General features: G+C 36.4%; 1 protein-coding gene across 5 annotated transcripts; it reads right to left on the bottom strand.

Moving 5' to 3' along the window:
- Nucleotides 1–28,424: 28,424 nt before the first annotated feature.
- LNPK (lunapark, ER junction formation factor) lies at nucleotides 28,425–99,702 on the bottom strand. 5 transcript variants are annotated; one of them, XM_006083092.3, is made up of 14 exons: nucleotides 99,568–99,702; nucleotides 94,065–94,153; nucleotides 92,262–92,303; nucleotides 91,320–91,507; nucleotides 83,888–83,946; nucleotides 75,043–75,083; nucleotides 65,302–65,385; nucleotides 65,168–65,219; nucleotides 52,434–52,646; nucleotides 41,483–41,588; nucleotides 40,206–40,276; nucleotides 39,225–39,395; nucleotides 37,611–37,693; nucleotides 30,547–30,689 (listed from the first exon to the last, which is right to left on the bottom strand). In XM_006083092.3, the coding sequence occupies exons 2-14, from the start codon at nucleotides 94,089–94,091 to the stop codon at nucleotides 30,681–30,683; spliced, it is 1,146 nt and encodes a 381-aa protein (XP_006083154.1). In that variant the 5' UTR covers nucleotides 94,092–94,153; nucleotides 99,568–99,702; the 3' UTR covers nucleotides 30,547–30,680. The 5 variants fall into 5 exon arrangements, with proteins under 5 accessions (XP_006083153.1, XP_023600427.1, XP_023600432.1 ...); XM_006083091.3 differs by lacking the exon at nucleotides 37,611–37,693 and having other exon boundaries at nucleotides 28,425–30,689; XM_023744659.1 differs by lacking the exons at nucleotides 37,611–37,693; nucleotides 94,065–94,153 and having other exon boundaries at nucleotides 28,425–30,689; nucleotides 99,568–99,688.
- Nucleotides 99,703–105,000: the final 5,298 nt, after the last annotated feature.

Below are 105,000 nucleotides of genomic sequence, written 5' to 3'. Positions count from 1 at the left end.
TGGTTCTATCCTAGGCTTAGGGGAAGGGAAAACTAGAGAAAGTTTCACAGAGAAGATGAAATTTGAACTTGACCTTAAAAATAAGGAGTCCTCAAGCATCAACCCAGAGAGGAGAAGATCATGGAGGGGGATCAGCTAGAGCAGAGGACCAGAGGCATGCAAGACATAGCAAGTTCAAGGACAGTCTGGCATGTGACGGGACTGGAGCCTAGGTAGGGATAAGGAAGCAACGTACATGCCTGCACCATGTTTAGGGGTTTGGCATTTATCCTACACATGGTGAAGAGCTGGAAATTTAAGCAGGGAAGTAACATAGTTAGAATCATATGTTTTTTAAGATCACTGATAGAGATACAGGAAATGGACAGCTGGAAGAACAAAGTTACAGGACTAGATGTCATTTATGACCATCTCAGATCTAGAAATACCAAATTTGTAGTTATCAGCATGTGAACACACTCTCTAGCTAAAACCATGGGAATGAGGGAGTTCACTAATAATTAAAAAGAAGTATAGAGAGGACCCCAAAGCAATGTCAACCACTAAAGGAGCTGTGCGTGGAGGAAGGAGAGCCACTGGAAAAAGGCTGAGAAAGGAGGCCAGAACTAGCCATGTCCTGGAACAAGGAGAGTGAAAGTTGCAGATGGACAAGATGGAAAGGAGTCGCCAACAGTGCCTAGTGGAGGGGGCAGTAGAAAAAGGCCACTGAGCTAGACATTAGCTGGACATTGGTGACTTGTGTGCGAGTCGTTGCAGTAAACACTGGAGGCAGAAGCCAGAATCTGGAGTTAAAGTGGAGGGAGCAGAATAGGCTTCTTCTTCATATAACTTGCCTGGGAAACAAGTAAGTGTAAGAGAGGCAGGATGCAGAAAATATTCTTTGAGGTTGTCAAAAACTTGAGTCTCTGGGCTGATAGAAAAGTACTAGTCTAAAAAAAAAAAAGAAAAAAAAGTACTAGTGAAGAGGAGATGTTGGAGGAAGGGGAAGAGGAAGTGGGAAGAAAGCTTAGAGGAGAAAAACAGATGATACAGGGTCTTGAGACGGAAGCTGGGAGATGTGATCAGAGGAAAGGATCAGATCTGGAAATCCATCAAGTCGCTGGGGGAAAAAAAGCAGTCTAGCAAGTTATTTGACACAGCATGCCTGCATTTTTTAAATGTTTCAGCCTGTTCTGTCAAACTTTTGAAGACAGATCCATGGTGACCTATTTAGAAGCCAGCCAATAGAAAGAGTTGTTTAAAATATTTTGGTTTTTTTAAGTAAATCAGCCTGGAAATTTTCAGCTGTGCTTAGAAAAAATACACACACACACACACACACACACACACACACACACCTTTTTAAAAATTTAACAGTTTTAATGTAACCATTGAAGGATTAAAAGCACATTGCTTTTTTTAATACTAATGACTATTTAGATAAAATATCACATGAATGATTACTTACTACTTGTGGAATGGGAAAATAAAGGCGTGCCAACAGTGAAACAGAAAGGACATTGTGGCTCACACGCTCCCAGATCTCCTGCCTTCAGATCCTTATCAACATAGGTATTATGTCGTCTGACTTTATAGGCAGGGGCTTGAGCTGGGACTAGAACCAATTCCAAGCTGTTCTCATCTCTATCTAATATGGTGCCTCCTGTTGGAAAAAAGAAAATGACTTGAGACTAAGAATATTGTCCATAATTCTTCACAATTAAGGGCCCCTAGGACATTGGCTACCCTCAATCATACTGTAATTCCCATTCCCAAAATTGGCAACTGGGCTTTGTCCATAGACCGCACACTGCTTTTTAATCTGATCCCTAATACCTACTAGGAAATAACATAAATCGCACTTATTTCTTCTTTCTTTTTGCAAATTTTCTTTTGGCTTATGGTTATTTAGCTTCTCTATGCTTATTTGAAATACATTAAAATCTAATAGAGCCAGGAATCAGAATTCCCAAATTATTCTATAATAAAATGAATCCTTTAATAGGTTCTATCTTTTACCAAGAATATGATTACAAGTTTTAAAATTAAGTATATGAATTCAGGAAATAAAAGGGCCCTTTGCTGGCCATAAGATACATAACTATGTTTAAAAATACATTAGACTGATATTTTTAAAGCCAGGGTTAGTTATATATACTCTACCCATACTCAAAGAGCTATATTTATTTGACTACTACATAGTTCCTTTACGCAACTGCAAGAACAAAACCTTTATGTCCCCTTTGTTCTTAGGTAAGGCAATATATACAATACATGACAGTACCACGTGACTGGAGAGGAAAGTGTGCTAAGAGATTACGGAGAGCTGGCTGATCAGGGAATGCCTAACCAAAAATACAACACTTGAACTGGGCTTTGAAGGGATGGTAAGCCTTCAATAAGACAAGGACAGAAGAAAAAAATCCAGGTAGAATGGCAAAGGCAAAACCAATAAGAGAAAATTAAAATGTGCATGTTTTTGCCCTAACCGGTTTGGCTCAGTGGATAGAGCGTCGGCCTGCAGACTGAAGGGTCCCAGGTTCGGTTCCGGTCAAGGGCATGTACCTGGGTTGCGGGCATATCCCCTGTAGGGGGTGTTCAGGAGGCAGCTGATCGATGTTTCTCTCTCATCAATGTTTCTAACTCTCTATCCCTCTCTCTTCCTCTCTGTAAAAAACCAATAAAATATATTTTTAAAAAAATAAAATGTGCATGTTTTCGGTCATCCCACCCAAAATGGATCTCCTCTCCTCTGCTAAACTCTAAGAACGTGGAAACAAACCAGATGCAGTCCATACTCTCAAGGCTCTCACAGGACCTGGGGGAGCAGCAGCGCAGCCCCGCAACAGCGTGTCTGCCTGAGGGTGCTCTGAGCAGCCAGGGGAGCGGAGCCAGACCTAGGTCACAGTTGGAGCGGTGCATGTTAGGAGAGCAGGGAAAGGGCCATCGCAGCAGAAGGAGCAGCATATGCAGACATATAGACATTTCCCTGCAGCTTCTTCGGCTAACACGTACCAAGCTCTTAACTATTTGCCAGGTACAGGTATTGAAATCTCACTGAATTCTCAAATATCCCTCTGAAGTAGGTACTATCTCCACTTAACAGAAGAGGAAATTGAGACAGAGGGGTTAAGTAACTTGCCCCAGGTCACATAGCTAGAAGGCTAGATTTCAACTCAGGAAGCCCACTTCCTTAACCGCAGTTTCATCACAGATAACCTATGTGGTGAGGGCAAGGAAATGTGGGAGATCTGCTCTTACCGATTCCACAGTTTGGAGAACAGTTATATTTTTCAAGTTCTAAAAGTTATCTGGAAGGCAGTCAGCCTCAAACATTAAGCATTCAGAACATTCTATGTGAGACACTACCACCTCTATCCTTGGGTCACTGGTATTTCTGGTTGGAAATTGTGGCGGACTACTAGCATGTCTTCTGCCCTGAACCTCTTGAGAACTTCTCTCCCCAACCCCTTCCTCTTCAACCATGGGATCACAGTGAGGACTGCCATGTTCTTGTATGACCTCCTTGGCCACAATTGATGGAGCCACAATTGATGGTTACAATTGATGGATCTAGAGCAGTGGTTCTCAACCTTCCTAATGCCGCGACCTTTTAATACAGTTCCTCATGTTGTGGTGACCCCCAATTTCATTGTTACAAATTGAACATAATTAAAGCATAGTGATTAATCACAAAAACAATATGTAATTATATATGTGTTTTTCCGATGGTCTTAGGTGACCCCTGTGAAAGGGTCGTTCGACCCCCAAAGGGGTTGCGACCCACAGGTTGAGAACCGCTGATCTAGAGGCATGCTTGTCCAGGCTTGATTGAACTAGAACTTGGAAATGACAATTGGTGAATCTAGTGAAAGGAGCTGTGAGATGCAAGACGTGGCATCATTGGCCATGTGTCCTCCGCCATATACAGGACGTTGCTGCAGTGGTTGAGGGTGAAGCCAACAGGCAGAGAGAAACACCACTGAGAGTCGGAGAGAGCAGGAGTTCTGAGGAAATTTGAAAGTCTAGATCCTGTTGTCCCTAAGGTCTAGCCACAGGACTCCCCTGACTGAATTTAGATCACATGAGATAAACCTGTAGCCTTCCAAAGCTAGTTGGAGTCCTGCCACTTGCAGTCAAAAAGGTCCTGAGTAACACACACACCAAGAAGTAACTCATATAAAAATATTTGTATAAAACAAGCTGCAAGCGCCCTGGCCAGCTTGGCTCAATGGATAGAGCGTCAGCCTGCGGACTGAAGGGTCCCAGGTTTGATTCTGGCCAAGGGCAATGCCTGGGTTGCGGGCTCGATCCCCAGTAGGGGGCGTGCAGGAGGCAGCCGATCAATGATTCTCTCTCATCATTGATGTTTCTATCTCTCTCCTTCTCCCTTCCTCTCTGAAATCAATAAAGAAGTATATTTAATTTTTTTTAAAAGCTGCAAGCAAGAACTACTCTATCACAATTTAAAATGGCACATAAATATACATAAGGTTGAGTCTGATCAGGGAACCCTTTCCTAAAGGTAGTGATCAGCAACCAACAACTCCGTTAATGTTGCCAAGTGGTTCAATTTCACCCACCGTTCTTGAGACCTTCCCTCTTCTTTGAGCACATAGGACCACCTCGTTTCTAAGTCAAAGTGGTACACAAGATATGACTCCATGGTAAAGCAAATAATTTTTAAATAAATATGCCAGAATCTAAAGCCAAAATGTGTGTTTTTTCCTTCAAAGCCATCAGCCTAGGACTGTGCACTTGATCTGTGAGGCTGCCCTTTCTCAAACAGCACCAGAACTCCATTTTGGGGGCGACCTTCACAGCTTACCACCTGTGCCTCTGAATACTCTTAAAGGAACCAACCTTTGTCATTAGAGACCAGAGTAGGCTTTTAGAATGAGCCAAAATATTAGAGCCAAGGTTGTTGATTAAAGCGAGTAATCAAGCTTAGAAAACCACTTGGTATCAGAAATAACATTTGAATATAAATATGGAGATGGATTTTTCTTTCATTATTTACAAACTGTCTCTGACAGGTGATTTTGCTCATTTATGTACCGTTATAATTTTTTTAATATAGTTTACCTGCAAAGTAAAATTTTTAAATCTGATTTCTACTACTTATCTAAGCAGATCCATAAGTGAGGAGAAGGAAAACCTCTTCCCCCTAAGCCCAAGATCTTAGAATAAGAGCAAGAGGTGTGCCACCGAAACTATTTGGATGTATTATGTCCACTTGTTAAAAAAAATTAATTTGGATTTTACAGAATCTTCCATTCCAACTTCAACAATACTGAATTACCTGGACTATCATCTCAGCCCAAGGGGGCATTCATTACATTGAGAGATGAAAAGTGACAATATCCTGAAATTTTTTACTCTAAATATAATCGTTTTCTCATACCATAGCAGTTAAAATATAATCAATGTTTTTCACTTTTTGCCTTTTAGAAAGTTTTGTATTCCTCTATAAGGTATTCTTATGAGGCCAGTAAGCCTACTGGGGACTCTCTAAGGGCCCAGGGGACAAGAATGGAAGATTCTCTTAACTTTTTCAGAAATGTTACCACTATGGAACACTTCCAAAATCTTTTTTACATATTTTCTGTCAAGTTACAGAACACAAGGGTTGCAAAGCAATCTCCCACATTTCCCAGAAAATAAACACATCTGATTTGGAAACTTACATCAGCGAGATTGTGCAAATATTATTTGTAGCAGTTATTTCTTAAGTAAATAAATACAATCCCAGAAAATCTTTTTAAAACATCATTTCAAACGATACAAATAGAAATGTGACATGCATGGCATGGCTGTCTCTTTTACTTGTCCTGCTTTACTGTTTCATATTCTGAGCAAACAGAGAGGCTATTTTCCCCCAAGGGTTCAGGAGGGCATACAATTTCATTTCTTCAGAAAATTGTTTCTCAAGATTTCAATCTTCTTAGCTGAAGATGACAAAACATAATATCAGAAACACTTATGCTTTTTATCTACTATATTTTCAAAGCATAAATAAAAGCTCAGTATGCATTTAAGACAGGTAGATGCAAACTTAAGATTAAATCACATACATATTGCAAAATTGTTTTATAATGTAAGAACATCTTAATTTTAAAACGCTTACGAGAAGATCAATAAAAAAACTAAGCCCTTTAAAATCATTTTGCATTGTCATTCTTATTTTACTCAGGTAGCATTCAATTTTCTAGATCTTGGGGTTAATGAAACAAGTAATAAAAAATTAAATTGGATTTTTAGGGAAAGGGATTCAAATGGACAGCATTCGGCTAAAGCTTCTTTTTCTATTTCTCTGCACTGTGCTGAGCACTACTTTGGATTTCAACCTCATTACACATCTATTCATAAAGCATGGTATAAAAACTTTAAACCTCAAATGTTTTAAGAATAAAACAAATCATGCATCTATGAAAAGATGAGCATAATGGCTTTTCTGTAGCGTGCCTAGTGCACTTCTCGACTGGTCTTGCAGAGCATTAGCTGAGCAATTCCCATTAGCATTAATATGCTCTTAAGTTTCTACTGTCCTATCATTTAAGCAATAATTTGAGGATCAATTCAATTTCATGGGAATTTCACTATTCCAGGCCGGCTTTGTGACATACAGAAATTTAGTTGTCGAGACACTTAAAGTTTCATCGTCTTTTGTGAAGTAATTGGACACATACATACATGTAAGTATATACCCACGATACACGTGTCATTAAATTAATATCATGAATGAAACCAGATACAAAATAAGGTAGCTTCTGAGGTATGGATACCTATCAGCCTCTCACCTTCCTTCTCTCAGCTCCCCGCTTGTTTGCAGACACCATAGTAAATAGGTCATCCAGCAAAATATCAGGGTTGGCCCCTTAAGAGATTTAAGAGACACTTAAAGAATACTTGAGTCTCTATTCCATTCTGGTTGCTATCTTGGGATAAGGAATTGCCTCTAGAAGGTCTCTAGTAAGATGCCAATTTCTGATCTGAGAGAGTTATCAGGAACTCATTAGCAGAGTTTCCTACATGTAGTAGGTGTTCAATATGTGCTTACTGAATTGAAACAGCACCCACGAGATCACCCATGTGATTTGCCCAGTTAGTAATGAGCAAAAGCATCAGAGGACAGAACAAGAGTCCTGAGTGCTGGGGTTTGGTGGGGAGATGGGGGAGAGGAAGGGAGAGAGCAGAACATTTACATCCCACCTGAAAATTCATAATTCTTATGTTAACTAAAAAAGGTTTAGAAAGAGGCTTCGTTGTGTGCTGAGCAAACTATATTCTTAACACTAAAAGGTATCTCTAGTGGTTGCAAGAAGGTTCAGAGAAGTCACTATTACAAGCTTAGGCCGCATTTTATATATTCTCCTTCACTGGAACTAGAAGAGGCCTGAGGCATCAGAACATTACACTAAGACTGATAGGTTGTGAGACTTCTGAACTTTGATACTAATAAACCTACAAAATTTTCAGCAAGTCTCCTGGCTTATCTTGGAATCTCTTAGTGTTTTTCTCTTTATAGATAATCCTGCTCCGATCTTAGTTTAGCTTCCCAGGACAAGCCCTGAAGATGATCAGTTATAACAACCACATAACATGCATTAAGAAAATGAAACAAACCTATTCTACTATAAGCAATATATGTGTTTCAAAAAATATTTGCATTCTGCAAAATCACAGGACCTATGGGAAAAATAAAGTTAGCAGCTGACCACTCAAAATTTGAGCAATTTTGTAACAAAAACACCAACAAAAAGAATAAACCTAACAAAAATATTTTCACAGTTCAAAAAAAAGTCTAGTTAATGTCCTGATTTAAAAAAGACTACTGTAAACAGAGGAATTTTTACGTTGGAAAAAAAAGGTATATATTTTGCCACAATAAAAAAAAAAGCAGAGAGAGAGAGAGAGAATGGCTTGATGAAAGACATAAAAAGAAGGATTGAGGCTGCTGGTTTTTGGAGACAAGAGCAAAATACCCAAAGATCAGAGAGAATCACACAATAAGACAAAGCACATGGTCAAACTGTTCACAGGACAGTCTATTCCTTAACTTAGTTTGCATGTTTGTTCTATATTCTATGTTCTTCCACAGCTTGCTGCATTCAGCTGTTGTTTGGTGATGCTGGCCTCATTCTCTTATTGACCAGTTGTATGAGAGCTAACTAATGCTACAGAAACATACTACAGACTCTACTGGAAAAGCTATTGAACACATGTTGACGTGGTATTTTGTGAGAAAACATAAGACATCTAAGTGTCCTGTATGCATTACTCCTTTAACAATCTGGAAGGAAAAACCTAACCTACGTAACCTCCAAGACCTATCTAGCTCTTCCATTTTAGAAATATTCAATTCGGGAGGCTCCACAGCAATTTAATTTCTTAATGATAGGTAAATGATAATACCTGTAGACAATACAGATATAGTTGACAATAAATGTAGGTACTGACCATTGCCCAGAAACTCAAGTACAAGAGGAAGTTTTCATAAAGATGGAATGATTTTGAAATTCCTACAAACAAGAGAGTTCAGTCAAACAAGAGGACAGCTAATCAAGTCATCCATAAGGGGATATCTATGCCTTTGGGAAACAGGTGGCCAAGGTATATCATGGTTTTTAGATCCAGGAAAAATCTCTTCATTTACCGCCCTTTAAAGACACATTCACGGTAGTCAACACTTTCTACCCTTTGGAATTGTTTAATCAATAAATGTCCAACAGACTGTATTGTACTCTATTGCATTTCACCGAAAGAATTTACCCAGGCCTCTTTCTTTTAAGCCCTTCTCCATGCTAACCAGCTCATCCTTTTAATCTGCTTTATTCAGCACAAAATATGAAACAAAATAAAGTCAGTGGCTGACTTCCATAACTGCCTTTTGTTTTACCTTGTTGGCCCCCTCCTGCCCTATTTGAATAGTACTATATCCCCTTCACATTCCATTCTTAATAAGGTTATTTACCTTGCATACCCAATGAGATTCTACTATATATAATAAATTCTCTTCTCTGAGATATGTCTGAGAGGGCAGCTTATTCAACTAGTAAAAGGATTAACCTTTTAACTGAGAGTGTTCTTAAGGCTGGACACAATTTTCATGCTGGCTTTCAATTACTTAAGAGATGTCACAATAGCACACAGAGGTGTTTACATTTACATACACTAGTACATCAACCTTAAAAATAGCCCCTCATCAACTTTTCAAAATGGCTAGTAAAGAAATCACATTTGTTTCTACATGTGTATTACTCTTGCGTATGCGTGAAATACAGGTGTACTAATAATGCAAACTGGGAAGTAAAAAATATGTTAATGCATTAGTATTACTATTAATTATGCGTGCTAATAAAATACATGGAGGTACAATCCATATAGACCCTTCAAGTTTCCTTTTAGCCAATAATTGTTCTTTTCTCCTCACAAAACTTTTTAACATAAGTGATAACACTAACTACCTTCATTGCATCTTTTTATACTCTCATCCCAGGTGGGAAAGAGTAACAAACAGAGAAATGGCCAAAAGTCTAGAAATAGAAAATGGATGAGGAAAAAGCAAATGGCTTGGATATTCCACCATTTGGACAATATATTTGGCTTTACCTCATCAATAAGGCTGTGGTAGAGGTGAGGAGGGAGGTGGTTGGTGGTTGGGCAAAAAAATTCAGTTACTTATTTAGGCTATATAGGTCAAATGCTTATACTGCATCCAAAGTAATATGAAAAAGAATTTTCATAAATCTTTTTTCCTCTAAAATCGTTTGCATTATGGCACATCTCACTCTCAGATTCTCATGCACATCACTACCTAGTCTGCTTGATTAAATGTTTTACTGACCTAAAAAGGATTTGTTTATAGTGGTACCCAAGGCACTGGAGAGCAGATCTCTTAAGTCAAAACAATTTGGACTTGAGTCTCTGGAAAGGAGAAACTGAAAGGAGAATCTCCTCTTGGACATAAACCATCTTGTCCATGTCTCTTGCAAAAGTCCCAGGAAAATTTAGTCTATTTACTAATGTTCTGAAGCTTATGGGTTATTCTAGAGAATTCAAATATTTACTGATACCCTACCAACTGCTAGGTAATGGGAATAGAGCAAAAAGCAAAACATTCAGAAATTCCTGGCAACATGGATTGCTTTCTACTGGGGGAAGGGGGTACAATAAACAAAGATGTTAGATGGTAATAGCATTGCTATCGAATGTTAGTGATAATAGAGAAATTATAGACAATTTTAATGGAGGAGAAAAGCAGGAAAGGAATATTTTAAGGAGGGTGTTGTTAGGCCAGGGAAAGCAGGTTGATATTTGAGTAAAGAACTGTTGAAGTGACTGGAAGGAATAGGCTAGCCCACTTCCTCTTCACTCTCCTGGGAGGGCCTGATCGCACAGCCCCAAACAACTTCCTTACCTGCCTTACCAAACATCTGGCAATAATGTTTGACAGCAAAATGTGTTGGTAGAAGTTTATATAGAAAGCATACTCTTTGTGAAAAGCACCATCACAACACATGAATTACATATAATAAACAGGAGTCGTGAAAACTACCCGGAAAAGCCATAAGAACTAAGGGAGTAGTTGGTACCCACCCCAGTTTCAATAGGAAGATGTGCCAACTACTGGTATGCAAGTGCTGAGTGCACACAGGATGATCACAAAGGAAGGAAGGAGAGAAGGGCCAGACAAGGCGCTGACTAATATGGGAACCTTTGTGGTGCCAGGGCCTCTCACCAAAGGTAAAGTGGAGAAAGGCAGCTGCTCTTCAGTGCCTGAATGTCTAGGTAAAAACCAACAAGATGGGAATGGCCATCCCCTTCCCTTCCTGGCTTCAACAGAAGACCTAGAAACACAAAGAAAACCGAAATGGAGGTTTCTTCATTCCATTCCAGAATCCCAAATCTCGGAGAAGATAAGCATCAATATCAAGGGCACAGTGTCCTGCTAAGAAACAATTCAATTCAACAAACGTGCACTGAAATCGTACTGTTTGCCTAGCACTGTTTTGAGTGGAGAGCAGACAACACCTAATTCACAATTAGTCCCTCAGTGAATGTACAGTCCAGAAAGAAGTCTACATCCTTTGCATAAACCACACCAACATTTAACATGTGCTCAGAAAAACATTTTGATAGACAAGAAATATTAGTTATTTTTCAGTGCTTTCACTGAAAATCTCATTGGAAAGACTAGTATGTATGTATATGTGTATATATATATTTTACTAATTTCAGAGAGGAAGAGAAAGGAAGAGAGATAGTAACATCAATGATGAGAGAGAATCATTGATTGGCTGCTTCTTTCATGCCTCCCACTGGGGATCGAGCCCACAAACCTGGAATGTGCCCTCACCAGGAATCAAACCATGACCTCCTGATTCATAGGTCAATGCTCAACCACTGAGCTATACCAGCCAGGCTGGAAAGACTAATTTTTTTAAATGGCACAAAATCAAAGAATTTAGATGCTGAGTTTATTAATTTACTTAGTATCAAGAACAGAAGTATAATTTATATACAGAACAACTTATAATCATCTTTTCTGCTATTGTCACAAATCAACTCAACTCTGCATGGTACCCCAAAAGACACAGCCAACAGTGAAAGTGGAATGAATGCAAACTGCACCTTACCAAGTGGAGGAGAAGCCAGCAAGCATTACAGTATTCTTTTTTCAGCTTCTAAAATTACTAGAGGCCCAGTGCACAAAAATTCATGCGCTGGGCGGGGTGCCTCAACCTGAGGAGCAGGCCTAAGCTGTTAGTCAGACATCCCTAGCACTGCCGCAGAGGCGGGAGAGGCTCCTGCCACCACCACTGCGCTGGCCAGCCACGAGCCTGCTTCTGGCTGAGCTGCGCTCCCCCTGTGGAAGCTAATGACCACCAAGGGGCAGCTCCTGCATTGAGCGTCTGCCCCCTGGTGGTCAGTGTGCGTCATAGCGACCGGTTGTTCCACTGTTAGGGTCAATTTGCATATTACCCTTTTATTATATAGGATAGTTGACATCTCTAATAGTGTTTCACAAAATTAGTGCAACCTAAAGAGTGGTCATCTTACCAAGGGGTTCTTCAAGATAGTCTTCAGAATATTTAAACAAAAATGTTACTATGGAACATTTTTACAGGATATTTTAATCATTTAAAGTATACAAGGTAAAGACAGTGTTGCTAACAAAGACCCAACTTTAATAAATGAGGTGGTGGGATACAGTGAAACATTTATGGATCAACCTAGGTTCAAATCCTCCCTTTGCCACTTCCTAGCTGTGTGACTTTAGATGAGTTAATGAATTTGTATGAACTTCAGATTCCTTACCTACAAGATGGAGATGAAAATTGCCCATTTCAAAGAATTCTTCTAAGGATTGAATGACATTGTGTATATGAGATGCCTTATGGCAGGTTGAGTATTTATTCTGTCAATTATTGAGACAGGAAAGTAAGCCAGGACAAGTGAAACAGGGAAACTGAGACAGATAGCTGAACTGGCAGAGCAATTTGCAGAGATACAGAAGGTCACCTACCTAGATAACATCCAGGCCTCAGTTATATTTCAGCTCCAGATCCAGAAAAGCAGCAAAACCAGGTGGGCAACACCAGGACCAGCTGCAAGGACTGACAACCCCCTGCCCTGATACTCACCAATCAGTGAGGATCATGGCCCTGAAGAAGCACACCTAGAGGGCTAATTAATATTCTGCTGACACCCTCCCTGAGACCTCCTCTAAGATTCTGGCCTCCGCCAGAACCGGTTTGGCTCAGTGGATAGAGCGTCGGCCTGCGGACTGAGAGGTCCCAGGTTCGATTCCGGTCAAGGGCATGTACCGTGGTTGCGGGCACGTCTGTGCAGGAGGCAGCTGATTGGTGTTTCTCTCTCATCGATGTTTCTGACTCTCTATCTCTCTCCCTTCCTCTCTGTAAAAAATCAATAAAATATATTTAAAAAAAAAAAAAAAGATTCTGGCCTCCTACCTTCGAGAAAGACTTTGATAAAGAGACAAAGGACCTAGCCCATGCTCTCCCTCTGGGGAGCAACCCCCACCATTCCCTTTGCCCTCTGATTCCTCCACTTCTTCCCCCACAGGCATACATCTCCCCTAAAGGACCCCATGAGACTTGTGACCTGAGGAGCAATGGGCAGCAGCAGCGTGCAGGCTAGGCCCCTGAACCTGGTCCCAAGGCCCCCTTTTCTCTGACTTCCCAGAGAGCTAGGGCGCCCAGCCTAGGCTCTCCTGTTGCTTCGTCTATGCTAAGCCCTTTCTTGTTTTACTGTCCCCAGCTTTAATAAATATTCCCGCACAGTCACCTGGACTCATGTTGAGAAATTTTTCCTGCACAAAGTCAAGAACCCACACACTACTGGCTGGTCCTAGGCAGACCCACCAAGGGCCAGGTCCCCTTTCTGATTACATTATGATTGCCCCAGTAGGAGACCAGTAAGCAATACAGTATTCTTTTTTCAGTATATCAGAGTAGCCCCAGATACTGGTATACATAAATTGGTCACAAGACAATGGTGGACCAAACTGCACTAAAATGCATTACTGCAGACTGTCAAACCTCAGAGGGAAGGTAGGGGAGGGTGGAGGTAAGGGGGAGAGATCAACCAAAGGATTTGTATGCATGCATATAAGCCTAACCAATGGACACAGATGCCAGGGGGGTGAGGGCATGAGTGGGAGGGGGGGGTGGTAATGGGGGAATAAGGACACATATGTAATACCTTAATCAATAAAGAAATTTTTTTAAAGTACAGACAACTTGCAAATGCCCTATAAAAAAATTTTTAAATGCATTACTGCATACTGCACTGTGATGATTTCTAAATGTTTATCAGGATCCAGATTTAGGGAATTACTGGAACATCCATAAGAAGTAGTCTCAGTATGGAATTAGTTGTAAGATTTCCAAAGAAATATATTAAGGGAAGATCAAAGATTATGGTGATATATTGTGTATAACAAAGCAACTACTTATTATAAGACAAAACATTTGATTCATTCTTTTTGATTAAAGAAGTTAATGGGCTGTATATATATATATATATATATATATATATATATATATATGCTTATAAAAGGAGATGGAGAAAATATGAAAATGTAGGGGTCTTTCATACCATTCTATAAGCTGTGAGCACTTTGAACTGCAATAAATAAGTAAATTTAAGCTTCTCAGATTTCTTCCTAACTTTTAAGTTCATATCATTCATAAGCCATTCATCTTTCTTCTTTATTCCAAGGTAAGAAAGGTCTCTATATTTTTACTGCTCAGATACTCACTTTTTTTTCTCTTCATTTTAAATTTGAACTTAAGTCAACTTTTTCCCAAGACTCATATAAGAATGTTCTGAATTTGGGAATATCTGAACTATTAACTGAACTTTGAACACAGTGATGTTTTGTAAGTCATTCTAGATTTTTAATTTTTTTCCTTTAAAAATTAGCTTTGCTAAAAGTAATATAAATTCTTGATATTCAATTTGTAAAATTAGGGGAAAAGATAAAGATAAAAGTAACTCATATTCTACAATCCAAATAAATTAGTTAAATTTTGTTGTATTTCTTTAAAAAAAAACAACTCATTGGCTTTATTAAACAATTCATGAGGGCAGCATCCCATCTAGCAACTAAAAGGGCCTCTGAGGAATTATACAAAATGGAAGGTTTTTATAGGAAGAAGGGTGGGGCAAGGGGGCTATTACATACAAAAGAAAAGATTACTTTTAGGCCAGGACATCTCCTTTGGAGGGGAAGGGAATGACAAGAAATGTTATCATGCAGATTGGGGGCAGGGGTGAGTGTGCAGAGGGTCCACACGACAGATTATTGGTGCTGGACCAGAAAATTCCAGACTGGTTCACTAAGATTACATTTCTGGGAAAGGTTGAAACAACAATTAGGTCAGGTTATTAAATCTAGGTTTGGATCATGGCCTTTAGCACTAGTGATACCATTGTGGGCCTATGGTTTCTTTCCTCTTTAACGCTGACACTCCTTGTCTGTATTGCCCACAGGCCTTTTTTCAGTTGTGAAAATCCCCAGTGGCCACAGGCCCTATGCACAGTCAGTCCCCTCTATTTGGAACATCTACTCCCTCCCCCTTTGCTTATTTGGCTCATTCATTCGTTCATGATTTAATCATTCAACAAATACTTATAGAGCACCTACTATGTGGCAGATACTATTTAAGTGCTAGGGGCAGCACTGAATAAAGTTAAAGTCCTGTTTTCATGGGGAAAACAGAAAAAAATAATTGAACAAGTAAATAACTGAAAATAATAATGTCAGGAGTTGAATTTCTATGAAAATAAATAAAGCAGGGTAAAGGACTCATGAGAGAAGAAGACACTATTGCAAGAGTGCCCAAAGAAGCTCGCTCCGGAGACGTGACACCTGGGCAGGGCACTGAAGTGAGTGAATGAGCCTCACAGGTAAGCAGAGAACACAGCAAGTGCAAGCATGTTGAGGAGGGAATGTTCAAGGATTGTGACCCCACCAGGAAGCCAATGTGACTGGAGTGGGGTGGGCAAAGGAAGGAGTGACAGAAAGTCAGAGCAGTGGGATAGCCAGGGGCAGATCACATACAGCCTTGCAGACAATGATCTGGATTTAATTTACACGTGATGGGGAAGCCTGAGAGGGTTTTGAGCAATGGAGTGAAATGATCCATTGTGAAAGAATCCCTTCTGCTATTGGAGAAGAGTGTAGGAGCGAGAATGAAATGGGAGGTCAGTCAGGAGGCTGCTGTGGTGGCCTGGTCTACAGCAGCAGTAGTGGAGGTAAAGGGATTTAGGACATGTGGTTAGAAGGTGTAGTGGGCAGGATTTTCTGATAGATTGAATGTGTGAGAGTAGGATGACAGAGAGGTTTTGCCCTGATTGACCTGAGTTCTCAGCTCTAAGATTCTTCCCTAGGGAAGACCTCTGGCATCCAGAGTAGGTGAGGTCTCCTGTAGAGCGGGGGTGCGTTACCCATCCTACATGTTCAAAATATAAAACTGTAACCTGCACATTCCTGTCTTTGTTAGCACGGTATTTTTGTGACCCACGCAAGTATTGACTTGGGTATGCTAATACAATCTGCCAGCATCCAGAGCCTCTAGTCTGCTCTGGTCTATTTTTTTTCCACATAAAGGAATGCTCACACCCCAAATTCACACCAATAAGGTACTATTATTAACTCCATTTGACTCTTGAGGAAACTGAGGCTGAAAAAGTTTAAGTAACCTGTCCAAGCTCACAGAGCTAGAAGTGAAGGGGCTGGGAGTCAAACCCTGGTCCTGCTTCAGCTAAAAGACAGCACTCAGTTAAAAAATAAGCAGGAAGAAAAGATAGGACAAGTTTCTGAGTACACTATTCAGCCAAAAATTTAGGCATAAATTTATAATTTTTTGTGGTTGGTTTACAAAGGAGAACTTCCCTTAAGCCGCAGGTGAATTAAGAAGGCACAAATCAGTTTATTTTGAAACCAAAATAGGCAAAGCAATCCTGAGAAACCATTTTTTTTAGCTAATATAGTAGTAAAATAAAAAAACAATAGCCCTAACTGGTTTGGCTCAGTCAGCCTGCGGACTCAAGAGTCCCAGGTTCGATTCCGGTCAAGGGCATGTACCTTGGTTGTGGGCACATCCCCAGTAGGGAGTGTGCAGGAGGCAGCTGATCGATGTTTCTCTCTCATCGATGTTTCTAACTCTCTATCCCTCTCCCTTCCTCTCTGTAAAAAAAATCAATAAAATATATTTTTTTAAAAAAACAATACCCCAAAACCACCACCAGTGCTGCTGAAATTGTTGGAAAACTAGTTTCTGCCACTTAGTGAGCAGCTGTATTTTTAATTCACACTATTTGTCAGTTTGTAATGATACACTTGTGTGGTGATCTGAAAAAGCCACATGGAGGCAGGGTCTGTATCTATTTTGCTCTTCTCATGCCCGTGGAGCCAAGCTCAGTGCCCTACACCAGCAGAAACTCAACTTGTAATTGTTGCATAAAGGGATGTTGTCATGATTAACTTTTTGGAAAGCAATGGGGCAATATATGTATAATAAGACGTATAAGATGTAATATTATTTGACTATTACTCTCCTGTGGGAAAATATTCAACAAAAGAAAAAAGGAAGGTATGAAGATACTCATTTCTGCATTATCTGTGAAGGTAAACAAGCAACTAATCACAGATTCTATGTATGTGGATGGTAGTATTCAGAGTAAAACAAAAGAGCGTGTTCTCAAATGCAGTCATGCAAGTGTGCAGAAAGCAAACTGACATTTTTGTTGGTGGGACGAAACCCTAGAACTGGTACTGGTTAGCAGGTTCTGGACCTGGGCCCTCCTTTCACTACATGGGAAGTTGGAGCCTGTTTTAGACTTCTGGCCCACAGCATCTTGTCTGTGGTCAGCCCAGGAAACACCCATGGAACAGGATGTCACTATTTATGTTCTTCCAACCTTCAGTGATTGGTCTTCCCACCTTCATCTACCACCCAATCAGTTAGGGAGTCCTATCAATGGCAAAACGATTCATCCGTCCAACAAACATTTGTTCAGTGCCTACTGTGTGCCCGGTACTCTTTCAAGTGTTGGGCACTAAACAGACATAGTCCTTCGCTCATGGGAGTTACATCTTAGCAGAAGAGACAAGACTGTTAATGGCTAAACAAATGCATGATGTCAGGCTCCTCCCTCCATTCTGTCAACACCCGGCAACAGCCTTCAGATGTTTTTCCTCCTCCAATCCTGGTGGCTGACAGTTGTATTTTAAATGGCAAATCAGAGCTCATATGTCCTGATTAAATACCACCTCGGCTATTCAGGACATTGTTTAAATGTCTTACTATGCACAGGAAGGCCTTGGGGATCCCCCTGCTTACCTCTCCAGCTGCATCTCCAGGCACCCACACGACCTGCACACCCAGACCTTTCCATGGCTGCCACCTTTCTTCCACTCGAGTGCCCTCCATCCCCCAAACACCTGAAGAAAAAGGGGAAGGGATTTGGAAGTTATAAAACAGCCACAGGGATGTAAAGTACAGCTTAGGGAATGTAGTCGATAATACTGTAATAATTACGTGTGATGTCAGGGGTGTCCCTCAGGAAGGGACATGTAACCTCTATGCTGAGCACCTGAAACTAATCTAATATTTAATATTAACGGGGGGGGATAATAAAACAGAAAAAAATAAATAAAGATCAGAGAACAACAACAAACAAACAAGAACACTTGAGTGCCTACTGCCGGGCTCGGGGCCTTTACCTTCCAGAGTTTCCTTCTATGAGCCCGTTACGTGGGCAAGGGCTGCGCCTCGTTCATCTCTCCGCCAAAGGCCGGGCGCCCAAGAATCATTCGTGGGGTGAATGTGAGCCCTCGCAGGTGTCTGCACTTCCGTGGGCACCTGGGCGGGCCCCTGAGGAAGGGAGAAGCGCCGCTCTAGGAGCCACTCTCGGTAGCCGGGAGGACTGGGGGGATGGGGAGGGATGAAGGGCTAATTTGTTGTATTTCTTCCCAGACTCTTTATATAGAGACACACACATATACACACATGTGTAAACTTGAGACCAGACTTACATATACTGTGTAACCATATACAACTGTATCCACGTTTCTCTTAATATTAAATCACGAGCACTTTCTCACATTATTAAAAATATTTAAATGCATTATTTAAACATTCTCCCATTCCTGAACATTTGGGTCATCTTTTTTTTTTTTACTATCATAAATAATCATGTGATGAAACTCATTTTACAATGCAACTGGTTTAGACCTAAAAAGCAAGTTATACAAACTCAAACTCGAGGTATATTCTGAAGGAGAAATGGAAGAGGAGATACTTGGGGAAGGAGCGAGACCAGGTATCCAAGCCCCCAGCGTCCGTTTGCCTGAGTAGGAGGGGGGAAAGCTCATCACCCCGTGACAGCTGCTCCGTGGTCTGTAAACAGTTACAGGTTCAAACCTCTTCCAGTGCCCACGGCTTCAGGTGTTGCAGAGTGGATAGTAATGGACTCAGAAGTCTGATCACAGTTCAGGTGAGAGAAACTACAAGAGGCAAGTAGGATCCCACACAGAGTACCTCCTTCAGTTGCGGTTTGGTTTAAGGATACAGCTGTGTACATATCAATTTATAATGTATATGAGCTAAAAGGAATAAAGACTAGAAGAAAACCTTAGAGAAAACAGTTAATGCATTACAGTGACAGAATACAGTGAAATCGCTTTTCAAATTTTTCTCTTAAAGTTGTGCTTTAGAATTCTTAAATTAAAAACCAAATGAGAAAAATAGCCATGTGTTGGCAAAACAAACTAATATAATGACATTATTGCATTAGGTTAATTGGGGGTAGGGAGGTGGCAGGGACAATTAAAGAACAAGCTGGGGGTGATGAAGGAACAATATTTATAATACCAAAATTCAGTAACAGATTTGTGATTCCTTACAATACCACCCTTTTACTTTTAAAATTCAACTTCACTAAAACTTGACAAGTTTTAAGCAATTCTCATGTCTAAAGTGATCATTGCTAAAGCTATCAGTTGTCTAAAAACGTGCAAGACTTGCCCTGGCCAGTGTTGCTCAATGGGTTGGAGCACCATCCTGTGCACTTCAGAGTTGTGGGTTCAAGTCCAGGTCAGGGCACATACTCAGGTTGCAGGGACCTGGTTGGGGCACATGTGGGAGGCAACTAATCATGCTTCTCCCTCACGTGTGGGATCGATGTTTCTCTCTCCAATGTTTCCTGCGTGCTCTCTCTCCCTCTCCCTTCCTCACTCTCTTAAAATCAATTTAAAAAAACAACAACATATCCTCAGGGGAGGATTAATAAAATTAGTATATTTAAACACACACACACACACACACACACACACACACACACACCACCAAGACCCACATACTAAACTGTAGTTTCATTTTTATACTAATTTTACCACTAGCAGACATTGCTGCTTTGTATCTAGAATATAGCTCCTGGCCATGGGGATAATTTGAAAGATTCTTTAAGCCCAAAGAGAAGGTACATACGATTCAATTGTGGGGTTTCTTTTACATCATTAATCCAAATATTACAGTAATGCTACACAGTCTTTGATAGCCATTATCCTAGAAGAGAGCTACAGCATTCCTACTCTACTGACTCATGGTCCCCCTTGAAAAGTAGATGAGAGTAAGTATTCTCTTTCTGGAAAAATGTGCAGGCACACACAAATTCTGCAGAAAATTTCCAAAGGCGCTTGGACTCCCTGACTCCATTAGTAAACGTCTATACCAGAGAAATAGTAAACTAACTGAGAGGTGTAGATGGAGATAAAGGAAGGATGAAAAATATAAAAAGGAAGTTTTCCTTTCTGGACTTGGCCTAAACTTTTCCTATTATTTACTTTTCACAGCAGCTCTGTGTACTACAGATTTTTTTTTTTAATATCCAGGAAATTAAGGTTCAGAAAGGTTGTGTGACTTTCCTACAAGATCAGACTACTGGAAAGTGGCAGAATCAAATGCAAATCGAACCTTCTGACTTCTTAAGTCCAATGCACATTTCACTTTGCACTTCCTATGTCAACTGACTGCTTTTTCATCTTGGGACTTCTCAAGGTAGAATTGAACTGTGAGGCTAAATGTACCTGGTAGATAGTGCGCTCCCTGAGAGTAGTGCCCATGTCTCAGTTATTTTATATCTCCAGGGCCTGATACATAGAAGGTACTCATTAAAGGAGAAATGAATGGATAAATTAAAACACTGGTGCAGCAATCCCATGGCAGAAGTTATATGTTGCTGTGTGTTACCACAACACAAAAGTCCTCCTTGTCATCACCAAATATTCCTTTACATGACCACTAGACACAGATTTCAACATTTTATTTTTTAAATTGACTTCAGAGAGAAAGGAAGAGGGAGAGATAGAAACATTAATGATGAGAATCATCTATTGGCTGCCTCATGCACTGCCACCCTACTGGGGATCAAGCCAGAAACCCCAGCATGTACCGTGACCAGGATCGAACTGTGACCTCCTGGTTCATAGGTCGCGCTCAATCACTGAGCCACACAGGCCAGGCGATTTCAATATATTTTAAAACACACATGGTAAGACCAATGTTGAAAATAAGTGCATAAATTAGGACTATTTATAAAGATACTTAATTTTTAAAATTTCATAGTAAGAACTTAAATGCATTTTTGTTTTTGCAATAATTGCTCTGAAGATGAAAACTAAGGCACCATTTCACTGTAGTAAAGGTAATTGCTGCATTTACTGCTCATGTCATGTTGATGTATCACTATGTATCAAAGGTCATCCTTCTGTACTCATACATTATCAAATTTGAAAGCACAATATTTGATTCTGACCAACCTTTAAACTGCCCACAATGTTTGTGAGAAATAGATGGAGTTCTACCTTGGGTTTTTAAAACAATGAACCTATGTTTCGGAAGCAGAAGGGTCAGGAAGCCAGTGGCAAGGTTAGATGTCAGTGCTATGAATCTCATACTGTCGTAGCTTATCAATGAGGTCTAGCACAATGATCACAAGCTAACATTGCTGTATTAATGAAGACGAAGGTCTAAAAAATTAGATAGCAGCGGCCCGCTGACAGAGGGCAGTGCCTTGTGGACAATAATGCAGAAATAAGGACATAAATCACTCTTTAGAGACAATAAAACCTATAAATGCACAAATTGAATTGTTTACATGTGCATTGGAGGCACTGCTAAAAACAGAAGTGTCAGCCATGGCCATGCCTCTTGTTAGTCACCTGGAAAACGGCAGCCTCAAATTCAGCCACTTCATTAGAAAGCAAGTCATCTGCTTCCCACCTCTGCTCTTCCAACTCCAAGAACACAGCACTGCTGTCCTGACACCCAATTTAGTAGTCTGGTGCCATCCTGACCTAAAAGGAGTGCTGGACAGTCAGGCTTGTTGCAAAGTATTGCTTACAATTGTTTGCTGGGTGGATAAATTGGTCTTATCAGAATCTACTAAAACCTGAGCAGCTGCTGCATGTGAGGGTGGGAGGTGGCAGTGGGGGGGCGGGGGGGGGGGCGGGGGCGGGGCGGTATGGACAGCAGGAAAGAGAAAATCCCCTCTTCAGCAATGGTGGTGGTTGTACTTAAATAAAGTACAATTAATTTCATTAAGCCCAGCTACAGGAGATTGTCTTATTGGAAAGAAGAAACATCATAGAAACATGCAAGAAGAATCCAGGGCTTCAAAGCTAAAAGAAAAAAAAATGTGCTGAAAACAATCCACAATGTCCATTCAAAACATGTTTCAAGCATATCAATTTTATTTCAGACTGTACTTAGTTTAGATTATTTTATAAAATTCACAGTATCCTATTCCGAAAATTCATGTATCCTTTGGCTGTGTGAACACTCATAATTGAGAATATGTTTTCCAAAATGTGATTCCTTTTTATTCCTAGAAAAAAAATACTTTTTAAAAAGCAAAGCACTGTAACCTTCATAAAATGTGTCAACTCTTGGCAGGTAGAAGCCTTTAGAATCCTTGCTATAGACAGTAAGGCACAAGTTGCTTGTTTCATTTTTATTTTATTTAATATATATATATATATATATATATATATATATTTTATCAATTTGAGCGAGACGGAGAAACGTCAATGATGATAGAGAACCATTGATTGGCTGCCTCTTGCATGCCCTCTACCTGGGATCAAGCCCGCAACCCAGGCATATGCCCTGACTGGGAATCAAATCGTGACCTCCTGGTTCAAAGGTCTATGCTCAACCATTGAGCCACACCAGCTGGGCACTTGTTTCATTTTTAGATAAAAATAATGATTAACCTAGGTGATTATAAGTCATAAAATGTACCTCACTAATGCAAGTTTTAATTATACATGCCATGTACAGTATATATTGCCTTTTAATGTATTTTTTTTACAGCAAGTACTCAACTTTAAGGTCTGAATTCTTATGGCCTATATACTGAAAGTGAAAATATTCTTGTGTGTGTGTGTGTGTGTGTGTGTGTGTGTGTGTATCCAGACTCCACCAGGTAGTGTCAAGAAAGCAGCAACTTTATCCAGAAAATTCCTAACTTAATGCCAGCTGTAACAGTAATGGATCAGATATGAGCTAATAAATAAAAAGAAAAAAAGATTTTTAAATACCTCATTCCATAGGTAAGTAAAATGTAGGCTCAGGGGATGGGGAATGTAGGAATCTTCAAGAACAGGAGTTTGGCCCTGACCAGTGTGTACAGTGGTTAGAGCACCGACCTGTGCACCAAAGGGTCATGGTTTTGATTCCTGGTCAAGGGCACTCACCTGGGTAGCAGTTCCATCCCCAGTCCCAGTTGGGGAGACTGCAAGAGGCAACCAATTGATGTGCCTCTCACATCGATATTTCCCTCTCTCTCTCCCTCCTTCCCCATCTTCCTTCCTCTCTCTAAAAATCAATGGAAAAAAAATCCTTAGGTGACAAAACAAACAAAAATAAGGGAGTTTGTTAAAAAAAAAAAAACTCAATTTATTTTATATGCGATTCAGAAACCTTACCCAAATGATGAATTCATGTGAATTAGGAAAGAGTTCCTACACTGTAATCTCACCCTAGCATATGGCTCTTAGATCATCTCCCGTTCAATTTATTCAGTTATTGAACATTTATGTCAGGCACTAAGAATACAAAAACAAATGATTCCTCCCTACCCTCAATGTGCTAACAGTTTCCATATTCTCATATCTTGAGCTAGTCCTCACTTTCCAGACTCAACTACTTTATGTGTAGGAGTTTCAGATAGAAAAGTAGCACACCAACCACTAGTTAGTGCTGACCAAGTCAGTTCTACCACATATTTACACAAATCCACTCTCTACACATGCATGTAGCAGACACCATGCCAGGCTAAAGTTTTGTGTTGTTTTGTTTGAGGAGAGCACAAGAAAATAAAAATTGAGAAACATAGCCCATCTTCAGTGTTTACAGTCAAATAAGGGGGGCTGACAATAACAAGAGGTCAGGACACTACAAGTTACATATAGTATATCAAGTGCAAGGGGAACAAAAAGCAAGTAACTGCTTAGGAAAGCTGAGAAAGATATCACTCAGAAGATTACAGATAAAGCTAGGTCTTACTGAAAGGAGAGTTTAACAAGGATAGCATCATATGAGATCAGAGTTGAGCATCTCTCAGAAGTATGGAATACTCATCTGCGATCAGAGCATAAGGGAGAGTAGTGGGAGAGAAGTCTGGAAAAGTAATTCACATTCTGAAGGGCATCCTTACAAACCACCTAAGGAGTCTACCATCCTCAAATGAGCTTTAGAATTTTTAATTTATGTTTTAGAAAGCTCCAACAATGCAGGTGATGGATCAATAAAAAAAAAAAAAAAAAGAGTCCATTGGAATTTGCCTAAATTACGAGTTAAAAGTTATCTGGCCCTTTCCCTACTGAATAATTCAACTAATAGGATATTTGCAAAATTCCCCAAACTCTAAAATCTTTACTAAATGACAGCAGTATTTCCCATTCTGTGTGTGCACGTGCATGCATACTATCTACTCAACAGATAATTTATTGTGTCTTCTAGATGCCAGACACTAGGAATGTAATGAAGAACAAAAACAGATATGGCTCTGCCTTCATATTATGAAAGAATTTCAAGGGGAGGGTTATGAGTGGAGAGTCTGACAAGTGTTAGGTTAAGAGAAGACGGCTGGTGAAGTAACACTTGAGTTATCACAAAAATACGAGAACCTAAAAGAGCATTAGTCTATTTCTTTCAGCTACCAAAGGAGAGAACTCATAGGTAGTGAAAAAGACAAGGACTTGACGATCCTAGGTTCCAATTTCATTTACAACATCCATAAATTAAGAGGTCCTGGGAAATTAATGTAATCCCTGCTTGAATAGAATTCCATCTCCTCACATAGTGGCTGTGAGAACTGTAAGAGAATGTACTTGTAAAAGTACCCAGAGCACAGTGCCTGACCAAGAGTAGGTATCCAAAAAATGTTCATTTAATTCCACACTTTCTTCACCCTTCAAAATCAGACTATGATAGAAATATTTATTTTCACAAAAGTAAATTATTTTTCCCAGTTTTCCTAAATCAAGTGCCAGGGATCTGGTAAAAGTCTTTGGCAGCTGAAAATTTGGCTTATTCTCATATAATCCTGGAATAAGAACATAAAAAAAAAACTAATTTATGAGGGAGATTTTTGAGAACACTTTTTAATCTTCTCAAAGTGCTTCCAACTTCTACCAAGTTTATTGCCAAAGAAAAAAGAAAGGTATAAATATTTTTTTAAATCTAGGGAAAAATACAAAAAGCAGAAAATCTAAGTTTTAAAGAACATCGAATAAGATAGAACTATGTATGTAAATAGTGTTTCCTCCTCCTAAAGCCCATGGCTAGCATAAATTAAAACACATACAACAGGACCTCTGGAGGAGAAAGAATGAAAAATGGCATCTAAGTTTCACACAAAGACAAACTGATAAAAGGCAATTGGGGGCCACCTACTATCAGTAAATGCAACAATTTCTAAAAAGGCATTTGGAAAGAAATTCAGCTGAGACAATAGTTAATAGACTGATACAATTTAATGTTTTAATTCAGTACTTGTTTAATTTTTATTGTTTAATTTTTATTCTTAAGTTTATATTCTAATAAAGTACTTTTCTGTATTTATATATTTATCTACCTAAATTCAAAGCCTGAATATATTAACTTACTAACCAGGTAGAGTTTATACATTCAGATGAAATAATTTTTGAAACAAGTCAAATTATAAACTGTAAGATTTAGCAGACCATCGATTCACAACCATCTCTGTTTTGCTTCATCTTTACATATTATTTTTAATAGCTCTTTGGTAGCTCATAAACTAAATCACATATAATTTTTACAATGAATTAAAGTTATCCTAGATAAAAACACTGCATTTTCTTCCAATTTTCTAAAGCAGCTCTGTTCTCCATAATTGTTTCACAATCTATCCATAATCCCATAAGTTATCGCCATTCTTTGACCCTTTGTCTAGCGGATTTGCACACAATTCAACAGATAATATTGGAGAGTAATATTGTAAAATAATTTACAGGAAATTTTTTTTTTTTAGTTTTATGAGTTAAGTAGCCATCAGCTGGAAAGAGAAGTAAACATGTTACATTTTTTATCTTAAACACTAACACCAATATTGATTGACTGTAAAATTGGTGTTTCAATATAAAACATCTTGCACTAAGAGTTGAGATCTGAGTTTTGGCTTAGTTGACATGCTATTTATTGCTATGAACTTTTGTAAGTCATTTAGCTTTTCTAACACTTAGCATACATATTTAATGAATTATTAATTAAACCTCTCACCACACACACACACACACACACAGCTATAGCTCTGATTCAGTTATATTCTCCATAACAATATTGTGTCCAATGTATAAAATGAGAAAGATCCATTTCAAAAATAAAAGGCGTAACTTAACAGCTAGCAAAATTTCTAAACATGAGTTTTAACTGCAACTTTTTCAAGTCAACAACTATTTATTGAGTGTACCTGGTCCCTGTGAGTGGAAAAATATTGCAGGTAGAGGAAGAACACAAGGAGGTTGGGGGATTAGAAACACTTTGCATATGCCCACCACAGAAAATATTAATGTAGCTACATTAAAAATGTATATGTGGGGAGGGGAGAGGGGGGACAGTGGCAGTAATTGTGGTAAGAAATGACAGAGGTAATTAGCAGCAAAATTACACAGGCTCTGTAGGCCCTATCAATAAATTCAGACCTCTTCCCAAGACCAGAGAGGAATCATTAAAGGGTTTAAGCAATGGTGTGGTGGTATGATTCAATTTCTAATTTTGAAAACTCCAGTGCACAGGATAGCAAGGCAAGACTGGAGACAAGAAAACCAGTTAAGAGACAGTCTTGAGATGATGAATTAGAAGGCAGTACAACAGTAATTAATAGGAAAACTTCTGCAGTCAGTTGCCTGCATTCGAATCCCAGATTTTCCACTTACCAACTTGCTGTTTCTACCTGTTTTCTCTTCTATAATCCAAAGATAAAAAAATCTTCACAGGGTTATTGCCAAAGAATAAAATAATACTCATAAACAGCATGATGCCAGGCAGAGTAAGAATGCTAATGTTCATCATTAATGTATTGTTAGTGGGCAGAGAAATGAGAATAGTAACTGGAAGATGTTTAGGAGACAGAAATTGACAGTGAAGATATAGGACAAAAGGGAAAAAAATTAGACTCTAGTTCCTGGCTTGAATAATGGCTCTATTTGATGAGATGAGAAACACAGGTGGTTTGAAAGTTCTGAAGGTTTGAAAGAGAAAATAGTGTTCATTTTTTGGTATGTTGATAGTGAGAGACATTCCAGCAAGCAGGTGAATGTAGTACTCTGAAGTGAAGAAACACATCAAGGTTGGAGGTCTGAGAATCTGAGCAACAGATGGTAATCTAATCCATGGAGGTTGGTGAGAGTCCCTGGAGAAAGGACACGTGGGATGAAGAAACGCTGGCACTAGGGAGAAGCTATGGAACAGCAACATTAAAGGAAGCCTGCAAAGGACACGGAGAGAAGGCGGGCCGAGAAATAAGAGAACAACAGTGAGAGAACGCAAAACCAAAAGAAAAAAAAAAGTGTTTCAAACAGAGGGAAGTGCTCAGCAATGTCAATACTGTGAAGCAGCAAAATAAGGAGTTTTCACTGCATCTAGCAACAAATTCTTCATGCACATAATAATGTCATGCACCAGGCCTGGAGATGCAGTAGTAAATAAGTCAACAAGAGCCTTGCACACACAGACTCTATGTTGTGAAGATAGAGAGTAAACTAGTAAACAAAATACTTATTTTATTTGAAATAGTAAAGTGACATATATACGAGAGAGTAAAAAGCAGACCACTTTAGTGAGTTTGGGAGGGCATCTCTCTAAGGAGGGAATATCTAAACTGAGACCTAAAGCAGGAAAGGGCTCAGCATGGTCAGAGAATTGAAAGAAGCCATTAAGGCCACAGCATAACAGTGGTGGAGGGATGGAGAGACAGAAGCCAGACATGTTTGTAGATTATGCTGAGGGCATAGTGAGAAAAGTTTAGATGATGACTGTTAGCATGTAAATAGGGAAGTTAAGGTCACTGTAGCTAATAGCACTTAGTTGTTTGCTTTTTCTCATTTATACTAGCCTTAACACTTGGGTTGCGGGTGAATTTCCCTTTCAACCATTAACTGTTTATTACAACAATATCAGAATAAACTTTTCTATTTTAAAAAACATTATGATTATAGCATGCAGTTACAATCGGCCCGAGTTTACACGTTTCCCGCACTCCACCGCAAATCTATATGAACCGAGTTTAAGACGGCTCCCGCGGAGTACGCGCAATTCACGCGAGCCGACTTAACTCGTTTCCCGCAACCCAAGTGTAATCAGAAATAGGACATGTGACCACTCTTTCAACCATTAACTGTTTATTACAACAATATCAGAATAAACTTTTCTATTTTAAAAAACATTATGATTATAGCATGTTACCTCTAACATTAATATTACTAATCCCCTTTTAACTGTCCATATTTCTTTCAAGGTATTTCTCATATCTGCTTGATTCTATGACTAAATTATATTTCTCTGGAGTATTTTCAAGCAATGTACATCAGAATTTGAATATAACAAGAATCAGCAAGGTGTTACTAAAACCTGATGAAATTCATCAGAAAAATTTCCATAGAGTTTATATTCTATCTTAGATTCCTACCTCCTTTATATATTTATATACATGTATATCATAGATAAAAGTTGATGCAGAAAACATTGGCTTGATTCTGAGCAGCTGAATTATATGTTCATAGTTTTTTCATTTCCTTATCTGCAAGAGGAAGAATTTATGGCCCTTTCCTATTTCATAAGAATATCAATAACATAAAATGCTATTTACTTGATATCTATTATCAGGCACAGAGGTAGGAACATTACATAAATTATGTTTAATCATCCTCATACTAAGACTGCAGAGGCAAAATTTAAGCCTAGTTCTATAATATCAAAAAATTGGGTCACTAAACCATGATGCTTCAGACTATTAACAGATTGAGTTTCTTAAAAATACCTAAACGATATAAGTTATTAAATCATAAACATGAATTTTAAATAACAAATGTCATTTTATTAAATTTTTAATAAACTATGTACAACTTAGAAATATTTGCTATACACACCATTCCTATACATTTCTCCTTTTGTCATAACTTGATTTAAATTTTTTTAATAATGGAGAAGAGAGGTAAAAGACAAAAGATAACCACACTGTATTTAAGGTACCAGAATTACCATTCTGGGTCAAATTTTTCTCAGTTAATCTTTAAAACACATATTAAATCCAATGAACTACCTATTCTCATAAAACTTAGGTATCTCTCAAAATTAAAAATTATAAATGGCCTATGGTTTTCCTGAATCAGAAAAACCTAATCTCTGATTAGAACCTCTTAATGTCACTAGTTCCCTGAATTCAGAAGGTAACAAGTCTCAATAAAAGCATCATAATTTGCCCTCAGCAGTATCTACAGAGTTGTTGTATTGTGAGTTCTTCCTACTGAGATATTTTCAGGTAGCTAAGTCATCCACCAAGATTCTGTCTGAAGAAGTCTAGATATTTAACAAAAAGAAACTACTGCCAGATAATCTTTATTTTCCTTAACAAAATACACACAAGAGCACAAAATTCACTTATAATATCATTATTTTACAAGTATAAATAATGCTCAGAATTCAAGTTACAGTCAAGTGCAGAAATATTTCCTATATGTTACTATGTAAACATAAACTAATTATAATATTATGTGCCTTTGGCCCAGCTGCAAAATAAGAGACATCAAAAAGAAACACTGCACTTGACTGTTCAATTGCATTCTTACTGAGAATTCGTACCAATGCCTACATAGTTAAAACTTTCATACTACTTAATGTAAATGCCTAAATAGACATCACCCCCGCCCCCGGCAAATATCTTGAGAGTAAAACTTCTATCCATTTTTAATGATGAACTATTAAAAATCTTGAGTTCCATTCCTTTAAACAAACACTATTAGAACTTATTCCTAACCAAAGTTCTTCCTATGTCAAAATGGATATTATTTACAGGTCACACATATAGAAAACAAGAATGCTATCATGTTTGTTTACTTTTAGAATGCAAAAGAAAATAAAATTCTAAAAGCCAGTATGGGTCTTTGTAAATTCAAAAAGATCTTACTTTACTGATATCACTTGCTTGTAGTTTTAATACCTGGTAGATACAATTTTGACATATTGAAATAGCTAGGCAATCTGAATTCAAATGATATCAAGCATATCCTTAGAGAGAAAAAAGCACCACCTAAAAAGCAATAACTGACATCAACAAAACTACAACTATCCAGTTGAAGGCATGTGGAAGCATTTACTACATTGTCATCAATGATTCTCCACTTAATTCAGGATTAGGAATAGAATCAGGAACAGCATCAGAAATAGAATCAGGAATAGAATCAGCTTTGGGAACTATTGATTTGGCTTCATTCACTGAGGTTTCCTCATTCTCAGTCTCTTCTTGCTTCTCTTCTGGTTCCTCTGTACCAGATGCTTTTTCAATCACTTCATTTGTCTGCTCTGTATTTGTTATTTTGTCCTCTGTCTGCTCTGTAGTGTTATCCAAAACATCTTGTTCTTCTAAAGATTCTGAAAAGACAAAGAGTTAAGACTTCAGGAATACAAAAATGTTAAAATTGCTAAATAAGGTATATGAATTGGTACAAAAACAGGAAAAAAACCAATTTGGGGTAAACAAATCTAAACTTGTATCTAAAGCCCCATATTTTCATAAAATTTAGGAACTTTCATAATATTTAAGAACTAGAGGCCCAGTGCACAAAATTTGTGCACTGGAGGGGGGTCCCTCAGCCCAGCCTGCGCCCTCTCATAGTCCAGGACCCCTTGGAGGATGTCCAACTGCCGGCTTAGGCCCACTCCCCTCTCACAGTCTGGGACCCCTCGCTCCTTACCACCCGCCTACTCGCTGCTCCTTACTGCTCGGCTCGCTGCTTCTTAGCGCTGCCGCGGAGGCTGGAGAGGCTCCTGCCACTGCCCCTGCACTCGCCAGCCGTGAGCCCGGCTTCTGTGGGAGCACACTGGCCACCAGGGAGCAGCTCCTGCGTTGACCGTCTGCCCCCTGGTGGTCAGTGAGCATCATAGTGACTGGTTGTTCTGGTTGTTCTGCTGTAAGGGTCGCTTAGGCTTTTATTATATAGATTTTCCTAAAGATGCATTTGAAAGTTGAATGCCCAAACAAAGCCCCAATAGAATTATGTGCTGTAAGACAACAGCCCAGCAAACAAAACAAATGTATTAAATCTCAGATTATGTTTCTTGAAGGAACTGTCTCCCTTGTGCCCAGGCAATCCTGTGGGCAGTGTGCAAATATGTACCTTCGCGTGTATGTAGGTGGTGCTATTTCCCACACTGATTTACATCTCTACTATCCAAGACCTTAGAAGTCAGGATCCACCTTTTCCAAAGGCATGACAAGTTTCCCCTCATCCCTCTATACAAGACAAATCCTCAGGATTTAAACCTCTGGGTCAGAATATGCTACATACCTACAATGGTAGGGAGAGAAAGAGAAGGGTCTTTTGTTCCTATCTCTAAAACAGAAACTAATTAAAGGTCTTGTTCCCTACTTGAAAATTTGTTCCCTTTAAACGCTCTAGTAAGTTTCATTAAATTCAAATCTCTTAATAATAATTTAATAACAACAATTTTATTATATAAAGTCTCTATAATTCTTTATGTTTAAAGAATGGAATGGGAGAGGGAATGACCAGAGCAGTTTTTATAATAAATAGCAACTAATATTTTTGCTAGGAATATAAGGTTAAACCACATCAGCTAAACAAATAAGCAGATTTTCCTACCCTCATAGAAGATCCCTTATGACATACAACAAATGTTATTGATTCAACATTTATGGAGTAAAGACCAGTCTACATCAGTAAAAAGTACTAGTTTAGTTCCTTATATAGTACAAAGTGTGTGTGTGTGTGTGTGTGTGTGTGTGTGTGATATTTTAAAACAATTATTTCTACACATATATTTTAAAGTCTAGTTTACAGAATTGTAAACTTTTTTCCAATTTTTATATATAGGATGAAGGACCAAAATTAGACAGTTAGGAACATCTGAGTTAATGAGGTCTTACTATATAAAAACTTCATATAACCACAAACAGTAGTAAGGAATGGTTCTCAAATCATATTATACCAAATGTCACAAAAATGCTATTTTTATTTCAAAAGGAACTTAAAATGGCATTGCTGCACCACTTCAAATCTTACAAAAATCCAAGGTAAAAAGCTGTAGACTGACTGAGTTTGTTATTTGAATGTTTCAGTGTACAAAAAGCAAAAGCAAACAGGGCACATAAGATTCTATGGACATGTACAGATCATTCTGCTCCCTGGGCAAGTAAGGCCTTCAGTGGAAAACTTTAGGAGTCACCAACCATTTGTAATTCTACCCTCACAAAATTTATCAATACAATTTTAAGTTATGGTTTTCCACAATACTTACTTGCCAAGAACTTTACAATTTGTTAAAATATAATAAGCCTTCTGAATCAAACAAATAAAGCCAAACAAAATGAAAAAAGTTCAGAATCCACGACTCAATTCACCAATAAACATGTTGAAGTGAACATAGGCCCACAGTTTGTCATATTCTGTCAGACAGACTGCCTCAGTACTACACAAGAGAGGTATCAAAGTCTATGGTTTATTCTGTTAAAGCTCTGTGATACAACTATTTTCAGAAACACATTACTACTCAAATCTATTTAAAATTCTTGGATTTTAAAAATGTAGTTAAACAACAGAACTACCATACTTAAAATTTTAAATGTCTATAAAGGTGAATTCTAAGAAATACCATGTGCTATTACAACTAGAAAAGGATATTATATACAAAGGATATTATATACTGTGTTGTATTTCACAGAATATATGAAAGATTAAAAATTGGTAAAATGATAGTGCTTAAAAATATTCAAAAAGCCTACTAATGACAACTTCTCCCAGGTTAATTTGCAGAAAAGTAATTTTAATAGCACTAACACTACAAAAAAACTGGCATGTGCCATGATGCCTATAATGCAGGTATTGGCTATTCTAAATGACTTAGATATTCAATGTTTGGATACCAATGCTACTTTATGAGAAGTCATCCAAAAAATATTTAAGTGAACTAGGTGAGCAAGAACAGAGAAATACTTACCAGTTTATTAACTAAACCATAGAGCTTTATAATATCATTAAGTACATTCTAAAGGTACTGACTTTATTTCTATGAGATAGTATCATTTGCCTAGTCTAATAAAACAATAAATTTTTTCTGTGAAGTTGTAATTTAATGAGATGTCAACATTTGGGCATAAAATACTAAAAGAAAAACCAGCCTTTCGGGTCACACCAGTTTAGACTAAAAATGAAACAAAATTACCTAAATGATCTAATCCCATCTATAAGAAATTTCAAAATCAACTGTTGCCCCGTCAGAGTGGCTCAGTTGGTTGAGCATCGGCCCATGTACCAAAACGCTGCCAGTTCAATTCCGAGTCAGGGCACATACCTGAACTGCTGATTTGATCCCCAGTCAGGGAGCTGAGGGAAGGCAAATGACACCCCCCGCCCCCGGCCCCCATCTCTAAGCATGTCCTTGGGTGAGGATTTATTTATTTTTTAAAAATATATTTTATTGATTTTTTACAGAGAGGAGGGGAGAGGGATAGAGAGTTAGAAACATCGATGAGAGAGAAACATTGATCACCTGCCTCCTGCACACCTCCCACTGGGTATGTGCCCGCAACCAAGGTACATGCCCTTGACCGGAATCGAACCTGGGACCCTTGAGTCCGCAGGCCGACGCTCTATCCACTGAGCCAAACCGGTTAGGGCATGGGTGAGGATTTAAAAAAAGAAAAAATGGCATTTGTAATGCCAAGAAAACAATATATTGCAATGTGATGAGACAAAAATGACCCATGAAATGTGTTCCTTTCCCCACTCCTACCCCCTGCCCCATGCCTACCCCAATAATCTTAAGAGAGAAACTTTTTCTACTGAATGTAAAAAATTGGCTTCCAGTTGTTTAGGAAAAGCCTTAACTAGACAACTCAAAATCATAAAACAGTATAATTATAAAACTAACACTACTGCCTCACCTATAAAGCACACACATGCAAAAACATATAAGAACATCAACTTACCTTTAGACTCTTAGTCTAGCTCTTGAGAGAATAATTTTCTAAGAAAATTAAAGAATAGTCTAGCAAAACAATTTCATATATTTACTTTAGAAAAATATATGAAATTTTCACAGAAAAATACATAATCCTATTTAGATTATGCCTTTAAAAACCCCTTGTGCTGAGCATCAACCTACGAACAGGAGTTTACCATTCGATTCTCTGTCAAGGCACACGTCTGGGTTGCAGGCTCAATCCCCAGTATGGTGATCAATGGTTCTCTCTCATCATTGATGTTTCTCTCTCTCTCTCTCCCCCTTTCCTTTCCTCTCTGAAATCAATATATATATATATATATAATTTTAAAACCTCGTATTTTGGTGAATTCATTTAGATTCTTTATATTTTATTCCTTTTCACAATAACAACAAATCTGCCTTGCTAACACAGCAGTACTCACTATAGACTATAAACTTGCTCATATGAAATTTATTAAATTAAAATAGACAATTTGTCTTTGAACTTGCAGGTTTTAAACAAAGAAGTTTTTACAAGATTTTTCTCTCTTAAAGAAACTGGCCAACTTATTTTAAGAAACAAAGACATGAATTTCACCCCAAACTCAACCCATGGGCTCAATGAATAAACTTCAATTAAATAATAACCACCTAGCTCATCCTATATAATAAAAGCTTAATATGCAAATTGCCCCCTCGGGTGGTGGTTTGACCGGGAGGTCAACCAGGAGACAGGGAGTTCAACTGCTCACTATGATGTGCACTGACCACCAGGGGGCGACGCGGAACATGGCGGGCATTGGCAACGCAGCACTGGCAGCGGGTGGCAGTGGAGGCACTGCCGGCCCTGATGGGCCCCGACGAGAACGGGACCACAGCAGAGTGGGACTGGGACCGTGGCGGGATAGTGGAACAGGTGAGCGGGCAGTGCCAGGCCAAGGCGGGTGCGAGCAGGGGCCTGATCGCCCTGTAGACGGTGACCAGTGGCGGCAGCGGGGGAGGGCCCGGCCACAATTGATCGCCCCACAGGAGGGATAATGGAGCAGGTGAGGGGGTGGTGCCAGGCCACAGCAGGGTGCCAGGTGGGGCTGCGAGGCTGGGGGCATGAGCTGGGGCCCGATCTCTGCAGGCCACCCTGAGGGACCCCACCCGTGCACGCATTCGTGCACCAGGCCTCTAGTGTTCAATACACAAAATACTGCTAATATACCATTGGTGAACAAATCCATTAGATGAGTAAGAATGTCATTATTAAGCAATGGTATAAAACTATTTTTTTTTTTGGTGAAGGTATTTTAGAAAAGAGAATCTGCAGGCCAAAAAAATCTCTATGAATAAAAGAAGCATGCAAACTGATACTACGGTTAAATTTACATCTTGAGTAAACTGTACATAATTAAATATATAAGTATAAGCTTTATACTGGTAGATCTAGTAAATATACAGAATTCAACAAAATTTACATTATCAAATAGTTCAATATCTTAGAGCAGTGGTCGGCAAACTCATTAGTCAACAGAGCCAAGTATCAACAGTACAACGATTGAAATTTCTTTTGAGAGCCAAATTTTTTAAACTTAAACTATATAGGTAGGTACATTGTTATGAACTTAATTAGGGTACTTCTAAGGCTTAGGAAGAGCCACACTCAAGGGGCCAAAAAGCTTCATATGGCTCGCGAGCCGTAGTTTGCCGACCACGGTCTTAGAGCATCATAACAAACAATACTACAACAGAATTTTCTCTAGATCAACAGAATCTAACAGTAACAGTATATTGCTTAAACGAAAGGAGGGGAAGAGCAGAAATCAGGATATCAAAATAAGTTTCTACGTTATATAAATTTTACTTGTTATTTTTTATAGTATTGATTAGATGCCATGAGTTTTATTAGCAAGTTATTTCCAGTTGAATAAAAGCTATTTTTTCCTAATATAATTACATAAAATCTAGACAAATACAACTGAGCAATGAAAACAATAATATTAATATTTTCAAACATGCTAGCCTAAAACCACTGTACTAGTATATTAACAATGTAAAAACTTCATCCTCTCTTACCATATGTAACAAAAAAAAAATGCTGTATGTCAGGTATTTTGGATTGCATATTTTTTAAAAGCAAAACTGATAAATCACTTTAATGTGGCTTAGCAGATTCAAGTATTACTGTACCATCCATTTAACCATAAAAGAAACTGAGGAACCTAAAAGCAATTCATTACTTTGGAATACCATACCTAGTATGCTCTTAGATACAAGGACAATCCATAGTCCTAATTTCTTGTGTTTCTTTAATATTCTATTACCGAAGCATTTTCTATAGGCAATTCTAAAAAAAAAATATCTAGGAATTCAAATGAGCAATTAATGGGAGAAGTTTCTTCTAGATCTCCTTCTTTGATAAAACTTTCCAAGATTTCATGTGTTGTTCTAAAGAGTGGCCCAAAAATTTCAAAAGCCTTGTGCCTCATCCTAAATGCAAAATCTTCCAGTAGACACAACTTAATTTCAAAGTCTCACATCATAGTTTAAGACGGTATCTTTTATTAATTCTAGATTATTCATATAAATGGTTTTAGAATATTCACTGAAAGAAAATTCAAATGGAAGAAAGTTACCTTCTCATTCCATCTGTAAATTCAATAACCGAATTTCTATAGCTTTTGCTGCTATCAAGGAGCTATTGCAATACTTAAAAAATATAAAAATTACAGCAGAAAAATTGTAGAAATCAGAAATCTAAGCCCTCAATTACATTGGCTGTCAGCATAGAGAATAGATGATTGAGATAATATGATCTTAATAGTTCAATTTAATCATAAAGATATGCCTCCGGGTTCAAAACAAATGCAGCTTCTCTGTTCATCAAAAATACTTCGTCATTTACTAAAGGAATCCAGCTTGAAATTGATAACTGTATATTATAGTGTTGAGATAGGAGTCTTGGAGAAGAGTTCAATCTTCTAGAAAGCCAAAGAAGGGTGCTCATAGCCATTTTAATGAATCCAAAGAGAAGTATAAAAGTTACTACTCTAAAGACTATCTTAAACCAAATTCAAGTGTTGCTTCAGTTTCTAGCACTATGAAGTTACTACCAGTGGTTCTCAACCTTCTGGCCCTTTAAATACAGTTCCTCATGTTGTGACCCAACCATAAAATTATTTTCGTTGCTACTTCATAACTGTCATGTTGCTACTGTTATGAATCGTAATGTAAATATCTGATATGCAGGATGGTTTTAGGCGACCCCTGTGCAAGGGTGGTTCGACTGCCAAAGGGGTCGCAACCCACACGTTGAGAACCGCTGTCCCTGCCTCAAATTTTGTCTTCACCTATTAATATTACCTTATTAGGGTTGAATATGAGCCAGTTAGACTTCACTCCAGAGATTTCAGACAGAAAATGAGACATCTGGGGTATTGCTCCTCCTAGATTAGATGAGAAGGAAAGGTATAGCTCGGTGTTGTTTGCTAACTATCTATATTGACCTTAGCAGAAAATATAAAGCATTGGGCTCATTATCAAGATTTTATTTTGTTGGCTGATTTTTCTTTTTCTTTTTGTCCCAACTACTGGCTTTCAAATATTCACTTTAGCTTTCATAAGCAAGGTTACTCATGGAAAGGACTTCAATGTTTCCTCTAGGCATCTTCAGTAAGAAAGTCTTTCATTTTTCAGTTCCAAGAGGGTGCACAATGGTGAGGCAGATGATTTTCATGTAATAATATGAAGCTCAGAGCATAACTTAAGCAAAAAAAAAATCTGATATTATGTTTGGAGTTGATGTTGCAGACTTGGAGAAGATGAATGCATTGATTCACTTTTGGAAGTAACAGACCTCTTGTCATGCCTATCTATTCAAATTCCTTTTGGTATTTGTCATTAAGCCCAAAGCCAAGCCTGAGTCAACACATGTATTTTATTATTCAAATTTTTAAAAAAGATACACAAATTTTCATAATAAACTTCTGGTATCTGAAAATTCCCTCTCATATTATTTTTAAAGCAATTTTCCCCTACTCAATGCTTTTATAAAGAAGGAAATCAAATACATGTAAATGATAATTCCTAGAAATTAAAAGGATGAATACTGATTGCTAAGTAAACGATGTGAACTAAACTTCCAATATGGATTTTTTTTTCTCTATCAGCCATAGCACCAAAATATCATGGCCTGTATCATAATTTTAGCAATCTTCAGAATTCAGAGCTGCTTAACAAACAGCTCCTCACCTCATTATTAACAGCAAGAAATAGTTGGCAATTAATAGTCAGCTCTTCCAACTCATCTTTTCCATTTTTTTTCATGAAACTTCCTCAAGAATTCCTAAAATAGAATTGCAAGATAAGGCCTAAAATCCAATGAATTCCGATGAACTCTGTTTCTCTAAAATAAGGTTGTTTACATCAAGGAATGTGTCAGCAATGTTAGTCTCATTGATCAAGATAAATTGTTTCAAAGGACTACCAGTCGTATCAACACAGTCATCTAAAGGATGCAAGGATGACTTTCCAATTCCAAGGTTTCCTGCTTGCAGTAACTTCTACTAATTCAAGTGGTAAGCACAAACTTATTTCATCAATGTTAATTGCAAATTTTAAAAAATTGTATCTTATAGTTGTTCCATAATTATCATAATCTGCTTCATTTAAATAAATTGGAAAAAAATTATTCCATAAAACATTAGTCAAATCTTCCAACAGTTATTAGAAGAGGTCACTCCATAAACAATGTTTGCCTAGCTATTGCTGGATGCTGCTTAACAAGTTATAATCTGTATATTTTAAAACTAAAACACATCATACCAATTATACAGGAGGCTACAGTATCAGAGTGATAAGTGATATATGCATGCTGCAAAATCTGATAAATCCATTCTTATTTAAAAGCATTATGCTGTTATTGTTAAATAGTAAACATTATTAAGAGACAAAACTTTTTAATTAACATATTCATACCTTCACTTATCTGGTTCTCTGATGAAATCACACTTCCTGAGGGCAAGGGGCCAATTGAACTTGAGCCATCCACAGCCTGCCTCTTCTCAAAACTAAACTCTGGCAATCTTGGAGCCTGAGGTCTGGTTTTTCTTGCAGGATTCAAGAAAAAACAGTAGGCACACCGAAAAGCTGCAGAGAATTTTAAAAAAAAATAAACAAAACCACAAACCAAAGAAAACTCAAGGACTAGTCAGATAACTCACAAGATTACTTTTGCAAATAGTCAAAGAACTCTTCAAAAGTTATTTTATCCAAAAAAAAAAAAAAGTTATTTTATCCCTAGTGAAATTACATATGGTTTTAGTAATATTACTGCAGGTGTTCTAACCAAAGCTAATTTTAAAGTGTACTTTCTAATTATTATTAGAATATTAATTTTAAATAGAAAAGATAAGTTATATAGCAGGTTAACTAATAATAGCAAAACAATATTAATAATGACCTAAGTGTATTATAGAAATTACATTTCTAGTCACCAGAGTCATTAGGTATTTTTAAATCCAGAACCTTGCTCATTTACCCAAGAAAGTGTAGTATATCATATATGAGAAACATAATTAACTTAGTATAAAGTTTTTTAATAGTGGCTGCTCATGAGAATCATCTGAGGAGCTTTAAAACCATGCTGATGCCCAGAACCCCACCCCATATCAATTAAAGCAGACTTTCTGTAGGTGGGCCCTGGGCATCATACTTTTTAAAAGCTATTCAGATGATTCTGGTACACAGTGAAGTTTGAGAACAGCTGGCCTAGAGATTGTACATTGTTGTGAGAAAAATCTGATTTGTCTTTCCTGCTTTGCTGTGTTCTAAAATAAGGACAATATCCTGAAAAATATATACAGAGACAGTACCAAAAATAAAATGACATTATATGGGAACGGGCAGAGAATGAAAAATTTGAGCGTAAAATATTTAAATCTGCCTAATCATTCTTACCAATGTATTCAAATTCTTCTTTCAAAGCCATGCCATTATGAGAAAAACACTGCTGACATATAAGGGCATACCTATACCAAAAGGAAAAATAGACTAGTTACAAATGCAAACAAAGCCCATGGGACAGGCTACTTTAGCCAACATAGTTTACTTATATTTTAACATAGCTAAATATGTCATAACAAACTAGATGTTCTTAGTAAACAATAAACAATACTCTTTAAACATAACAGTCAAAATTTCAACCATTTTAAAATATAATTTATGCATCAAATTTTAAAAAAACTAAGCAACCAGTCAAATAAATACATCTTTTTTAAGTTAGCAGAAACATTTGGTAACAGAACACTTCAGTGTTTCCTAAAGTACCTTGCTGGGGGTGATAGACTCAAAATGTGTAGTCACATAAGATTGGAAAAGATGGACCTTCTTAGAGATTCACTATGAGAAGTCTTATAGTAAAGAAATTAATTTTATTTAGTTCAATCCAAAGGTTAATTTCTGTACACCATAATTCCTGTATTTATCCTACTTACACTTAAACATCTTCCTCACTTTCTATTTATAGACTCATTCTATTCTCTGTGTATGTACTTAACAAAATATTTGGCCCTATTAAATGACATTCTGTTTTGAATAACATATAATTTATTATGTTAACTTTATCTAGTCCCTTTATTAAATTGATAACATTAACCAATAACCTTATCAAATATCTACTCTACTATCCTAAAAATAATTCTTAAGTCTATACTATGACAATTGCTATATCATAACTCTCTTCCTAAAATTATTGTAAGGATCAAATAAAATAACAATTGAAAGAACATTCTGAAAACTGTAAGTGCCAAATACATATAAATTGTCCTCACTGTTATTAAAATTATCACTATCGCCAAGTCTAGTACTGACATCTATAAAATTCCATTTCTTATAACCTATCAAGTTTTCACTATTTGTATTTTAAGTTTTAGTGAAAAGAATCAATTTCTCTAAAAATAACTGTAGAGTAGGATTATAATATAGTAGGGCTGCAATGTATATATATATATATTTTTTTCAGTATTTTACCTCCATACTTTATCCAAACTCCTACTGAAAAAAACAACTGAATGCATACTCCTTTGCAGGGCTATGAAATATTCCATTATGTTTTAAAATAAAGAAACAGGAGCCACAAAACTACAGAAATCTAGTACATGCACACACAACATACACACCATGACCAATAAACGTTTTCTTCATTTTCATTTTTTTGCCACCCTAGTAAACATTACCTGTTTTGTGGACCATCACCAACTAAATATTCAACAACTCTATCCAAAGCACTTCGTTCTCGGGGGAGAATGGGTCTAGCTAAAGGTGGACCCGGAGGATGAAGACCTAGTATATAAATAAACACATAAAAATTATATGTATAAAATACATATAAATTTTAATTCAGTTTACCAAGAACTACCTATGCTTTTCAGAATTTAAATTTTAACGAAACAAAATAACATTGAATATTATAAATCTCTGTAAAGCATTCAACATACATAATCTATTAAGACATGAAATGATGTTAGGTTCTGTACAAACTAATTTTTAAAATGGCCAGACTCAAAAGTGTATGTAATAATAAATTACAGAATTCCACTTTGGACCATAATAGTCACAGGGGGTCACATTTACCTTCCCAACTAAAATACTGTGCAAAATATATGATGCAACAGTTTTAAAGACACTGGCTATCAGGCAATGTAGGATAAAGATTTCTGACAGACAAAAAGCAAATAAGATGAGCCCTACAATTGCCCCAGCTTGTTGTCTAGAAAGAATTTCCAGGCAACAACTCAGGGAGGGTAATCCCAGGTGAAGTCTCCCTGAGATGAGGAGATAAAGCTGAAACTCTGGGGAAGCCAAAGCAGCTTGAGTTCACAGGAAAGAGTAGAAGAGAATGCACAGAGCAAAGATCTACAGACTATTCAACAGAATACTGATTGGCACATGCATATGAGGAAACTACCTGAGGACAGAGAAAACTGCTCCAAAGTATTTAAAGGTAACAGTAGCTCACACAGGGCCAAAAATGTTGCATGTTTCCACCAGTCAGAGTGGAAAACTTCATAACTCACAGGTCACTGATCAAGTATTCAGAGGAGTTTTGTATAGGAATATAGAAATATCCCACAACCAAACAAGCAGAAAAATGCAACCCATCATGAGAAAAATCAATCAAAAATGACCTTGAAATGACAGAGATAATAGGATGCATAGACAAATATGTTTAAACAGTTATGACTACATTCCATATGCTTAAGAATCTAGAGGAGCCATTCAATGTTAAGTAGAGGCACGGAAAAAATTTAAAAGACCCAAACTGAACTTCTGCAGATGAAAACTACAATGTCTAGGATGAAAAATCCAGACATGGGATGAATAACAGTTTGCACATTACAGGGAAAAAAAATTAGTAATTATAAAGATATAGCAATTGAAACCATACAAAACACAGACTAAAAATATTTTTAAATGAAAAAATCATCAGTGAGCTATAGAACCTCAAGCAGTCTACTCTAACATACATATAACTGGAGTCCAGAAGAAGAGAAAAAAGGAAAAGAAAGTAATATTTGAATAAATAATGCACCCAACTTTTCCAACTTTGATGAAAACTATAAACCCATAGATACAAAAATATCAACAAACCTTAAGCACAAGAAGCATAATTTTGCAACAGGACACAACATATTCAAATTGTGTAAAACTAATGATAAAGAGAACACCTTAAAAGCAGTCAGAAAAAGATACATTATGTACAGAGAAACAGAGATAGGAATGACAGCACATTTCTTATCAGAAAAATAAGCAAGCCAGAAGACAACGAAACAATATGTTAGAAATTCTGAGGGAAAACTATCAAATTAAAATTCCATATTAGTGAAAAAAGTCTTTTAAAAATGAAGGCAAAGATGAAGACTTTTTCAGACATACAAACTGAAAAAATTCATCACTAGAACAATTTCATTACAAGAAATGTTAAAAGAAGTCCTTCAAGCAGAAGGAAAACGACACCAGATGAAAAACTGGATCCAAAGAAAAGAGGAGTACCAGAAATGGTTACCATGTGGGTAAAAATACAAAACAACTACTTTTTAAATATTTTAAAAGATAATTGATGGTATAAAGGAAAAAATTATTTGTTAAAAATTATGTTTTTATTGATCTCAGAGAGGGGAAGCAAGAGAAAGGAGATAGAAACATCGATGAGAGAGGAACATTAATCGGCTGCCTGCTGCAAGCCCCCCTACCAAGAAAGGAACAGTGAGCTCCTGGTCAATGCTCAACCACTGAGCAGGGCAGGAAAAAAATAATTTGTTGTGGGATTTATAACATATGTAGAAACGAAATGTATGACAACAACAGCACAAAGGCTAGGAAAGGAAAAATCTAAGTATACTGTTGTTAGAGTCTTAAACTATATATGAACTGGTACCCTATCATGTGTAGATAAATTTTGATAAATCAAAGATATATACTGTAAAACCCAAAACATCTCATTGATGTTTCTCTCTCTCTCTCTCTCTCTCTCTCTCTCCCTCCCTCCCTCCCTCTAGCTTCCTCTCTCTGAGATCAATAAAAACATATTTTTTTAAAAATTAATTTTTTCCTTTATACCATCAATTATCTTTTAAAAGATTTTAAAAGTAGAAGTTTTATATTTTTACCCATATGGTAATAATCATTTCTGGTACTCCTCTTTTTTTGGATCCAGCTTTTCATCTGGTGTCATTTTCCTTCTGCTTGAAGGACTTCTTTTAACATTTCTTGTAATGAAATTGTTCTAGTGATGAATTTTTTCAGATTGTATGTCTGAAAAAGTCTTCATCTTTGCCTTCATTTTTAAAAGACTTTTTTTCACTAATATGGAATTCTAATACTAAAATTATACACAAAAGCAATATAGCTAATCAGGCAACAAAATGTATAAAATGGAATCATAAAAAAAAATAATCCAGCCTAACTAGTATGGCTCAGTGGTTGAATGTGGACCTATGAACCAGGAGGTCAGGGTTCAATTCACAGTCAGGGCACATGCCCGGGCTGAGAGCTCGGTCCCCAGTAGGGGTTGTGCAGAAAGCAGCTGATCAATGATTCTTTCTCATCATTGATGTTTCTATCTCTCTCTCCCTCTCCCTTTCTCTCTGAAACCAATAAAATAAAATTAATTTTTAAAAATATTAATAATCCAAAAGAAGGCAGAACATAAGAAAGGTCGCAGAACAGATAGGACAAATAGGAAAAAAAATAGCACAATAGAACATTTAACTCAAACCTATACATACCAATTATTATATCAAATGTATGTGGCCTGAACATCCTCATTCTGAGGCAATGATTGACAGAATGAACAAGAAAGCAAGAACCAACATAAGCTACTTACAAAAAAAAGACATTTTATATATAAAGACCAAATAAGTTAAAAGTAAATGATAGAAAAACATACATTTACACACATACATATATTAACATCAATAAAAAAATCTATAGTAGCTGTATTAATATCAAGCACAGTAGATTTTCGAACAAAGAATATTCTCAGGGATAAAATAAAAGAGTAATTTCATAATCACAAAAAAGTCAATTCATCAAGTGGGCATAGCAATCCTAAATATATATGTGCATCATAACAGAGCTTTAAAACACATAAAGCAAAAACTCATAGAACTATGAAAAGAAATAAACATATACACAATTATAGTTGGAGATTTCAACAGCCTTCTCTCAAAAGCTGGCAGGTCAGCAAATCATTTAGTGTTGATAAAGAACAACATTATCTACTACCAACTTGACCTAGTTGACATTTATAGCCACTCTACCCAACAGGAACAGCATATAGTCATTAATTGCTTAATGACGGGGATATGTTCTGAAAAATGCATCATTAGGCAATTTCATCATTGTGCAAATATCAAATTTGCACTTATACAAACCTAGATAGTATATAACCTACTATACACCTGAGCCATATGGTATAATGCTGCCTATCGATCCCAGGTTACAAACCTGTACAGCACATTACTGTACTGGACACCGTAAGTGATTACAACACAACTAGAGGTCCGGTGTACAAAATTCATGCGGGGCGGGGGGAGGGGGGGGGGGAAGTCCCTCAGCCCGGCCTGCGTCCTCTTGAAATCCGGGACCCTTGGGGGATGTCGGGGCTAAACCAGCAGTCGGACATCCAGGAGACTGCATGCACCAATGACCATACTTTTCATCCAGGTGAAAGGCATCTTGCTATTGTATGGGCAACTATATTTTTTTGCCCTGATTATGAAAAGTAGTACATAACATGATCCTTCTGAGGCAGTAGTACCATTTCCCTCATCTTATGGGTGGAAAAACTGAAGCAGAGAGAAGTTAAGAAGTTAAGTAATTGGCTTTGTCACACAGTTACAAGTGGCAGAATCAGGGATGACCACAAAATGTGCAAGCCAGAGTCCATGCATGTCATCGCTGCATCATCCTGTTTTTTCAGTTAGAGTAGCTTTGCCAGGTTTTAATTTTTACATCTAAGAAACTGTTCCCAATATATAGGATAGGGTCCCTAGGCCTGGCTGGCAATCAGGGCCATCTGTAGCGCAACCGGCAGGAGGGACAATTGGGGGCCCCCATTGGTACCCGCCATGGCTGGTGGCCTGGCACCGTCTGCTGGCCAGCCCCGCCCCCCCCCCCCCCCCCATCGCCACAGCTGGTCGCCTCCCTCTGTGGTGAAGGGGAAGATGCTCAACATAGCACATTCAGTCAATTTGCATATTAGGGTTTTATTATATAGGATGGTATTTGTGTATCCAAACACAGAAAGATTAAAAATGGTACACTTGTATAGGGCACTTACCATGAATGGAGCTTGCAGAACTGGAAGTTGTTCTGGGTGAGTCAGTGAGTAAATGGTAAGTGAATGTGAAGGCCCAAGACAGTGATGGCGAACCTATGACACGCGTACTCATTTTTTTGGTTTATTTTTCTTTGTTAAATGGCATTTAAATATATAAAATAAATATCAAAAATATAAATCTTTGTTTTACTATGGCTGCAAATATCAAAAAATTTCTATATGTGACACGGCACCAGAGTTAAGTTAGGGTTTTTCAAAATGCTGACATGCCGAGCTCAAAAGGTTCACCATCACTGGCCTAAGATATTGCTACACATTACTATAGGCTTTATAAATAATGTTCCACAAGCCCTCCCCCTGCTTTCTTCCAACAGGGTCAGAAATTGACCACTGAAGCTGTCAATGTTTCTCCATGATCAGGGATATGGGCTGGACTAATTAGAAACATTGAAGAGAAACTGTCTAGATAAGGCATAGATCAGCATAGTAGTGACTGTTAGGAGGGAGTGAAAGGTGGCCTGAGATTCAGTAAATTAAGAAATCAGCCGTAACCGGTTTGGCTCAGTGGATAGAGCGTCGGCCTGCAGACTGAAGGGTCCCAGGTTCGATTCCGGTCAAGGGCATGTACCTTGGTTGCGGGCACATCCCCAGTGGGGGGTGTGCAGGAGGCAGCTGTTTGATGTTTCTAGCTCTCTATCTCTTTCCTTTCCTCTCTGTAAAAAATCAATAAAATATATTTAAAAAAAAAAAAAGAAAAAAGAAATCAGATGAAGAGATAAATGAATATAAAGGATTGTCATGGCAATGTGGTTTTTGGCTACCTGTTGTAGTAGTAGTCAGATTAAGAAACTTTGTGGTATTCATGAAAAAACAGTGTTTAACATGGAGAGGGTGCAGAATTGAGGAAATACCTTTACTTTGGAAATATGTTTTGGTTCCATTGACCCTGTCTGGCACAAAAGGCTCTCTCTGGCATTGAACTGAAAATAGAACCTGAAAATATTTGCAAAGTTCAGGGACAGGCTGGCTCCACACTACTACAGAAAGCTTTTACTAATGTGGCAGCAGCACTTAATACTTTTTAAGGTAGCACCTGTGGACCTGTGTCCTTGTACAGGATCTTAGTTCTTCAACTAAGAATTTATAGCAATGTTCTCTGAACACCATCAGCTAGATCTGGGAGGGCTGTAGTGCCCTCTGAATGTAGAGTGCTGGGGGGAACAGCTCCTCTGTGCTGATACAGGTGAGTGGCTAAGTGGTTAGGATATAATCTATACACTCAAAATTGAGGTTCTGAGAGTGAGAGGGAATCTATTGCTAAGCCCAACAGATATTGTTTCTGTCCAAGAAAAAAATTCCTCCTGAACCACATATCCTTCCATTTCTTACAGGAAATTCATCTCCATTAAAATCTTATGGGACCACCATCATATGTATATGAGGTCCATCACTCACCAAAACACCATATGTGGCACATGACTATATATTCTTCTCAAGTGGAAAAAAAAAGCATTTACCAAAACAGATGATATTCAAAGACATAAGACAAATCTCAATACATTTAAGAAGATTCAAATAATACAAAGTATGTTTTCTGGCCATAACCGATTTAAATTAAAAATAAGCAACAACAAAAAATCTCCAAGTATTTGGAGACGAAATAATATCCATGAAATAATTCAGGGTTCAAAGGGAAATTAGAAAGTATTTTTAAATAAATAAAACACTTTAAAACATCAAATTATGATATGCAGCTAAGCAGTACTTAGAGAAAATGTTATAACACTAAATACCTATAACACTAACCACTTACAAAAGAAGATAAGATAGGTCTAAAATCCATGAATTCAGCTTCCATCTTAAGAAACTAAAAACGAAAAGCAAATAAAATGCAATGTGAACAGAATAAAAGAAATAATAAAGATTAGAGAGAAAACAAATAAATTGGAAAATACAAGAATAATATAGAAAAGCTAGTTGTTTGAGAAGATCAATAAAACTGGTAAACTTCTAGCCAGACTTACCAGAAAAAGAAAGAGGGAAAATACAAAATACCAATATCGGGAATAAGAGAATGACATAAATCCAAATTGTAAAGATATTAAAAATATAATAAGGGTATATTATGAATAGCTTTATGCCAAATAATTTTCTAAGTTGGATGACATAGATTGATTGAAAGACTACAAAATTACCACAACTTGCTCAACAATAGATAACGATTCAATTTGCTAAAATTTTGTTAAGAATTTTTACATCTATGTTCATAAGGGATATCAGTCTGTCATTTTTCTTTTTAAAAAAAATAAAATTTTAATTAAAAAAAACTCTCCTACAAATAAAACACCAGGCCAAGATGTTTCAACCTATAAATTCTACCAAACATTTAAGAAATAAATGATATCAATTATCTACAAACTTGTCCATAAACTGAAGGAAATACTTACTACTCATATAAGGCCAGCATTACACTGACAGAAGAAAAAAAAAATACTATTAACTGATATTCCTAATGTATTTTTAACAAAAATTTCACACACTATACTCAACAATATGTGTGTGTGTGTGTGTGTGTGTGTGTGTGTGTGTGTATAAAATAAAACATCATGACCAAATGAGATTTATCCCAAGAAAGCAAGGTCATTTAACATTTAAAAATTAATGTATTTCACTAAATGAAGATATTTTTAAAAAATAAAATAAAATAAAACCCCATGTAAGCATCTCAATTGATGCAGGAAAAGCATTTGACAAAATTCATAATCCATTACTAATAAAAACCTTCAGCTAACTAGGAATAGAAAGGTACTCAACCTGATAAACGCTATCTACAAAAAACAAATGATAGCTAATATCATGCTTTCCTCCTAAGATCAGCAATAAGGCAAGGATGTCTATTTTCACCACTTCTATTCAGCATTGTACTAATAAAGGTTCTAGCGAGTGTAATAAGGCAAGAAAAAGAAATAGAAGAAATCAAGTAGAAAGGAAGAAGTAGAACTGTATTCACAATTTGATAGTCTATGTAGAAAATACTATGGAATCTATAACAAAGCTATTGAGGTGAGTTTAGCAAGATTATAGAATATAAAATTAATATACAAAAATCAATTATATTTCTATATATATTAAAATGAACAATTGGAGATAGTTTTTAAAAATATAATTATTATAATTTGATCAAAAATATAAAATAGATGTACTAGTACATTTAACAAAAATGTGCAAAACCTATATACTGATCATTATAAAACATTGCTGAGAGAAACTAAAGATCTAAATAAATAGAGAAATATATTATGTTCGTGTAATAAATCAGGTAATATCAGAAGAGAGGAAGGGAGAGTGGGGAATGGAAGAATAACCTAGAATTTAGTTAATGATTTATTTATATCATATAAAAATAATAACAAGAATAAAGAGTTACACAAACTATGAATTGTTACTCCACAATCTCTCAAAAGTGAAAGAGAATTGTCTACAGGAAATACTCTGAACTAAAAGACAACACAGAAGAAGGCATTGAGAAGAAAGTGGGAGGATAAAGTAAGATGTGATGTTTGCCTTTGTAAAACAAGGCAGGATGAACATAAGAGTAATATGAGCAGCAATGGAGATTTACAGGGAGACCCCATAGAAGCCTTTGAAACAAAATGAGGCCTTCTTGGAACAAGCCTTGCCATACAAGGATACAAGGCTTACAAATTGTCTATGACAAAAACTTTAAAGCAGTTAAGATAGGCCTAAGGTAGGAATATTATATTAATACTTTAAAGAATAAGAGATTTGCTTTGTAAATAATCACAAACCTAAAAACTATTACCAACTTAAAAATAAGCAAAAGATACCAAAATTATAGCTATTAGTAAATAAAATTTAGGTTCTAGAAAAAGTAATTAGTATTACAAATCAAGTACATTTTTCTGGTTTTATCAGGTAAGTTATCTGTTTACTTGTACTAACAACATTCAATCATTATCATAACAAAATAAACATTAATGCAGACAATAAGTGTTAACTCATAAAAAATGTTCAACTTGAATAAGCATGCCAAATGAGATTCAGAAAGCATTTAAGCCAACTTAACTTTTGCTGGAATATTTTACTTCTACATGTTTAAAATGAAAATGTCCATAATGGAATCTGAATACATAAAATAACAGATTTCATAAAAATATCTTAAAATCCTTACATACTTAGTAACTTTTAAAATAATGCATATTCATCTTCATACTGTTAAGGATTTACAGTAATTAATACAAACATCAAGTGCAATCATTGTAGGAATACTGGTCATTTTTTTATAGCTTGGCAAATTATCAAGTACCTGCTGCTTATTAATTTTCAAACATATGGGTGCCCTGTGGTAATACACATTAAATTGATTCTCTTCCACAAATATGGCATAATGAAAAAATGAATTATTAATCTTCTCTATAAGAAATCACTTAACTCATTCATATTTTTGGCAATGTACAACTTAAATACAGTCTTTTACACAGAAACTAATTTAAAACTTTGGTAAAATGTTATATGATCATGAAATTTAGGCCATTATTCCTTCTAACCCTATTCTGAAATGTGCAATACAGTTTTTACTTTATGTAAGTTACTAAACTTGTATTTCTTTAAAACTAATTAGATACACAACTGTATATAATACATGCATTCTCACCAAAACAGTATTTCATTAAACAACTAAGAACTTTAAACATCATGGGTATCTCAAATCAGTCAGATAACAATTGAAAGATAAATAATTTTCAATCAATTTCATTTTTCTCAATTTCACAAAATATATGGCTACCTTAAGGAACATCATTGTATGTCAAGTTTAAAAGTATTTTTTCAATAACTGTTTTTGAAAAATATGATTTGTATATATTTCATTTACAGCCAGATTTCTTAATGTTTATAAATTAACAGTTTTCTAGTTTTCTAAAATGTAATGCTGCTTTTTTTTGAAGGAAAAGCAGGAAAAACAATCTACTGTAATATTAACATTTAGATTGGTTATTGATTTTATTACATAAGTGTCTTGAATATCTGATATCAACTACTGACTAGCCTCAAAATCATTATAATTATATTAGTAATTAGTCATAAAAATACCAACACAATCTAAATTAGAATTAAATATCCTAAAATAGTATAATTTACAATCAGAGTCAAGAACCTGACATGGAATCTACATAAAATAATGTGATCTGCTAAAGCAATGAACTTCCAAGTCCCAATCACACCCAAAAGATAATTGCAGGGTAATGTAATATATTACACTCCAAAAATGGGATCTTCCCTAGTGATCCTCCACACTAAGAAAGGAGAATCTGCCCGATCAGTGTGGCTCAGTGGTTGAGCGTCGACCTATGAAACAGGGGGTCAGAACACATGCCAGCTTGCAGTCTTATTCCCCAGTAGAGGGTGTGCAGGAGGCAGCCGATCATTGATCCTCTCTCAACATTGATGTTTCTATCTCTCTCTCTCCCTCTCCCTTCCTCTTTGAATCAATAAAAACATTTTTTTTTAAAAAGAGAGAATCCAAAGGAATGAAATAATAGTAAAGAAAATATGCTAACTTAAATGGACTTTATGCTAAAGTATCTGTCACAAAATACTAAGATTCTCTGGCTTAAAAAAAGAATACTTTAGCCGAACCGGTTTGGCTCAGTGGATAGAGCGTCGGCCTGCGGACTGAAGGGTCCCAGGTTCAATTCCGGTCAAGGGCATGTACCTTGGTTGCGGGCACATACCCAGTGGGGGGCGTGCAGGAGGCAGCTGATTGATCTCTCTCATAGATGTTTCTGGCTATCCCTCTCCCTTCTTCTCTGTAGAAAAATCAATAAAATATTTTTTTTAAAAAGAATACTTTAATACCAGTCCATATTAACAACAGTAGTATTGTACACCACAATAAAGGAATATTCTTCCTGAAATATGTTAATTGTCCTGTTTAAAAATATATGTGAAGGGTGTAGCAAAAAGCATAAATATATTCCAAAAGTGTTCTCTTCTATCCCCATGTTAAATAAATCTGGAGCCATTCTAAAGGTGAATATAAAAAGATATGCTATACTGTTGACTACAGAATACTACAAAGTTTTATCGCCATTTAAACAAAGAAGCCATAACAGTTAAATGAGCTCAAGAAATAGGTTTCAGTATCACAAGGTGCCAGCTGTAAAGAGTTATGGCTAATTGAATATGGAACTCCTGCTTAATCAGATAACTGCTCTCCTATTTCCAAATGAAATGCCATTTCCATACTGTCTGAAAATGGCCCGTTTTATTGGTAACCAGAGAAAACAATATAAACTGTAAATAACATTTAGTGCTCTGTTTACCCATTCCAGGCACAGAAGTAGCAGGGGATCCAAGACGTCTTGGTAACACATTTGACGATAGGGCTGGAGTAGCAGTTCTTTCTGGGGGCCCACCAGGGGCTGAAGTGTCCTTTGTTGGACCAGGAGATACTGGAACTTGTGGAGGAGGGCCCTGGCTAGACCTTACTGGTGTTGGAGAAAGGTTTCTTTGAGCTGCAGTTCGCTGACGAATCTCTGAGAAAAAGAATAAGAAGTATAAATCACATTTAATATCCAAAATGCCACATTAGCCAATACCACAAGTATTATTTACATTTAATTTAATTTTGTGACACCAAAAGGCATTTGTAGGGCTAAAACTGCTTGTAATAAGAAATCTATAAAATGTAACATTGAAAACTGACTATAACAGAGTACTCCATTTCTGAACCTACAAGTCAACTGCATATATTTACACAATAAGCCTTGATCTCAATCCATCCACTGATATCACTTTTCAAAATAAATTCAAGTAAATAAAATCATCACCCAATGTGTCGTGTCTTTTACAGTAACCCTTCCTAATTTATAATAAAGAAAGGAAAGTTTACCAGAATTTAGTGAAAATTGCAGGTTTTTCAAGATAAAAACAATGGTAACTCTAAAAAATGAGTGAATAAGTATATTCTGGAATTATCGAATAATTTATGAGGTAATTAATCTAAGTAGTCATAAAAATGTTGCAAAAGTATTCTTAACTATCAGGTACCATGCCTATTCTCCTTTACACTACTGCTATTTTCTTAGTATACTAATTTCTTTTTGCCAATACATTCAATAAAAGAAAACTTCCTACTCAGCATAAATAATGTATCACCATAAATAAATCTTATATTTAGTTGCAGAAATTAAAAGATTTTCTGTAACGGGTTGGCAAATGTGCCATATCCAGGCTGCTGCTGCTTCTTGTAGTTTTACTAAAATACAATAATGCTCTTTTGTTTACAGATTGTCAGTAGCTGCTTTAAAAGAGCTGAGTAGTTGCAACAGAGATCATATGGCTCTCAAAGCCATCCTATCCTATCTAATAATAGACAAACAGGGTAACTGACCGTACCTTCGCTACACTATCCATTGGCTAATCAGCGAGATATGCAAATTAACCGCCAACAAAGATGGCGGTTAATTTGCATATGCAGGTGTGAAGCTGCGGAGCAAAGATTGAAGGCAGCTCCGGCCGGAGCAGCGAAGGCTTTGAAGGTGGCTCCGGCCGAGCAGCCATCAAAGCTGCTCCAGCTGGAGCAGCGATCAAAGCGGCTCCAGCTGGAGCAGCGAAGGCTTTGAAGGCGGCTCTGGCCGGAGCCAAGGCCTGGGTCCCCGGTGCCGAAGGAAAACCGGTGCAGGCAGCCAGGGGAAGGGAAGGCCTATTGCACGAATCTTTTCGTGCAACAGGCCTCTAGTCCTATATAATAAAAGGCTAATAAACAAATCGACCGAACCGTGTAACAACTGGTTGCTATGATGCGCACTGACTACAAGGGGCAGACGCTCAACACAGGAGCTGCCCCCTGGTGGTCAGTGTGCTCCCACAGGGGGAGTGCCACTCAGCCAGAAGCCAGGCTCATGGCTGGCAAGCACAGCAGTGGTGGTGGGAGCCTCTTCCACCTCCGTGGCAGCGCTAAGGATGTCCGACTGGAGTGGGCCTAAGCCATCATTTGGACATCCCCCGAGGGCTCCCGGACTGCGAGAGGGCGCAGGCCAGGCTAAGGGGACTCCCCGCCCCCGCTGAGGCACGAATTTCATGCACTGGGTCTCTAGTGTATTATATTTACTATCTGGCCCTTTACAGAAAGTTTTATGATGTGCTTCCTCTGAATGTACATTTACCCTGTGAAAATTAACCAAAGCACATTTTTAACATCACTCATGCACTACTATAAGTTGAGGTTTATAACTAACTGGTAAGCAAAGAACACCGTGTCTAACATTCCATAAAAGAGACTTAGCATAATAGCTTCTAAATTTAAATTTAAGCAGACAAAGGGGGGTAAATGATATACAAGAGTCAGGAAAGGGAGAAAATAGTATCATCATTTTCAAAGGCAAAGCAGGTAATAAAGACAGTATAGTGATTACTAGAGGGAAAAGGGGATGAGGAAGGTAAGAGAGGGTATAGGGGGATAAATGTTGAGGGAAGGAGACTGGACTTTGGGTGGTGAACACACAATACAATATGTAGATGATGTATTATAGAATTGTACAACTGAAACCTATACAATTTTATTAACCTATGTCATCCTAATTCAATAAGAGTTACAATATCAATAGTTAAAAGTAGCTAGTGATACAATCTAAATCTACACTTGGTAAAGTGTTATGAAATATTCTGGTAAGTCTTGATTTAAAATATCTAAGATTTGCCCTGGTCAGTATGGCTCAGTTGGTTGGAATGTCGTCCCATACACCAAAATGTGACCGGCTCAATTCCTGGTCAGGGCACATATCCAGGTTGCAAGTTCAATCCCGGTTGGGATGCGTGCAAGAGGCAGCCAAGTGATGTTTCTCTCTCACACTGATGTTTCTCTCTCCTCTCTCTCTCTCTCAAATCAATTTTAAAAAATAAAATATCTAAGATTTCTCAACTTTTAGCCACTTACCATTCACAAATGCCTTGTGTTATTACTATGCCAAAAAGTTTCTAGTACTCAACAAAGTAGTCATATGGCTATATTAAATATTTCCTGCATTGAAATATAAAGTAGCATCCCCCAAAAGATTTACCTAGCATTCCACCTCAATCTGGTATAGTATCATAACAGGTATTCCATAAGGTCAATTCTACATTGGAGGATGTTTTAACATCCTTATCAATGACCAATCAGGGTTTCAATAAAAATCACATTCATTGAATATGAGGACATGTCCAAATTTTTAAAATTATAATGAAACAAATCAAAATAAGATTTTAAACTACTATATTATGATACAAAAGAAAGAAAGGTTTAAAATAATGATGAACAGGATAGTTGCTAAAGCATAAACTCTGGGATCAAACTGTTTTAATTTAAATTTTAGCTCCACCCCATTTATTAGATGTGCATGCAGCCTTTTCCAAGTTGATAGCATCTCTCAGTACAGCTTCCTCATAATGAGAATATTTACCTCTTATGGTTTTTGTAAAGATTAAATAAATCAATGCAAAGAACTTAGCCACAGCACAGAAAATTATTTAATAAGCAATAACTAATAGAAGTAGTATACATCTAAAAGTTCCAGAGATTACAATAAATCAATAGTTAAGCAATCTACAATTTCTAAATCAATTATTAAAATAAAACACAAATTAATTTTCAAATTAAATGTTTTCCTAAAGTTATTTATGGACTTATTTAAAGTGCAAATTCATATAAAAACTTAAATCTATAACCCTAGCTTGGTATTAAATAATTCTTGAGATAAATGTGCTATAATACAAATAATTACCTCTCAATTTCATCAAATTTTTAAATACTACTTCTTTACATACTGATAAAAAAAAATTCTGCATTTGTTTTGGTATCAAGCTGTAGTAGGAAGAACACTATATAATATTTAGGAGGCATGAATTTTCATCCTAGCTGATATCACCTGTGAACTAAAAAGTCTTTTATGCACTCTGGGTTTCATATTTCTTTAAATAGTGTTGGCAAATCTACAAACACAATCCTCATATTTTCCTTAGTATTGGCCAAAGACTTTCTGAATTTTTGTGTCCAGTTCTTAGCCTCAAAAACAAACAAATAAAAAAACCCCCACAAAATTTAGTAAATTTTAGTAATGAGAAAAAAACTTTAAGCCTATGAGTCATTCACATGCATATGGAAACTTAAACCTAGGGTGAATTTGGCTCTTTATAAATATGAGATGTATTTAAATGGGGTATGGGGGTTTATCTTCAGGAGAGTTTCTATTTTTCAATTTATATAAATTCAAGTTTCATTGTTTAAATTTATATACATACTAGAGGCCTGATGCGTGAAATTTGTGCAAGAGTAGGCCTTCCCTCCCCCAGCTGCTGGCACCAGCTTCCCTCTGGCACCCGGAACCGGGGCTTCCCTCGCAGCCCCAGCTTCCACCGGAAGGTCGTCCGGAAGGACATCCAGTCTAATTAGCATATTATGCTTTTATTATTATAGAAGATAGCCCTAGTTAGTTTGGCCCAATGAATACAGCATCAGCCATGGACTGAAGCATCCTGAGTTGGATTCTGATCAAGGGCACCTACCTTGGTTGCAGGCTAGATGCCCAGGCCCTGGTCAGGGTGTGTTCAGAGGCAACCAATCCATGTGAGACACATCGATATTTCTCTGTGTCTCTCCCCCTCTCTTCCACTCTCTCTAAAAATCAATGGAAAAATATCCTCAGGTGAGGATTGACAAAAATAAATAAATAAATAAACTGGTAGGCAGGTAGATTAAATAAACAAATAAATAAATAAATGTATATCCATATAATTCCTTTAAATAACCAATAATAAAGAACATGCATATGACACCTCTTCCTTTTACTTTCAAATTTTTCTAAAGTCTACATTCACTATATCATCTTCAAATCCTATTCATACTGAGATCCTTTAAATACAGCTTCTACCCTACTTCTCTAATGAAATTATTTTCTCAATAGGTTGATGGCTTTTTATTAACAGAAATGACTCCAAAATCTTCCTTCCCATAGAGGCAAAGCTTTTTGAAAAAAGAAAAACTTCCCTAACATTTCACTCCTCAACACAACACAATCGGATTTTTGTGCTCCTTCATAACTTCCACAGTATCACCCACCACTGAAAGGACCATTGTTTTGGTCATATTGCCATTATTGTCATTAGCGTAGCTGCTCTTTATCGATCCCTATTATCTGCTAGGTACTACACCAGGAGCTTTATGTGAGTTTACTAATCTATGTAGTATTTATACAATATTATGCACTAGTTAATTCTTTGAGATAGTACCTATCCTCAGTTTTCAAAAGAAACCAAAGCTCAGAAACTAAGTAACTTGCCAAAAATTACTCCAGCTCAGAGCTGGAGCCAAGATTCAAATCCCAGTTTTTATGACAACAATGCCCTCATTCTGTTATATAACCTGTCAGCCTCATTTGTCTTCTACTTACTGGTACTTCACTTTTTGCAAACTATGACAGTGGATGCCTTCTCTACTACACTTCAATTTTTTAGGTACCAGTTTAGTTATACTTTTAACTCTGCTCATTGCTTCTGTCTTTTTCCTGGGCTCTTCTTTTTCCATTTATCCTTACACATTAATGTTCCCTAGAGTTCTGCCATAGATCCTCCTCCTCTATTTTCTCTCCCTAGGAAATTTTACTCAATCCCATGGTTTCAATAAGTATGTTGTCTATACTTTCCAATGATTTCTAATCTATATCTATAACCTCAACCTTTTTCCTGAGCTCCATTATAAATAATCAACTTCCTATAAAGAGAATAATTCCCACTCAACAAAAGAAATTCATTATCTTTTACACAACCTACTACTCCAATTCTTATGTTCCTTATCTTGCTTAAAACACTAACATCTAACCAGTTACCCAAGCCAAAAACCTAGGCAATATTGTGACTCCTCTTCCCACTCCCCGCTTTCCAAATCTGACTGCCATTGAGTCCTGTCAATCTACTCTTAAATCTGAATTCTCTTAAATCTCTTCCTTTTCAACTCCTTCACTACAACTTTAGAGCAGGCCTTTATCTCTTACCTATGTTAGATGATATCCAAATTGATCTCCATGTCTCAGCCTTGCTCTCTCCAATCCATTCTCCATATTACCAAAAAAAAGTGTTCTTTCTAAAATGCAAACTTGTGAAAGTTCACCAAGATTGTCCCATTTGGTAAATTACTATTTCATAACATTTAAACAAAATTCATGAATTAAAAATAGGTTTCCTTTTATTTTCTTAAGCTCAACACATTTATTAAGCAGCCATTATAAGGAAGGCACTAATGAATGGGACCCAGAGCTGCATTAGAGGTGGCAAGCAAAGATAATACAAAATTACAAAATACACATATGCAAGGTAAGTGCCATAAAAAAAGAACCAACAAAGTACCATGGAGAGTTCAAGAAGGGGAAGATATAAACTCAGTGATGGGATGAAGAAAGGGTTCATAATAATGGTGGCATTTAAGATGAACACTGAAAATGGATGGGGATAGAAATGCCTTTGTTAACTGTATTAAGGTACATGTGGCAGTTTTAAGAGTCCAAAATTCTTTGATTTGCCTCCCATCAAATGGAGGAGGGAGAATGTAAAATGTCCCCTCCCTTGAATCTGTGCTGTTACTGTTTGACCACACAAATATAGGTGTACTAGTTTCTAGGACTACTTTCTGTCTCTTGAGCTGTGTGCTCTTAGAACCCAGCCACCATGTTAGCAGCAAGCCCAAGTGACCCCATTAGAGAGGTCCAGGTGGAGACAAACCAACAGCCAGCACCAACATGTTAGCCTTGTGAGTTAAGCCATCTTGATAATACATCCTTCAGCTCCAGTTAGATAGCTCTAACTGATGTGAGGCAGGGATGAGCTGTTTCTACCAAACCTTGCCGAAATTACAAATTCATGAGCAAAACAAATGAATGCTGTTTTCAGCCGTTAAGTTTTGAGGTGGTTTGTAACAACAGATAACTGTAATAGTATAGATATGACACGTAAGAACACCCAAAAAAGAAAATTTGCTATTTTATAAGGTGTTTTCCAGATTTTCTTAATCAAATGTACATCCTCCGAAAAAAAAAAAAAACAGCAAAATATAAAGTGCCATTTATTTGCTCTCAAAAAAGATTAATGATGTCTACTTTAATCTTCCCTATATGCCACGGAAGTTAAGTAAACTCTAAAATCCTACTTAAATAAGAAGTTGTAATCTATTTGCTAGAGCCATTAAATTTTTCTGCAATACTTATTGATTTCAAATTTAGCTGTGGCAGGATACAATTGACTTTTCTTTTGTTAATTTCATTAAGAGAGATGTAGTGCTATATACACAGGTAAAGAGAATGTATAGGTGGCTTTCTTTTTGAAACACATATAGAAGGGTCTGTTAAGAATTTATTTTAGCTATCAGGTGGCATCCTCCAACATTCTTATCAGCCTCTCTACTTCAGTCATTCACTCCTATCTATGGTCATCATCTAGTCCTATATCCTTGTCATTAAGGATAACTGCACTCCTCTCAAGTTCAATCATCCCACTCTCAAAACACACTTAACTTTCCAGCTATTTTGTAAAGGGTCAGACAGTAAACATTTTATATTCTGTTGACCATATGTGGTTTCTGTTGCATAGCTTATTCTTGTTTGTTATTTTTTAGAACACTTTAAAAATATAAAACCAATTCTAAGCTCAAGAGCCATATAAAAGAGATTTGGGCCCAGATTTGCAAGCTGTAGTTTGCAGAACCTTATTTTAATACTACCAATACCTCTGACTGTCCATTATTCCCCTCTCAGTGTCCTATTTCCCTCATGATCATCTTAGATTTTGTAATACAGTGTTACAATCCCTCCCTTTTTGTATACAACTTCACTTCCCTGCCCCTTTATCACTTTATCCAATCCATTAGGCAAAATCTTAGTCCTGATTAAAGCCAACTCTCTGCCTACTCCATGCCTGGTACCCATACAGCTAAACACAACTGGAAAAGACACATGCTTTAAATGCATGATGGTTAACTTCAAGTGGATGTTAGTGTCCTCCGGCATTCCTACATTTTCCTAATCTATTTACTCTCATACTCTCCTAGAGAATTATTTTACACCTTCTCTTCATAACTCCAACATCTTCCTCATCCATGCATTCTCATTAAGAAAACAGATAAAACACAAATGCTTCTGCCTCCAGCTACCTATTTTTCCACTCTCTTTTACTCAAAATAATTGTTTGTTCAATTGTCTCCAACTTCTCTACTCCCGTACTTTCTTAAACCAACCCTAATCAGGCTTTTGCCCCCATTCTTCAAGGTCACCAAGGAACTCCACATTACTAAAATCAATGGCCAATGACTGACCCTCAGTTTGTTTGGCAGTAGTTTCTGTAACAGATGACCACTACCATGAAACACTCTTTTCAGTTAGCATCCAGGACTCCACCTCTCCCGGGTTTCCTGTCTCACTGACCACCTCTTTCCAGCTTCCTTTTCTGGTTCATCCTCATTATTCCCAACAGCTTAATGTTAGCATACCCTAGAGTGGCCTTAGTCCTTTTCTTTCTCCACATTTAACTTCCGTGGTAATCACATCCAGTCTCACGGTGTTAATACCATCCACATACTAGTGACACCCAAATTTATATCTCCAGCCCAGATAATTCCTGTTTGCCAGACTCATACTCAACTGTTTCCTTAATATCGCCACTTGGATGTCTGTCTAAAAGGCATTTCAAACATATGTCCAAAATAAACTCTGTTCTTCACCACCTTAACTCTAAAAAGCAGTTAATTACAATAGACCTAGAAGAGCCAGGAATACTGGAACAATACACTCCAGAATAAATATTTTTAAAGATTATCAGCTTCTTAAAGTAAAAAGCCATATTGTAATCATCTGTTTATTCTCCATGGTGCCTGCACATAAGTTATTTAATACATTCTTTTAAATGAACACTTCATTTATATGTAGCTAAATTTCAATTCTCCAGAAAAGAATATTTGAAAGCAGAATATTCTAGAGCAGAGAGACCACCAACAATAAGTTTTGTTGTTGTCGTTTTTAGCAATGGTTTTTCAATAATTATGACATAACATCAGAAGGAAAAAAATGTATTTGAATATCAAAGCTTCTAAGTAAAGATAAGTTTAGCTTCTTGAAGAAACTTATGTTACCTAAATATTAATAAATACTTAAGAATGTCAGTAGAGGGAATCATATATCTGTACTTTTTAAATAAGAGTGAAAAGGTCAGTTTTTTTTAAGTAACTGCTAGCAATAGATTTTTTAAAAGTAACTGCAAAATATCACATTTTAAAAATTTATTCACTAAGATTATTTAAAAAGTATTTTTTGAAAAGTTAGTCCTAGAGAAACTAAGATGGCGGCATAGGTAAACACCTGAAATTGCTGCCTCGCAAAACCACTTCAAAAATATAACTAAAAGACAAAACGGACATCATCCAGAACCACAGGAAGGCTGGCTGAGTGGAAATTCTACAACTAGAAGGAAAGAGAAAAGCACACTGAGACCCAGAGAAGGTGCGGAAGTAAAGTGCAGAGGTATGGAGGCGCGCGCTCGGAAAGGGCTGGCAACAGAGGGACGCAGTTATCTTTTTCAATCGGGAGGGAGTCACAAGCTCCCGGCTGCTCTCAACTCCAGTTCCAGGAGAGTCTCTGGGGACCCAGACTCATATGGAGAGAAACTGGACTGCCTGGCAGTGGGTGGAACTGGAGGGCGGCTTTCTCTCAGAGGTGCTTGCAGCGATTACCAGGGGACACTGAGACCCGGGGCCTCTTAGGGCAGGGCTGAGGATCAGCCATAGCTGTTTGCTCCGCCCTGTTGATTCCCTGAGACCCCGCCCCACCCAAGCTGTGCACAGAGGCTTTTGCATATGAATGACCTGGCCCTTTGCAATCTAAAATTATCTAACAAGCTGCAGCTGGGACAGAGAGACCCAGAACATCCAAAAGAAGGCCCAAGGCCCCACAGCAGCTTGCACTGCTTCACAGCTGGACCTCATATGGACACCTCCAAACCCCAAACAAAGAAGAGGAATCTGCAGATCTCTCCATAGCTCCTGCTGGGTAGCCTCAGGCAGAGGTTAAATTAGCACCTCCTTAGAGATCCAAGAGCCAGTGTACCCAGTGGTCAGAGTGGGACCATCCAGATTACAACTATTCAGATCCATAAGGGACACACTCAGGGGGCAGACTCAGTGAGCACCAAAGCCCCACTGAAGCAAGTCATGCCCCATAAGGGTGTCTCCAGCACAGAAGTTCTCCCACCATAGACACAGCTGAATCTCACAACCAACTGGCCTGGAGGTCAATTCCTCCCAGTGATACCAACAACAATCAAGGCTTAACTACAACAAGACTGTGCACAAAGCTCACAAAGGGGTGTACCAAGAGTGTTCAGCTCAGGTAATTGGGGAGGCTGAGCCACTGGGCCCTATAGGATACCTAGCACAGAAAGCCACTCTATCAACACAGGGAAGCAGCCAAAATGTGGAGACAAAGAAACAGATCACAAATGACAGAAATGGAGGAAAGCAAACTACAGGATACAGAGTTCAAAACCACGGTTATAAGGTTTTTCAAGAATTTTCTAGAAACTGCCGATAAATTTAGTGAGACCCTCCATAAATCTAGTGAGACCCTCGAGGATATGAAAAAGGACCATCTAGAAATTAAGCATACATTGACTGAAATAAAGAATATTATACAGAGATCCAATAGCAGACAAGAGGATCGCAAGAATCAAGTCAAAGATTTGAAATACGAAGAAGCAAAAAACACCCAACCAGAAAAGCAAAAAGAAAAAAGAACCCAAAAATATGAAGATAGTGTAAGGAGCCTCTGGGATAACTTCAAGCGTACCAACATCCGAATTATGGGGGTGCCAGAGAAGAGAGAGAGCAAGATATTGAAAACCTATTTGAAGAAATAGTGACAGAAAACTTCCCCTACCTGGTGAAAGAAATAGACTTACAAGTCCAGGAAGCACAGAGAACCCCAAACAAAAGGAATCCAAAGAGGACCACACCAAGACACATCATAATTAAAACACCAAAAGCAAAAGACAAAGAGAGAATCTTAAAAGCAGCAAGAGAAAAAAAGTCAGTTACCTACAAGGGAGTACCCATACGACTGTCAGCTGATTTCTCAACAGAAACTATGCAGGCCAGAAGGGAGTGGCAAGAAATATTCAAAGTGATAAATAGCAAGAACCTACAACCAAAATTACTTTACCCAGCAAAGCTATCATTCAGAATTGAAGTTCAGATAAAGAGCTTCACAGGTAAGAAGAAGCTAAAGGAGTTCATCACCACCAAACCAGTATTATATGAAATGCTGAAAGGTATCCTCTAAGAAGAGGAAGGGAAGAAAAAGGTAAAGATAAAAATTATGAACAGTTTGGCTCAGTGGATAGAGTGTCGGCCTGCGGACTCAAGGGTCCCAGGTTCAATTCCGGTCAAGGGCATGTACCTTGGTTGCGGGCACATCCCCAGTAGGGGGTGTACAGGAGGCAGCTGATCGATGTTTCTCTCTCATCGATGTTTCTAGCTCTCTATCCCTCTCCCTTCCTCTCTGTAAAATAATAATTTAAAAAAAAATTATGAACAACAAATACATATCTATCAACAAGTGAATATAAAAATCAAGTGAATAAAAAATCTGATGAACAGAATAAACTGGTGAATATAATAGAATCAGGGGCATAGAAAGGGAGTGGACTGACAATTCTCGGGGGGAAAGAGGTGTGGGGGGTACGGGAAGAGACTGGACAAAAATCGTACACCTATGGATGAGGACAGTGGGGGGGGAGGTAAGGGCAGAGGGTGGGGTGGGAACCAGGTGGAGGGGAGCTATGGGGGGAAAAAAGAGGAACAACTGTAATAATCTGAACAATAAAGATTTAATTAAAATAAAAAAGTTAGTCCTAGTTATACAAAATACTGTAAAAATATAGATACGTAGCCTATACACCAAAAAAAAAGTTTTTTATAATTATTAGGAAAAAGTTTAAATTGTAGAAAATTTAAACTGATTATGAAAGTAGGAGTTTCTTTGAAAGTATCTATGCCTAATTTATTTTAGTCATATGTAAACTTTTACATTTATCAAAAGAGCAAGCTAATATTTCTAAAAACCAAAATCCTATTTATGGAATTATAGGAGAAGATGGGATTTTTCCCAATTAGAAAACCTAAAACTATTATAGCTTATTTAGTATACTTAGTCTTTGGGGACATTTATAAAAGAACTGACTTCTCAAAGTTCTACATGTCATCCCAACTTTATAAGCCAGACTATAATTCTGATGATTTATAAGAATAAATGTTAAAAATTTTTAAATACTACATTCTATATTGCAACAAAAGTCTTACAAACTATATTATTTTATTCTAGACAAGAGAATAAAGAGGAAAGCCAATACAAACTCAAAAATATCTTTTCACTTGCCAGTCTTGGGAAAAGACCACTTAAAATATGTAACCACTTAAAATAATGACTTTTAACATTTACATAATAACTAATAACATAATAGTGATTATTTCACTAATAACCTGGCAATATAACCTCCAAAAGAAAGAATTAATGTTATTAAATAGCAGTAATTCAATTTTTTCCTCATTTCTAAATTATTTTCTCTTCCTAAATAAAAGTGCTATTTCAGAGAAACTTCAAATTTGACAAAAATCTTCATTAAACTTAACCTCAAAAAAATAATAAAAATGTAACAATTTTCTTAAAAATAGATATTCCAAGAAATTCTTACTTAGAGGAGAAAAAAACTATAAAAATATTGTTTAAATTACTTAGATTTCAAAAAGTCAAACCAATTATACATTTAATCTCAATAGAAAACATCTTTATTTGTCAATATAATCCTATAAAAGCAAAATGAGATAAACATATTGCCATCATTCCAAGTCATACCCCAAATTACCAAATAAAAATTAACACAAAAGCATTCTACGTAAGTTTTTATACACCTCTAACACATTTTTTAACTCACTTGGGTAAATATGGATCTTTCCAACAGCAGCAGCAGTTTCTACAAAGTTATTTACCTTGTCCGGGTCTTGCAGTTACAGCTGGTCCAGCAGATGGCGGCTCAAACTCCTGTCAATTACAATAATGTTATTACAGTGATCTATTACAATGTGCAATTTATAATAAAATAGTAGTGGTATCACAGCCTTACCTTTGCTTTCTTTGAGTCTGGATCAAACCTTTCAAGAATTAATTTAGCTGTTTTATAAGTTTCTTTTTCCATGACTTCTTCAAGCTGTGAACAAAAATTTCCATAAATTCCACATTTTAAAACACACACAATTTATTTTATAAGTCCCATTCAAAAAGTGTTCAAGTATAGGCTTAAAATAAACAGCACATAATATATCCAGATAGCATGAAAGACTTCCTACATTCAAATAATTAAAATCCAGATTTTGAAATGACTTCTAACCTCTAATATGTTACTTGTACTTAACAGTTTTACTGCAAGGAAATACCAAATATTGCTAATTGTTTACATATAATGAGGAGAATAATTACATGCACCAACTTCAATAATGGAATGTGCAAAAATCTATCAGCCATCATTATTGGAAGTTATTAAACATGACAAGCAAATGACAGGCAATTCCTTAGATTTATTTCCTCATAGCACTTAATGCTATTAATTTAAAGAAGGTCGTTAGCCAAGAGCTTTACAAAATAAAATCTCTGTGCCAATTAACTGCTGTCAGCATCGATTTTAGATTATTTATTAGCAGAAGCAATTAGCTTGCTGCAAATGCAGCGAACACTCACTAAACTGGGAGAACAGCCATGGAATTTGCTCAAATTACTTTAAAAACTAAAGCTCCCCCTTTTTATACTTAGAGTCAAATAACTTTAAAGAGAAAAAAAATGAACATACTAATAATTAAAGTTAAAATTTTACTGAGTTCTATGCTCACACTAGAGACTGTAATTAAAATACATTATTATAGCATTTTATTTACAATGCATTCAAGTCACTTTATGGGTTAATACTGGGTTCAATTTTAAAGTAATTACTAGTAAAGTATCATTTTAGCAGTTATGGCCCAATATCAAAAAAAAGTTTAACTTTAGTACAAGACAGTCATAGTTATAACACATAGCTAATGTGTGGAATAAAATGCTTTTGCAAACATTGGAACAGGACCATTTCCTTTTCAGTGACCACTGATAGCCTCTTGGATTCATTAAATGTCATATTCCAAAGGACTTTTATTTTAAAATGCAAAACAGAACACACATACCAAATTAAAAATACAGTTAAAAATATGTTGCCAGAATAGTAATTAATAGATTCCTCATGAAAAACTCAATCTAACATTTAAGCAGCTAAGTGCTTAAATGAATGATTTATTAACCTAGGTTTAGTGAAACTAAAACATTTTCCTAATTATTTCAAAATTATAATAAATTCTCAAAGCAAGGAAATTTAATCTTCTGATGTAAAGGAAATATCACTTTAGAGTTGGGGAAAAGTTGGTAATGAAGTTAGAGAAAGTATATATGATAGAATGTGTCCCCAAATCAACATAATCTATATAGAATATCAAATAACTGAATCCATGATCTCTACAAATTAATTTTTGATGTTTTAGACCAGTGTTTTGGCAATAGAACTTTATGTAGTGATAAAAATTATTTATATCTAGATAACTACCAATGAAACTGAAGCAGTAATCAAAAATCTTCCAGCAAACAAAAGCCCTGGTCCGGACAGCTTTATAGGGGAGTTCTACCAACATTCAAAGAACTAAAACCTACCGTCCTCAGACTATTCCAAAAAATTCAAGAGGAAGGCAAACTCCCAAGCTCTTTCTATGAAGCCAGCATTACCCTAATTCCAAAACCAGATAAGACACCACAAAGAAAGAGAACTACAGGCCAATATCCTTGATGAACGAAGATGCTAAAATCCTCAACAAAATTCTAGCAAATCAGATCTAGCATTACATTAGAAAGCTCATACATCATCACCAAGTGGGATTTATTCTGGGGATGCAAGAATGGTACAATATCTGCAAATCAATAAATGTGATACATCACATAAACAAATTGAGAGACAAAAATCACATAATCATGTCAATTGATGCAGAAAAAACATTTGACAAAATCCAACATCCTTTCTTGATAAAAACTCTCAGCAAAGTGGGAATAGAGGGATCATACCTCAACATAACAAAAGCCTTATGTGTCAAACCTACAGCCAACATCATACTCAATGGGCAAAAACTAAAAGCATTTCCCCTAAGAAAAGGAACAAGACAAGGATGCCCACTCTCACCACTCCTGTTCAACATAATACTGGAAGTGCTAGCCATAGCGATCAGACAAGAAGAAGAAATAAAAGGCATCCAAATTGGAAAAGAAGTAAAACTGTCATTATTCACAGATGACATGATATTGTACATAGAAAACCCTAAAGACTCCATCAAAAAACTACTAAACTTAATAAATGAATTCAGCAATGTAGCAGGATACAAAATTAACACCCAGAAATCCATGGCTTTTTTATACACCAATAATGAACTCACAGAAAGAGCAACTAAAAAAACAATCCCATTTACCATTCCACCAAAAAAAATTAAGATACCTAGGAATAAATTTAACTAAGGAGGTAAAAGACCTGTACTCAGAAAACTATAGGGCATTGAAAAAAGAGATAGAGGAAGACATAAACAAATGGATTCATGGACTGATAGAATCAACATCATTAAAATGTCCATAATACCCAAAGCAATTTATAGATTCAATGCAATTCTCATTAAAATACCAATGGCATATTTCACAGACCTAGAACAAACTCTCCAAAAATTCATCTGGAATAAAAAAAGACCCCAAATAGCCACAGCAATCCTGAGAAAGAAGAACAAGTTGGAGGGATCACAATACCAGATATCAATCTAAATTACAAAGCCACTGTTCTCAAAACTGCCTGATACAGGCACAAGAACAGACATAACAGAAAACCCAGAAATCAACCCAAGCTATTATGCTCAATTAATATTTGACAAAGGAGGCAAGAGCATACAATGGAGTCAAGACAGTCTCTTCAATAAATGGTGCTGGGAAAATTGGTCAGATACATGCAAAAAAAAATGAAACTAGATCATCAACTTATACGCACACAAAAATAAACTCAAAATGGTTAAAGGACTTAAATGTAAGATGGGAAACCATAAAAATCTTAGAAGACTCCATAGGCAGCAAAATAGAAGACATATGTCATAGCAATATCTTTACTGATACAGCTCCTAGGGCAGTGATGGCGAACCTTTTGAGCTCGGCGTGTCAGCATTTTGAAAAAACCGAACTTAACTCTGGTGCCGTGTCACATATAGAAATTTTTTGATATTTTCAACCATGCTAAAACAAAGACTTATATTTTTGATATTTATTTTATATATTTAAATGCCATTTAACAAAGAAAAATCAACCAAAAAATGAGTTTGAGTGTCACCTCTGACACGCGTGTCATAGGTTTGCCATCACTGTCCTAGGGCAATGGAAACTAAGGAGAAAATAAACAAATGAGACTACATCAAAATAAAAAGCTTCTGCAAAGCAAAAGAAACCATCAACAAAACAAAAAGAAAGCCCACTGAATGGGAGAACATATTTGCCAATGCTATCTCAGATAAGGATTTAATCTCCAAAATTAACAGGGAACTCATACAACTTAACAAAAGGAAGATAAACAATCCAATCAAAAAATGGGCAAAGGACCTAAATGGACATTTTTCTAAAGAGGACATACAGAAGGCTGGGAGACATGCTCAAAGTCACTAATCATCTGAGAGATGTAAATCAAAACAATGAGGTACCACCTCACACCTGTCAGAATGGCTATCATCAACAAATCAACAAATGTCAAGTGCTAGAAAGGATGTGGAGAAAAAGGAACCCTCAAGCACTACTGGTGGGAATGCAGACTGGTGCAGCCACTGTGGAAAACAGTATGGAGATCCCTCAAAAAATTAAGAATGGAACTCTCATTCAATCCAGTAATCCCACTTCTAGGAATATATCCCAAGAAACCAGAAACACCAATCAGAAAGGACATATGCACCCCTATGTTCATAGCAGCACAATTTATAATAGCTAAGATTTGGGAACAGCCTAAGCGCCCGTCAGCAGGTGAGTGGATTACAAACTGTGGTACATCTACACAATGGAATACTATGCTGTGGTAAAAAAAAAAAAAGAAGGAACTTTTACCATTTACAACAGCATAGATGGACCTGGAGAGCATTATGCTAAGCGAAATAAGCCAGTTGGAGAAAGATAAATATCACATGATCTCACTCATATGTGGGATATAATGAACAACATAAACTGATGAACAAAAGTAGATCCAGAGACAAAAGAAACACTGAACAGACTGTCCAACCTCAGAGAGAAGCCGGGGGGGAGGGGGGGGGGGGATAAAGAGGTCAACCAAAAGACTTGTATGCATGCATATTAGCATAACCAATGGACACAGACACTGGGGCAGTAGGGGCTTGTCCTGGGAGGCGGGTGTGTGTGTGGGGGTGTCAATCCAGGAAAAAGGAGACATATGTGATACTTTAAACAATAAAAAAGAGAAATAGAAAAGAAATGGTTTATATCTAAATAAAAGTGGTAGCCACTGAGCCATATGTGATAAATTCGCACTTAAAATTCTGTTTGTGCAACTGAGGAACTAAATTGTAATTTTATTCCATTTTAAATAATGTAAATTTTAAAAGCTACTTGGAGCCCTGGCTGGTATGGCTCTGTTGGTTGGACGTCATCCCATGCATGGAAGAATTGCTGGTTCATGCCAGGGTTGCTAGGGTTTCAAGCTCCATCCCCAGTAGGGGGTGTGCAGGAGGCAGCTGATCAATGTTACATCCTCACATCGATGTTTCTCTCTCTCTCTCCCCCTCCCTTCCTCCCTTCACCTTCTTCTCTCTCTAAAATTCAATCTAAAAATCTAAAAAAAAAAAAAAAAAGCTAGTGGTTACTGATTTGGACAATACAGGTCTAAACTGAGACTACTGCTAGGTTTAAAAATATGGTTAGCTACTACTGTGATCTTTAACACAAAACCAAAATGTCTCTTCATCAAAGGATTGTAATTCCTGGTATATCATTCAACAAATATTAATGTTTATGTCCATGTACATGTAAAGTATCTTAAATAAAACCATTTTTAAAAGCACTGATATAAATCCATTCCCCTTTTCTTTTGCATTTACTTCTAGCCAAAATTTTTCACATAATAGCATAACACACTTATCTATACAACATTTTAAGTGAATAACTTGTTTTAAATAGACATTCCGATCAGTGGAAAGAACATAAACTTGTAACTTTGAAGTCAGAAAAGATCTTGGTTCAAAGCACATCTCCATTCTTCATCATCTAGAAAAATTTTAAGCAAGTGTGTTTCCTAAGAGGAAACACTAACACAAAATAAATGTCAAAAACATTTTAATTTTTAATTTATGGGCCTGTCTTATTATTAATGGTGAGCCTGGCTAGTGTCGCTCAGTGGTTGAGCATCAACTCACTGAACCAGGAGGTCACCATTCCATTCCTGGTCAGGGTATATGCCTGAGTTGTGGGCTCGAACCCCAGTAGGGAGCATGCAGGAGGCAGCCAATCAATGATACTCTCATCACTGATGTTTCTATCTCTCTCTCCCTCTCCCTTCCTCTCTCTGAAATAAAGAAAAAAGTATTAAAAATGGGGGGTTAAACTTTTTTTAAAAATTTTAATTTTGAAAGAATATTCTACACATATTTAATATTTAAATTATTATTGAAATGAAATTTTAAAATACACAAATTATTAATTGCCCTAGCCAATATTCTTGATTTCTGTTCCATGAAAAATATCCCAAATGTAGAAAAATTTCTTTCATTTTACATTGGGTTAGGTCAAATTATTAAGAATGTGCTCAAAGGCATCTTCAATTCAGAAAATTAGGGTACATGTTGCGACATTTAAACTCATCTTTTTACAACAATGAAAATATTGTCTGTTTACCCTGATTTGTGTTTTGCTGTTGAAATCAATATTGTATTGACTAATTCAGATTTTACATCATTTTCTAATTTCATATAGGAGTATTTCACAAAAATAGTCACAACTTTTCTCTCTCTACACTTTTTTGTTAAAGTATTTACAGAGATCTGTAGCCTATGGTGAATATTCAAACACTGAAAAATGCCAGCAAACATTATTGGATAATATAACAATGTAATATTTGAAACATCTAATGAGGTTAACAACCTTACAGAGAATCACATGCTGAAATTGCCAATTTAAGGACATCCTTTATTTCCAAATTTATTTCATGGAAGATCATTTGCAGGATTTTGTATAAAGTATACTATATGTATAAACTTATTAACATTTATTTGTGAGAACTCACCATTAATAATAAGACAGGCCCATAATACATACTTATAACATGGTCACAAGAGCAAGACTGACTAATTAGACTGTTCCACTTCTCTTGTACATGGTCCTGTTCCCAGATATGTCCACATTAACTTACAGCTCAGAATGTAAGCATTTCTAGCTCTTGTTTTCAAGTGACAGTAGTGGATTCTTTTGAACCAGTAATATCTGTAGTTGAGAATTATAACACTTCTTCCCATGTTTCCAATTTCTCAACTGATTTTTTTTCAGGATTTGGTAAATTTCCTGAGAAATGCCGGGAAGAAGTTACCACACAGAAATGCTATCTTGGAAAAAACATGGCATTTTCATGAAGCCATTTAAAGAGGTCATTTTGACTCATGTGTTCTATCTTGATTTTGAATCTTTTTGATAGGATGCTCATGGATGCAGGGGGATTATATATTTAACAATGATTTTTTAAAAATGAAAAAAAAAATTAAAAACCACAAAATATGTGAGTGGCAAAATATACACATCCAGACTTGGAAGTTTTTTAGATAACTTAAGATTAATTCCTAGCTTTATTTTAATAAGCAAATATTTACATTAAGTTCTTAGATTTAAAACACTGTTAAGATGTTACTCATTTTCCTTTCTAAGTAATTTAACTCTTTAGTAATTTAACTTTTTAATCAATTGATAATTCACGTTCACTGTTAAAAATTATACTTTTACAAATTACATATTACATTACAAATCTAATCATATTAAAGAGATGCATCCCTAAGAAAACCACCTTTAGTGAAATATCAAGTAGTAAATATAGTGTATTAATTTTGTTAATAAAAGAGAAGGTTTAGGAGTTGGATAATTTTGGACTGATAGTCATTTTCCTGCAGACATTTCAACAATAAAAGTATTTTTAAAGCTACAGCTGTAGAGTGAAAACTTAAACATCAATGAACAAGATCAGTGTAGGGAGCGACTCTAGGGTCAAGCCTCGGGCTGACCTGTGGCAAGGCCACAAACAAGTCCCAGCCTAGAGGGCAGAGCTCTCCTAGCATAATTAAGCCTGACCTTGTAGCCCTCACTAATTCCTTCCGAAGTAGCTAATGGGCTGTGGGAGGTGCAGCAAGTGTTGCCAAAACAAGAACATTTGTATACATGTTAATCTACCCTTGTTTTAATCAGACTATAACATAAAGCATCGGCTTGCAAGCTGGGTCTTTTGTGTCCTCATCCAGGCACCGGAGATCCACCGAGCCCCAGCTGTATTCTCTTGTCTGTCTTTTCTTCAATCCTTCACCACCCCTCCTCAGGTTCACCCTTGGCCGTGCTGGCGCAGCACAAATCAGTTTTAATTATTTAGCTTTTGCTCAAACTAATGTCCCTTCTTTTTCCTCTCATAACCAGCACAATCATTAGCTAGCCCTGGCCTACTACTATTTCACCCTTAACAAACCTATTGTTCTAAACGAATTGTAAAGCTACTCAAACAAGGCAGTTTTGTTAAGTGCTCCAGCAATGAAGGCCAGGGACTAGTTCCCAGAAGCAACAGTATTATTACCAGCAACATTCAAGTCAATATAAATTGTGTTCCCTAATTAATGAGTTATAATAGCCAACTTATTTTTCCTTAATCATACTATAAGAAAAATGCCATACTGAACTATTCTGTAATACTAATGCTTCATAATCCATTTCAATATTCAACTATTGAACCCTAAAATGAATTTTCCAACTGTCAGGCCTAAATGAAGCACCTTTTATGTTGTGAGTCCTTCAATGGCTATTAAAGAATTAGTAAATAGCTTGCCTTGCCCTTTCACAGAATTTTCCAAGTTTGCTCCAAGATTCTGTTTTCTGGTGATGTGATGCCACTAATATGGGAATGGTTTCTCATCACTTGGAATTTTTTATTTTCTTCTGTGTTTTTTTCTCTTTTTTTCTTTTGTCTTCCTTGTCTTTTCTACTTTAATCAATACTTCTCCATTTTAATACATACAGGGCTTGGCTCTGACCACCACAACCTGCTCCTTTTTATCGTATCAGAAAACTCTATCAATCATATCACAACTTCTAGATTACTGAGAACCATCATTATTTCCTCACTTTGGTTTTTTTCTCAATTAAAGTTTATATTCAATATTATTTTGTATTAGTTTCAGGTGTACAGCATAGTGGTTACAAAATCACTTTACAAAGTGTTCCCCCTATTCTTTCCAGTACACATCTGGCACAATAAATAGTTATTACATCATTGACTATATTTCCTATATTTACATCTCCATGACTAATTTGTAACTACCAATCAGTACTTCTCAATCCCTTCACCTTTTTCACCCAGCCCCCCAATTCCCCTCCCCTCTGTCACCTATCAGTCTGTTCTCTGTATCTGTGAGTCTGTTTCTGTTTTATTTGTTCATTTACACTGTTCTTTAAATTCCACATATAAGTGAAGTATTTCCTCACTTTGAATTCTAGCTGCTCCATAATGTACAGAATGCCAGAAAAATAATACAATATATTGAAAATATTTCTATGTTTCAATTTAGGACCATGAAAAATGTTAATGCAATTTTGATAAATACCTCATAGAACACTGAAGAAACATTAAACAAAACAGATAAGAAAGCCTTTAGAACTTAAGTTTCTTTATTTTCAGGTACTTAAAACCCTCAAGACCAATGTCTTTTACTACCAATTCACAGAACAAGTTTTAACGTTAATCTTAACCATATTAATTTTACTGATTTCATACATAATTGTTACATATTACATTTAGACTAAAATATATTCATCATTTGCATCTAATTAACATGATAGTACTATCAATTATCATTTTCATACTTCAAAAAATAATTACATGAAAAAAGTACATGTAAATTCAAGTCAAAAGCCAAGTTCAATTAACTTATTAGAGACTACTATATATAAACCTCTAAATATCTAGGGCCCTTTCTCTCACTCTTGGCCCTCCTTCCAACATATCGGAAAGATGCATTTAACTGCCCCTATAATAGCTACCCATGTAATCTGAGTTGCTGACAAAAAATGAAAGAAACCAAAGGGGGGAAAAAAATCTCTTTCTCCCTTTCTTAAGTCTTTTCATGTTAAATTTGTCTCTTACAATCAATCTTCTTGATTCCTCTCTCTTACCCTTATCATGTCAAGAAAACTTAAGAACTGACATATGTAAATGTTTGGTCCTTTTTCACCCCTAATCAATAATCAATCTGGACACCACTTTTTCATCTCTCTGCCTTACTAAGTCCTCCAATATTATTCATTTACTTACTTCTCAGCTTCCAACTGATATAGATTCTCAGGATCTCAAAAGTCCATTAGCTACTTTTTCCTGTCAATCATTATTAACTAGCAAAAATATTCATAATTTAGTTTCATCATTAAAATGCTATCTAAAAGCATATTTGTTTCTTAGAAGAGTCATTACTTACAACATATAAACATTATTCAGTTCTTTATTAGTTTTACATAAATTAACTTTAAGTATAAGTTAACTTACTATTTTTTTCTTCTGGGATTTTAAATCATCCAATGCTTCATCTAGAAAAAGAAATTTAAATCAAAGCTAAATGAGATATTAAGATACTTAAAGAAAAAATCATGCCAAATGATACACATTAAGCAACTGCAAGAAAACTTTCTCATTTTAGTATTTCTCACTGATATATACAGATAAAAGTGATCTCAATCTTTACCCACATATATTTCATATTTTGCCCATATTATATATTACAAGCTACTTAAATAGAGAAAAAATTGCCTTAACACAGACTACAACACTTTTCCAAATTCAAAAATATATTATTTAGTTTTCAGAAACATTACTATTATTTCTCCTTCCTTTCATTATCCTACCCAAACTTATGAAATTAATACCAAATCTTTTTATATATTGCTAATAAAAATGTTGTTTGTTAAGTGCATAATATATTTTATTAAGTTATTCAACCTTCAAGGTATTGAGCACTAATAAAGAAAATACTTTGAAAATCTATAGTATTATACCTGAGGAGGGACTTGGAAAGGAAGAGAACATTAATCACTTTTCAAAATTAAACTTTTCTAAGATTTGTCTGCTTTAGGTTGGCGTGGTGAAGAATCATTCAAATTAATTATGAATGTCGATGTCTGCTTTACAAATGTATTTTAGGTCTCTAGTTTTTCTCTAGAAATATTGTCAACATCTGCTTTACAAATTAATTTTAGGTTTTGAGTTTTTATCTAAAAATATTTAATTAGTGCAAAGAGGAATACTATTCCAGCTGGGGAAAAAAAGAGTTATACCTTGATTTAAATATTTTTATCAAAGAGAATTTAAATTTTCTTAAATTTTTAATTAAATTTATAAATAATATCTGTTCATTCAAGTTCTGGGATAGCAAATATCTGAATATCCAATTTAAAGCATATTATTTAAAGGAATTTTAGCGATAAAATAGGCAGGTTTAGGAAGTCTTAGAAATAAAGAGTGTCCATGGGGGAGGAATGCATAGGTGAGGCCTTAGAGCCCTCAGAAGGCATACATTCACAGAGAACAGAAAGGTGCCACAGGATAAGGGGAGAGAAAGACATACTAGGTGTACCAAGTTAATAATGCAGATTTTTTTCAATAGATGGAGTTACACATATGTTGATATATATGCGATTTGATATGTATGCTATTTTGTTGTATTGACAGTAAGCTTCAAAACTTCATATGTCAAATTTGCTGAAGGTGTTAACATCATAGATATTTTTACGCTTAAAAATGTTGAATTTTGTGCAAAAAAAAGAGCATTTGTGGGAAGTTTTACTTCATTACTATATTTTGAAGAAAAAGTTATCGTATACTTCAGGAAGCTTATGGTGAACATGCTCCATCTCAAGATACGTGTGAACGCTGATTTAAACGCTTTCAAAGTGATGATTTCAATGTGAAAGACAAAGAACGTCCAGGTCAACCGATAAAGTTTGAAGACCAACAATTACAAGCATTATTGGATAAAGATGTGTGTCAAACTCAAAAACAACTTGCAAAACGATTAAACGTTGCTCAGCAAACAATTTCTGATCGTTTACAAGCAATGGGAAAGATTTTAAAGAAAGGAAAATGGGTGCTACATCAACTGAACAAAGACAAATAGAAAACCGAAAAGTCATCAGTAAAATGTTGCTTCAACGGCACAAAAAAAGTCTTTTTTGCATCGAATTGTGACTGGCAATGAAAAGTGGATTTATTTTGAGAATCCCAAATGCACAAAATCATCGGTTGATCCAGATCAACCATCAACATCGACTGCAAGGCCAAATCGCTTCAGAAAGAAGATAATGCTCTGCGTTTGGTGGGATCAAGAAGGTATGGTTTATTATGAGCTTCTAAAAACCAGGTGAAACCATTAATATTGATGGTTAATATTGCTACCAACAACAAATAGTCAATTTGAACCATGCTTTGATCGTGAAACGACCAGAATGTGCCAGAAGACACAGCAAAATAATTCTGCTTCATGATAACGCACTATCACACACTTCAAAACCAGTTAAAGACACATTAAAAGATCTTGCCTGGGAAGTATTAACCCACCCGCTGTATTACCAGACCTTGCTCCTTCAGATTACCACTTGTTCTGATTGATGGCACACGCACTTTCTGAGCAGCACTTCAAAACATACAAAGAAGTGGAATATTGGGTCTCTGAATGGTTTGCCTCAAAACAAGAAAAGCTCTATTGGGACGGTATCCACAAATTACCTGAAAGGTGGGGGAAATGTGTAGCTAGCGATGGACATTACTTTTAATAAAGCACTTTTGATGTTTCTCTTGAAATTATCGTGTTTTCTTTGATTACAAAATTTGCCATTATTAACTGGTACACCTAGTACATGCACAGAGGATCAAGAAAAATCAAAAGAGTGTGGGGAAAAAGGAAACATACTTTCACAGAGGATAGAGAAATGCCAACAAATGCTGGAAAAAGGTAAACATGTTCACAGGAGATAGAGAGATGATACAAGAGGGAGAGAAAAAGGGGGGCACCACATGGGTTTTGGACTTTGAAGTTGATATTCTGCAAAAGACTGACCAATTTAAAAAGCACAGAGTCATAAAATCAGGAAGGGGTCCAATTAAAAGGGAGCATGAAGAGACACAAAACTACAGCATTTATAAGCTTTAGAAAAAAGGAGCCTAGTGGGTTACCCCCTTGGGACCCTCTCCCTACAGGGGAGTCTGTATTTGCTTCCAATAAATGTCCACCCTCTTCATCTATCACCTTTTGTCGATGGCTTCGTTCTTCGAATCCATCTGGACAAGTACCCGGGAAAGAAATCATCCTTGCATCCTGCTCAGGAAATCAACTGAATCATTGTTTTTATTTTCTTTTTGATATTTGCCTTTTATCATGTCAGCACTGTACATGATAAATTAATCACTTCTGATTGAAGGTAAGTGAAAGCTCCTCAATTGTACAATTAAATGAATTTTGAAATATTAGAATATCCTTTATAGTTGTGTGAGCTCAGGGGGGAAAACTGCTGAAACTGTAGTTTGAACTCAAATAATGTATCTGCTACAAATTTGTGTGGAATGGAGATCTTGCTTCTTGTTTTAACTTTTCATAGCACTTTTTAAAAAAATTACTTTTTGTAATTACAACGTTATGTTTTCTCAATGACTTTATGGCAGTATAGGTTTCACATATAGGATTGTTTGTCTTGAAATCTTAGTTTAACTCATTAATAACCATTATCAAGTCTGCAGCAAAAGCTAATTTCCAAAGCCAGTGAGTGGTTGAAGGTGGTTCCTCTCAGGAAAATTTCAATCTGGGCTCTGAGCTCAAAATAGCAAATAAAACTTTACCACTGCTAAACCATCAAACAGCTGTGTGGTAGAACAGGTCAAGATATTCATCTTCTACTTCTGATACAATTCACATATCTGATTATGGTTAAGTCTATAAGAGCAAATGAAGCTCCCCATTGACACTACTAGTTCAATAATATGTAAATTCAAATATAATCTGTAAATACCTGCTATTAAATAGTACAGTGACTAACCATATAATTCAAACACCTACAGTTTCATGAGCTTTTTTTGTTTCACACATATTTTTACTACCAAAAGTTGCATCTTAGCAGATTCCACTTCAGGTTGTACTGAGTTCATGTATGTATTTTTTCAACTTATCAACTTAACAAATATTCTCTCCAGGAGTTGTTCTACAGACTCTTCATAGAGGCTAATTCTTCAATCATCTCAAGCTCAGCAATGACTCCTTAAGTAAACTACAAATGAGTAGTATATGTAACATCTGTCAATTCATCAAGAGCCAAGGAAGATCACTTGAAATCATTTGCCTTGTTTTTAAATTGACTATGTTGCTTCCAATGTTCTCAATTTTTCAAGCAAATATTCTTGCCAAAGATTACTAGTCAAACAAATATATTTTCTCTGAATACATTTCTTCAGCTGCAGCAAACACACACAATTTAATTAATTCACCATTGGTAAGTGCCTTTCTTTGCTTCATAAGCCACTCAGAAACTTACTTTGGTAAACATTCCATTTTCACCTTTTATTTTTACGAAGAAATTTTACTATGATGAGATATTCCATTTTAAATGTTCTAATTTTCTGACCATTGCTTTTCTGTGAGTTGGGAATATCATGATGAGTATTTAGTGTAGTTATGTCAATGTATATTTGTATTCTTTTAGCACAACTATAATGTCATTGCATAATAAACACAATGCTTTGCATTTTGATAATAAAATCTATACTGCATTGTGCCCTAAAAGTGCAACATTCAAAGTCCAATGTTCCGTTTTTGTTTTTACATGATGAATATGCACTGGTAACAAAAAATAAAGTTGTCACAAAACAGAAACACAGGTGGCACTTGAAATGCTGTCAAATTATAACTATGTCACTGTGATTTGTCATGCATGCTGCAACAAGTCTGAAGTGTTGAGAGCACCAGTACAGTCTGTCACAACTACTCAATTCTGCCATTATAGAATGAAAGCAGCTATACACAACACAAGTGAATAGGCATGGCTGTATTTCAATAAAAACAGAAATTTGAATTCCATACAAATTTAACATGCTACAAAATATTATTCTTTTGAATCTTTTCAATGATTTAAAAATGTTCAAACCCAACTAAAGGACTTGTATGCATGCATATAAGCATAACCAATGGACACAGACACTAGGGGGTGAGGGCATGTGCTGGGGGGGGGAGGAGTGGCTAGGGAGGGGTCAATGGGGAAAAGGGAGACATATGTAATACTTTCAACATAAAGAATTTAAAAAAAGAAAGTGTTCAAACCATTCCTAGATCATGAGCTATACAAGGACCTATCTTACAGGCTGTAGTTGCCAACCCTTAATTTAATCTATACTTTCCAACTTGTAAAACAAAGGAAATAAAACTAATAGAGAACAAAAAGCAAGAACAAAATAAAACAAACAAAAAAAGGCAAGAACATGACAAATAGCTTCAGGCTTAAATACATATATATATATATGTGTGTGTGTATATGTGTGTGTGTGTGTGTGTATGTATACATATATATGTATATATGTATATATGTATATATGTAACCTGACTTTATGCTAAAAATAAGTGTAAGACTGCAAGACAATCTTTTATAAAGTCTATATTAAATGTATATGCAATATCTATTCAAATGAATTAGTAAAAAATTTTTTAAACAAAAGGATCCCTAAAATAAATTTTTAAAGCATCATCTTTTTATATAATAACCATGTCCCGATGTGCCTTTCTCTTTCATTCACATATGTGAATAAAAGAGAAAAAAGTATATACGACAAACTCAATATCTGGTTAAATAAAAATGTTTAAATAAAAAATTTCACACATTTGATTTCCTTAGAAAAGTGTTTCCAAGGACTTACTGTATTTTTTTACCATTTTGTTAGTTCCATGAAGTCAGAAAGCATATTTGTTTTAAACTTCTTACTATCCTCCCAGAAGCTACTATATTACTAAATACCACTGGAAACAATACAATAAACTTAATTTCCTTAATCTGATTTTTAAAAATATCAATTTTTTTTTAACCATATCAAATATCCTACTTAATGGTTAATCAGGAACTAGACAAATTTACCTGCTATCCCACTTCAATATTATACTGGGTCTTAACCCATTAACTAAGGCAAGAAACATTTTAAAAGAGTAAGAATTTGAAAAAGAAAAATTAGTACCATCAGGCCACATGTGTATAACACTTAACAGTGTTTATATGCTTTTACATGTATTTTTGTTCAGTACTTGGCAATAGTCCTGCCAAAACAAATATTTCTTAACATTTTATAAATTGAGGCTTAGATAATTTAAATTTATTTGTAGGACAAAAAGATGGCCAGTATGGCTGTAGCAAAAATGAAAAAAGGAGAGTGGAAGGAGATAAGGTTAGAGAAATGGAATAAGCCAGAGAGTTGAGGTAAGAATTCAAATTTTACTTTGGTTGCCATAAGAAACCACTAGAAATTTTAAATAGAAGAGACACAAGATCTAATTTAAAATAGATTGGTTATATAGCCCTGGCCAGGTGGCTCAGTTAATTGGAGTGTTGCCCCACTCCAATTGCAGGTTCGATTCTCAGGCTGGGCACATACCTAGGTTGCAGGTTCAATTCCCAGTCAGGGAGTGTGTGGGAGGCAACCGATCCATGTTTCTCTCTCACATCATTGTCTCTCTCTCCCTCTCTCTCTCTCATCTCTATCTGTTTCTTTCTTTCTCTCTCTATCTTTCCGCCCCCTCCCCCTTTTTCTCCCTCTAAAATTAATAAGAAAATAAATCCTCAGTTAAGGATCAAAAAATCTATATATAGGCTGTTACAAAACCACTGCAGTACTGCAAGCAAGAAATGATGATGACCTGAAGTAGAACTGTACTAGTGATAAAGGTTAGAAATAGTAAGATTCAAGATAATTTTAGAGGTAAAGATAATAGGACTTTGAAGGGGAAAGAGAAATGCATGTTAGACTAAAGGGAAATGGAGGCCGAATAGGTTTTTCCCCTCTAGATGATTGCAGTGAGGCAGAATTATATGCCAATAGAGCAGTGGTTCTCAACCTTGGCTGCACATTAGAATCACCTGGAGATTCCCAGGTGATTCTAATGTGCAGCCAAAGTTGAGAACCACTGCAATAGAGAAAATCCAACAGATACAGGTGATGCAAAAGAGAGGATAATTCCAGGAAAGGGTAATTATAAGAGCAAAGTTCTTGAGATAGCCAGAGAGCATCTAGAATCCAGGGCATAAATGAGGGGCTTAGCCACATACAGGATCAAAGTCATTCTTCCAGAATTTCATGAAGGATGAGAACATACTGAGTAACAGATGGAGCTAACGATATATTTGGTGGCAGAGGTAGCTCCCATCTGTTTACATCCATTTTCTCCATAAAGTGAGACTATCAGGTGAGAGTGGCCAGGTAGATTTTTGTGTGGTTTTGTTTGCGGCTTTTGAATTTTTATTTGGTTGGTTAGTTTGTTAGTTGGTTGGTTGTATTTTGGTTTGGTTCTGCGATTTTGGCAGGGAGGTAGATGTTAGAAATTTGAGGAAAAATACAATCTCAAACAATGCTCTCAAAAAGGAAAACAGTGAATCTACTAGGGCAGTGGTCGGCAAACTCATTAGTCAACAGAGCCAAATATCAACAGTACAACGACTGAAATTTCTTTTGAGAGCCAAATTTTTTAAACTTAAACTATATAGGTAGGTACATTGTTATTAACTTAATTAGGGTACTCCTAAGGCTTAGGAAGAGCCACACTCAAGGGGCCAAAGAGCCGCATGTGGCTCGCAAGCTGCAGTTTGCCGACCACTGTCTAGGGAACTATAAAATAGGACTGTGCAATGTTGAGTGAACATTGGTGTTTGCAATAAGTCTGGTCAACATGTTGTATGATTTTCCTCCAACAAATTTAGCTTTTCTGATACAGGCATAGATTAAGCATATAAATGTTTTTAACTAGGACAGGGTTTTGGCAGTCACTGATTAAGCATATAATTATGTTTAAACAGGGTATGGTTTTGCCAGACAAGTAGACTGGGAAAGAGGAAAAATGAATCAAGAGAGTCTGCAAGGGATGGTCAGGGCTAGACCACAGAACCTCAACTGGGTTCAAATAATGAGCAAGAAGGGCAGTTTGAAAGTCATATATCTGTACGACCCTTATCTGGATCCTGAGTCAAACAAACAAAATACTTTTAAAGCAAATTATATTTATGAGATAACTAGAAATTTAATACTCTCATATTTAATGATATTAAGAATTCTTTTCAAAGAAACAAATGAACAAACAAAACAAAACCAAAAAACCTCACAGATACAGACAAGATTAGTGGTTTCCGGGGGGAAGGAAAAGGGGAGGGTCAAATATATGGTGATGATGGAAACTAGACTATTGGTAGCTAGCAAACTATAGTGTATACAGATATCAAATTACAAGGTTGTACACCTAAAACTTATGTAATGTTATTACCCTATGTTAACCTCAGGATTTTTAAAAATTCTTTTCCAGCTATTATAATGTAGTATGTTAATTACTTTAAAAGTCTGTTATGGATTGATATACTTGGGATATACTTCAGAATAATAATACAGAAGATAGATAAGTGGGGGTAAAAATGAAACAAGATTGACCATGAGTTGAAGACTCTTTAGGTTGTATGATAGCTATAAGAGGGTTCATTATATTATTCAGTCTACTTTTGTATATGTTTGAAATTTTCTATAATGAAAAGTTAAAACAAAAAAAACAAAACACACAGAAAAAAGTTAAAACAAGAAAAGAAAAAATAAGTCACATAAATTTTATTAAAAATTAAATTGGCATCTTTGGTTAATTATAGCTCATAGTTTTAAGACCTGAAAATTCTTAAAATCTGTACACATACAGAACAAATACAGACTATTTTGTCATAATTTGCATATTTCAATAAAAACAAAAGCCTAGGGGCTGTGAGGTTACAAAGAATGGTGCAATTAATAAAATAAATCAAAAGATTTTTAACTGTATTTTACTCCATAATAACGTAAGATTTATATAAAGATTAATTTAACAAATATAATTTCTCTTGACTTAGATGAATTATTTTGTTTTGTGTAAACAAAAATTCTAAATGAATAAGACAGAAATAACACAAATGAAAAGTAGAACCATCTTGATCATTCATAACCTTTCTTATGCTTCACAGTAAACAACTCTTCAATATTTACCATGTTTGTCATTTCCATATAACACTGCATAACCTGCCATTTAATTACAAACCAATGCACTATGAGTTTTCTAATGCATTTATACAAACTTAGAAATTTAACTTACTATTTCTTTCTGTTCTCTTGGAAAAGAAGAAGATAAGCACTGTTCTTATGCTCCAGATGCTACAAAGGTGGCAAAATTCAAAAACAAAAATCATCATTAGAATAAGTAAATTAGAAGCCATATAAAATTAAAACAAATACACATTTCCCATTAGAGTTAGGTTCACTGTTTCCTTTTATATGTTGAAAATCAAAAAGTGCTCCTTTCTTTCAGAGACATCAGAAGTCTACCTGTGCTTTCAAAAGAGTTCTCAATCTAAAATCCATGGGCCTTCTGAGGCTCTTTTGAATTGCAAAATTGCCTTTGTTTAAATAAACGCATTTCTCTGGAGAGATCACTGCTTTCATCGTTCTCAAAGAGGTCTATGAACTCCACAAAAGATTAGGAACAAAATTTAGAATCCCTTCGTACTAAGTATCAACTCTTAAGACAGTGGTTCTCAACCTTGGCTGCACATTAGAATCACCTGGGATTGCGCTCACAAGATAGTCACAAGTGTGCTCTATCTCCTGGTATTCACATCTTTGTGTAGTCCTCTCTCATTAATGTTGATCTGTGTGACCAATAGCACATGGCAGGAGGGAGAGTATGTCACAACAAGATTATGTTATAAAAGATTACAGTTTGTATCTTGGACCTCCTTTTCCACTCACTATCTTTCTCTCTCTTGGATTACTCTTTCTGAGAGAAGCCAGCTGCTATGACATGAGGACATTCAGGGAACTCTATAGAAATGCCCTTGTGGCAAGGGACAGAGGTCTCTGGCAAACAGCCAGTGAGGAGCTGAAGCCTGCCAACAACTACATGTGTGAGCTTAGAAGTAAATTCTCCAGTCTTAGTTAAGCCTTGAGATGATTATAGCCCCAGCCAACAGCTTAAATGAAATTTGTACACTCTGTATATGAATAAAAGACCCTGAGCCAGAACCACCCAACCCTGCTCTCTCATTCCGGCCCCTCAAGAACTATAAAAGATAATAAACATTTGTTGATTTAAGCTACTAAATTTGGGGCAATTTGTTAGACAGCAACAGATAACTAATACTTGCTTTTTATATTGTTATTTATTTTTATGATCTGAAAACACCAAATAACCACACCAGATTCCCACATGGTACTTGAACAGCTACCTAAGCACTAAAAAACCCCTGAATATTGTCCTTATCAAGGAAAGGAAGATGAGAGAAGAGGTTAAACATAAGGCTCATAACCCTCACGGATCCCACAACAGTAAAAAAGTCCCATGATATTTCTCCACTTCAAACAAACTGAAATAGTGGCAAGCTGAGAGATGAATTAGAAAAAAAGTACAGGGAACAAAAGCAGAGAACATGAGAGAAAAAAATCACAGAGATAGTGCCTGGAATTCTATAGTAAATCAGTAAATTTTCTTAAATGAGTAGATACTTTTTAAAAAACATAAGTAATTTTTGCCCTGGCCAGTGTGGCTCAGTTGATTGAGCATCATCCAATCCACAAAAAAACTGCTGATTCGATTCCCAGTCAGGGCACATGCCCAGGTTGTAGGTTTGATAGCTGGCCAGGGTGCATGCAACCGATTAATGTTCCTCTCTCACATAGATGTTTCTTTCTCCCTCTCTCTCTTTCTCTCTCCACCTTCCTCTCTCCCTAAAATTAATAAGAACATATTTTTTAAAAAAAACCAAACATGTAATTTTCAAAGTGTATAAACTACAAGAATTGAAATAGACTCCCTTACTTCAAAACAAAACTCATTAATCCACCATCATGGACAATAAATTCTCCTTTTGGTTTTGATCAGAACTACTGCAGGAGAAAATGAGCTATCAACTTTCCATGTGTCAAGTCTTCAAGACTTGAAAGTGCATGTAAGTTATTCTTTAAGGCTAAATTAAATTAAATTCATAGCATTTTAAAAATAAAATTTCGAAAAAGAATTAAAGTACATCAGGAATCTATGTTTTAGTTATCTCAAGAAAGGTTTTTCTCTCCAAATTAAATATAATTTATGAAAATGTGGCAACATATTTTCTGAAGACATTAAAGATACCATTACTGACTCCTACTTTGAGAAACGTGACATAATCAACATTTCCCCTTCCTCTTCTGGAAATAATCCAAAAAGCAAAATCAAAAATTCCTTTTCTGGTAAAACTAAAATATAGCTAAAACCCAACCCTCAAAATATGTGTTAGGGCTCCCAAAAGCAATGGAAATCATGCAGGGACTAAAAAGAGTGGAAGCAGAGAAGAAAAATGGCTTATCTCACAAAGAGGTAGCAAGAGAAACTTCTCAAAGTGTAATAAAGCCTTGTTTATCACAATGAAAATAAGACATACATGCTATAGGCAGAAACTGCTTAGTTTGGTCCCATAATGACACAGAGAAGGCGGAGCTTAAAGAGAAATCATTCATTCATTCTGCCAAACTTAAGCGCTCTCTTTCCAACAACCACATAAGCCCTATCCAATTTATTGAAATGTTTTTAGGTGAGATTTAAATACTATATAAAACTAAAAATGAAAAGATATATAGGTCTCAATATTTATAACTATGTTGACTATTTTGTCTGTTTATTTAACTATCAAAGGTTTTAGCAAGACTAATCTTCATATTCAGACAGAAGAAGAATGATTTATTTTGATATAAGGCAGGCATCAAGCTTTATATTTAATTTTTATCTATTTTTCGGTATAACTCAACACCATTTCCGCCCCAATGATTTGAAATGTCATCTCTATCATATATAAAAACCATACATAAAAAATCATTTGGGGATTTATTTCTGGATTCTGTGTCTCTTTCTTTGGTCTCTGTCTCTATTTATACGCTGTACCAAACTTTTAATTAATAAAGTTTTATAATGAATTTGATGCCTCGTAGGCCTCTGCTTCTCATTCTTCTCCTTTTTTAGAATTTCCAAAACGATTTTTAGGTGCTTATTTTTCCATTAAAAATTATAGAAGGGTGCATTGATTTTTAAAGCATTGTTATTTTTATTATGATAACATATTTTTTAGATTAATTCAGGGAGAACTGATCTCATTACAATATTGAGTCTTCAAATCAAAGAATAGGATGTGTCTCTTAATTATGTCTCAGTACATAATTCTTTAAGTATAAAATCTATCAAGTGAATATCTATCAATATTCAAATATTATCAATATTGCAAAGGGAATACTTGCAAAATGATTTTCTTACCTACCAAAGTAAATACAGTTTACTTTTGACAACACAGATTTGAACTATGTGGGTCCACTTATATGTGGAATTTTTTTCAATAAATGTTATTTTCTCTTCCTTATTATTTTCTTAATAACATTTTCTTTTCTCTAGCTCACTTTAAGAATACAGTATAATACACATAACACACAAAATATGTATTAATCAACTATTTATGTTATCATTAAGGCTTCCTGGCAATAGTAGGCTATTAGTAGTTAAAACTTTGGGGGGTCAAAAGCTATATGTGAACCGATTTTTTTGGTGATTCTTATTTGGGGGGGGGGGGCGGAGAGCGGGGAAGAGTCAATTATATCCTCCTTGAGTAAAAATATCAGGAAATGTTCACAGATATCTTCTCCTTTAAAAGCCAACTATAATTGATGAGAGATACTTTGTATTCTTATTAGAGTGCCATGAAACAAATATTTAACTTTCTTCAAAAGGCTACAAATGATCACTTCTCAGCCTTTTGGCTGAAATCAAGCCAAGTACCTGTTTTTATCAGTGTAAAAGACTACAAATTATGTTTTTCAACCTTCTAGCTGAATTGAGAAAATGTTACTAGCTAGTTGGAAGAAGGAGGTGTGTGAAAGAGGCATAAAAATTATACAATATCAAAGCCCTAACCTCAAATGGCTTTCAATTTAGTACAACAGGGATTTTCAACCAGTATGCCACATCATACTGGTATGGCACAAGAATCTGTAAAACATGCAATACCTGATTATTTAGTCAGGAGTACTGACCTCTTTCCCCTTACACTGTCAAATAAAAAATGACAACAGCCAACAAAACAATAGCGGTCTGGTGTGAATAAATCAATATTATACCTTTTTAATTTTTTTTTGTCAGATTGGCAAAAGATTATTCTTTGGTGTGTCACGTAATTTTAGTAATTAGTTTATGTGTGCCATGAGATGAAAAAGGTTGAAAATCACTGTGGCAGAAAAACATTGCTTGTAGAGTCTGTCAAGATAGAGACAAAGCTTCATGGTTGTTCGCTCTTAGAAAATGAACCAACTCTCGAGGTAATGCATATCTGCCAGCATAATGTAGAAATACAAAAATTTAACTGTAACCCATATCTTCCCCCTCACTAAGCATTAATACTCCTATGAAATAAGGTCAGCATTTATACTATAATTTCATTTTAGTAAGAGTTGCAAAGATCAGAGACATATATATTATTGAATCTGAAAGGCAGAAAAACAATAGGTTGAAATCACAGCAAGTTTCTCCATATTACAACCTGAAAAGAAGATATAGTAAAACCTCAAAGCATCTTATGTAATATATTGATAATCTACCATAAAAGACAATTTTGAAACAGTTATGATTATGCAATATATGCTTAGCCCTGAATCCATGACTTCTCAGTCCAGTAAAAGTATTTGGAAAACCTGGACTCAAGAGATAGTCACTTTTTGCACTTATTGAATAGATTTCTAAGCTGTGCAATCAATGAAGACAGTGATAAGTAAAGCAATACATTTTATTGCTCCTTTTGCCTCCATTTCTTTAAGCAAACCCTCAAAACTTTTATTTCCAAGGGAAAAGAGTCCAGGGATAAGCTTGAGCAATACTCACACTACACACAAAAGAAAATGTCCTTTGGTAAGTCTTCTTCTATCTACCATAACATCCACTTTCACGTTGTTGTATTTTATTTCATGCTTTTTTGACTGTCATCAATCAGAAGGACAATTCTATTCTTTGTTGGGTAACTGTTCTATGCTTCCAAGAGAGAAAAGTTCACTGAAATAGAAGCTGCAGCAGTTGAGAACCAGGTCACAGATATGAATGAGACAAAGTGAGAAATGGCTCTGAAGCTTAGCCAGCCAAGAAATACTAGATGCAGGTGATGCAGAACAGTCAGAGGACACAGTAAGAAGAATAAAGCTTCATACTCAAAATAGTAGAAAGATCAAAATGAAGAAAAACAAATATTTTTAAATAATTGAAATTTTTCTACTTTTAAAAACAATTAGTATACGATTTGCAAAAAAAAAAAAAAAAAAAAAAAAAAAAGTCTTCTGAATCATAACAGCAGTTCCAGAAAATCAGTTTGTGGGTAGCCATTAAAATTAGCACAGTAATGCTAATTCCCTTTCCAAATTTCTTTTCTCCCCTCTTTTTATGAAAAAATACAAGGAAAATGAGAGAAAGCCACACAGCATTATAAAGTCTGCTACTAGACTTAAAGTAAGAAGCATTCCAAAAGATTTCCAAAGAAAAATAAAATGGCAAGACATTTATTCTGTAATGGTATGCCCTCAATTTTTGGTTCTTTTTTCTACCTACAAAGTTAAAATTTTATGAGCTCCAGGAGTTCCAATTTGAAAATATACCTTGCACTAAAGACTAAAGAGACAAAAAATGTTTTTATTATAGTAATCCCTAAGAAAAAGATCCTATCCTTCCCCCATGTCAAACCAAAAAAACTAAGAATCACAACCTTGATTCCTCCTTTTCCCTTACCTCTTATTTTCTACCATCAAACTATCTCAGTTTTACTTCCAAAACACAAGTCATCTACACATCTCCACTGCCACTGGGCAATCCAAGCCATCTTCCATTTTTAGATTACTTCTATAATAGCCTCCTCCCCATTTCCACTCTTGTCCTCCTCTTAATCTCTACAAAGCAGCACACATGATCCTTTTAAGTTAAATCACAAGCCATTCTTCCATTAAAACCTTTACAAACTTCACATTTCACCCAAAATGAAATTCAAACTTTTCTCCATGATTCGCCATGATCTAGATCCTGCCTGATTCTGCAAGCTCGCTTCCTCTCCATTACAAATGCCAGATATACCTATCTTTTTGAGCCTTAAATAAGTCATGCTCTTACTTTACAGAGTTTACATTTTTTATTCTCTCTTCTTACACAGGAGAATTACTAGAAAGATCTCTCAACTCTTGAATTTTGGTGTTGTTTTTAGGACTTAAAGAACACATTGAGCCCAGCTGGTATGGCTCAATGGTTGAGCGCCAATCTGTGAACCAGGAGGTCATGGTTAGATTCCCACGCAGGGCACATGCCCAGGTTGCGAGCTCAATCCCCAGTAGGGGGTTGTGCATGAGGCAGCCGATCAATGGTTCTCTCTAATCACTGTTTCTATCTCTCTCCCTCTCCCTTTCTCTCTCTGAAATCAATAAAAACATATTTACAAACAAATAAATAAAATAGAAAGATTATCCTAGTGGGTCTAATATAATCTGTTAAATCCTTAAAAGCAGAGCTTTCTACACCCGAGGGCAGAATACAGCAGAAGAGTCAGAGAGATACAGCAGAAGTTGAATGAAGATTCTCCCCTAAGAGACCCTAGATAAGATCCCAGACCAGCTAATAACCTTGTCTTAGACCTGTAAGACCCTATACAGGGAACCAGTCAAGCCTTCTGTTCTCACCTGCACAACTGTAATACAACAAATGGGTGTTGCTTTAAGCCACTAAGTTTGTGGCAGCAATAGAAAATGAATACAAAGGCCATTCCCTGACCCCCACCTCCTCCCCAGATTGTTGGAGGGCCCCTGTTAATCCTCCCATAGCATTTGGCACTTCTTTTTCATAATATTCATCATACTTAGTACTTAATTTAATGTATGCTGTCTAAACTCTACAGTCAAAAATTTTGTATTTTTGTGTACCATACACCATTATAATCCAATGTCTATGCAGTTGGTACCCATAAAGGTGTATTGACTGAATGGACAAATTTTTTATTCAATTCTCAATCACATTACATCTTCTGTAGTGTACTAAATTATAAAATATTTCTATCATAAGGGCCAATTGTTTTATAGCAGTGATTAAAAAGAGGGGAAAACAAGTAGAATGAATGGAATATATTCAGAATCATTGGGGCAGTTTTTCTTTTTGTTTTACAAACCCTCCCTCACTTGCCACTACCCACAATTTGAAATGCCCATTCCATGCCCAATACACGTAGGGAAGATTGACCTCTATTAGAGAATCACAAAAGATTGCCAGAGTCTTTATTACTAATGTCACTGGGTCATATTCCTCAGGTATGTTGAACTATATGAAAAGGCTTAAAACATCATTTTACTTTTTTAAAGAAATATTTTTCAAAATGCAAAAACAACACATATTTATTCAATCTGAGACATTGCTTTTTTTCAAATTAAAAAAAGACTAAATATATTAAAACTGTCTAATCAGAAAGAGGAAAGGTCAACAAAAAGAACAATTTACTTACATCAATGGGAAAGTAAAAAATGGGAGTGTCATGGCAAGTCTTGCTGTAAGTTCATCGGGAAGATACCACAAGTATACAATTAAACATGTAAACAGATAGAGAATTGAGGAGTAAAGAATTAATCTTCCAACCCATAATTTTTGTAGTCTCTGATTTTTTTCCCTAAATTCTTCCAATGCTTGAATTTCCTGTTAAGAGAAAATTATTTTATACTATTTAATCTCAAATTTCCTAAACATGTTGACAAAAATTTTTCACGTGATAGAGATTATATAGAAAGAACTCTTAAATTTCAATGAAATAGAATACCTTAATATTTTAAAATAGAACATAATATGAAAAACTAAAATTAAAAATAAATAAAAATACCTATTCTGACAAATCACTTTTTTAAATGCAGTATTTTAAGATACCATTTTTAACCTATCAAAAATTGGAGGTTTGAAACTAGCATCAATAAATAGTATTAAATCAAATAGGAATTCTCCTGTATAAGGTCTATAAAATATTTGGCTATAAAAAGAATTAATAAATATTGAAACAGTGATCTATACTATATTTTTCAATCCATTCATCTCTCTCAGTATTCCCAAGAAATAGCCATTTTGAATAATCATAGAAAGCATAAAAAGCTGTGAAGTTTGCAGACTAATAAAAATTGTTGCAGACTATTTTATAATCTACTTTATCCACCTGTAACATTGATTTACACAATGCTGTACACATCTAATTCCATTAGAACAGGCTCTATTGCTTGGCACAATCTTAAATCAGTGATAGACTGGATTTTTTTGAGATTATGTAACATCAGAGTTTTCATGCTTACTCTCTATCATCTCTAAATTCCCATACCAGATCCAGTCTCCAAAATAATATATACTAAAATAGTATTTACATAATACCTAAAATGGATTTAAAACACCCCAGAGACAAAGAACTTACCTTATCTATATTTTCCAGAACTTCTACAGTTGAAGGTTTTGTCTGTTACAGAAACAGAAATGAGACACAGCATTAAAATTTGTTATTGCAAATTTAGAAACACCTTGATTTATATAATCATAAAAGAACACTTTAACCGAAAATTGTTTTTTCAAATGCTGTCAAAATATACATTTCCTGTTTATTTATAAATAAAATTTAGATTTAAATAAAAATTATAATTATAAACAAGACTATATAAATAAGATTAAATAAGCATTTTTCACTTAGCATCTTTTTAGCCCTAGAAGTACCTTTAACTGATAGCTCCATTTTTACCATTCTTAAACACAACAGAACATATTTTTATCAAGAGAAACAAATTTTCCTCCAAGAAAATTTTCTTAGATATTATTCAAAAAAAATCATATATTAAAAATTCAAGACTAAAATTAGTCTGATTTTCTATTGCTAAAACGTCAGTTAGGACTCTGGAGGTCTAAATCATTCTGAATTCCTAAAGTACTTCTCTGAAGATCAGATTTTAAAAAGGCATCTAAAAATACTTCATTAAAGCAGAGCTTGTGTGTTAAAGGTGTTTTTAATACCACCTAGAATAAAAACCAGCCAAAATGACTCATACAACACTTGAGAAAATGTTTACCAATTATATACTCAACAATCTAAGTGGGTAATGAATATCAATTCATTGTAGTTCCCACAAGAGTTGTTAACATTAGGTTGAACCATATGAAATTGCTATTTATTTAAGTCAAAGCTGTTGAAAAATTGGCAATTTCATATGGTCCAACCTAACACAAGAGACAAAAAAATAGATAAATTTGATCTTCTGTAAAAAGGTTTCTAAAGGAGGGCAGGGGTAAATTTAATGCCAATCCAAAACAGAGCAGTTCCAGCAATAGCTGAAAACTAAATTGTGTACCAAGTATTACTAGACTCCATTATTATGGTAAAAAGGAGTCTAAAATAAGCAAAGTAATTTTTCCTAGACCAGTGATGGAGAACCTTTTGAGCTCGGCGTGTCAGCATTTTGAAAAACCCTAACTTAACTCTGGTGCCGTGTCACATATAGAAATTTTTTGATATTTGCAACCATAGTAAAACAAAGATTTATATTTTTGATATTTATTTTTTATATTTAAATGCCATTTAACAAAGAAAAATCAACCAAAATAATGAGTTCGCGTGTCACCTCTGACACGCGTGTCATAGGTTCGCCATCACTGTCCTAGACTATATTACCTCCTCTTATATTAGAGAAGAATATTTATCAATGTATTTTATATTTTCTAGCTCTAAAGTTGAGCTATTTCCTCTAAAGAATTAACCAATTAAAATCAGACTGCATTTTTAAATCTGTTTAACCTATATTTCCTGAAAGTATATTTAGTGTGACTTCAGTAAATATTTGCAACAAGTTTTAAGCAAAGAAATATAACCTGTAAAAACGTAAGTACTGTATCAAATACTATTTTCAACTATCTTTCAAATAAGATTGAAATTTAGGTATTATGAGAAAAAAACAAGAAAAGATAACTACTCATACATGAATACATAGAGAAATAAAAACAATTCATAAGTCAGAATGAAATAATTGTTAAACAGAGACATTAGACACCTATATAGCAAGTAGAACTCTGAAGTCCAAATAAAAAACTAATTTGTAAGAGAAGAAAAATTAGAGTCAGGGATAATATCAAACTACTATTCAAGTCTACATCACAAATGAGACTCTCACAAATAACTTTATTGGACACTTTCATATCAGACTAAAAAACTGACTGTAAAGAAAAGTTAACTTACCCTCCATCGGGAAAATAATCCACCCATCTTTTAATTGTAGAAACTGGGCACAATGATAAATATCATCAATTGTCCAAAGAAATTCACAGCTAGAAATAAAACAAGCACTTAAAAAATTTAAGTTACAACACAGCCTATCCACTATAATTTAGATGTTGTAGTACTCCTTAAAAATACTATAGAAGATTAATTTCCTTGGACTCCACTTATGTGAAATTTTAATTTAGACAGTCTTGGGATAGAGTCCATCTTTTAAAAAATCCTTTCTTCCAAGCTAGGACATATTTAAAAGTGAAGATAAAGCTGAAAAAGCTTTTTAATGGCAAGGCATTTTAGAAGTGTATATTCTTACTACTTTGCAATTTTCTGTTCTTTAAAGTAAGTCCCCCGTATTGTTCTTGTCAGAAAAGTTTTAATCTATTATTTTCATTCTACATGACTAAACACAACTTTTTCTTTCAGCTGTCTCCAACTAGTTATTTGAAATTAAAGGTATTTTACAATGTTTAGAATAATATCACCTTACAAGTAATAATATAGAAATCCAACTGGATTTGAATTAGAAAACAAGGTTTTCAAGGCTACCTGTGACCTTGAGTAAATCATTTCATGTTTCTGAACCTTAATTTTCTTTTCTGTAAGTTAGAGTTAATGCTATCACTTTTCACAGAATAGCCTTCATTGTTACCATTTTACAAGTAAATTAAGTTAAAGAGGTTTAGTCCAAGTTAAGTTAAAGAGGTTTCTGTCCAATAGCTCAGAAAAAAACATGGCCAAAAGCCACTCTATCTTCAGAGTTCTCATCTGTTCACTACTGTTTAAAACCCAAATAAACATTTCTCTCTAAAACTGTATCTAAGTCCCCCTCAAGTTAGTTGATCTTCATGTCAGCTATCTGTATAGCCTCTTCATTTAGTTGTTTTTCTATTACTCTGAAATGTATTCTAATATTACCATATGCTTGAAAATGTATCAGCAATTATATTCTAAATCAATATACCAGTCAATAATTATACAATTTTTTATTCTTTTAAGTTGAACCAGTGAAAGTACACTTTCAAACTTATATATATTTTACCAGGTTATAGTTACATACTGCCAATGTATAAAACTATTTCATTTCCATAAAATAAAAAGTTAGGTCATGATTCTTAACACTTTTTAAACCATATATGTAATAAAAAAATAATAATAACGCCAGTACCAAATAAGTACTCCCTGCAACACTACTAATAGGCTAGAATTAGCATAAGCCATATCTATCTTGGACTTTTTTGGTTAAAGAAGTAACAAAGAGCCTAACTATAAAATACTTTCACTTACAGAATAATTTTTACAGACAGAAATAACTATAATCTCTCCCAAAATTTTTTGAAGTTTATAAATATAACGAATGTTATAAGCCATATTTAAGTTGCAATCTAAATATTATTAATCCTTCAATATTAACTCAATATTCAAATTTCTAAATGCAGTTGTAGGAAATCCAGGAACTTTAATGAAAGAAAGTATACATTTCTGAGTTAAGACATTAAATAGACCTTAAAACCTTCTTAAGATGCTAAAAAATAATCAAGAAAGATGACTGGGAAGGGGAGATTCAGATGAACAACTTTAAGTTGGTATTTTCAAAGTATACATCATCCCATTATTTTGAAACTAATGTAAGGTTATCTAGTTTTGTACACAACTGACCTACACATTTTGATTTGTAACAGACTTACATGCCAAGTTAAGTTTGTAGCCATCACAAATCAGAATTTTTAATATTTGAAAGTAATAACAACAATGATAGTATCAGTTAAACACTTGCTAAGCACTTACACTCTAGCAGGCCCTAAAATAAATGCTTTATTACATGAATGTTATCACTTAGATACTACTATTGCTCCATTGTATAAATGAGGAAACTGAGGCTAGGGAAGTGAAGTAATTTATTAAGGCCCCAAAGATATTAGAGCCAGACACATTTTAGTTTTGATTTTTTTAAAGCAACCAGTTAACACAAAATCAGAAATAAAGTCTAGTTTATATATGTGATTGAACTATCTATAATAATAAAAGGGTAATATGCTAATTAGACCAGATGTCTTCCTGAAGTCATTCCGGACATCCTTCCTAACCAAGCCGGGGCCAGAGGGAAGCCAGCCTGGGTCCTGGGTGCCTGTGGGCGGCCCGAGGGAAGCCAGCACAGGTCCCAGGTGCCTGCGGGCGGCCGGAGGAGGGCAGCAGCCAGGGTCCCAGGTGCCAGGGTCCTAGGTGCCAGCAGCCAGGGGAAGGAAGGCCTACTCTTGCATGAATTTTCGTGCATCGGGCCTCTAGTTTATATATAAAATACATGAAAGCACCTGTGCCATTCTCATATAGCTGGTAAAAGGAGATACTGAAGTGGAAAATAAGTTATAAACACAGGAGACAGTGTTAGTATAGTATATCATGTAGCCCAATTCCTTCATTTGATTAACTTTGAATGCATAAATCTGCGTGGAAGAGATGCTAATGGTTTGCCAAAATCATGCAACTCCAGCTAGAAGCAGAACTGACACTAGAAACCTGCAGGCACTTCCTTTGTTTATTGTATAGCACTTTTAAAGTAAGTATAATGTGAAATATATGCATAAAATTGTAATTAATACTGATTTTGACATCAATTATTTGCTTGGAGAATTGTTTTGGAATTAATGAAATAAACTATGGCTTAGCCTTCAAGATCCCTGAAGCAGAGGATTGTGCTTTTCAATTTGTCCTCTAAAACATTAGAGTAACAGTCATTAAATGCCATATCTATGCTTTTAGGCTCATAATCAAAAAACCAGTAAACCCTCATTATTCCAGCAATTTTCCTATCAATTTCTGGTATTTGTTAAAGAAGCTAACTTACTATAATGCACATGTAATGTTATAAAGATATAAAAGTATAACAAAGTTAAATAAATCAACTATTTCTCTATAGCTTTAATTTCATACCTCTTCTATTTTCAAACACTTTTTCCCTCCTTGCCACCCAAACATCTTAATTCCAATTCCTGTGACCCATTACTTACTATAAAACCTTGGGCAAATAGGTTACCCTCAGTTACTCAATATCTTCATCTTCAAAGGAGGGATAGTTAAGGACCCTCTTAAATGTTGAAAGGCTTAAATGACATCATGCCTTCAAAACGATTTATAACAGTGCCTGACCCATATTAATTTCTCAATACAAATTGTTGTTTTAACTGCTATGATCATTGCTGTTTTCTAGCCCATCTCTGCTTCCTTTCAACACATGGAAATTACATTGGGACCAAATAACTAGCATTTCTTTCTGAAGCATAAATCAATGTGCTTGTCCTTGAGTGGACAGATGGCTCAATTTCAAGTGGCTTATCCCCAAGAACTCTTCCATGAACATGTACAGAGAGTCTCTTTCCACTCTGATATCATAATGGGACTTGACATGACCTTACAAGCCAGGTGCATCTAATATGTTTTCAATGAATAATAATGCCCCCACAGTACATGCTGTTTTTTTCTATTAACTGCAATTCACACTCAGGTTTGGATGTCAAAATTTAAAATCTTGGGGCATATTATTTTTAGATTTTCAGCTCATTTCAAGTCATATTAAAATAATGGAGTAGAAAAAGTCTAGGTTCAAAATATGACTCAAGCACATACTAGCTATGTGATCTTGGGTAAATTAAATTCTAAGCCTCAGTTTCTGCATTTGTAAAGTGGCAAAAATATCTATACTTCACAGAATTATTGTATGAATTAAATGAAATTATATATCACTTGGTACAGTATCCAACAAATTTTAAGTGCATTGTAGCCACTGTCATTACTATTACCAGAAAACACATGTAGTACAGACAGTACCTCTAATATGAACACATTTCTTTCTAACTTCCTATAAAGAACCTGCTTCATAATTTTAAAATTGAAAAATAAAATTGCAGTTTGTTTTTACTGAAATTGTATTGCTCTCATCTTTAGTATAAAAAATAAAGCAAAATACTCTGCAGATTCTTCCATTAAAATAACATGTAGGCCTTTAAAAACAAAGGAAGTTTAGTGTTATGTTTATCAAGTTTAAAACTTAAGTAGAAACTACTCAATCACTACCAACAGTACCTCTATAAACAGTGTACTATTCAATTTAAGATTAAAAGTGGTCTGTTCCAAAACTCTAACTTTCGAGTACATAATTGAAAAGGCATTTCTGAAATATCCCAAACTGCCACATTTATTGCCTAAAAATAAAATTACTGAAAAGAAGTACATCTCCAAAAGCACTTTTACTAGATGATTATTACGTTCTGGTCTTCATGGTAGGTCAATGTTCATTCTGAACTAAACACTACCAAAAATGAGGATGTGATTAGAAAGTTTTTTTATATGAAGTTATGATAGCCAATAATGTCCTCCTCTTCTTATATCCTTTTCCAATTTAACAATACATAAACACTATATAAAATTCTAATTTTAAATGCATCACTCGTATTTTTTTTAAGTGTGTTCAAAATCAACTTGGTCCTCCTAAAACGGAACTGTGGGGACAGCTTAGGATAAGAGATGAGCATTCCCTGCCAGTTTGAACATAAGCCTGAAATCAACCTTATGCACATCCACACAAACCCCTGCAGAACAGGGTTAGTCTTGTCAGTGGTGACACCCAGGCCCCAGAGAAAGGAGAAAACAGTTGACACCAGGCATCACAAACCAGGAGCTCATTAGGAAAAGCCGACCATGGAAAAGTTGGTGAGTCACAGGTTTTACTTAGTCCGGCGAGGGAGCCGTCAGCAAAACGGAGTTCACCGGTCCCAACTCCCTCTCCATCCCCACACACAGCATTAAAGAATGAAAACTGTTGCTCTTCTGCCATGCTCACGACAGCTGAGCGCCCCTGCCGGTCCCCCCACCCCCTCCGGGGCCCACCATTCCTCAGATCAGGACAACCGCCGCACACCGGCTTCCCTAAACTGTACACAATCCACGCCCACACGCCGGGGCCGGGCCGCGTGACACTGACAGTTTTCGGTCCCTCCCGATCTGTCCGACTCCTGGCGCCTCCGGGCAACTCAGAAAGTCGGGGTCGGACACTGAACGCCACGGCGCGGTGGAGGGCCTTCTGACCCTCCGCCTCCACGCAGGTGGGCCGCAGAGCCGATGCTCGGCTCGCCTCAGCCCCCACCACGCCGGGTGCCCCGCCCCACCCCACCGCGGCCGCGAACAGGGCTGGGCACCACCGCCCTGGGGGGAAGGCAGGGGTCGCCCGCATTCCAGAACCGCCGCGGCCATTGTGCGGGGAAACCAAGGGCCCGGGCGGCGGGGCTGGGTCAGCGCGCAGCAGGGAGGGGGTTTGCCGGGCCGCCACCGCGGAGCGCTTTAGGCCACTCGGCAGGGGCGGGGGCTGCGGGGAGGGCGAGCGCGGGCACTCGGAGCGTGTTTCCCAGGAAAAAGCTCAGCGCGCCTTCCCGCTGCCAAGCCCTCCCAAGTGCCCTCATGGTCAGCGCTTTACCGTCAAGAAGCGGGCACAGCCCGGCGCTGGCGTCCGCCTCGGCCAGCTTCAGCCGCCACCGCGCAGCCCGCCTCCGGAGCAGGCAGCAGCCGCCACTGACAGAGACAGCGGCCCGGCCAACTCCTTCCCATCAAACCCCGCGCTCCCGCCGCCGGCCAATCGGCGCCGCGGCCGGCGCGCGCCGCGCCGTCACGTGACTGTGAGCGGGCGGGCCTTTGGGGAGGGAGGGCGAGCGGGCGGCTGTCCTGAGCGCGCCGCCCCCGGTGACTTCACAGCCAAAGCGGGTGCCGGTCGTCGCGACCCGGAGGTGGGATGCTATGGATTTTGACTCTGACCGATACAGTTAGTTCTCCCTCTCCCTCTGCCTCCTCCTCTGCCTCTAAAGCCCGTTCTGCAGATCTCCTCGGAGAAAGAAAACGCCCGAAATTGGAGTCTAGGACCATCACGAGCGAGGAGTGGGGTTGAAGGTGGAGGTGGGTGCGGATGGAAGGTTCTCCTCCCTGAAGAGTCCCCCCTTGGTCGCCGTCACCCAGCGGGTAGCAGAGCAAGTTAGTGCTACACGTCATAGAAGGGACCAGCTCCCCCCCACCCCCCAAAAAAAATCGGTGAGAAAACAGCCAGGAGAGCCTGCGGCTCCTACCACCAACGACGTCAAGGAGTCACTTGATAACTGCACGCTCACCTCACCGTGCGTGGTGAGCTTCCGATGCCAAGTGAGGCTGATTCCAAAATGGAGATAACAACATGAGCCGAGTTTTCTTTCTTGAAACCTCAAAAACACTCCCTTCAAAGGTCCACCTGACACCTGGGCCCAACAACGTAACCTCCCAGCCCCCATTGCCTGGCGAGCATTCAGTTCTAAGTAACTACTAGATACGTGGACCACACCAGGTAGCACGGAGAAGGGTAGAGAACCCGCAGCAAAAGCCGTTGTCGTGTGTCACCTACCCCTGTGGCATGTGTTTCGGACCCCGTGCTCACACACGTGCGTGGGATTGTTCTATTGGTTACACGTTCTAAGGTTAAAAAGTGGCGCTGATTTTTAGAGTGTAAATTTTTTTTTTAATATGCAAACAAGAAAAGCAACTGAACGTGGTATCTACATAGTAAGAATAATTTATTTCGGAAGCTACCAGATAATCCTCTGGGGAGTTCCTTGTCCTCGCTGCTAAAAATCTCTAGTAACAGGATGAAGGAAAGGGAACCAAAGTTTGCTTGTTGTGTACGCTGGGTCAGGCACTTGATAAATCCAGAAGAAAAGGAAAGCCGTTCACCTAGTTTAATATAGAAAGTAAGCATTTTGTTTTTCAACCCTCGCTATTTCAACATGTGGTTGTTTTTTTTAAAGGCCTGTGCTGTTAGGCAAATACTGCATCTCCCCTCAGGAAGATCTCTTTTTCTAAAAGAAAAGGTAGGGAATGTTTTCCGCTTGCTAAGGATTTATTCTCTAGTTTTAATTGAGCCATCAGAGAGTCGATTTGCAAAGGGGAAAGAAACAGGAAGTGGGAAACAGAAGAGTTAGCTGGATGAGATTCCAGAAACCTAATCCAGCCACAAAATTCTCTAGGTAATTGCTCTAGAAGAGCAGAGAATTGGCCTGGCAAGGAGAGGGAGAGAAGTACTGAGTCATTATTTTAATCCTCCCCACCAATTTTTAAGGTATCCTTTTGCAAATGAGGAAACAAAAGTAGATTTTATTGTTGAAGGTAACACTGTACCCACGGCCTCCTTTCTATCAAGTGGTAAGAGTGTTAGGCACAGTGAAGGAAGACGTTACCAGCTGACAAATGGACATGTGCACTATATGGCTGGACTACAAGCTGCGAGGGTCCTTCTAAATATTGAGGACAAGACCTTGTGTTAAGTGCTGAGGACACTGAGATAAATAAAGCAGCTGCCCTGAAGCAACTGACACTAGTGAAAGAAACCTTCAAGAAAACAACAACAAACTAAGTACTGTGATGGAGACAAATGTTCAAAGGTTCAGAAATAATAAGCCAGAGGTTATGTGGGAAAGCCAATGAAAGTGGTGCTTAGTTGAGTCCAAATATTAGAGTTATTTCCTCCTAATTCTAAAATTATACTGCGCTAGATTCTCAGGAAGTGAAATTGCAAGAGCACCAGAAAAGATGAGACAGGAAACTATTCTAGCCAAAGGAATTCTAAAAGGTCTAATTAAGTGAGCCACATGTATTTAGAGAAATAAATGAAAGTTGCAAGAGATAAGTGCTACGGGGCTTACAGTGGGGTCATTCATTGGCCTGGTCAAAACGTTTAGGAAAGGCCTCTTTGAGGCAGTCACTCTGGAATGGAGATCTAAAGAATGAAAAACTGAAGGAAGCAGAACATCTTATGTAACGGCATCTTGTCAGGAAGGAACATTATAAGCCTGATTGATTGAAAGTAGGCCATGGTGGCCTAGTAGGCCATCGGTTGCAGGGAGAGGGTGCTACAGTGTGAAGCACTAAGACCACACTAAGCAAGGCCTCACTGGCCATACTGAGACCCTTCATCATTTTCTTGAGAACAAATGGGGAGGGAATTTGATCTGATCAGAACTGTGTTTTGAAAAGATCATTCCAGCTGCAATGTGAGAATATGAACAGGGCCAGCAATGGACCAATTAGGATTTATGATGGTGGTTAGTGTTGGTAGTAGTCAAGTGGATTGGGGTGGGAACAAGGAGATGAAGACAAGTGGGGGCATGGATGGAAAAAAAAGGCCACATGCTAACCTGACTAGTTCAGGGAAGGCCTGCATGGCAGTTTTGCAAACTCAAAGACCTAAAGTAACCACAAAGGATAGTCTGAAATTAAAAATTTAACTAAAAGCAGTTTATAGTGGGTAGCCATTTCCTAGGCCACTATTTTCCCTGACAATGATCAACTTCAACCTTTACTGAGCCTATTGTCTTTCTGCATCTAAGATAGCATACCTGTGAAATGTCTGGGTAACTTGTAATTTCCCTTTTTCAAGACCCTTTAGGGCACAACACATGGCACCAGGGCTGGAGACCACAAATTCCCCCCATTGTTATTGTTATCATGTTAATTGTCAACTGTTAACTATCCTGTATCCACCTATGGAAAAGAGTATCCACCTATGGAAAAGAGTATCCACCTATGGAAAAGAGTATCCACCTATGGAAAAGAAGCATGTGTGCATCACTTCACTTTTTATCCAATCCCAGAGGTTTCCCCGCTTTGCTTTCTCCAATCTCCCTAATCTATCACCAATGGATTTCTTGTAACCCACTTATGGCTCCTCCTTTGATGGTAATTTATAAAAACAAGGTAAAAACCTGCCATTCTCCGGAGCATTATCCCAACACGTTGAGGTTTTGCTTCCCAGCAATTGTTGACAGTTTGGCTCAAATAAACACAAAAATTTTTTACAGGTTTGAATGGTTGTTTTTGTTTGTTTGTTTTACGTTAACGGGGAAATGGAACAATTTAGGAAAGAAAATGTTAGCTTTTGATGATGAATTTAGATTTGGTGGGGCTGAATGGGGATTGAAGGAGAGGGAGGAGTCAGAGATGACAGGATTTCTGTCAGGCACAGTGAGTGGATAGTAATGCTACTATCACTAAGATGTGGGAACACTGAAATAGAGTTGGGTTTGGGGGAAGGGGGTGATTTCAATTTGAACACATTGAGTTTAAGATGTTTTTGTGACTGCAAGGAGAGATGCCACGTAAACAGATTATGAATCTTCAGCCCTGAGGGGAAATCTGGACTGGAGAAAAAATATATAGTTTGTAATCTGTTCTTTTCTATGAGGTACTTATTTTTTTTCAAAATGCAATTATTATAAACAGATGTTTTTAAGTACATTGCAGAAAAACAGAAAATAAAAAGTAGTCTCGAGCAGTTTCCCAAGCTTCCCTGTGAATCACCTGGGGTCTTTGTTTAAAAAAGTAAACTCTCAGACCCTTCTCTGGAAATTCTGATTCTACGTGTCTGGTATGGGGCTCATAAATTCGGATTTTTAACAAGTGCTGATGGGCGTTTCCCTGGGCAATGGTACTCCAGTACCAGAGGCCACCTGTATAAGAGTTACCCACAGTGCTTACTAAAATACAGATTCTTGGGCCCCGCAGACTAAAATCTCTAGGGCTATAACAGAAGGGAGGAATGGAAAGAGGAAGATTGTACAGTACCACAACTTCACCCTCCATCTTTGACAGAGGCATCTTAGGCTTACTATCAGGAAGTTCGGAGGAAAGCTAGTGTCCTTTGCTGGATGATGCATATGTAGGCAGTAGGCAGACCTCAAAAGCTCCTCTGATAACAGCTTTCCTGGCTTCTAGCCCAAGCCTCCTTTCCTGTCCACTGAAATGGCACTCAGCCCACTCTGATGCTGTTTTTCCACTCTCCCATCAAATCTATCCTTCCCTCCCTGGCTTCCCAATCTTCTTCAGTGGTATGTTCCATATACTCCTCCCAGTTTAGTACTTTTTTAGCTAATCTGACCAGGGCTGGGAGGGAAATAAGGTCAAATGCTATGTTTCACTCTCGGCAAAGCTTCTTTTTTTGGTGATGTTGAGAACCTACTTTGGAAGTGTTTTTGTTTTTAAAGACTGAACTGTGTGTTTTCTTTGTAGTCTTGCTATAACAACTCTAAGTCTCTATGCTTCTAACTAGAGAACGAATCAGGAAGAATGGGAGAAAAAGATTAGAATTATTTTTTGTGATTGTTAGTATAGCAAACACAGAGAAAAGTCCATAAAACAGGAGTGTGCTACTTAAAGACTACAACTTAAATACTCATGTATCTCCACTGGGTCAAAAAGTAGAACATTACCAACATCCCAAAAGGTCCCAATGTGCCCCTTCACTTATAAACCCCAAGTGCCCAGAAATAACCACTATAATGATTATCAAATTATTTACATTCTTTGTAGTTTTACTGCCTAATTGCTCATTTTTAAACAATATAGTTTATGCCTGTTTTTTTTAACTCTACGTAAATGGAATTATAGAGTAAGTTTTTTATACATATTAAAATTCTTTAATCATTATTATGCCTTTAAGATTCAACCATGGGATGTGGTTGTGGTTTATTCGTCTTCATTGCTTAGATTACTATATTGCATGGATACACCATAATTTACTTATCTACTCTATTATTGATGGACATACAGGCTATATCAACCTGTAGGCTATTATAAACAATAATAATAGGTGGATTATGATCCTTTCCCTTCATTTTCAGTCAGCAACAATGGGTCAAGTCAATGTGTGTGTGTGTGTGTGTGTATGAGAGAGAGAAACATCAATGATGAATATCATCCATTGACTATCCTTTCACAGGGGTCGCCTAAGACCATCGGAAAACACATATATAATTACATATTGTTTTTGTGATTAATCACTATGCTTTAATTATGTTCAATTTGTAACAATGAAATTGGGGGTCACCACAACATGAGG

Source organism: Myotis lucifugus, unplaced genomic scaffold (assembly GCF_000147115.1).
Source record: "Myotis lucifugus unplaced genomic scaffold, Myoluc2.0 scaffold_5, whole genome shotgun sequence".
NCBI classification, from domain to species: Eukaryota; Metazoa; Chordata; class Mammalia; order Chiroptera; family Vespertilionidae; genus Myotis; species Myotis lucifugus.
This window is presented reverse-complemented; position numbering and strand designations above follow the sequence as displayed.

Excerpts from the sequence above, each read along its gene's own strand:
- LNPK (XM_006083091.3), bottom strand. The coding sequence starts at position 94,091 with ATGGGTGGATTATTTTCCCGATGGAGG. Across the intron at positions 40,277-41,482 it reads GGTGATGGTCCACAAAACAG|GTATGCCCTTATATGTCAGC; the intron begins GTAATGTTTACT and ends CTTTTGGTATAG. Across the intron at positions 30,690-39,224 it reads AGAGAACCAGATAAGTGAAG|AATCTTTAGAAGAACAAGAT; the intron begins GTATGAATATGT and ends TTGTCTTTTCAG.